The 144,179-nt window shown below is 40.5% G+C and overlaps 1 protein-coding gene and 3 long non-coding RNA genes across 5 annotated transcripts; 1 reads left to right on the top strand and 3 right to left on the bottom strand.

Moving 5' to 3' along the window:
- Nucleotides 1-27,412: 27,412 nt before the first annotated feature.
- On the bottom strand, nucleotides 27,413-30,014 carry LOC142664589 (uncharacterized). Its single transcript, XR_012851325.1, has 3 exons — nucleotides 29,946-30,014; nucleotides 29,272-29,415; nucleotides 27,413-29,052 (listed from the first exon to the last, which is right to left on the bottom strand). It is a non-coding gene; the product is annotated as an uncharacterized LOC142664589 (long non-coding RNA).
- A 15,857-nt stretch (nucleotides 30,015-45,871) lies between these two features.
- On the bottom strand, nucleotides 45,872-78,109 carry LOC142664300 (uncharacterized). The gene is made up of 3 exons (XR_012851260.1): nucleotides 77,712-78,109; nucleotides 64,136-64,281; nucleotides 45,872-49,301 (listed from the first exon to the last, which is right to left on the bottom strand). It is a non-coding gene; the product is annotated as an uncharacterized LOC142664300 (long non-coding RNA).
- A 1,378-nt stretch (nucleotides 78,110-79,487) lies between these two features.
- Nucleotides 79,488-86,576, top strand: OTX2 (orthodenticle homeobox 2). 2 transcript variants are annotated; one of them, XM_075843331.1, is made up of 4 exons: nucleotides 79,488-79,720; nucleotides 83,558-83,778; nucleotides 84,551-84,702; nucleotides 84,994-86,576. In XM_075843331.1, the coding sequence occupies exons 2-4, from the start codon at nucleotides 83,682-83,684 to the stop codon at nucleotides 85,612-85,614; spliced, it is 870 nt and encodes a 289-aa protein (XP_075699446.1). In that variant the 5' UTR covers nucleotides 79,488-79,720; nucleotides 83,558-83,681; the 3' UTR covers nucleotides 85,615-86,576. The 2 variants fall into 2 exon arrangements, with proteins under 2 accessions (XP_075699446.1, XP_075699445.1); XM_075843330.1 differs by having other exon boundaries at nucleotides 84,539-84,702.
- A 14,503-nt stretch (nucleotides 86,577-101,079) lies between these two features.
- On the bottom strand, nucleotides 101,080-113,286 carry LOC142664623 (uncharacterized). The gene is made up of 2 exons (XR_012851341.1): nucleotides 112,673-113,286; nucleotides 101,080-101,242 (listed from the first exon to the last, which is right to left on the bottom strand). It is a non-coding gene; the product is annotated as an uncharacterized LOC142664623 (long non-coding RNA).
- Between the last annotated feature and the right edge of the window lie 30,893 nt (nucleotides 113,287-144,179).

Genomic DNA, 144,179 nt, shown 5'->3' with positions numbered 1-144,179 from the left:
AAAGACTGGCAAGGACAAACCAGTAGAAGAATAATTGGAGAATACCCATACTGCATATATCATTTAGGGCTTGCGGAAAGCTCTTTATAATGGCTGCCATTATAAGTTATCATCCAACATCGGTTACATGTGCAAGAGAACAAATAATTCAGAAATGACAAAATATATTAAGACTTCACATAAGGGACATCTCCAGGTCATTTTATTCATCTGAATATTTGATTCTTAGGCTTTGTCCACCCTACCATTCCTGACCTACCAGATATAAGTCAATGGGATCCGGTAGGATGCATGACAAAACAAATCTGTCATAACTGTCATGGCTCTGGCAATAATGGAAGCTATGATCCTAGTGTCTAGAGTCATTGCTATCCTTATTCTTCCAACCAGGTAGAGAAATAATATAGATATCCATGCCAGAGATTCACACAGACATGGTGCACATTGAGAAACCTTATGCTAGACATCATCACCTGTTTGAATTGGCCAGGTCGGATAACATGCCATAGACATAGTGCCAGCTGATTATATAGGTGTATTTATATGGGTTTACTTGGGTGCATGAGCTTTAGTAAATTTGAATATTATTATTGTTTTTCATTTTTGCCATTTTTATCTTCCGAATTTTATTGTCTCACATTCGGAGACAATTTTTTCAGTCTCGTGATGGATATTCTTTGTCTTTTACCTTTCAAAATAAGAAACAGAAACAGGAAAAGTATTGACAGAAGAGGGAAGAGAATTCTTGGAAAGCCTATCATTTTTAATAAATTCCCTCTTCCAAACACAAAAAAAGGGAGTTGCTCCATTTTGGCCATTCTTTTTTTTATCTATTTATTTTTTCCCAACATTTATCCTGTAAATACTTTCCTGTTCTATTCCAAACCACACCTCTAGTAAGAAAATATGTAGCTATAGAAAACCTGTTCTGGGATAGAAATTTTGCTTGATATTCTTCTTTGAGTCGTTGTATTTTATATTGGCATGTGTCGTAAATAGAATGAATATAATGTTTATACTGAGGGCAAATTTTGTCATCACACTTTCATGTAGCTGTTCCAGTGACAATAAACCATTATACTATACAAAATTCAAATGAATTAACTCCATTACAAGGAGATTGGCAAAAAAAAGAAATAATAATCACTCTGAAGTGACCTCAAAAGACATGGAGAGTCCATCAAGGAAAGACATTTTTATCTTCAACTACCAAAATGTTCTTCACCCAAAGATTAATTAAGTTCTACAGTAGGAACTGATTTTAGTGGATCCTTTGAAGAAAGGTTCAGGTGACTTTCATAAAAATTATATAAAAGATTTGTTAAATTTATCATTGATCATTGATCTCTACTAGAGAATCAGGAAGGATTTTTTTTTTCTTTTTAGGGTAAATGGACCATGTCCCATAAGAGTTTATGACCTTCCTCTTGATGAACCAGGGTTAACTTGGATGTCTATGGTATTGTTTCCTTTATCTACAATTAAAATTTGTGTATCTTTTTCCATTAAATAGTTTTTTTTATTATTATTATTATTATTCTATTATTGTAATAGTTTTTAACTATTTGTATTATTTATTTTTATTAATTTATTATAATAATTGTTTTAATATTATCATGTAATATTTTTTTTTTAAATTATATTATTATAGTATTAGTACTATTACTATTATTTTATGTTTTTTTATTATTATTATCATTATTTTTATTATTATTTTTGTATTATTGTTGTTATTTGATATTTTTACTCTTAATATTACTATTTTGTATTCGTTTTCTATCAAGACTGCATTGTAAATTCTTTATAATACAAGAATTTTTATCCTCCTAATAGTTTTTGTTTTTTTCAGAGATACAGTTCATCTATCCATGAAGAGCAAATAAGAGCATATTGTTATTGGAACATACCTATTATGTATTCAGAAATGTGTGCTTGAATTCATCAATCTCGAAGTGGAACTTGTTGGATGGTTGTAACTGGCAACAGATACTGAATATATTTCATGCGTTTGGTCACCTACTCGCCACCGCTTGTATCCATAAAATATTATTTTGGCACAAAAGAAATTCATTAAATTCAGTTAAATATATCTGGATAAGTGAAATGCACAATTGCCATGAAATAAAATTTGCTTTTGTTGAAAGAATGAAGGTAATTTAACCCTGACCCTTAAAATCTGCAGAAATCAATGCCTCATTCAAGTCTATTGATCAGTACAAAATTAATTAGACTTCAATGCTTATGGCAGTTGATAAGACAACTTGTTAATTTAGTAAGTGATAGTGCGTTCCCTTAAGCATCAAATATCCTCTTTGCTGGAAAAGACATCTTCAACACTTGTCATTCTCCTCCGTGCAATCTTTATGTTTTATTTATAACAAGATTATAGCGGTTCCTTACATTAAAACATTCTGTTTGCATATTGCTTGGTCAAACACAATCGATACGCCAGCGAGCACACAGAGACTGTTTATTTCATTTTCAGCGAAATGTTATTTTTTTTTCTTTTTAATCCTCTTAAATATTTTTTAAACATTGTTGTTGGTAGCACAAGTCTTAATCTGGAAAATGAGTACGAAATGGAGTTGCCCCAGAATGTTTCAGACAAGGTGGTGGGGAGGGGGCAGTTCCTGCTGGTTTCGAAGGACAAAAGGGACAAAGGGGTCCTCCCAACAGTTTTAGGTTCCAACAGCAGAACACCAGCCCTGTGAAAATGCTAATGAGCCAGTAAAGAGGCCCAGTTCTCCTGCAATAATTCTATAGTAGACTTGAGGACCCCATGGTGTTCACTAAATCAAGACAACTAATTGAGATTTTTTTTTAATGCACACTTTCTTCATTGGCTTCATTCAGTTTACTCATTGACGAGAATGTGCCCTTTGTGACAACAGGTCCTGATTGTTTTGGCAGGCTCCATTGCTCGAATGCTGACATTGAAAGTATGACAACAATTTTTAATTTTGATTTTTTTTTGACATTTCGGTGAATCAGCAGCTTGGGTATTAAGAGTGCTTAAGAAATAGACTATAAGAAATAGACGAAGGTGAAGAAAAAAGACGGCAAGTCAGCATTGCTTAATACCAACGCTACATGGCCATATGGATGGATATAATATTATTATATTCCGACAAACAGCTCTGTGTGTGCAGGTGACACTTTGATTGAAACCATAATTAATAAATCAGCCTGGCTCTCACACCTAAAGCTCACAGCGGGGCCTGGAAAACACGTCTATAAAGGAACCTCTATGTCCTTGTGTTAAGAGGGAATGAATGACAGAAGCACTTGTTGCCCTCGGACTTGGATTTGCTGTCTGGTATCTCACTTTTGGCGCTAGTTGTTAATGAACAGGTCTCTTGAAGCTGCAGCAGGTGACATTGCCATTAATCTCTTACTTGACCATCATGGCATAATAATGAGATGGATTTGTGCTTGTGACTTTATGTCCTGCGTTAAGATTCAGTTCATTAGGGACACGTTTAACCTTAGTATCTGCTATTTAGTGAGGCTGTAGGGCAAACCACAGTTGAGTTTTTAATGTCTTGCTAAGTGTTATAGACGGCTGTACATACAGAGCCCCTTTTTTTTGCAGCCAGAACGCTTGCCAAATGTACTAGTAACGTTAAATTATCCCTGCTGCCTATACACAGGGAAGGCAGCTATTTAGTGGCCTGAACCATTATTCGTGACATTGCAGCCTATGATTTCCCTAGGAACTGCTGACATTACGGAGGCATGGGGTACGTTGCACCCACAAATAGCTGCTGTCACTGGGTATAGGTGATGGATACAATTTAAAGGCATGATCTGTGAGATATAGTAATAACTAGAGAGCAAGGCTACAATGAAAATGAATTATTGTCAAAAAGTCCAGATTGTAGGTACTTACATTGAATCAGAATTTAGTATTTGGCCAAGTATATACATTTTGACATACCTTTTATACAACTTTATTTATAAACTTATTAAAACCATATGTTTTAGGAACATAATGGATAAATGTGTAAACATGTTATTATTTTGGCTTCGTTCACATCTGCATTTGGTTTCCGTTAAGCGGTTCAGTTAGACCGTTCCATCAGGGGAACCCATGAACGGAAACCAAATGGAAACCATAGCTTTGCGTTTGCATTACCATTGATTTCAACGGTAATGCTTCCATTGCAAATGGTTTCTGTTCCATAAGGTTTCTGTTTTTCTGCAGAAAAAATAGCACAGTCCATTACGCTACGGATTCAGAGAAAAAAACGGAAACCTTACGGAACAGAGACAAACGGAAACCATTTGCAACGGAAGCGTTACCATTGAAATCAATGGTAATGCAAACAGAAAGCTATGGTTTCCATTCATCAGTTCCCCTGACGGAAAGGTTTAACGGAACCCATGAACGGAAGTCCAATGCAGATGTGAACGAAGCCTTATTTATTTAAAAAAATAGTACGGTAAAAGCCGAACCTAAACATTTTACAACATATTCTCAAATCATTCATGAGGAGCATGACCATCTTGTATCTTCTATACCAAATTAAGACAAAATATGCTATGAGGCGCTGAAAAAGACTCACTTAGGTTGTCATCAGGCAGATTAGGCTTGTGCCTATGGACAGTGGAGGTGCAGGGGCAGCTTTTTTTTTTTATTACAAAGCATGCTTGTCAAAGAAAAAATAACAGACTGTAGGTTTAAAGGGTTTTCCAGAATATGACTTATCTCAGTTATCTGATAACCTCAGAATTTACAGAAGGTTGGCTTAATTGACGTATTTCAGCCCTGTGACATAACAGGTTCTTCCTGCATTGTTAAAAAGGTTTTCACATACACATATTTCACCTACCCACAGGATAGTCTATAAAAGTCTGATCAGTGGGGTTACAACTGCTGAGGCCCCCACTGACAACAAGAATGAGCGTCCCTAAATCCCCTAAGTAAATATAAGGGTGATCAAGCATGCCCAGTATCACTTCATTCACTGTCTTTGGGACTGACAGAAATAGCCGAGTACAGCGGTCAACTATCTCCAGCCGTGCCATAGACAGTGAATGAAGTGGTACTGTGCATGGTTGGCCACCACTCCATTCACATAGGGGACTCGGGAACGATCGTACTCGTGATCGCTAGGGGACCCCAGTAGTCGGACCCCCACCAATCAGACATTTATCACCTATCCTGTACATAGGTGATTAATGTTGTTTATGAGAAAAACTCTTCAATTACATTATTTTAACCCTAAAATGTGTTAAACCAAGCAATTTTCAGTTATGGCTTCTCTGTGTGTGTTTTAGTAATTCACAAGGGTTACAAGTGGAATTAGGGCTAGAGTTAGTTTAAATCCAACCATCTATAGAGAAATTAAAGAAGTGAGAGCGAGTAGAAAGCTTGTTAAGTTTATGTAGACGTAATTATTTTGTTTGATTCATTTCATATAAGTTTATGACAAATACCAACTCTTTAAATACAACTTAAAGGATATTTATAATTTCACAACCATTTTTTTTTTATTGCACCAAGGTACCTGAAATGAAGAAACTTTGCAAACAGTCTTGAGTAAAAACTACCTACTATTTGGTGTCTACAGCTCCTATACAGGCCTATGTGTCTCTATGGTTACAGACTGCAAATAAACCCTCTGTGTAGTCTGATCCTGCAGTAATATGTTGCTCATTTACCTCTGCCCCTCTTCTACTATGTGTAGGTTACCAAAAAGTGAGGACAGATGGAGGGGAGCGACGCAGCGCTCAACATCCTCAGTATTGTGTTACATATAACGTCTTGCATCGGTACCTTGTATGAGCCATGGCCGGCAGTGAGAGACTGAGGGAATACGGGGGGCAGAGCCAGACACGGGTCTACTCCTTTAGTACCAACAGGAAGCTGACATCTATGTTCCTTTTTTTGGTTCCCTAAACGAATGTGTTCCTTTAGCTGTCATTGTGTGTGCTATCTTAACCCTGCAGATTTACTATTTTGTTTGTAAAGGAAAGAAAATCACTAGTGACCACAATGTTCCCTCCATGTCATAGGCACAGGGAGAGCTATAGTGTAGGGACAACCAGACAACTACTCATGTCTCAGCTTCTAGGACCCCCAGGAGTGCATTTGGTTTCACAGCAGGGGCGTCGCTACCACCGGACCTCCGTGGCCCAGGCCCCGGATCTTTGGCCCGGTGCCCCAGATCGCCGGGTGACTGCTGCTACAGGTGTCGCAGCAGTCGCAATTGTGACTGGGCAGCGGTCGCGATTGCAACAGGGCCGCATCCATAGCAATTTACTATAGTAATTGGGGCCTATGTCATAAAATACACTGGCCCGTTACTATAGTAACAAGACATACTTACACTCCTTCCCGAGCGCAGCAGTAGTCCTGACGTTTTCTCGCGTCATGATGCTCTGCGCCGCGCATAACGTCACGATGCTGGATGGTGTCGGGACAACCGCGGCACCAAAGAGCTGGCTAAATGTTACATCTTTACTGCCTGCTGGCGTCCCGTATCTAAGCCTGCCTTGTGGTAAGCTTAGATACAGGGTCCAACAGACAGCATCATACATGGACTTAGATACAGGGCCCATGTGTGACACGGTTTCTTGGACCATGTATCTATGCTTACCACAAGGCAGGCTTAGATACAGGACCCCAGCAGACAGTAATCCTATACTTTATAAAATTTACTGTCTGCTTGGGCCCTGTGTCTAAGCCTAACATGTGGTAGGCTTACATACAGGGTCCAACAGAGAGTATCATACATGAGCCCTGTATCTAAGCCCATGTATGATGCTGTCTGTTGGACCATGTATCTAAGCTTACCACAAGGCAGGCTTAGATACAGGACCCCAGCAGACAGTAATCTTATAGTCTATCCGACAGTATCACACATGGGCCCTGTATCTAAGCCTACCACATGTGTTACTAATGTTGTTGTTTTTTTGTGTATGTGTTTTTTTACAGGTTTGGTCATTGGACTACATCGGATTCGAGGACTACTTCGATGACGGCTTTTTTTATTTTTAATAAAATGGTTAACGAGGGTTGTGTGGGGGGGGGGATTTATTTCAATAAAATATATTTTTTCTATGTCTTTGTATTTTCTCTTAAACTTTATTACTCCTGCCTTAGTAATGGCCGCTGGCTAATTGACATTACAAAGGCAGGGCTTGGTGTTAGCCGGTGCAGAGGCTTACAGTAACCCCCATTATTACCCCGGTACCCACCACCACAACGTGTACCGGGAAGAGCTGGGTACGATCCAGTACCCGACCATCTGTAGTGTTGTATCTGGCTGGTTATGAAAAATGGGGGGGACCCCACATAATTTTTATTTTTTTTTTTAAAGGCCCTCAATGAAAAACAGCTCCAAACACGTCTCAAGAAGTGACATACACTTGTTTTTCACAGCCGTTTTTTTACGCGGCCGTTTTGAAAAACTGCCACTTAAAAAACGTCCTGTCGGAACAGAACGCTGTTTTTCCCATTGAAATCAATGGGCAGATGTTTGGAGGCATTCCGCTTACGATTCCGCTCAGCCGTTTTTCGGGACGATTACTACGTGTGAACATACCCTCATTATTCTTAACTTTCCTGGGTCCAGCACTGGTGCTGCAATGTCAGCGAACTGGGCCCTATATCTATGGGGTCAGAGTGCTACAGATATGCTGTCTCATATATATATATTTATATATATATATATATATATATATATATATATATATATATATATATATATATATATATATATATATACACACACATATACACACATATACATATACACACACAATTTTTTTTGGGGGTGGACATATGTTAGTACAAGGATACTTACTGCTGGGGCACTGTCTCTAAGTCTATGATGTGTGATTCTGTCTTATGGGGCACTGTATCTAAGTCTATCATGTGTCATACTGTATGCTGGGCCATGTATCTAAGCCTATGATGTATTATACTGTCTGCTGGAACCATGTATCTAAGCCTATCATGTGTGATACTGTCTGCTAGGGCCATGTATCCAAGCCTATCTTGTATGATACTCTCTGCTGGAGCCAGTGGCGTAGCTATAGGGGTCGAAGCGGTCGCAGTTTCGTCCGAACCACTAAGCCTGGGTGGCCCATATGGCCCCCGTTGCCACACAGTGCGCTAATCATTCAATACATTCTCTGTGCCGTGACGCCGGCACTTCCTAGTTACGGGCCGGGCTCCTTAGACCTCACGGACACATGGTACACTCAGTGTGCCATGTGACCGTGACGTCATGTGAGGGGCGTTCCAGCCAGCTTGGAAGAGCCAGTGCGGAAGATCCTGGAAGACTCCAGGTGAGCTGTAAAGGGGGCCCATAATGTATATGCATTGTACTGTCTGTATTTGCGGTGGAGGGAGGAGAGGGGGGCCATTAAATTACAGCCCACCCTCCTCTCTCCACTGCAAACTGCACTATACAATACATTACAAACTGGGGGTCGTGACCCCCTGGGGGGTTGTGTGAAGACCTTCGAGTAGTCGCGAGTCACTCACCAAGGTCCCGGTTCCTGTTAAATTCAATGCAGGAGCAAGGAGCTGACAGCTCCTTGCACCAGCATTCACTGTGCCCTAAACCATAAGCGCTCGGCACAGACAGGCGCGATGTAGTGACGTCATTGCGCCAGTCTGCTCCGACTTGCACATAGCACAGACAAAAGGAGGAGAAGAAATACGTGCAGTACTTGCTGGTAGTGTTATCCTGGTGGTAACTTTGAGTCTTCTTTGCTTTTATATACCTACGGTTCTTCTACAACCTCGATATTGCATTATCTGGATGTCATCGGGCGGGGGGAGGGGGTTTTTGTTAAATTTACTAGGCAAATTTGGTCATGGATACATATCATGTCATTCTGTATAGTTTGCAAGATCTTGTAAAAAATTGCCATTTCTGATTGTTTCACTGTACTGTCAAACGTTTTGTTGTGCATTTGTTTCTTTTTATTTGGAAAATCAATAAAAAGATGCTATAAAAAAAAAGGAGGAGAAGGATCTCCGCCACCCGGTATGGGATCGGGGATAAGTAAGTAATACACTTTTTCTTCTATTATGTACATATGGGGGGGGGGGGCATTATACTGTATGGGGGCTGATATGAGGTGGCATAATACTGTATGTGGGGCTTATTTGGAGGCATTATACTGTATGGGGAGCTCATATGGGGGCATTATACTGTATGGGGCGCTCCGGGGGGCATTATATTGTATGGGGTGCTGCTATGAGGGGGGGGCAATATACTGTATGGGGGGCTTATATGAGGGGGGTATTTATGGGGAGCTGATATGGGGGCATTATAGTGTATGGGGAGCTGATATGGGGGGCATTATACTGTATGGGGGTTGATATGGGGGAACATTATACTGTATGGGGAGCATTATACTATATGGGGAGATGATATGTGTGGAGCATTATACTGTATAGGGAGCTGATATGAGGGGCATAATACTGTATGGGGGCAGCTATGGGGGCATTATACTGTATGGGGCAGCTATGGGGAGCATTATACTGTATAGGGGCATTATACTGTGTGAGGGCAGCTATGGGGGCATTATACGGTGTTGGGGGCATTATACTGTATGGGGCAGCTATGGGGAGCATTAAACTGTATTGGGGCATTATACTGTGTGAGGGCAGCTATGGGGACATTATACTGTGGGGGGAGCTATGGGGAGCATTATACTGTATGGGGGCAGCTATGGGGGGCATTATTCTGCGTGGGGGCAGCTATTGGGGGGCATTATATTGTGGAGGTAGCTGTGGGGGCATTATGTTGTGTGGGGGCATTTTACTGTGGAGGCATCTATGTGGGGCATTATACTGTGGGGGCATCCATGGGGGCTGTGCATAGGCGTGTGCAGGGGTCTGGTGGTGTTGGGGAGGGGTAGGGATGCCCAAGCTGAATTCTTGCACCAGGGCCCATGAGCCTTTAGCTACACCCCTGGCTGGGGCCATGTATCTAAGCCTATCATGTGTGATACTGCCTGCTGGGGCCATGTATCTAAGCCTATCATATATGATACTGACTGCTGAGACAACGCATCCAATTCTATCCAGCGGTGTAGCTATAGGAGCATTAGTCTTAGACATATGCTATCTCCGATATGTATGTAAAAATGTATTTCTTTTTCAGGGGGGTGGGGGTAAATAAATGTCTTGGAGCTTGTGCTCCTGATCTTTTAAGACCCTGGCAACGCCCCTGTTCCACAGTACGGAGCCACAGGGACTTTGCGTGCCGCTCCTGTGCATGAGGCCTAACATCAACGATTGCTTAAAGAGGCTCTGTCACCAGATTTTGCAACCCCTATCTGCTATTGCAGCAGATAGGCGCTGCAATGTAGATTACAGTAACGTTTTTATTTTTAAAAAACGAGCATTTTTGGCCAAGTTATGACCATTTTCGTATTTATGCAAATGAGGCTTGCAAAAGTACAACTGGGCGTGTTGAAAAGTAAAAGTACAACTGGGCGTGTATTATGTGCGTACATCGGGGCGTGTTTACTACTTTTACTAGCTGGGCTTTCTGATGAGAAGTATCATCCACTTCTCTTCAGAACGCCCAGCTTCTGGCAGTGCAGATCTGTGACGTCACTCACAGGTCCTGCATCGTGTCGGCACCAGAGGCTACAGTTGATTCTGCAGCAGCATCAGCATTTGCAGGTAAGTAGCTACATCGACTTACCTGCAAACGCCGATGCTGCTGCAGAATCATCTGTAGCCTCTGGTGCCGATGTGTCCTCGCTCGTTTGACACGATGCAGGACCTGTGAGTGACGTCACAGCGTGACCTCTCGAGAACACGCTGTGTCTTCACTGCCAGAAGCTGGGCGTTGTGAAGAGAAGTAGATGTTACTTCTATACACAACGCCCAGCTAGTAAAAGTAGTAAACACGCCCCGATGTACGCACATAATACACGCCCAGTTGTACTTTTACTTTTCAACACGCCCAGTTGTACTTTTGCAAGCCTCATTTGCATAAATACGAAAATGGTCATAACTTGTCCAAAAATGCTCGTTTTTTAAAAATAAAAACGTTACTGTAATCTACATTGCAGCGCCGATCTGCTGCAATAGCAGATAGGGGTTGCAAAATCTGGTGACAGAGCCTCTTTAAATTGTGGAATTCCTATACTGGCACATGCACAAAGGTAACTACTAAAGCATGCGGTAGTTTAGGCAAAGTACCACTGTTTCCTCAGTGTTTAACCCATAAAGATAACACAGACAGTTCTACTCTGCACAATCTGACTTGGCCATATGGGTGCAGGCTAAATGTCTGCCCACAGACTAGCAGCAATGAATGGCACATCAGGAGTTTCTTAGGCTTTAGGGGCTTCTACAAGGCACTTTGCATCTTCTTCCTAATCATTTTAGGGACGTTTCTAAAAAAAATAAAAATAAAAATATTGAAAACTGAAGCAATGGGTAACATTAGGCTGTTAGGGTACATTTACACTTGTGTCTTTTTTCCATTTGATTTGATTTTTGTATTGTTTGTGCCACTGATCTCTATCGAACAGAAGCTGATGTATAAAATGATGTGAGTGTGAATCATTTTTTCAGTTAGTTTTTGGATCTGATTCTGTCTTCGGGGCCCATGATGTAGATATCTTTTTAGGTTCTGTAACGAAATCAAGTACATTAACATATATAACTGAATCACAAACAAAACAAGCTCAAGCATGAACGATGATCCTTCAAATATTCCATGCAAGTGCGCAGAACAGGTTATCATCTCCGTTCGCCTTTTTTTCAGCTAGGAAATACTGCGATCCTGAAGATCAAGGTCTTCTCTGAAGAGTGATAAATACAAGGCACCTTCTTTCATAGCAGATCAATAACATTGTTGGTAGGTTGTTTGAGATTTTCTTCTATAAGAGATCATTGTCCTTCTAGAAGCTAGCTTTTGCCTATCCCAAAAATAGGATGAATCAGTGACTTGTATTGCGCTCTTTTTACAAGTGTGTCCATAGTCTTCTTTCGGGGTGTAACTGGTAACCATGAGGCCCCATAGCAAAACCTGGTATGTGGCCCTGCTCCATCATGACATGAAAGGATAAAAATTATTGTGGTACCCGCCTTGTCTCTTGTATCTGTTCTTCCTTTCCTTGGTCACCCAATGATCTGCATAAATGTTCCCACTCGCCTTCCATCATCCACAATTATCACTATCTGTACCTGACCTTTGAGTAAAGCTGAGCCCCCCTTTAGTTGCTGGGCCCTATAGCAGCTGCTGTGCCTTTTACTCGTAGTTACGCTCATGGCTTCCTGCAACTGGATGTTTATCTAGCATAGAACGTAAAACAATAAATTAAGTAAATGTTGCAGGAGTGCGTGAATAAACCAATTAAAGTAGTACAAGGGTGAAAAACGCTTTTTATACAATTCTACTTTTTACTATATTTAACTGGCTGGAAAATGGATACAAAGTGTTCCTATGAATGGAGAAATCTTATGTTCCGTACTTTTAAACATAAGCTCTTTTTATTGATTTTTGGGTTCATTTGTAAGGAAGTACAATTATTTCACACATTTGTTAATTCACTGGAAGCTTCCACAATATAAAAGAGAAAGAACGGAAATTACAGCCCCTTTCACAATAATGCAGAAATTTTCCCATTCATTACTCTTTAGACCTACTTCAAACCCAAGGTTCCAGCTCTTAGTTATTTCTTTTCTATTCACAACTCGGCAACATCAGTTTTATTTTTACATGAATATGCAGATTTTACCTTCGTGTTATGTCCTCTAATGAGCTTTCACTTAATCAATTTGACAGACGCCTTTCTTCCTTTTTCCATCTACAAACCAGACATCAAGAGGAATGTGAAAAATACTTCAAGAGCCCTCACCAGAATTAAATCACTGCACAAGGAAATGAACTTTCTACTCTGCAAGAGGCATTTGCAGGAAAATCTATACTCATACCAACAGGGCCAGATTTATATTTTTGTCCTTACCATCTTTTTCTGTAACACCATTCACTTCTTCTACACATTTACATTTCATCAGCTCGTGTCTAAATTTCATATCATATCATAACTCATATTATAGGGGTTGTCCGGTGAGATAAAATGCATAGCCTAACCTCAGGACAGGCCATCAATGTCTGATCGGTGGGGGCCCAACTCTCAACACCCCTGCTTCTCAGCAGTTTGAAGGGCCTGTGGGGGTTACCCAAATTTGGGCCCCCCTTCTACACTGCCGCCCCGTAGCTATTCTTAAGACTACCTTTTTGTGCAAGCATTAATAAATGGGTGTTATGATTCCCCTTGACAAAAGGGCTGTGTCCCTACATGCTGACAGTATCACACTGTGCAGGGACACATCCTCCTGACAAGGGGAATGGTAACACCCATTTGTCTATCAGTCCTGGACTTTTTGTGAACTACAAGGATTTCCTATAATAAACATGTCAGGAGGGGTGACAGATTCTCTATAAATCAAGTGACTCACAGGTGACGACTTCTCAGATTCTAGTAATTTTTTTTCCTCTTTTCTTCTCCATCTGGTAAAGACTTCTTGGCGACTTCTCCCGGCCATGACCCATTTCTGCAGAATTTGCCACTCAGATATCTTCGGCTCCTCACTTTTCCAACATTTCCACACCTATAAACAAATATAAAATTACTGTGGTGCCACACACTGTGCCCCTAAATAAAATAGCACCATACACTGCTCCCCTGAATAAAATTGTGTCAAACACTATAAAGTAAAGCACCACATACACAGTGCCCCCTGTGCCACACACAGCCCCTGTAGATAGCATCACACACAGCCCCCCTGTAGATAGCATTAGACAGAGCCCCCTGTATATAGTTCCATACAGCACGCCGTAGATAGCGCCACACAGACCCCCTGTAGATAGTGCACACACACTCCTGTAGAAAGCGCCACAAACAGACCCCTGTAGATTGCACCACACAGCCCTCCCACTCGTAAATAGTGTCACACAGCCCCCTCCCTTGTATATAGTGCCACACAGCTACCCTTATATATAGTGCCCCACAGCCCCCCTTGTATATAGTGCCACACAGCTCCCCCCAGGTAGATAGTGCCATACAGCTCCCCTTGTATATAGTGCCACAAACCCCCCTTGCAGATAGTGCCACACAGCCCTCCACTTGTATATAGTGCCACACAGCTAACCCCCAGGTAGATAGTGCCATACAGCTCCCCTTGTATATAGTGCCACAAACCCCCCTTGCAGATAGTGCCACACAGCCCTCCACTTGTATATAGTGCCACATAGCCCCCTCCCTTGTAAACAGTGTCACACAGCTCCCCCCTTGTATATAGTGCCATACAGCCCCCCTTTTACATAGTGCCACGTAGCTCCCCCCTTGTATATGGTGCCCCCCCTATATCACCACACAGCCCCAGAAAACAAATTTTTGTACTTACCTTGATCCAATCCCGCGGCGGTTGGAGCGCTGCACATCCTCCAGGTGGGACACTTGCACAGACCAGCATGATGCAGTGACGTCATCATGCTGGCCTGTGCAGACAGTCTTCCCAGTGCCTTATAGGCTGCAGGCCCAACGTGGCCTGCAGCCTATAGTATTCATTTGTATCTGCATCCTGAGGATGCAGATACAAGTGAATGTGACTGTTGCTAGCACCGGGCCCACTCCAGTGCTAGCAACGTCACCAGTGACTGTCGGGCAGCTATGGGCCCCCTGGGAGCCTTGCACCCCAGGCGAACTCCTGAACCGCTCTTGTGAAGAGCTGCCACTGCCTGTGGCGCTTCTTCTTTATCGCTTACACTGCTCCATACTGTCAAACACCATTACACTTGTAGCGGCAGTATTACAGCCTTCTCTCCGACAAACACAGTGGCCTCTTTATAGTTTAACATACACTTCTGTAGCGGCTGTGCCTAGGATTTCAGTTTCAGTCCCTTTCAAGAAAAAGAACTTCAGTCCCAGGCACAACCGCTACGGAAGTGTACAGCATTGTGTCTGATAAACTCTTAAGAGGCCACGGCATTCGTTACCGCGAACTCTTCAGTGAGCTGGTTGGTGGGGGCGGTGGATGTACGGCCGCCATCGATCAGATATTGATGACCTTTCCTATGTATAGGCCATCAAAATAAAAGTGCAAGAGAACACCTTTAAGACTTAATTATTTCACTCTTCTGAGGTTATTGATGATATGGGTCAAGTCCTGGAGAATCCCTTTAAGCTGGCCTTACAGATTAGATCAAAGTCATCCAAACCAACCAATTCCGACCAGATTGGTTGTGTATGTGTATGGGGCAGCCTAAAAATAGCCCAATAGTAAGCGTTGAGGGAAAGAAAAATCTGTCATGTTGGATTTCAACAATAGATAGAATAGATAGGGCAATAAAGTACCCACTTTTTTCACCTAAACTATTGGAGTTGCTGCTTATTTTTGATTCCTGTGTATCTGGGACTTGGTCTGTCCCTCAGAGCTTGCACCCACACGCTGCCAGTGCTGCTAGAATTTGTAGATAGATAGATAGATAGATAGATAGATAGATAGATAGATAGATAGATAGATAGATAGATAGATAGATAGATAGATAGATAGATAGATAGATAGATAGATAGACAGTATACATTGTGGACCTTTGGTAAGATAAGCTACTCTTGGCTTATTTAGCAGCGAATATTGATTTAACCCTTAGCAAGACATTAGCTTTGTTTTTTTGTTTTTTTATTATTTTGATCAAGGACAATATTTCAAATGTCTGACTCATGCGTGTTCCTATTTGACTTCCCCCATTGTATGACGTCTACCTAAAGTTCTTGAAAGTCCTAAGCACTTAAACGTTTTCTTTAAATTTCTGCGGTAACCAATAGAAACCAATCAGACATTCACATTTACCAGTACAAAGTGCTGTAGGCCGATCCCAGTTAATCTCTTATTGCTTTCCATAGGTTACAGTGCATTTCTGCTCGTTGAATGGGCCCCGTCTATGGTTTGAAGCCTACATTCTCTGCTTCTTAATCCACAATTAATGAAGTTTTCAGCTCTTAAACCTCGCGGTAACCCCTGAATTAGCCACGTTTTAATATATTTTATTTATTTCTCATTTCTACTCTTTGCGAGGACCTGAAGCTTTATTCGTAAAATACATTGTTGATATCATGGGCCTTTCTGTTTTCCCTCCTGTCATCGGTGTTTTGGCTATTTTAAGAATGTGGGATGGGGTTAGGGATTAGTGGCGGCATTTTTTATTCTTTCTTGCTATCAGAGCTGCTTAGCAGTAATTAATCAGGACATTGGGTTTTGTACACTGGGCTCAGGTCATTTGCCTATGAGCACTCTGAGGCTTTCTACTAGACGTAATGCATATGTTTTAGGGTACCTTTATACAAGAAGCATTAAATTAGCCAGATGAATAATAATAGTCGGCTACAAGTGTTTTGCCGTAGGCAACGCTTTCTTCTCCCCCCCCCCCCCTTCATCGTGCGTTCATTGCCTGGAGCTGCCACCCTTGGGCTTGATGCGAGTGGAGTTACTTTGTCACATGACAATGATGTAAGAGCGGCCTCTGTGTGTCAGACAAATCTGGATTTAAGGGAATTACAGCAGATGTTGCAAAATGGCAACAGTTTAGTGAGTTCTTTTTATCCCCCTATTGGGAGGCAGGTCCGCTAAGTGTAAAAGACAGAAAGGAATGTTTTCTTTGATCCTTTACACTCCGGGGTAGAGAGAGGCAGAGAGACAGAGAGATCTCTGCTTAGACTTATATTACCAATCTGCAAACACAATAAAAAGGGGATTTGAGGCTGCAGCCTCTAAATGTTGTGTTATCGCTGATCCTGGGAGACATGCATCTGTCACTATAAATTACATTGAACTATATACTTATCGTTTTTTTCTGAATAGAGAACGACAGTGGTTAAATGCGGCAAGAAGTAATGGTGGGGGGAATTATTAATGTGTTATGAATATGATAGTCCCTTCAGTCATAAAATTATCAACATCATGAGAGTATAATCGATTGGTTTAAGAGCAGTACTACAACTGTAATACTGATGATGATGATGATGATGATGATGTAAATCATATCATGATGATAGATAGATAGATAGATAGATAGATAGATAGATAGATAGATAGATAGATAGATAGATAGATAGATAGATAGAGTCACGTAGGTTTCGTGGACCAACTGGGCCGTACCGCCTTGGCGGTATGGCAGCTGGCCAACAGGGCGCAGGTAATAGTCTATAGTTCATATAGGGTACCTGTGGCAGCTCGGACAGTAGTAAGACAGGCTAGGCTGGGATTAGGCAGCAGGTAGACGTCAGGCGTGGAGTAGTAGGACAGGCGTGGAATACAGCACAGCATGACTACAGCACGGCACTTGACCAGGATAGCACGGGATACAGGATACAGGAACAGGGAACACTGGAAACTGGAAGACACTAGGAGACCATTTGCTTAGACAAACTAGGATACGACAAACAACGCTCAGGCATGGAAGCAAGGGGCTGGGCCCTTCTTATAGTTCAGGGCACTCATGGGCTGATTACACATTAAAGTCCGGTGCGTGCGCACGCTCGTGCTCGCTCTTAAAGGGGCAGCGCGCACCGGACTTACGGACTACGCACCGGACTGCGGGACACGGCCGAGGTGAGTGGAAGTGAGTGCTGGCGTCTCCTGAGGAGGAGACTAGGGCCGGCGCTCACAGACCCATGGCTGCGGCCGTCAAAAGGTGAGTGAACCTAACGGCCCGCGGCCATGGACATGACATAGATAGATAGATAGATAGATAGATAGATAGATAGATAGATAGATAGATAGATAGATAGACAGACAGACAGACAGACAGACAGACAGACAGACAGACAGACAGACAGATAGATAGATAGATAGATAGATTTACACTTCAATGAATTACTACATGGTCAATTTCACAAATGTGTATTAAATGAAAACTTACAGCAAATATGAGCTGGGAAAATTAACATTTTCAAATTGGGTGATCTTCATAATGGAGTTGGCCGGCAGCACATATCACACGGCATCCCATGTACAAATCGACGTGATAACAGAAATATCCACACCTTTATTGCCAGGGTAAATAAAGTAACTAGATACTGATGTGTGGAGGAAAATGGAATAATCCTTACTACAAATAATGCATTCAGCGGGCTACCTCCAAGTGGGCTACAGATTGCTCCACGTCATTCTCCTGCAGAGATGACAAGAAAACATCCCTTTTTCCACAAGTATTAATACCTTATTTTATTAAACTGTCCTTCAAGCTACTGTAAATTGTCTGAGCTGTTCCTGGAGCACTGTGTTAGTCAAAGAAAAAAACCTTTCTAAATTGTGCCCCCAGGGCTTAAATGATGGAATATTTCCTGCACCGTGGTCTATCTCACAATGTCCAAAGTTTTTAATTTTAAGTTTCGCAAAATTACAGGAATTTGATGAAAACTATTTCCTTCGTTTGGGTACAAAAAGGCTGTAAATGTTTCATGTGAGCTATTCCCACTCTGCGGTCTATTATATTCTTATGTACAGTCCTTCATGGTCTTATCCTACGTCGTAGCATTATGGAAAAGACTCGGGTGTAAAAGGGTAATGGACAATTATTGTGCTTTAGAATGAAAAAAATAATAATTTTTAGATTTTGTTCTGATAAAATATTTGGGAAATTAAAGGGGTGTATTGCTTTTGCTCTTTTAAAAAAAAATAATAATAAAGTTAAAAAAAACACTACGGTAGGTAGATAAAAGTTCCATATAACAAGTCCCAGTACTTTGCTGAACGGAAAAATAGATAATAAAATAAATGGGTCCTGGCCACCATGTTCCTGGTTATTAGAATCACAATTACTGGATATAATTCCGAATATATGAATATAACAATACAGGGCGCAATAGGTAGCAACCACACAGGAAGATTTTTTTTTCCCTATATTAAATACTCATGCAACTGCCACATAACAAATGCTACATATTACAGAGTATATTGCTATATTCTGAACCAGGTATTCTTCCAATTTTATATTTACATGTTTTATTTATTTTCATTTTGACATTCTTTTTTTTACCAATAAGCTTTTTTTTTTTTTTTTTTTTTTTTTAAAACATCTCAACTTGAGGGTATTTTTTACATTCTATGTGAGGAATATATTGGGTGTTCACACATTATTTTGCTATCTCTACATATTTACCTTTTTATTGGATCTGCGGCCATATTAACATTGACCATATATCCAAAAACCAATTCTAATGATCATCATTTTGTTTCATTAGAAAGATGACCCAAAGGACTTCCATTGATTTACAAAAGTCACATTATTTTTTATTATTTTTTTTAAAAATGGTGGTCAAAATAAATTTTTATTTGACACCAATATACAAAGACGCGTTCAAAAACTCTATAACAAGGTGCAGTCATATACGCTGCCAGATAGTGATATAACACATTCGTAATATTTTTTTAGGTAGCAATCAGATGATAGAGCTCAGCTAATAATTCATAAAATATTTGATGAATATTTCAGGCTGTGGCCCATAGGTTAAGAAATATTGGATGTTATTTTTGTTCCAGCACATATTGTGCACGTGATTATTGTATCTATGTATCAATATTCCTTTACAAGTTCCGCCACTTTTGTGTAAAACCAGTGGGGGGGGGGGAACTTAATATAAATATGTGGTTGTGGGGGAAGGAAGGTCAAATTAGATGTTTGGGTATGTAACAACCATTATTATTTTTGTTTTTTAATGTAATATAATTTATATTGGTGCCTGCATGCAATATAGTACATACTATAGCAAGTACAGCCCAAAAAAAATTACACCTGCAGTACTTCTGAATAGGAGCCATGTAGGTCACATTTATCCCATACTGGGAGATTATGCGTTATGACACAACAGCACATATATGGCACAATGCACATCTTATGTAATTGCATAGTTGATCTCTATTATGACACCATAGCAGAAAGACCAAGGGAGAAAAAAAAATGCAAAACATATTTCAAAAAATTACAACTGTATTATACGATCCCACATATGCAGTACAGCTTTATTAACTTTGTCAGAATGAAACTGTACAAATACATTGCATAGCACACTAATAGATGATCCTATATTATAAAAAAATATTCTATATATTCGTCAGCACTGTGCACAGGATATTATCACACCCCCTGAGCCTAGTGGGGCTCACAGTTTTTTGCACTCTTGGAATGGCCTGCCCTAAAAAAAAAAAAAATCGGAGTATGTAGAAAGATAAGTATGTCACAATATTGGATTTACATCCCCTTAACAAAAAATTTATTAATTGTGGGTTGTGGGTTATAAAAAAAAAATATGTAAATGTGTTAATATAGGGCATGCTACATATGTTATATTTTTCTGAAGGTTTCTATGAGATTTTTCCATATTCATTTAATATCTGAAAATATGACGGTTGTAAATAGATTTTTGGAACCTTTCATTGTTATGTTTCTAGAATGGATTTTAGACCGTTGTCATGGACACAAGCTTTGGACTATTGCAACTGAAACTTGGTGAGGCATTAGATACTATGTTATATGCAAAAGTATTTTATTTTTTTATACACTTTTTTATCAAATATATATCTAGAAATATAACCAGTGTCCTTCGGGAGTCCCAGGCAAAATTCCTGCAGATCTGGGGTCCATAGATCACCAATGCTTACCTGACTCTTATTGATGATTTGTTGACTTATTTTTGAGTTACCACTCATGCCAGCTAAGAGTCTCAGGAGGCACCGAACTTCCCCCTTGTCTCTTTCTATTAACCTCCTCTTCTTATTTGTCTGTACTTCTCTAGCTCTCAAGTTTTCTCAACTTCAACTTTTTGATTTTCTCATGGTTAATTTTTTGGGTTTAGATTACTCACTAGGTGGACTTACTTATGTGTATTTAAATGTTCTGCATCTATCAAACTAGATTGTAGCAATGGCATTCCATTATTGTGGCGTTATTACAAAACTTCCAAAAAATGGCAATAACATTTTTGAACCCAAAAAGTTTCCATTGTCTCAATTGTAACGATGCGTTTTTGATACATGAGCATGTAAGGGTTTTTAGTATTCGTTTGAACATTGCTGTAGTAATTGGAAATGCAACAATTGTTTAAAAGTTGTATTGTCCATGAAAAGATTTAGTGAGGGATAAAGAAATTTCTTGAACTTAAAGACATAATCTGGTGATCCAATTCTCCCCACTGTGTCCATTACTGTGAAACTTCATTTACTTTCTCCTATCCACCAGTAGCTCCCCGCATCCCACCTAACCAATCCTCTAGGTTTCCCACATTGTTCCATCTTTTGTCTTCCTATTCTAAGCTGAAGAACAACAGATAGGGTTCTGAAGGCAGGGAGCATCAGGAGGAGCTGCAAGAGAATAGTTAAGAGATGAGGCTCATACGGCCTCCACCATTGCCATCAGTTAGTAGGGTTTGTGCTGCCCGGTTGAACACTGTTCAAAGACTTTGCGGAGCTTTGTTCCACTGTGTAAGGATTAGGTCTGGCGGTCTGAGAATTTGCCTTCTAATTAAAAAGGATAAAAGATAGAAGTAGCATTAGGCTAAAACGTAGCAGTGACACTTCACAGGCTGCTACTTAGTCACAAGACAACGTAAGATGTTATGTCAGATGCTTTCATTGCTCAGGTTTTTCTCCTCTAACCACCCAAAATATGCTTAAGTATGCACAAAAATATGCAAACCTACTTTTTGGAGCAAGGGGAATGGGATCAGCAGGCCAAATAAAAATTGAATTTTGTTGCCAACATTATATCTATTGAAAGGCTATGATCATTCGTTGTTGTTATTATTAGCATAAAAAGGACTGTCCTTGTGTGGAGCAAAAGAAGTAATTTACAAAAAAAAGACTCTATTTACCCTTACTTTACCGCGTACATTTAACGTATGCGCCTGGAAACGAATGTCCTTTTGGCATATCTCAAGGCAGCAAGCATCAGCAACATACGCCACTATATGCCTATACAGAAAAATGGAGCAATCCACAACAGACTTTTGTTAGAAGTAAAATAAATAAATTAAAAATGGGGTCATAATTGATGCAAAATGAAGACGAAAATATGACCTGCTTAAAAGGAACAATACCCAAATTCTTATGTAGTCCATACTGCCAAAACCATAAAAGACCATGTACAATGAACCACAAATGAGTGATAAAGTGCAAGTACAGAAAACTGTACAGAGCAAGTAGTGAATGCAATTCGTACAAGATAAAGGTGCCATCAAGTGCTTAGACAGCTGAAAAGACCATTTAGCCATAAAGTGCATAATGTAAGACCAGTAAATACCGGGATATTAGATCACCTGAAACCAGGGTCGACGCCAGTTTCCGGTAATCTAATATCCTGGTATATTCTGGTTTGCCCTTCTCCTTCCTCCTGAAAGATATCTCAATAGGTTTAGGCAACACATTAAAAATTTGGACTGGATATATGAGTTAACTTATACCAGATAATTTGCAGTTATATCAGGAAATATGGTATATGAACACCACCATTTTTATTACCAAATACCTACAACTCCAACACATTTTCTCTCCTAAAAATGGTGTGGCTAAGCTTTTCCAAAATGGAAACATCCAACCCATGAAATTATGAGTCATATGTGGCAAAGGTTTGCATACATGTACAGCCAGGTAAACTTGTTATAAAAATGTCCTCTCCAAATTAAGACGAATTCGTGAAATTCTACCAACCATTAAAAAAATGTAAGTAGATGGCGCCATTCTCATGTCATACAAATGCTACCATTTTCTGACAACACCTCTAATCTGTAATAAGGTTGGTTGCAATGGCCATTACCATGGTTGATCTTTCACTCATTTTCATAATTTGTATTAATATGTATGTGTAGTACAAGGATCTGTCATGTTTATCCCACTGTATCAGGAGTCCTTAAGGTAATTGTGCACAAGCTGATCGGATTATAGCAATCACTTTTTTTTTTTAATTGTAGAAGGAAGGTGATTCAGGAGAAGATTTCAGAGCATGTAAAGCCTCTTTTAGCTCAAATTGCAGTCAAGATATAAAGGAATGTCTTGTAGTTCCCACACATCTCCAGTTACAGAGCTATTTTTCTACTTGTTCTTCTTATATATTTGTTCTATTCAAGGAGTGAAAATACCAGTAATGACATATTGCTTCTCTTATACACATGCATAAATAAATAATAATGGAAATTAGTTTAGATAAATATACAGTCATTAGCACAAGAATCCTGTAGAACGCCTGGGTTAGCATAATACCTGTACTACATACATTATTTCATATAGATATATATAGTGGAGATACATAGATGACATCTTTCTCATTTGCTCTGGAACGCATTAGGAATTGGATACATTTCATAAATTCCTTAATCAAATTGACCCTGAGGTTAAATTTACACTTACCTGTGATTTTGGCTTGTAACTTGCACGTCTTGAACACACCTGTCTAGATGTCAAAGGAGTTCAATTGGTTTGCTATCGAGACTCTGAAGTGGAAAAACCATTTTCTTCAGCACCTGTTGTCGTTCTTTTGACATAACATAATTTTTGCAAAAACAGGAGACATGTTTTGGGTCTTTAACTCACTGTAGTGTGAAACCACAACCAATAAGACGGGTGCCAGAATGGCTGGCATGGCGCATCAAGATTTTGTGCAGTCCATGATTTTTCAATTATTAGTAAGTCACCAACTGCACCACCTCTGAAACATTACCATACCATAATGGAACGTCCTCCGCGCTTGACTGTGGGCTGAATGCAAGCAGGAAGCATGCACTAACCTGTCACATGACGAACAATCTTTCGCCTTTTTGATCCAAACACCTCAAACTTTGATTTGACTGTGGAAAGAGCCTTCTTCCACTGACTAGTGATCAAGGCGCCTGTGCTTTTTAGCCCACAATAGCCACCTCTATTTATTAATGGGCCTAAGCAACAGTTTTAAGGCTGCAACACATCCCTTCAAGACACTGGCTACAAGGCAGCATTTGAAAGTCGCGATTGACACGTTTTTCTTTCTAGCATGCTCTGATGGAAAATAAATAATAATTGTTTTGAAAAAAAGTTTTTTATTGTGCAAATGTAGTAAAGCATAAAAAAAACTATAAGAATTTGGTATCACTATAATCGCACTGACCCTATATGCTTATACGATCTCTTTACGTTGAATGTGACTCGCGAACCATCTCTTAGTGCTGAATGTGGCTCTCAAGGAGAGAAAGGATGGCGATCAGTGATGAAGGAGGTAAAGGTGCCCTTGGATATGTAGATGTGATCATCACCCGCAAATTCTACAATGGTCTTAAAGCGTACCAAACTTTTCAAATCCTCGTACATGACGAATAATAAGATGGTAATAATAAGATGGTATTATATGACTTGTGTATGACATTATTTAGCAGTCTTCCCCTCTGCAGGCTCTAATTCTCAGTCATATATATATATATATATATATATAAAAATATATATTAGCTGCAGCAGCATAGAGGAGATCATACAGCAGTAATGAGCAGTGTAGCTGAGAATCCAGCACTGGGATGACATAGAAATATTACCAGCATTCTGTGCGCTTCTCACTCTGTTCCTGCTTCCTCTGCCTGCTCCCCCCTCCCCTTTCCATAGACCTGTATAGACAGGCAGTGAAGAAACACCCCCACTTTCTGCAGCTGGTCAATTCTGATCTGTAACCAGGGATGGACTTTGCATGTCAAAAGGGGGTGGACAGTAGATTACAGGAAAGGAGACACCTAGTGGCAGTAACTTCACACAGAATTTGCATAGATAGGACAACTGAATTTTAACAGTAAGTACATCACAAAGTTTATTTATATCAGGTATTCTATTAGATCAGCATAAATTCTTTGAAAGGTTAGTGTCCATTTATTGTTTCTAAAGGCAGCTTCATGAGCACTAGCACAGAGGAGTTACATGGCCTGGTTGATTTCGGTCAGGAAATACATCACAACAACCCGTATTCACATCTTTGTTGGGTGGAGACCATCAACATTTGTTTTCTCTGTTCAGTAGGGAAATAATCTCAAAGACATTCGGCCCGAGCATAATAAATTGATATGACCATATATCCAAACAGATTTTCCAATGTAACCAATCAATGTGAAAGAGATATATGTAAATAATAAGCTGCTCAGTTATTACATTTCAAAAATGTATACAAATTATATATACTCTTTTCTATTATACATATTCATGTTCATGTAGAACCCCTTTAAGAACTAAAGATCTTGAAAACATACCCAAAAGAGGGACCTTGATTTGGGTATGAGTTAAACCCCCCACCCCCACATTGAGAAAATGTTGTATTATAATACAGAACTGGAAAAATTACTCAATATTTCTGATCCGCCCATTCACTAAATGGTTAAAAGTGATAGTACTACATTTTGTTGCAGGTAGAATCTGAAAGATTTCTAAGCTTTTAACCTCATTTAAATCTGCGGATTACAAGTGACAATCCTCCAGGATTAAACAGATTCGTAAGTGACCCCAAGTTCAGTCACTGCTTGCATTATAATTATCTATTTCTAAGTTCTTCCATTTCAAGTTTAATTCAGCCAGAATAATTCATAGTGTTTATATTGGCTGTGACTAATAGGAGGAATATTCACCTGATCCCTCGGTTATCTGGGCAGATACCTCTACCTTGTGCCTTAGCAGCTGTGCGAGCGGAGATCATTCCCCCGAACTAGTTAAATCCGCAGTTCCCTCCGACTCTTGCCAATTTGCGTTCAACTGCCATTAAGCCTTTCAGATATATACAGCAGCCTCACGTCGACTGAACGAGACCACCAGAAATCACAGTATTCTGGACTTCAACCAAGAGCGTGGATCAGAGAGCCAATGATCTCCCTTTCATAGCAGAATACAGAGGAGTGATTTGTAAATTGAAAACTATTTCCAAGTCAAGGAGATAATTAGTGCAAATATATTGATCTGTTGGACTGTTTAGTATTTGGACAGAGTTGATACATTTGATAGAATTGAATCCTATTGGCTGTAAATAGAGTACGTTCATTTCATTCACCAGCATGAATCATATGAACTTTAGAATTTGTTCTTCTTGGGGACGCCAGGCTCTTCGGTAAGAACAATCTTTCATCTCCAATTATATCTATAGGTTTTGGATTTACTATAAATCTTACCAAAGTAACTTTTTGGAAGTCAATATATTTTAGAACCATTTACATTTCCAGGGGCATTTGACTTCTCAGACAGTATATGGAAGCAAACACATCTTCAGACATACTTGTAAGGGACACAAAGCCAAGGAGTTGAGCGTGCAATAAAACATTTTACCTGTAATGATTTTTTTATTGGTTTGGAGGTTTTTAAAAATATTCTTCTCTATTAATCACAGCTTTATAAATCTTAGTGAAAAAAAGAATATACTTTACTGCTACAAATACATTTAACATAAAAAAATGATACAATAGGTTGTACATTTGGTCAGTACTAAAAAAAAGATATTTTCTATTGTTCACATATCCAGAGATTATTGGTAGAGATAAAGTATTCACACCCCAACTCATGCAAGGCTTCGTTCACATCTGCGCTAGAGCCCCGTTCTGATGTTCTGTCAGAGCTTTCCGTCGGAACGAGCCCTGACAGACACAAACGGAAACCATAGGTTTCCGTTTCCTTCACTATTGATGTCAATGGTGACGGATCCGGTGCTCATGGTTTCCGTTTGTCTCAGTTGTGAAAGGTTTCCGTTGTTTTGACAGACTCAATACTGTAGTCGACTCCGCTATTCATTCCGTCAAAATGACCGAACCCTTGCACTACTGAGACACATGGAAGCCCTTGTCACCGGATCCATCACCATTAAAATCAATGATGATGGAAACGGAAACCTATGGCCCTTTAACACTGGCCAGTTATCTGGCAAACGCTTGTTCATCAGCTGATCGTATTACTGCTGAAACTATTATGGTTGTCGGCAGCACATCTCCCTGGGAGATGTGCTGCCGACATCATAAAAACATATGGGGATGAGCGATCGTAGTAACGAGCGCCGATCAACAAGCTGTCTCGCTTATCGGCGCTCGTTTACAAAGCCCACGTCGGGCCAAGTAATATCACCTTTAGTTTTGATGAAGTGTCATAGATTTCTCAGTTTATAGAGATAGATAGATAGATAGATAGATAGATAGATAGATAGATAGATAGATAGATAGATAGATAGATAGATAGATAGATAGATAGATAGATAGATAGATAGATAGATAAGATAGATAGATAGATGATAGATAGATAGATTAGATAGATAGATAGATAGATCAATCGAATTATTTAGATAATTTAGAGATAGATCAACACAAAGATACAATTAAATAAATAAATATAATTTATAGATTATTAGACAGACAGTTGATATATGGATATTTTATAGATAGATCAGATGTAGATAATAGATAATTTATAGATAGATCAATAGATGGATACATTTAAGTAGATAAATATAACTTATAGATTAATAGACAGATAGTTTATAGATGGATCATTTATAGATAGATATTTATTTCAATGCAAGTTTCATCGTCTACCAATCATTCCATACTTTGCCATTTAAGTACACAAGCAATTACAATGCAGAGTAATTCACGACACTGTTATGCACTGTCTCCTATGAAGTCGCTCTGAATTTTCAAAGCTCGTCTGTAAAGATTTGTCAGTGTGCTGGAATTATGCTTGTTGAGAGATGCTAAGCCCTTTCAAGAACCACATTGAAAGAAGCAATCAATACAACACCGCCACTTGTGAACAGGGAATTTGTCCTACAAAGATTTGTCAGCAATTCATAACCATTTGGATTTTAATACTCCATCGTGTTTTTCTACAGTGAAAGACAAGCCTGAGCCCTGTGCATTTGCTTATCTAATCTATGGTCTCTTTACAGTTCTTGTCATATGTACAGAGACTTGTAATCTACATATATTATATATACTTCTGCTATGTAATAAAAAAAATATACTCATTAAAGGGGTTGTCAAAAAGAAACTGGCCCCTCACCCGAGGCGATCAGCTGTTATAGCCGGGGAAAACGTAGCATGCCGGCCAATTCAATGAATGGCCGTCCATGTAATACAAAGATATGCCGGCTCCGACAGAGAGGGGGACCCCACTCTATGACGTCCTTATGCCGTAATAAGGTATATAGAAAGTGATTGTCCTAATTGGACAACCCATTTAAAACTGATGATAGGGGTGATATGCTGGACATCTTTGGAAACAATCATCAAGTTTCTTGTCAGATTCCTAACAGTTTAGCTGAGCTCCCATACTATAAGGGAACAATTATATTCTATATCAGATTACTGTACAATGCTGCGTGTAAAGGATACAATTCTAAAAATTTAAATAAACAGCGCAAGCTCTGTGCAGACATTGAGCCGGCAGGGAATGCTGGGAGATTTCAGCTCTGAAGTCTGTAGAAATGCAAATGCAGCTCTGGCTATAATGCAGGCTGTAACGCAGGATCACTTTAAGAAAAGTAATGCAAAGTATTTACAAAATTAGTTAACTGTTTGTATAGATTAATTGTATAAGTAAATTGCAAAATGGTGTCTGAGGCCTCATTTCCGTGATTGCGGGCATGGCCGGTAGCGGACAGCCATCCGCATTTTCCCATTTAAAGTATGGGAGCAGCATGGACAGTAAAAAGTAAAAGATAGGACATGTCCTATCTTTTGCGGAGACTTTCTACGGCCCAGACACGTTCCCAGCAAAAATACGGGACGGTGTCCGCAGTCAACAGAAGGGAATTGGTCCGTAATTGCGGACCGCAATTACAGACAAATTCTATGGTCGTGTGCATGGAGCCTTAAGATATGCGTATACGTAAAAAAAAAAAAAAAATAAGGGGGGGACCACACAAAATGCAACTATAAAACTATATTTTGGCCCAAAAAAAATGAATACTAAAAATCCTTTTTTTTTCAGCCGGGTTCAGATTTGACCTTTTAGATTCTTATTTATTGCATTTCTTCATTGCGTCTTTGTGTTTTCGGTGGGTACAGGCAGCATCAAGTTTTTATCTGTGACTGAAAGGAAAAATATGAATTTCCATTAACACAATAGGGGAGATTCGACAACTGCACCGTGTGAACCTGACTTTATAGAGACTTAGCCTAGGGCTACATGACAAAAATGTGTGCGATTTATCTGTGACTTTCTGTGGCATTGGAGTCGCACAACTATTTTAGGGTGCGATTTGGTAGTTAATTGCATGTCATTCAGGATTTAATTCATTGTATACTGACCTGACGAAGGGACCAGTCCGGTCCAGAAACGTGTCGTCTTCTCAATAAAAGATCTCCTAGATCCTATGCGCTTGACTCCGTTCCTGATCCTCTTCAGCCTGGCACCGATACCCGTAATTACACTGCATTTTTTCTCTTCACCTTCTGATTCAGGATTTAAGACATCCAAAAGGCACACAAAAAAATAAATCGCACACAACTTACATTAAATTCTGTGATGTAATTAAAAAAACACGCATATTTGGATTTTTTGGGACTATTGTGTCACAGTTGCATCACGTAATGTAGTAATACCACCACATTCACAAGCATTACTTACGATGTCACAATGTCACCTTAGTTGCCGTGTGGCCCTACAAGCCTTTTCAGGGTACATTGACATGAGTCATTTTCTTCACGGTTTTAATAGCGGTTTCTGCTGTGACACCGCCAAGAACTGCATCAAAACTGCAAAATAATGCCCCCAGGTGTGCAGTATAGTTGGGGTCAGAAACCTTCAGCACTTTAAGGCTATGTTCACATGGGGCGGATACGCTGCGTAAAAGTACAAAGCGTATCTGCCCTGGCAGCCGCATGGAATTCCGGCTGAAAAGCTGCACCAAATTGTGGTGCAGTTTTTGGGCCGGAATGTCAACTGCGTAAAACTGCACATAAAAAAATAATAAATTTTATACCTACGTAGCCATGGCGACACGTCCCTCCGCCATCCTCCTGGGATGATGTTTCATCCTGTGTGACTGCTGCAGCCTGTGATTGGCTGCATCAGTCACATGTCATCCCAGGAGGCCGGCCTGGATGAGAAGCACAGAATTCTGGTATATGATTTTTTTCTCCTGAGTTGTGATTGTTGTGGTGGAATCGCAGCTTTTTCCGCTGCAAAAATCGCAACATCTGCTATTTGTTGCGGGATTTACCTCCCCATTAAAAAAGTGAACAAAATAACTCATGTCAATGTACCCTGAAAAGCAGCGATTATGCAAATATAATTGACATGCTGCAGATTAAAGAACCACACCGCAGGTCAATTTCTGAGCGTTTTTTCCTCTCATGATTTACGCAGCATGTGGATGAGATTTGTTCAAATCTCATCTACTTTGCGGCCACTGTATTATGCTGCGGAAATCTGCAGTATTTACGCTGTGTGTGAACCTACCCTAACTGTTGTGAAACTGCAACTCCCAGCATTCTCTGACCTGCCAAAGGCTATATTATTCCAGCCAAATGTTGCCAGGCATGCTGGGAATTGTAGTTTTACAACAGCTGAAGTGCCGAAGTTTGCAGACCCCTGACTATATAGCACGCATAGGCTTCTATAGGTTAGACATTTGACAAACGTGTATCCTTTTGGCCTTCATTTGATAAATTTACATCTGGATATCTATTTTTCTTTTTCTTTCTTAAAGTGAGGGCCGCTACACAACAGAAAGCCATAAAGGCAAGTCACTGGCAAACATATCTAAAAACATGAGGTTCTGCATTTCTCTAAAGCATAAAAAAATTTAAAAAATCTTTCCCTTTAAAAAAATGAATCTGTCAAACAGATACTAACTGTATCCAGCTATAACGATATTACTGTATATCTTCTTTCATGGATCCATTTGACATGGTGTAACCCTAGAATCAGTTTAGGATCTGGATTTAGCACCAAAACTGCCCCGTGTGAATAAGGTCTAAGTGATATTTACAAAATGTTCAGTATGGAGGAAACATATATGGAACATTCATTGCGTTCAAATTAAAATTAATTATCAAAAATTTGCGCAATAATCTGTTTTTGTAACTGGTATTTTTGTAATCTGGGTCATGTATATTGATCGCTATATGCAACACGTCTTTGGATATCAGGATCTCCAGATTCCTCGCTGTCTGGCACGTCTGCAGATGAAACGGCGTGAGGTTTATAATGTCAGCAGTGCCGTGTTTCAGCTTCCCCACTAACCTTTGCCAAAGTACTAGTGCCCTGCAAATTCCCTTCATCTATTTCATAGAGTGCTGTGTAGCAGCCAGCACATTCTTCAGCATGGGTTCCAGTGGGCATGGTAACTGAATACTACCCGGTGGTATTGAGCGGCCCTGACTTCTGTATGTCGCTGTTTAATTATTTTTTTGGTGCATGTATAGAACTTATCAACTCCATCTACGTTATTTGCGTTAAATTGTTTCCTTAATAGAGGTAGTGGTGCATTGAATGAGCAGGGCACGCTCGCCCCCCGGCCTGTAATGCGGCACTGCTGCTGCAGGTAGCTTAGGGCTGTTTTACTGATTGCTGTGTTGACTTTGCTTAATTGCAGGGGAGGAGCACGGTCAGGATTGATGGGCGGCATTAAAAACACTGGGTGGCGGGGGAGTCTTGGGCAAATGCATACAGAGCTCAACAAACTGTCAGTATATTGGTCATGTTAATAAAATACTAAATATGCAACATAGAATAAAAAAAATAAAAAAGCTAATCTAGAATTTTTCCAGTAAATGGAATCATCTTTTGATGTGTTCTATAAATTCCTATGGGATTAAAACTGATGGAAGTGTGCTTCTGTAAGGCCGGGTTCACACTGTGTTTTTTGCAGGAGGAAAATCTGCCTCAAAATTCCATTTGTTCGTTTTTGGCGTTTTTGGCTCAATAAAACGCTGCGAAATACGCTTATTCTGCCTCCCATTGATGTCAATGGGAGGTCAGAAGCGTTAACGCCCAAAGATAGGGCATGTCCCTTCTTTTTCCCGCGAGCCGGTTTCTCCGCTCATGGGGAAAAAAAACTCCTCCGCCTCCCATTGAAATCAATGGGAGGCATTTTTGGCCGTTTTTTGGCGCATTTTCCGACGCGTAAAAAAACATGTAAAAAAACTCTGTGTGAACTGGCCCAAAGGGTATGTTCCCACGCAGTGTTTTCAGGCGTTTTTTGGGGGGTAAACGCCTCAAAAAACACCTGAAAAAACGGAAGCTGCACGCCTCCAAACATCTGGCCATTGATTTCAATGAGAAAAACTGCGTTTTGTTTAGATGAGGCGTTTTTTTTACTTGGCCGTTTGGAACAACGGCTCCAAAAAACGCCTGAAAAAAACGTTTGATGCTTTAAAAACGGTTGAATATCAGAGGCTGTGTTCCCTTGAAAACCGCTTCATATTTTACAGCTGCTTTTACTTTAGCGTGTGAACATACCCTTAGCGTCAGTCTGCACCTGTACAGCCGGGATTCATCTACGGCTTCTATGAGGCCATGGTCACACTTTGTGTTGGGTGCATGGCAGCAGCAGAATAAAAACCGCGACAAATAAGTCTCTAATGTATTTAGGGTGAGGCCACGAAGAATTTTCTCTATTTTTTTAATATTTGACTACGTTCACATGTCGCAGATTAAGGGTATGTTCACACGCAGTGGTTTCAGACGTAATTCGGGTGTTTTACGCCTCTAATTACGCCTGAAAAAATGCCCCTAATATGCCTACAAACATCTGCCTATTGCTTTCAATGGGAATTACGATGTTCTGTTCCCACGAGCCTTTATTTTACGTGTCGCTGTCAAAATATGGCGCGTAAAATGACGGCTCGTCAAAACAAGCGCAGGACACTTCTTGGGATGTTTTTGGAGGCGTTTTTCATTGACTCCATTGAAAAACAGCTCCAAAAATGGCCGTAAAAAGCGCAGCGAAAAACGCGAGTTTTTAAAAAAACATCTGAAAATTAGGAGCTATTTTCGCTAGAAAACAGCTCTGTATTTTCAGACGTTTTTGCTCACTGCGTGTGAACATACCCTTAGGCTATGTTCCCACAGGCAGGATACACCGCAGATTTTCTGCAATGGAATTCTGTATGGAAATTCCGCAGCATTTACAGTAGCAGCAAAGTAGATGAGATTTAGAAAATCTCATGCCCACGCTGCGGAAAAAAAAGTAAACGTTAATAATTTGACCTGCGGTGCGGAATTTAAATCTACAGCATGTCAATTTCTGCTGCGTTTTCGTTGATTTTCTGGTGCGAGTTTACTCCATTGAATTCAAAACCCGCAACAGAAAGCCAAGTTTTGCGGCTGAATCGCAGCGATTCCGCCTCAAAAATCGCAACTCAGGAAAAAAAATCATACTTACACAGAACGCTCTCCTTCTTCCTGCAGTCCGGCCTCCTGGGATGACGTTGCATCCCATGTGACCGCTGCAGCCAATCCCAGGCTGCAGCGTCACATGGCCTGCAATGTCATCTTGGGAGGCCGGGCTACGCGCAGAAAAGAGGGAGGGGGTAAGTATGGTCATTTTTTTTAACCCAGCGCTGCATTATGCAGGGGATGTTCAGTTCGAAAAACCGCACTACATCGTGGTGCGGTTTTTCGAACGAAAGGTGCTGCGCGATCCAGGTCGGATACGCTGCACAGTTTTGACACAGCGTATCCAACCCGTGGGAACCCGGCCGAACACTGCAGAATTTCAAACGTTTTTTTCTGAAAATTCCACAGCGTTGGCAGATGTTTTTTATGCAACACGTGGATGAGATTTGTTCAAATCTCATCCACTTTGTTGCTACTGTAATACGCTGCAGAATTTCTATACAGAAAATCCGGACGGATATTCTGCAGTGTTTACGCCACGTGTGGAAATACCCTTAGGCCTTGTTCACACAGTGCAGATTTTGTCAGTATTTTTTAAGCCAAAACCAATAACGGTATCTAAACAGTAAAAATATATAAAGGAACCCTTATAGATCTGCACTCCTGGATCCAATTCTGGTGTTGGCTAAAAAAAAGCATGCAAAATCTGCAGCAAATTGGCGCTGTGTGAAGAAGGCCTAAGAGAGCAGCCACACGTGGCAGATTTATGCAGAAATTTCTGCGACGGAAAATCAGTTCCATTCATCTTAAGGGTATGTTCACACGGCCTATTTACGGACGTAATTCGGGCGTTTTTGCCCCGAATTACGTCTGAAAATAGCGCCTCAATAGCGCTGACAAACATCTGCCCATTGAAAGCAATGGGCAGACGTTTGTCTGTTCACACGAGGCGTATATTTACGCGCCGCTGTCAAATGACGGCGCGTAAATAGACGCCCGCGTAGAAGAAGTGACCTGTCACTTCTTTGGCCGTAATTGGAGCCGCTATTCATTGACTCCAATGAATAGCAGCGCTAATTACGGCCGTAATTGACGCGGCGTTCAAGCGCCTGCACATGCCGGTACGGCTGAAATTACGGGGATGTTTTCAGGCTGAAACATCCCCGTAATTTCAGCCGTTACGGACCCCCGCCGTGTGAACATACCCTTAAGGGGGATTCACACGAGCGTGTATTCGGTCCGTGCGGGCCGCGTGGTTTTCACGCGGCACGCATGGACCAATACAAGTCTATGGGGCAGTACAGACAGTCCGTGCTTTTTGCGCAGCGTTTGTCTGCTGCGCAAAAAGCGCGACAGGTTCAATAACTCTGCGTATTTCGCGCATCACGCACCCATTGAAGTCAATGGGTGCGTGAAAATCACGCGCACCACACGGAAGCACTTCCGTGGGACGAGCGTGATTCGCGCAACAGCAGTGAAAAGGATGAATGAAAACTGAAAAGCACCACGTGCTTTTCTGTTTCCGAACATCCAAACGGAGTGTCTTTGCGATGAGCGAAGCCGGACAAGCGTACCGAACTTCACCGGGTTCGGCCAAACTCGTTTTGGCCGATCCCGGCAAAAAAATTATCGGTACGCGACGTCAGGAGATAGTCACTGTCCATGGTGCTGAAAGAGTTAAACTGTTTCAGCACCATGGACAGTGACTTGCGATCCCAAAATACATTAACCTGTAAAAAAAAAACGAAGTTCTAACTTACCGATTACTCCTGTCTCCTTCCTGCAGTCCGACCTCCCGGGATGACACTTCAGTTCAAGTGACAGCTCCAGCCAATCACAGGCCAAGCACAGGCTGCAGCCAATCACAGGCTGCAGCGGTCACTTGGACTGCTGCGTCATCCAGGGAGGTGGGGCCCGATATCAAGAGAGGCGCGTCACCAAGGACGCGTCACCAAGGCAACGGCCGGGAAGTTCTCGGTAAGTAGGAACTTTATCTTTTTTTTTTACAGGTTCTTCGCTGTTGTGTTCGGCATTCACTGTCGAGGGTGCTGAAAGATTTAGCTCTTTCAGCACCTTGGACAGTGACGGGCGTTGACAAGCCTCATCTCTATGATGCCGGCTGCGCGAAAATCACGCAGCCGCGCATCAGACACGCATGACACACGCAGCTGTCAAATGGTTTTTGCGCTCGCAAAACGCTGCGTTGTTTGCGCGCGCAAAAACGCAACGTTCGTGTGAATCTGCCCTTAATGAAACTTTCAGAAATCCATACACCTGATCCAGAAACAAACCCATTTAGATTTAAACAACTCTCATCCACACGCTGCATAAAAAAACACAGTGAAAAAAAAGTCCATAAATTGACCACGGTGCGTTTTTTTTTTATCTGCAGCATGTCAATTTCTTTTGCGAAATTGCTGCTTTTCTGTTGCGGGTTTTTCCTATTGACTTCAATGGGAGGTAAAACCCTCAACAAATTGCAATGTTGCGATTTTTGCAACGGAAAAGCTGCGATTCTGCTGCAAAAATCGCCACTAAGAAAAAAGTTTATATTTACCTAGATCTCTCTTCTTCTGCATTCTGACATTTCATCCCATGTGACTGCCGCAACCAATCACAGGCTGCAGTGGTCATATGGGATGAAACGTCATCTCGGGAGGCCGGGCTGCAGGACGTCAGAGGGACGCTTCGCCATGACTACGGGTAAGTATAGACTTTTTTGTTACATGCTGTTTTCCGCAGCAGACATTTCGCCCAGAAAACTACAGCACAATTTGGTGCGGTTTTTCGGCCGGAACTCCCTGTGGGAACCAGGGGGGATACGCTGTGTGCTTTTACGCAGCTTATCTGACCTGTGTAACAATACACTAAAAAAATAATAAAATACTCCCCTACCCTGACGATCTGTAGCGATGATTCCCTGCTCTTAGTCTCTGTTTAGCCAGCCTCCTGGGATACAGTTTTGTCCAATGTGACCACCGCAGCCAATCACAGGCCGCAGTGTCACGTGAGACTAGATATCATTCCTTGTGACTGGCTCAACAGAAACCAATCAATGGGAGCAGAGATGCGTGTGCGCGGGAGCGCAAGGGAAGGTGGCTATGGTAGTTTTTTTTTTTTATCCCTATTCTCCGCAGCGACAAACATGATATGGTGCAGAGGTTCATCTGGAATTCCCTGTGGAATATGTGTTGGATTTGCTGCTGGTTTTTTTTTGCATCAATTCCGACCTGTGTGAGCCCTTTAGCTGCAGTTTCCAGAAAACCGCAACATGCGAGAGAGCGCAAACTAGCAAGCAATATGCCAGCTGAAATTACAGGCAAATTGTGGGATGACCTTGACAGGACCTCAATATGGTAAACCTACAACTTTACGTCCATTTATGTGTGACCTAATGTTACCATGTAGTTCCTACCTTAGACATGATGCACACAGTCATATTAAGGATGCGCGCTGTACAGATCCACAATACACCGCCAATAGCCTGCTATGGATCCATACTGTTCCAGTACCATAACACATGGTGTGAATACACTCTCTTGCTGTGAGAGCTTCAGAAAATAACCTAGAGGTTACCCCTTCCCTCGCTACTGCCCTCAACACCCATCCGCCGAATACAGACTGCCATTAAAAAGGTGGTTATGATAACGTAATCGTGTAATGGAACGACTATTTATGCAAATTTCTAATATATTATATTTAAAATGACCCCAAAGTGGATCTTCACCTACCAGCAGCGATTATTAACCCTAACGTGTCACATGCTGTTTTACACAATACAGCTTGTCACAATCAGTTTGTTGTTTTGTTCGTTGTAATGTTTTCTATTATAAAGTGTTGATTATTAAGCAGAAGATCAACAACAACGGTGTTAGTATAAATAATGAGCGATACGTTCCCCTTGCCGCAAGTTACAATGTGGTAATAGCAATCGGAAAGTGATTTTTGATACTTCTCTTTGTAGATGTTTTACCCCGCTGTGGATATTTAATGGTTAAATCTTTGTTACTTGAGAAGACGCCAACTTAAAGCTAAGCCTCCCCGGCGGCAGCTGAAGGCGTTTTTTTCTTCTTTTTTTTTCTTTCTTTTTAAGGTTTTGTTTATTGCAGCTGAAAACTCTACAGTGATGAACCGACACCCTACTGGTTTTGTTTGCTCACTGGGAACAATTGACTCACATACTGTAGTTTACCACCTATTTTATCTGGAGGAGTGTCAGATGCAGGTGCCAGTAAATCAATGCTCTCCCGACGGCATGTGGGCAGACGCTGCACCTGTGTGACTGGCCCCACAGCAAATATTGTGCCTATTAGGTTATGTATATATAATATAGAAAAAAAATTTGGACACCGTAGTGGGCAGAGGTAAATAGCAGCTATAAGGTCCCGTACCTCCCAACCGTCCCGGATTCAGCTGTCCCTGGCAGCCGGTGGTATGTCCCGGGGTCAACTGTATCTGCGTCCTCAGGAAGCAGATACAGTTGAACCCAATGCTGAAGCAGGGAACCGTCAGCTTCCTGCTACAGCAGTAGTACAGAGCGGAGTAGCAGAGGAGCAGAGGGAGCTCCTCCGGTAGTCGAGGATTCCCTGGGCACAACGCTAATTTAAGCGCTGAGTCCGAGTGCTGAGAGTTTGAGAGCGGAGTCCCCTGCCAGAGCGTAGCCGACATTCTGGCCGGGGATTCCGCTCCTAAAGGAACTCTTGTCCTCTACTATCTATATATGGACAGTGATGTCAGGAGCTACAACTGGTGCAGAATCCCCTGCCAGAGCATTGCCAATGCTCTGTCCAGGAATTCCGCTCCTAAAGGGAACCCCAGACATCACTGTTCATATATGGACAGTGAAGTTAGGGGCTACTCCTGGAGCGGAATCCCCGGCCACAGCGTGCCCAATGCTCTGGCTGGGGATTCCACTCTTAAAGGGAATCACAATGGCGTTATCTACAGTGGGGTAGCGCTATATACAGGGGGTGGCACTATCTTCAAGGGGAGTGTGGTGCTATCTACATGGGCACTGTGGCACTATATGGGGTGCTATCTACAGGGGACACTGTGGCACTATTTATGTGGGCACTAGCACTTTATTTGTGGGCACTGGCACTAGGGGCATTATACTGTATGGGTCAGCTATGGGGGCATTATACTGTATGGGGGCAGCTAAGGGGGCATTATAGTGTATGGTGGCAGCTAAGGGGGCATTATACTGTATGGGGGCAGCTATGGGGCATTATACTGTATGTGGGCAGCTAAGGAGGCATTATACTGTATGGTGGCATCTAAGGGGGGCATTATACTGTATGGGGGCAGCTATAGGGGCATTATGCTGTATGGGGAAAGCTAACGGGGCATTATACTGTATGGGGCAGCTTTGGGGCATTATACTGTATGGGGCAGCTATGGGCATTATACTGTATAAGGGCAGATATGGAGGCATTATGCTTTATGGGGGCAGCTATGGGGCATTATACTGTATGGGGCAGCTATAAGTGCATTATACTGTATGGGGGCATCTATGTGGGTATTTTACTGTATAGGGGCAGCTATGGGGCATTATACTGTATGGGGCAGCTAAGGGGTCATTATGCTGTATGGGGCAGCTATGGGAGCATTATTCTGTATGGGGGCAGCTATGGGGGCATTATGCTGTATGGTGGAAGCTATGGGGGCATTATACTGTTTGGGGGCATCTGTTTGGGCATTATACTGTATGGGGGGCATCTGTGTGGGATTTTCTGTGGTTTTCCACAGCATGTAGTTGTTTGCAAAATCTCATTCACATTGCTGTTTCTGTAAATGCTGCACAGAATTCCAGTGAAATTCCGCAGTGTGTAAGGCCGAGTAAGGCCGAGTTCCCACGTAGCGTAAACACTGCAGCATTTCCGCAATGGAATTGTGTGCGGAAATTCTGCAGCATTTACAGTAGCAGCAAAGTGGATGATATTTAGAAAATCCCATGCCCACGCTGCGGGGAAAAACGCAGCGTAAACGTTGATAAATGGACCTGCGGTTAATTTATCATTTATGCTGCGTTTTAGTTGATTTTTCGTTGCAGATTTTCCCCTTTGAATTCAATGGTAATGCAAATCCTGTAACAGACAGCCAAGCAATGCGACTTTTGTGGCGTATTCGCAGCAATTTATGCTGCAAAATCTAAACTACGGAAAACAAAAAAAAATCATACTTACCCAGAACGCCCTCCTCCTTCCTGCAGGCCGGCCTTCTGTGATAACGTTTCATCCCATGTGACCGCTGCCGCCAATCACGGGCTGCAGCGTCACATGGCCTGCAACGTCATCGTAGGAGGCCGGACTACGCGCAGAGAATACCGAGGGGGTAAGTATAAATGGCTTTCTTCCGCAGCGGAAATTCTGTTCGAAAAACCGCACCACAATGTGGTGCAATTTTTCGGACTGAATGTACTGCGGGTTCCAGGCCGGACACGCAGAGTTATTTTCCTGCAGTGTATCCAACACGTGGGAACCCGGCCTTAGGGTGCATTTGCATGAGAGGTTTCTTGCCATGCAGTAAAAACTGTATAAAAAATTGCTGCAAAACCGCGGTTTTACCACAAATTGCCGCGATTTTACAATGTGGTTTTCACCCATGTGTTTTTTACAGGTGCGGGTCTCTTCTAAAGGTTTTTTTTAGTTATTTTTTGGTAGCGTTTTCATTTGGTGTAATTTTGTACTTGTTTTTTATGGCGTTTTTGAAGCCCTTTAGAAAAGCCGATCGGAAAAACACATGGAAAAAAAACGCCATACCTAGAGCATCCTGCGTTTGGGAAAAGAACGCCACTGACTGCAATATTACCTCAAAAACGCCATATACCAAACTGTTGTATGTAGTGTGGATTTTTTTTTACTATAGACCTCAATGTAGAATCTGGCTGCACTAAAAAACACATTATAAAACACCTTTAAAAACACCACGAAAAATTCAGAAAAACGCTGTGTGTGAATCCAGATTAAGGCCTCATGGACACGACCGTAAGAGTTTTTACTGTCCGCAAATACGGATCCAACGGCTGCGGTTACACATCCGTAGCCATCCGCAAATTGCAGAATCGCCCACAGTCTTCTATGGGCGAGCCCATGCCACAATTGCGGACAAGAATAGGACATGTTTTATATTTTGCAGATCTCATTTCTACGGCCCGGAAACACATCCGTAAATATACTGAAAGGTGTCCATGGCCAATAGTGTCCGCAATTTCAAACATAATTACAGATTCCGTAATTATGGATGAAAACTACGGTCGTGTCCATGGGGCCTAAAAGAGCAATCTTTTAAAGGATGACATGCAATGTAACGGGAGACAGCCGGGGTTGAGTATGAGAAGTAGGGGAGTAGTGGGGCATGGAAAAGGATAGGGTAGGAAGAATATGACAATGAGGCTATGTGGTCCACTATGTGTTAGGAAACTACCAGGGTGAGTCAAAAATTATCCGCAACTTTCAGAAAAGACAAATACATAATTTCGCAACATAATCTTCCTGCTTTTCAATACACTTTCTCCATTTGTCAACAAGCTTTCGTATTCCCACATTAAAAAAACGTTTTCGGCTGAGCTGCGAGCCACGAATGCACCGCTGTCTTCATCTCTTCATCAGACATGAATCTTCGTCCTCGTAGGGCTTATTTCAGGGGACCAAACAGGTGATAGTCTATCCAATAGAATCAGTTCACGTGCGCGCTCGATGTTCTCATCAGACGTGGATGGGTGTCCGGCTCCTTCTTCGTGGCTGACACTTGTGTGACCTTCCCTGAACTTCTCTATACCAAGGGGAAGCAACTTCACTGTCCATGATGTAAACTCTCAATAATAGAGCGTCAGGTCACACTACTCTCAATATCTTTAATGCTCTTTTCTTGTTTTAAAAAATTTGCAAGGAAAAAAACAGAAAAGGGGCCATGATGGCAGCGCTGGTAACGTATGTGCTAATGACAGTGTAGTCATCTCTAGTTAACTTTACCCAGCAGGGTCTCTAGTCTACTTATGAGGCCCCTGAATTATTAATAACTCATAAAAAATTCAAATGATAGCATGTAGGTGTGTAAGGGGACGAGCGGGGGGTCTGGGCCATCACCTTTGATAATCATCTCCTTCTTTATACAATAATGTTTAAGTGTCAAACCAGCGCACAAAGAACTAATCTTTGTTATACTTATGTTTCCAGCGTAACCTTTGCAACACCGGGATAAAAAAAATCAAGGCAGGTCATGGTAGTATTTTCTACCTTTCATGACCTTGTCAATGACTGAGGCTAAACTAAGGGCTCATAAACACGGCTGTTTTAAGGCTTCCGTACAACTCTTACAGATTGTTTTAGACAGCCCGATATGTGCCCTGAAAACGAGTGCCGATCGACGTGCTGTATCATCGATCGGCGCTCGTTTGCTCCAGTCATGATTGGTTATGCATGGGGACGAGTGATCGTTACTTCGATCATTCATCCCCATGCATTTGCATCATGTAGGCAGCATATCTTTACACAGAAAGAGGAGCTGTTGACTAGCAACCATTTTATTGGCCACATAAAAGATTCAGTCGACGAACGAGCTCATTCGTTGGCTGATGATTGCCCTGTTTACACAGGGAAATGATCGGGAACGATCATGCCCGATCATTGACCATGTAAAAGAGCCTATAGTCATACAGATCCAAAATAGGGCATCCATAGACATCTTTGAGGCCATACTGTACCTCTTATACCTCGAATTTCACACAGAGGTTTTTTTCTTTCAGGTTCCATATGAATCCAATAGTACAAAAATTGTGCCGTGTTCTATCTGATGCTTTATTACGAAGCTATATCTCCATAATGCGTTATCATGCAACACAGTACAGAGCCGCAGGGACTCCATGGACATTTGTGCACACAGTTCTGGTGTGTCCATGAGGCCTAAAATTGGAAGTACATGTTACAATAATTTCAAAATTTAAAATTCACAGCAGGTATGGCACCATGACACCGTGGTTATTATTGTTGTCTTGCGGCAAGGACAATATCTGCATGGAGCTATGTTCTCCTTGTGTTGGCGTGGACTTGCTCCGGGTACTCCGGTTTCCTCCCACACATAAAAAAAAAATACTAATAGATTAATTGGCTTGATATCCCCAGTGTGTCTAAAATAGGGAATTTTGATTGTGAGCTCTAAAGAATATGTTGGCGCTACATAAGCAATGGGAAAAAAGAAAGTTTTGCTTTTTGGGTCATGGATTATGGAATATATGAACAGTTAGCAACTGTTTGTATTATGCAGCAATAGTACGTATATTATCGTTTGCCTGCATTATGTTTTCATGCTTCTCTATACAGTATTTAATGCAGTTTTGTGTCTCCATTAAGCAGCCTTTGACAACATTTTTCACGGCACTCCTTAGTAGGCCTGTTTACTGGAGCTGCAGTTGCTTACCTTTGAGATTTGTGTTGCCTTTTCGGGATTTAGTTGAGTGTCAGAGCGGTCAATAAACACATTTGTGATTCACCTGATTTCCCGAGAGGTAATATCCTTTGTGTAAATGCCACAAATCCATTTTAATGATTTGCTCTAGTACATGTGTCCTTTTATAAAGTCATTTCCAGTCACATATGTCATTAGGTACAATTTTTGATGGTCGAAAATGCACGGTGGAGATTATCACATGTAGATTTGTATATAGGATTGACAGAAGAAAAATAACAAGCACATCTAGATTTTATTACAAAATCGTAATGTGACAGACGCTAAAAGTAAAGCAAAAGAGGTCAGAAAAGATAAAAGAAGGGAGCACTTGTATAGCCTAGAGATGGTTACAAATCTAATAGACACGATTGAGATATATCTCGAGTTATAACAGTTCCTTCATTTATAGGGTCACTGTTCCGGGGCTGACAGATTGACATTTATGAAATTATTTTCTTTTGTTATACAAATACTTCTACTCTTTGACAGTCTTTAAACTGTCAATTGCCCCCTGCCCTTTTCTCAATTGCCCCCCTCTTTACCTTACCCATACTCTTTGATCTGACAATGAACTATGGCTATTAAACATCCTTATCAGAACTCCTCACTATACTTTTCTCACGTGCTGCACCTAAACTCTGGAATGCACTGCCTTGAACAACAAAATATCTTATCTTATGTATATATGCTGAAAACACATATTTTCGGGGACAGTTATCTAATTTCCTAATTTGCCTTAAAGAGGACCGGTCACCTCTCCTGACATGTCTATTTTAATAAATACTTATATCCCCATGAAAAACAATTCTGGAACATATTTTCTCAGAACTCTGTGTTGTGCCATTCCTGTTATTCCTCCTAGAATTTTATGAATAAATTGACAACTGGGTGTTACCATTCCACTTGCCAAAGGGGTGTGTCCCTACACAGTCTCACTTTTTCAGCACTGATTGGACATTGTCAGTCTGTGTAAGGACACGCCCCTCAACTTGAGCACCCAGTTGTCAATTTATTCATACATTCTAGGAGAAATAACAGAGGACCGGCACAACGTAGAGTTCTAAATTTTTTTATGGGGAATACGATTATTTATTAAAACAGACATGTCAATTACAGAATAATACAATATATATACATTATAAGATCATCTTCAAGACTTCAATCATTTTAAGTCTATACTGCAATACACATAAACATTCAATTTAAGATGTGCTTTTCCCTCTAAATTTAGAGAAAGTTAAAGAAATTATTACTTCTAAATAGAAAAGTAAATGATTTGGTTGTGGATCTCAACTCTACTGTCTTCTGAACATCTTCCCATCTTTGGCCTGAAATCACAGTACTCAGACTTCAAGCTGAGGAAGGGACATTTTTTCCCATAAAATAGCATCTGGCTTCTTGGCAAATCGAACAAGCAGTTGTACTGGTGACGTTTGTAGTTGCCTCTAGGTTGCTTGCATGGCTGTGCTGAACACAGGCATCCGATGTCTGACATATGTACAGCTGGTCCCCTTTCAATTTTTTTTTTCATGAGTGGAAAACCAAACCAGAAGGAGTAACGCATATAACAAAACAATTGGATGGAGACATTGGCGACAGAAAGACTTAGATGTTTTGTGTTTGTTCCATTTCTACTGCGTCTTTTGTCTTAGAGATTAAGAAAAAAAAAACGAAAGAAATATGGAATATATAGGAACAGACTCACATTGAGACACAATTAAGGAATGAAAGGTTATATTCTACAATAACGCTGTTGCCTCCGTCAGTGACAAAGGGATGAGTAGATTTTGTTCAGAAAAAACTGAAACACAGTCATCCCAGATCATTTTTCTTGTACTGATCCTGATTGAATTTCAAATTTTAATACAGACCACGGCTGCATTCATAATTCTACAAACTTCAGAGCTGAAATTTCCCACCATTCCCTACTGGTTCAGTGTTGTCACACAGGTTGCTCTGTTGACTTGCCTTCTATGCAATTTAGTCTTTACACCATGCACTGTATAGTAATGTGATAAAGGAAAAACTAGCTGCCCCCACTATAGGAGCTTGTTGACAGTTTCCAATGACGACCAGCAGAATTCTGGCTTCAGCTCTGTATTGTAATAAATGTTGTAACGCAGGATCAATACAAGATGAGCAATGCAAAGTTATTACAAAGAAACTCAGCTATTTAAGTAGATTATATCTACATAAAACTGTAAAGAGAGATAGACATACCCTTTAAGTCATACAGCAATTTTTTTGTAGTGTGCAGGGCGTATTCTCTATACACTGTATTTTTGGCAACCGCTGAAGACAATATCCTTCCTTCATGCCGGATACAATTCACAGTATCTTTCTGTCCTATAAAGCACATTGTAGCAGTACAAGAATCTCGTGATCCAGCTTTCTTCATAATATTCTAGTTGAATTATCCAAAGTTCGCCTCCATCATTCTGATAATAACTCCCCAGTTATTGTGAACTCATTTTTTATTGCAATATTTCTTTTTAGGTCACTACTAGGCAAGCTCCTAAAATCAACACCAATTTCTTGTGAATGGAGTCTTCATAAGGCCTGATGGACCTGGCCGTATTACAGATCTATGTTGTACAGATCAGTAATATATCACCCCTACTGTTCGGCATTAATTTTATTCAGAGGCACAAAGAGTTTTTTTCTCATGGATTCATTAGAGTTATTCTCCCCTAGAGCATTGGCACCATATGGCTACACGCAGAGTGCCTATGGCTCCATAATACGTAAGGACTCCGCATGATATCACACAAGGCCTGTATAAAAACATCCCCGACTATTAGGGTATGTTCACACGAGGTCATTACATCCATAATTGCTGGACGTATTTTGGCCGCAAGTACCGGACCAAACACAGTGCAGGGAGCCGGGCTCCTAGCATCATAGTTATGTACGACGCTAGGAGTCCCTGCCTCGCTGCCGGACAACTGTCCCATACTATAATCATGTTTTCAGTACGGGACAGTTGTCCGGCAGCGAGGCAGGGACTCCTAGCGTCGTACATAAGTATGATGCTAGGAGCCCGGCTCCCTGCACTGTGTTCGGTCCGGTACTTGCGACCGAAATACGTCCGTCAATTACGGACGTAATAACCTCGTGTGAACATACCCTCAGACAACATACAATTGTATTATATATTTTACAAGTTCGAACCCTACATTAAAGAAACCTTATTTTACACTCCTGCAAGTGAGACGTTCCTGGTACATAAACAATTTTTTTGCATCTATACGGGGTTGGCCCCATCCAAAAAAAAAACGTATAGTCATTAGAAGTACCTCAATGGGTCTGATGAATGAGAGGATAGACGATGGGAGATTGTACACATATCTAATCATTATGATTAAATCCCAAAGTGACATTTCACAGTGTGGGTGGAGATCTTTAATGTCCAATGACGTGTTTACTCTTTTTCGGAGACAATATTGGCACACATATTATGCAGGGCTTGGCAGCTAAACGCTTATGTTATGTAACAGTCTCAGTGATAAACATGTCCCTGTTGCATCTGCCAACATTCGCCAGCCATTTCATCTGGCACGCAGTTAGGAGTCCATACATCAAAGGAGAGTCTTTTGTTTGTCTCAGAATCATTTCATTATACACTCTGCAGAAACTCATACATTTCAGGCTGAAAGAAACACGAAATCATCAGCACAACTAGAGTCCTTTTATTAATACGAATATGCGTCTCTTAGGAATCCATAACAAAGTAAATACGTAGGTATTGTGAATATTGCAATATGTACTGTAATACTGTGTTTGAAGTCTATAAGAGTTTAGATGATCTACATTAAAGGAGTCCAATTATTCTTTAAAGAGGTTGTATACTATGGGCAATCTCTTTTTGGGTTTCCTGCTGCTAGGACTGCCAGCGATCAACTATAAACTGAATGAAAACCTTGAATCAAGTGTTCAATTCTCCTACAGCGCCACCACAGGGGAAATTAAGAATTACACAGTTCCTACTGACATCAATGGGTTCTCATGTAAATGCACAGATGTGCCGAGTCCTCCAGATGGAGAGACACTCCTTGTAGAGCATCTTTGCGTGAGCAATGCGATATTTACCAATCGTGCTGTATTTAACGATCATTTCAATCGATCAGCAATTCATTGTTCATCTTTTTCTTCATTTACACTGGATAAGTCATTCTGAGAAATTGTATGAAAGTACACATTTTTAAAAGGGTTGGCCAGCCACATAAAAAAATGTTCCCGGGTCCCCCGTTAGTCTCTGTTCTACCTGCTCCAGCGATGACACGTTGACACCACATGTGACCGTTGCAGCCAACCCCTGCCTGCAGCATTGACCACGTCACCACAACAGTGATTGGCTGCAGCAGTCACATGTCGTGTTGACATGTCATCACTGGAGCAGGTAGAACAGAGTCCAACTGTGGACACGGAAGTGCCAACACAGGAGCGGCAAAAGGTTGGTTGGGGGAGCATTACTTCTTTTGATTTTATTAAAGCAATGTCAGCTCTTTTTAAAAAGAATTACGTGGTTGGTTAACCCCGTTAAGCTACAATGGGCAGCAAAAAAATGCAAAGAATGTTATTAGGTCGCTGTTTACATGAGTCCGGTGCTCTCTTTGCCTCCCTCCACCTCCTCCTGCCCCACCAATGAATGCTGGTCACCGATGTATCTGGCTGTACACATTGGCAGCCATCAATCATTAGTGTGAGGGTGGGAGGTGTACTGATAGATATTGTTACAATAGCTCAATATTTTTAAGTCACTGGGATCTATCAAATTTGTTGGAATATGTTCGAAAATGGATCCATCATAGTGGTTATGGCTTGGGGATGATTGGAAGCTATGATGCTAGTGGGAATAGATTGCTCCGTAAATAAGTTGCCCCAACAGGACCAACCCCTTTAGTGATGCAGTTCCACTGATTGTGATCTAATCGCAGAGGAACTGGCACCTGGAACCCCCCGACAATCAGCTGTTATGCACCAGGAACCCCCCGACAATCAGCTGTTATCACCGGGTAAGCTGCCAGTGTGTGCACATTTCTGCAGAGTATGTCAAGGGACCCACTCCTGTATGATGTCCACATACGGTAGAGGTTTTCCTAATGGGACCAACGCCTTTAAGCCATTTTCTACACAACTAAGAGTACTATTAGCTGTGTTTTCCTAAACATGTTTATATTATAAGAATGATCCTTAGGATCAAATTCTTGAAAACCATACAATAATTTTTTCCTGCAATCCTCATTATAACAACTGACTATTATAGCTAGAAGACATTTTATTTATGTATCTGTATGGTATACATTTAACTTTGCCCCTCAAATCTTCACTGATCAGTTTACTTTGGTTTAATCAGTTTACTATTTTAGTTTCTTGAGTACCAGTGACCAGATTTTGATTTCCATATCTTGCCATTTCGAATAGTTTGTTCTTTACAGTATGTAACAGTACCTCTAGTTCTTCTTCTGTTTCAATTTCATCCACAACTTCAGTAGGTAGAGAAGTTGTAGACAGTCCTATCTTGATGCTCCGGCCAAACATGGCTTGGTATGGAGACTGGTGTATACTATCATGGTAATCTGTATTTTTTGTTATTTGGACAAAGCGTAGTCCCTCTGACCATTTTGACATTTTTTCCACATCCATCCAAGCCAGAAGCATGTTCTGGATATCCTAGTGGACTGTTTCAACACTGGATTGATTGTGGCCAAATGGTGGCTTCCCATGAACCAGTTTTAAATTAGACCACAAAGTTTTTAATTCAGCACTTACACCATTGGAAAACTCTCTATCGTTGTCTGATTGGATAATGGATGGTGCGCCAAATATGCAAAAGATGTCCAACAATTGTTTGGTTACATCATTGGCTTTTTTTTTTAGGTTAATGGCGTCAACCGGACAAATTTAGTTACATAGTCTTGATAAACCATGATGAATTGAAACTGATCATCGGGTTGTGACTGCATGTCAATCCAATCAACCTGACATCGGCTTTCCATCTCCGAGAACTTGACTGGTTGACCAGAATACTATTCTTCTGAGAGTTAATCTTCTGCTGGCAGGTCACGCACAACTTGAGGAACAACAGAACCACTTCCTGGGTCACGTTTTTGTAACTTTTTTTTAACACCGTAAGCATCCTGTGCTTTCCTCCATTCCCTGTGTGGATGTGAGCTTCAAGCAATACGTCATACATATCCTCATTGGTTATATGGTATTGGACCGTAGTTCTAGTTTCAGATAATGGAGCAGTAAGCTTCTCCTCGTCACCCACACAACAGATCTGAAATCTTTTCAAACGGCGGTAAGAAAGCTATGACTTTTTGTTCTCAATTTTGGCAATTTTTACCTGCTCAATTATTTCACAGTACTTTTCAGTTGTCAGATATATGGAATTATCTTCTCTTTTTTTCAGAGAGTAAATTTTGAAAACAGTCATAGAAGAGCTCTTTATTTACAACTGACATTGTAAAGCCAGCCCGCACGTGGGTGTTAACCAAAGAGGGATGTTTTTCTTTATCCGTAAGTGTCTGGTCCACGACTATATCTGTAAGAAATAAAAGCCAGTTTAATAGTTCATATTTGTAGAAATGACTGGAGCTTACAAAATTATAGGCATGGATTTCACTATATGTGTCCCAAGAAATGAGCCAAATCCACCCACCACCTCCTTCGGACAAACCGCAGACCTGTCTATGGCTGTTTGGCCTCTTTTAGGTTATGTTTACACAGGACAAAAAGGAAAAGTACACAGAGTATTAAAAAAACCGAACCGCAGGTCAATTTATGAGCGGTTTCTTGACTGATTTCTTCCGCAGGTTCAAATCTCATCCACTCTGCTGCTGCTGTAATATGCTGCGGATTTCCCGCAATTAAATCCGCATTGATTACGCTGTGTATAAACATACCCTTACACAAGGTTTTTGTTCTGTTTTTTGAAACGACTGTAAAAATCGCCTGCAGTTTGAACAGTTTTTATGGCATTTTTTTACATACATTTTTATTGTCATTTTGTACGGCTGTTTTTTCTGGCATTTTTGACGTTCTATTGAGAAACCTATGGAGAAAAACGCCTGAAAAATTGCCATACGTAGATCATGCTGTGTTTTGCTGACTCCAAAAACATCACAAACCAAAACTCCGCAAACAAAAAGGCTAGCTATGTAGAAATTTACATATTTCACTATAGACTTCTAACGAACATCTGGGCAAGCATTTTATCTCAAAATAAAATGCTAAAAAAAACACAGCGAAGTAAAAGATACCATACGCTGTGTGTGACTACAGTCTGAGACCACTCCAAGTCCTCTGACCAGGCATGATTAGTCCTGCTCCTTCAGCAGTCAGTCACCCTATAATGTAAGGCACTGGTCCCTAACCTCTGATTCTCCAGCTGTTGCAAAACTACAACCCCCAGCATGTCATTGCACATTGATTAAATTTTATTTACTCAAAACTGGAAAACCCCTTTAATTTCTCAGGATAAGGTTCTAATATCTGTCATCAATAAACAAAGGAACAGGTGCTATAAGATCTAACAAGCGTAAACGTATTCTATCAGCAGCGTCATCTAGCAATAAAGGGGTTATCCGGGACTTTTATATTGATGGTCTACTTTAGGATAGGTCATCAATATCAGATCGGTGGGGGCCTGACTCTCTGCACTCCCACCAATAAGCTGTTTGAAGTGGCCATGGCGACGAACACCACAGCCTCTTCATAGTTTGACAAACACAGCGCCCTGGTGGCTGTACCTGGGATTGCAGATCTCCGCAGTATTCACTTGAATGGGACCGAAACTGCAATCCCAGGCACAGCCGCTACGGAAGTGTATGGCGCTGTGCCTTGCCAACTATGAAGTCATGGTTTCAACAATGGCGGCTGCAGAGGAAATGTCGGACCAGAGAAGGCTTCCCCCAGCAAAATCAATTTTTTTGCCAGGGGTGGCGGGCTGATCGCCATGGTGTAAGTAAAATGAAAGCGGTTGTCTCTGATGAAACAACGCCTCTAATGGCACATCTGCAAACATTGTCTTTATTGCTCTAATGCAGCTAAAAGGAAAAAAAATTATAAGAAATTTTGCAAATAGTCTAGATTAAAAATGCAGATCTCTGTGTCTCCATGGTTACAGACTACAAACAAACCCGATGTGCAGTCTGATGCTGCAGACATGTGTTACTCCACTCTATCTGCCCCCTCATCCTCTCTCCTTGCTTACCTATGGATTATTTTCATTTTAGATGAACTGGAGCAATATAATTTTTTTTACAAAAGTGCACATACCCTTTAGGCTAGGACTCCATGGTGACTTTTGGTTGTGGTAAAAGCCCGGGTTACTGCTATCATCAGGTGGCCTCAATGTTTCTCAATGGGGAAAAGCCACCCAATAAAAGAATTCTGACATGTTATCATTCAACTGGCTGTGCAGCAGGGGATTTGGAGCTCTGTATCAGAAATTCCGAGCTGAAACTGCTATAAAGATCTATTAAAAGATTGATCAGCACAGAATTTTGGACCTAAAAACAACATGGTGTTAAAGATGGAAATTCTCTTTACGCTCCCTATAGAGCCATTAATGGGGAAACCAGTGCTCCGAGATCACAATCCTGATGTGATCTCATGTGCATCTATGACATATCAGAAGATCATTTTTACTGCATTTCCCCTTTAAAAACAAAAATATTCTTTGACCCCCAGATTATCATTATATAACATGCACCGTAATGCAATTTCTAGCGTCTTCCATAAACTCATTAAAGCCCCTTCATATTTTAATTTCGACAGCGTCGACGTTCACTGGTATAAATGATTCTATATCTTGGTTTATAGACCTATCTGGACTAATTTACAAAAAAAAAAAAAAATGCAGAAACCGGTCGCTTTTATCAACGCAAGTCTTTATGTCTGCTATACGAACTAGAGGATTAATAACTAGAATTAGCCACCCACTGCATGGCAATATTCTCTTGTTTCATCTCCTTCCTTTACCACTCTTACATAAACCACAGAATGAAATAATTACAGAGCCCACGTCTATGAGAAGGGTGCTCAATGACGGTCCCCCGCCGCTTTGGTACCATCCTCCAATATAGCAGAGAATGGTGGGTGATGGGATGATTTCTGTAGAGCTTTGGATGCTCTAACTTTTTTAGAACCTACAGTTTCCCGACAGACTGTGAGACAATAAGAGGTTCCTTTTTAAAGAGATGTAAATATATCCGATAATCCGGCACTTATTTCAAGCAGAGAATTACAAGATAAGCAGAAAACCAAGGGAAAGTTTTAGTATCATACTTTGTGTTAATATTTTATTTTTGCCCTTTTTTTTTTTACTGTTCTAGACCTTTGCAAGTAAGTTTATATATTTTCTATGTCCATCTGATAATATAGCGACTATCAGGTCCCTTTGATGTCGGATTAAAATAAGTATGTCTTCTCTAGGTATGCAAGGAGAACTATCCAACCTACTGGAAAAAGCTATCTGATAAAGTAAAGCCATGACTCATCAAACCTTTCTGCCGACAACCCCTTCCCCCATGGTTGGGCTATGTTCACATGGTGTAATTTGTAGGCTTTTTAATGAATATGTGTAATTTTATGTGTTTTTGATGCTTTTTGGATGCATTTTTTTTAATGTGTTATTTGCCTTTTAATAAAATACATGGCACGTAAAATGTGCCAAGAATTGACATTACTCCTTTTTTTACACTAGTACACATAATTTAGTGACACACATGTGAAAAAAAACAAGGAAGCTTTAGACAGACATTTTTAACGCACATTTTAGTGTGTAATACACGACTGTATTTGTGCTATATTCACAGAAATGGAGCACTACTATGTGAATTTGGGACAACAGCAAAGATTTTGGCAATAATAAGTTTCCCTTAAAATCTCTTCTGCTCTATAGGGAGTAACACTGCTGGTCCTCTTCAGGACCTAGGAGAATCGGTTGTGTCACCTGCTGGTTGTAATGCCAGTTGCTAGGCCACTTCTCAAAGTTCTTTGGGGGCTGCCAAGCAAGCACAGTACTTGCAAAAAGTGTTTTTTAGGAAGTCAGAATCTGACTTGCGGCAATCAGCTCTGTAGTCTAGTCCCCCTTTAAATCCAATATATCAAAGGGGCTCTGACATTGAAGTACATAATTCTGTGAAGCCGGAGCACCAAAGCATCATACCATTAGACTGACCTTATAGTACTGGGGTAAAGGGGTCATTCTTCTTTTCCATGTCTAGTGTCATAAGGTCCGCAGAATTTTTTTTTATCCAGAGTACAGCAGGTACTGATGGTAGAAACGGGCGCTCCCAAATTATGGGATAACATATTTTAGGTCCCTTGTTGTATTTGTTTTATACGCAGTTCCTATAGAAGTTATTAGAGAGCCCCACAGCAAAGAGGAACAGGGATCCCCGAGCCATGAGTTGAAATGGCACGGCCTTCTGAGGGGTGCCCCTTAATCCAGCATTAATAAACATCAATCCAGATTATTCTGGATTATTAGAAGGAAATAATATAAGGCCTTATGCACACTGCATTATGGATCTGTAATATGGCACCCATAGCTTTTTATGGGCGCATGCTGTATGGCCACGTTTACACGGCAGTATTTTGTTCAGTATTTTCCACCAGTATTTGGAAGCCAAAACCAGGAGTGGGACATATAATGGAAAGATTTTGACCCATCCTTGGTTTTGGCTCACAAATACTGATCAAAATACTGCCATGTGACTGTGGTTAACTCCGTGTGCCTCCAATGTTATACAAAGGAAAAAATGATGACTTTTTTTATTTAAATTCTATTCAGATTATGTACTATACAGTCATATTTTATAAAACTAGACCCCCTTGAGTTTTTTGTCTTGTAATTGGTCCTTTCTGTCTTTAAAATCCACATTATCTTGCAGTTGTGCTACAAACAAGTGTCGGACTATTTGAATGTCTGTCTTGGCGCTGGATGCCAGATTAAAGGAATTTCTCTATAATCATTACTATTCCGAGTCGTAACTTGACGTAACTGTAACAGGGCCCTAATGCAAAATATGTAATACGGGCCCCCCACCTACAATTTGCCACTTATAATACCGATGTGCTTTTATATGGCAGAGGAGCCATTGAACCTTTTCGGGTACAAGGGCCCGGGAGCGGCTGCTACCGCTGCACCCTCTAGAACTACGCCCCAGTAGCTATTATTTATTTTACTAATATTTTATATTTCTTATTACTATTACTGGTAGATGGATACCCATACATATGACGTTGGAATGATTTTCCGGGATGTGCGACATCACAGGATTTTTATTTGTGTCATTATTTCATTGTTCCAAAATGACTGCTGTAATCTAGAGACTTCTGCAAAACATGCAAAGAAGTTGTATTCCCAGAGACTGGTCACTAGAGCACGTATATCCTGCTTACCTCAAGCTGACGTCACTTCCCTTCTGTTGGCATTGACATAGATCTTCTTGTTTTGTTCTAGTCTGTTGAGACCACATCGGCTGTAATAAGAGCCCTGGGGATGTGTGTGTAGACATAAAGCTTCTTTCTGGCTGCACATCACTTACTTCTCTGTAACAAGCAAGAATTATTTCTGTTCTCTGCCCAGCAATCCAGAGCAGCGGCCATTGTTCCGTGGCTCAGACCTAATATATTCTGATACAGTTGGCTACAACAAAATGGCACCAGGAATAGAGTAAATTTCTGAATCTCTCAATTTGAGTATAAAAATAAATTCAGAGAGAATGGTTCATATGCTTTGTGCTGGATCTGTAGAGTCTCAGCGTCATAGTAGTGTCACATGAGGACAGAACTTTATAAAAGTCCTGTTTATAATGTTGTCCTATACTATTGGAAAGGAGCTTCGTGAATTATTGCTGTAGTAGTGTTCCCCAAGTATTCTGCGGAGAAATTATAAAAGTAGCAGAGCTGAACGTCTTAATATTTAATTCTGTCAAACTGCTTCTACTTAAAAAATAAAGTGAAGTGTCACTCTACGACAGGAAATTGCATAAATTGCAATTACATAATAAAATCTTAGTTTTGGAATATTTCAAGTTAAATACTGTAATAACCTGTAGATAATATATATGTAACTGACTAGTCAGCAGACAAGGGCTGTTTTATGACAGACTGTGTAAACTGGAGTCTATTGGTAGATTATAAATTGCGTAAAAATAATTCCAACATTTCCTTGCAGCCCTGCAGGTTGACAAAATAGTGGCATGCTCTTTTGGATTCCATATTTCCAAGGAAATGTAGGAATTAGACTGGGTCATTTAATTTTACTTTCCCAATGAGCAAACTAGTCTTTAGGGGTTATCCGAAGAGATAGAATTAATGGCCTATCCCCATGATAGGCCATCAATATCTGATTGATGGGGGTCCGACTCTTGGCACCCCCACTGATCAGCTTTTGGAAGGGGCCATGGATCTCGTGCGATCGCTGCTTTCCCTTCATTCCTTTTACTGCTCCATACCGTACAACGCCAACACACTTATAGAGGCGGTTCACAGTTTTGCAACCTTCTACTATTCACTTGAACGTGAGAAAGCTGTAATAATGTGAAGTGCCGCTACAAGTGTGTTGTTTGACAGTATGGAGCAGTAAAGGAAATGAAGGGAAATCATCAATCGCACAAGCGCCGTGACCGCTTCAAACAACTGAACGACGGAGTTGTCCACAGTCGAAGCCCTATTTATCCGGTGCCTGGAGATGACCACAAATCACCAGAGCTATGTGATTCCACTGACCCGCAAGCAATGCTGGGAGATTTCAACTTAATATGAGCGTTCCCCAGGTGAAGGTAAATAAGGTTTTACATATAGGGCACACAACATCGACTGTGTAAAAATTCAGTCCGAAAACTCCTATTTCATGGACAGCAGCTGTAGGGTGTAGAAGTGTTAAAGAGGCTCTGTCACCAGATTTTGCAACCCCTATCTGCTATTGCAGCAGATAGGCGCTGCAATGTAGATTACAGTAACGTTTTTATTTTTAAAAAAACGAGCATTTTTGTATTTATGCAAATGAGGCTTGCAAAAGTCCAAGTGGGCGTGTTTAAAGTAAAAGTCCAACTGGGCGTGTATTATGTGCGTACATCGGGGCGTTTTTACTACTTTTACTAGCTGGGCGTTCTGACGAGAAGTATCATCCACTTCTCTTCAGAACGCCCAGCTTCTGGCAGTGCAGACACAGAGCGTGTTCTCGAGAGATCACGCTGTGACGTCACTCACAGGTCCTGCATCGTGTCGGACGAGCGGGGACACATCGGCACCAGAGGCTACAGTTGATTCTGCAGCAGCATCGGCATTTGCATGTAAGTAGCTACATCGACTTACCTGCAAACGCCGACTTACCTGCAAACTGCCACGCCAAGTGTCATCTGTCACGCCAAGTGTCATCTGCCAAGCATCATCTGCCACACCAAGTGTCATCTGTCATGCCTAGTGTCATTAGCCATTCCAAGTGTCATCTGTGCCGAGGAGTCTGCTACGCCATAGTTTCTGCCAAGCCACGTGTCTGTAAAAACTTCTATACAGGTACTCCAGTTCTAAAGACTGTTATTGACTTTTGTTTGGCCAGCTGCAACGGCAGAGCGGCTCATAGGGTCCACAAACCCCACAGCCGTGACAGAATATATTAAACACCGGTCTTTAAACTAATTTACGTTGGCGGGAATGCGCCAAATTTATTAAAAGGTGCGGACTGTCCATGCAACAGAAATGAAATGCTATGAATATGTGTAGATTTGCACCATAACTTACGCCAGTTTCTGGAGAGTTACCCTGTTGGTCTGTCGGAGGCCTTGCAATTTTTTCTCTGCTCTTTCGGAAAGTCACAAATTTCAGCGCTTTTAATATATTCCCTTCAACTCTGTTGACACCAGGAGATAGCAGAAAACTGGAGCCGAAACACTACTTTCCCAAGCGACCTATATTGATTCTAAAATTGGCACTTGTTCCACACCAAGACCCCTTGTCTCCAGAACCCATAGCAGTAGTGTAGTCTGCCTTTATGGGCACAGGCATAGGCACACCGATGGACAAAATAAAGTATGTCTAATTATATAAAACCAGTTTATTCCATAAGTCATTTTGCTTTTTGTGGTTTACTATAGCACACTGCATCTATATCCTAAAGATAAAGCATCTTAATAGCTTAGATATCCGATTGGCTTTGAAGAAAAAATGTAGCTTGCACAGAAGTGACTCATATCTCAATTTTCATGAAAAATTCGAAAAAAAATTCTAATCAGAATTGATTGCGTAATATTAAGAAACGGTATTCATGTTTATTTTCCTAAAATGCATTAATTAAAGAGGTAAAATAATATATTGTATATAACACCTACGGAAATATTTTCTGTGTCCTAAGCCGGCTTAGTAGTTAGGTGCTTACACGTCTGTGTTACACAAGGGTGCAATGACTGTACAAGCTTGGGCAGGTTCAGACATTTGCATGACTTAGCTATCAGCAGTAATGAAATGCACTATGCCAGCATGCATAAGGGCAAACTTTATTTTATCGAGAGAGATTAATTTACTAGGACAATGTGGTGGCAGTGGAAAAGAACTAAAATTGAAAAAAGTCTGGATGTGTCATTTTCACTGAAGGTTATACATTCAAAGTGATATTCCTGTTTTATTATACATCAATATTCTAAATTATTCAATCTGGATTAGATCGTATTTTATTTAAAGGGGTTTTCTCATGAAGCCAACCACTTTTCATTTGCCCTGTTAGACATAAGGACCTCATAGAGTAAGGTCCACTGCTCTCTGTGAGTCAAAATGGAGAGCCACTCTTTAAAAGCAGCACTTACTCTGGCGGACACCGTCGGGCCGTCCATGCTTTACATGAAAAGCCATTTATTTAGACGGCCTGCAGTGGAAATGTCCAGTCAGACGCAGTTTCCCGAGGTGAACCGCTGTTTATCAGGGGTTAGAGAGGACAGACCTGCAGGTTTTAGTTAAAAATACTTCTACTATGTCTATACCCAAATTTTCTGTCCAATGTTAGGAAAGCAGAATAGAATAACCATCAAGCCAATAGCATCCTTTTTGCTAATATTTTCAGTGGTGGTGAAGACTATTAAAGAGGAGCAGAGAGCAATGAGGTCAACCCTAACCTCTCCAAAAGCTCGATAGCAGCTTCAAGGGGTTGCCTTTATGCAATGTACACACTTTGGGTCATGTATTTCAATATGGTAAATAATTTGAATAAATGTCATATAACAAAGTTTGTGAAGGTTCAGAATCCTTGAGGGATGCATCCAAAGTCTTGGTCTAAGGATAAAATAAATCAGGATCTTCACAGGTTACACTTTTCTGTGTTCCAAAATGATCCTTCAAGATGTAAGATCTAGAAAGATGTTCTTCAGATAGTATAGACTCATGAGCTCCTCTACCCCACCCTTACCAGAGGGATTCCTTATGATAACCTTAATCATGCAAGATTTTGGCGATCTTTCTAATCTGTTAGTTGGGAACACTAACGCTTTTTGTATAATGGAGAATGAGTGCAGTGAGCTGCTGGATTTATGGACAACCCAATTGTCTATATGTAAAAATGGTCATACCGATCACAATGTATAAAAAGACACCAACAATGGCCCACTATAAATTAAAAAGCTTTAAAAGAAAAACAGAATTGTCAAATTGCCATAAATTCGGATTCTTCTGAAATTCTCCTGGTAGCAAGGAGATTGAGGAGGGTCTTGTTGCTGGAGCCACAATGTAAAGGCCACCTATAGAAATCAGCCAACAGCCACTCGGGACATACCTCTCGGCTTTAGCTAATAGAAGGGGCTCACAACCAGGGAGACTGCCCCGTAAGTCAACTCAACATGCATCAATAGGACATATAAAAGGGGTGTATAAACCAGTTTTACTTTAGACCAAGTGGGCGTTGTACAGAGGAGTGTATGACGCGACCAATCAGTGACCAATCAGCGTCATACACTTCTCCCCATTCATTTAGTCAGGGATCCTGCTAGATCAGTATGTGCTGTCTTATACTTACAGTGAATAGACATTCCTTCCAGACAGGACGGGATGTTTATTCACAATACCGACACTTTGCTAACGTTTCTGTGGTACTTACAGCAGAGCAAAGCGTAATCTCGCTGTAACCTGTCATTTACAGCGTGATCTCGCGCGATTACGCTTGCTCTGCTGTAAGTACTACAGAAACTCTACAGAAGTGTCGGGATTGTGAATAGACATCCCGTCCTGGCTGGAAGGAATGTCTATTCACTGTCTAAACACTTCAGTATCGTTAATGTGTCAGTATAAGACAGCACATACTGATCTAGCAGGATCCCTATGCGCTGACTAAATGAATGGAGAGAAGTGCATGACGCTGATTGGTCAGCGTCATACACTCCTCTGTACAATGCCCACTTGGTCTAGAGTAAAAACACGCCCAGTTGGGCATTAACAAAGTAATTAGCATAAAGCTAAAATCGCTCCTAACGTGGTAAAAATAGATCGTTTTTCTAAATAAAAAGCACTGCTGTCACCTACATTATAGCGCCCATCTCCTTATGTAGGAGATAGGCCACTTATAATGTGGTGACAGAGCCTCTTTAAAGAGGCTCTGTCACCAGATTATAAGTGCCCTATCTCCTATATAATCTGATTGGCGCTGTAATGTAGGGAACAATGTTTTTTATTTTGAAAAACGATCATTTTTGAGCAAGTTATGAACAATTTTAGATTTATGCTAATTCGTTTCTTAATAGACAACTGGGCATGTTTTTACTTTTTACCAACTGGGCGTTGTACAGAGGAGTGTATGAGGCTAACCAATCATTGACCAATCAGCCTCATACACTTCTCATTGTTCCAGCCCAGCTTCTTTCACTGCACAATCACACTGTAACAATGGGCTGGAACAATGAGAAGTGTATGACACTGATTGGTCACTGATTGGTTAGCATCATACACTCCTCTGTACAACACCCAGTTGGCAAAAAGTAAAAACATGCCCAGTTGTCTCTTAAGAAACCAATTAGCATAAATCTAAAATTGCTCATAACTAGCTAAAAAATGATCGTTTTTCAAAATAAAAACCACTGCTGTTATCTACATTACAGCGCCGATCAGATTATATAGGAGATAGGGCACTTTTAATCTGGTGACAGAGCCTCTTTAAGGCATTTATTGACTTAATTTCTATAACTGTAGCTGAACTCTAACAGCCTTATCCTGTTGTTTGTTTTTTTACTTGACTGTTTACGAGAAAGCTTCTATCTGGCATTTATGGTTTGTTTTTTTGTCTGTTTTTTAATCTTTCTCTCAATTTTGATTTCAAGGAAGGATCTTGAGTCTAGAGGTGGGCAAAGATAAGGAAAACATTCCCTGCCGCTGAGATAAGATCAGGTGTCACTGGGACGGACAAGCGATAGAACTGAATGATGATAAGGTCAATACTGCACCATGAACAAATGGCCAAATAAACATGAAAGAAAATCAGGAGCCAGAGAACAGTCAGAAAGGATACTAAATAAATCAAATCTGAATCTCTACATATTTACAAATGAAAACAGTTCCAATATTTGGGCTAAGCAGTGGCTGCAAAATCAATTCGCTTCCATCTTAAAAAAAAAACAGGTGCTACACTCCTCAACATTGAAATTGCAACACCAAGAAGGAGAAGTTGTGGAATTGTGGAAATAACAGGATCGATAGACATGTTAATGATATGTAAATGATAAAAAAAAATGTAAACAAAATATTCCTAACATCTTGATTTATTTAGTATCAAGTATGAGGGCCACGGGCAGAAATACACGCCCTTATACGCCTTGGCGTGCTATCAATGATGTTATTAATAGTTGTCTCAGGGATGTTTTGCCACGCTGAATGCACTTGGGCTCTCCCTTATCAATTCCTGACCAATGACGTCCCAAATGTGCGAGATGGGAGACAAGTCTGGAGACGCTGCATGCCATGGTAGCACGTTTAGGCCACACAGGCTGCTCACAGTAGCATGAGAAACATGCGGCCTTGTCCTGTTGAAAAACAGCTTCTATGAAGCTTTGGAGAAATGGCCGTACCACTGGTTTCAAGACCAAATCAATGTAATGCCGAACTGTTAGTGTGCCTGAAATGAATACCAGAGGGGTCCGGCTACCGTACATTATGCCATCCCACACCATAATCCCGGGAGTAGGACCGGTGTGACGTTCCCTTGTGAAGGCCTCTTCATGGCGTTGCCCATGTGATCTCCAGACCAATCTCCGGCTATCATTACGTCCGAGACAAAAGTGGGACTGATCGTTAAGGAGGATAGACCCTCATTCCAGCCTCTTTTGCCGTCATGCTGTGCACCATGATAACCTTTGAGAGAGCGTGTGGTGAATGGTACACCTGTAACTGGACGTCTGGCTTGTGGTCCAATGTTGTGCAAATGCCTTCTGATGGTTTGTTTCGACACTGGTTGCCGCCCTAGGCTAGGGATGTGACATGTAATTTCACTTGTAGTACTGAATGGAACACTACGCTTCATTCTTCCAATCGGATGATCCATCCGTGCAGAGGTTTGCCGCCGTACATCTCTTGCTGTCATTCCATTTCGTCGTTGTTCTCCCAACTACCGGGATACGCAACGTTAAACAGTGCTGACATCTCGGCCTAGGCATGTAGCGATCTGCCGGAGTGATAAACCGAGGTCCCTTAGTTGAAGGATTCTGTCCCTCTCAGTTTGTGACAAGTCGTGATAACTGGCACGTTGACGAACAGGAGGCATCGTAAAATAATCCCACACCACTTGATCCAATTTTTAAGTCTTCATGTGGCTAAAAAACGTTGCTTTCAATCTGGCTTTTATGCCCCTTCCACGTGTCACAGATTGGAGCTGGGTGCTTCAAAATGTTATCATTTTCAGATCTTTACAACACCTGCTACTTCCTCAATTTACATAACCTTAGGGCTTGCCCTTCTTGGTAATGCAAAGTTGAGGAGTGCATTTATAGCTAGGTTTGCCCATAGTTTGGATGGTGCCCTATGCAGAACCTTCTAATGATGTCCATTCCCTTCTTAATCAGGTGGCCAAATAATACAATGAAATAGTTTCCATATAAAATTTTTGGAAAATGTCCAAATAACAATTGGATACAGCTGCCTAAATAATACCCAACTACCCAATCAATAAACTAAAAAATAAACCTGCATCATGAGCAGCTGCCTTTCCATAGGTTCAGCCAGCAAAGGTGGGATTGGGGGTGCAGGCTCTATCAGGGCTTCCCATTCTGTAATGACAGAAAATTCCCCCCACCGATTACGCACTCCTAAGTATAGCCATGTTTATGATAACCTGCATTCTGTGAATGGACTATTCACAGGTGGTGTTGTGATGCCCTTCAATACATCATGACCACCTCTGTGAGAATCGCATTTCCAACACTCAAGCTGCGCAAGGAAAGGATTGAACCAGTAAAAATTCAACCTGTCCAATTCCTATATGCCCCGGTGAGAGACAGCAGGAGATACAAATGTTTCCAGCTCAGGATACGTATCAGCCGTATGTTATTTAGCTTTCCAAACAGAAGTGTCACTGCAATGCACAGTCATGTGACAATTAAGCTCCTCCCTGGGAGGTGTACAAAATGGTTGTTGGTAATGATAGGGTCTGAGTCATATAAAATTAAACAGGATCTATACACCTTATATATGATATATATATATATATATATATATATATATATATATATATATATATGTGGAAAAATAATAATGCCACAGCATAAAGCATGCCTTACCTAACGGTTTTGTCATATGGTCAAAAAGAACGAGACAGCGCCCCGACGCGCGTTTCGCGATATACAGCTAGAGATTTGTTGTCATTATTATATATGAGCTGGCAGCTCTAGTGATATGCGTTTTAGTAAATAATTGTATTCCCCATGAAATAAAAATTCTGGAGAATCTCTTCTTAGAGCTCTATGTTGTGCCGTTCCTCTGTTATTCCTCCTATAAATGTATGAATAAATTTACAACTAGGTGTTACCAGTTGGAGGTGTGTTCCTACGCAGACTGACACCATCCAATCAGTGCTGATAGTGTCAAACTGTGAAGGGACACACCCTTGACAAGGAAATAGTAATACCCAGTTGTTAATTTATTCATAAAACTCCAACAGGAATAACAGAGGAATGGCACAACGTAGAGTTCTAAGAATAGATGCTCTATCATTGTTATGTCATGGGAAATACAAGCGTATCCTTTAAGGGTCTCAATAATGTAAAATTATGTGATGTCTGGAATTTTTCTAAATGCAGATCCGCAGATTACTGACGGTACAGAAGATGAAAGCCCTCATCTAAGGCTTGTCTCACAAAACCGTTGTTGCGGCCGCGGACCATAAACCCCTCTCATGCTGCCGACGTCTCCCTTCCCGGAGACGCCAGCACATGCGGCCGTCCTGCCCTGCAGTGACAGGGTGCGCGCGCAAGCTCATTCCCTTGTCTTAAAAGGCCAGCGCGGGCACATGTAAAGAATTAACTAATTACTCCCAGATCACCCTGGACTATAAAAAGGGCCCTGCCCTTTCACTCCTTGCCTGAGCGTTGTTTGTATACCTATGTTAGTCTTGCAAATGGTCCCTTAGTCGTATCCTGTTCCCAGTGTTCCCGTGCCCTGCTACCTCTATCCTGTATCCCGTGCTGTGTTTGTTCCTGTGCCCTTTCTAGTTTTGGAGTCATGTTGTGCCGTCTGCTACGCCTACTGTCTTACACCACGTCTGGTGTCATCTGCCACGCCTGGTACCTCCATCACCTGTCATGAAAGTACCATCTGTGCCAAAGCCGCTGCTACTGTCTGGACTATTGCAGGTACCCTTGTGCTTGGTACACTGTTGTTTGGCCAGCTGCTACTCCGCTACGGCGGTGCGGCCTAGTGGGTCCACATACCCACAGATCGTGACAACCGTGTCCGGTCTGTGAGGTACGGACCGTATGTCAGCCGTGTTTGCCGGACTAAACACTGCTCAGGGAGTTGTACTCCTAGTATCATAGATATCTATGATGGTAGGTGTCCCTGCCTCCCCGTGGGAATACTGCCCCCAGTGGCGGATTAAGTAGACCATGGGCCCTGGGCTGTTACCCAAACTTGGGCCCCCCTTCCTCACCGCCGCCCTGCCGCGCCGTAACTATTTTTAACACTACCTTTTTGGGCAAGCATTAACAGTGTTACGATTTCCCTTGTCACAGCGCGGTGTCCCTACATACTGACAGTATCACACTGTGCAGGGACACAACCTCCTGACAAGGGGAATTGTCTATCAGTCCTGGACTGCAGAAAGACTTTTTGTGAAATACAAGGATTTCCTATAATAAACATGTCAGGAAAGGTGACAGATTCTCTATAAATCTAGTGACTCACAGGTGACGACGTCTCAGATTGTAGTAGTTTTTTTCCTCTTTTCTTCTCCATCCGGTCCAGCGCTCATGACGACTTCTCCCGGCCATGACTCATTTCTGCAGAATTTGCCACTCAGACGTCTCCTCACTTTTCCAACATTTCCACACCTATAAACGAAAATAAAGTTATCATGGTGCCACATACCGTACCCCTTAATATAATAGCACCAAACACTGCGCGCCTGAATATAATACCACACACTGTAAAACGCCACCTACACACAGCCCCCTGTACATAGTGCCACACACAGCCCCTGTAGATATTACACACCCCCATAGATATCGCCATACACAGCCCCATCTATATATCACACATCCCCCTCGTAGAGAGCGTTACACACAGCCCCATATAGATCGTGCCATACAGCCCCCCTGTAGAGAGTGCCACACAGCCCTCCCCCTCTTGTAAATAGCACCAAAAAGCCCCCCCTATAAAGAGCGCCACACACATACCACTGTGGATAGCACTACACAGCCCCCCTTGTATATAGTGCCACACAGCGCTCCCCCTTGTATATAGTGCCACACAGCGCTCCCCCTTGTATATAGTGCCTCACAGCGCTCCCCCTTGTATATAGTGCCTCACAGCGCTCCCCCTTGTATATAGTGCCTCACAGCGCTCCCCCTTGTATATAGTGCCACACAGCGCTCCCCCTTGTATATAGTGCCACACAGCGCTCCCCCTTGTATATAGTGCCTCACAGCGCTCCCCCTTGTATATAGTGCCTCACAGCGCTCCCCCTTGTATATAGTGCCTCACAGCGCTCCCCCTTGTATATAGTACCTCACAGCGCTCACTCTTGTATATAGTGCCTCACAGCGCTCCCCCTTGTATATAGTGCCTCACAGCGCTCCCCCTTGTATATAGTGCCTCACAGCGCTCCCCCTTGTATATAGTACCTCACAGCGCTCACTCTTGTATATAGTGCCTCACAGCGCTCCCCCTTGTATATAGTGCCTCACAGCGCTCCCCCTTGTATATAGTGCCACAAGGTTATGTACACATTTAAAAACTTTATATTATACTATATATATATATATATATATATATATATATATATATATATATATACATATATATATATATATATATATATATATATATATATGTGTGTGTATCAGTGTGATTGATTGATTTTATTAAAAAATATTTTTACTTTTTGAGATACAGCTGCTTTGTATCCTGTATCCGTCAGGTCAGCAGGACTGACAGGATCAGTGACACGCAGGATCCACCTCAAATCTATCACATTTAAGATTATAATTTAGCGCAGGGCCCGTTTCACTGATCCCGTCAGTCCTGCTGACCTGACGGATACAGGATACAAAGCAGCTATATCTCAAAAAGTGAAAATATTTTTTAATAAAACGTAATTACAAAGTTGCCCCAAACACACATTTTTATAAAAAAAAAATAAAACCGACGTGATTTTTGCGACGTTTTTTCCGTAGACAATGCAGGTTTCGTTTTTTTAGCGTTTTTATACACACCTTTTTTGCTATTTTAGAATTTTTATTCATAAAGTTTGAAAATAATAGTAAAAAAATAAGCTTCTTTACGTTTCAGCTATTTTTTTTTGGTAATAACATAGTTTTACCCTAAAATAGACCTTTTATTTGTAATCGTCATTGTCTACCGTAAATTTTAATATAGTACATGTCTATATTAGGGTAATTGGGTCAGCGCTAGTGTTACAACAATCATTGGCGGGGGGAACGTTTTTTTTGGGGTGGGTATTTTATGTGTATTTATTATTTAATTTTTTTTTGCACTTTACTATTTTTTATTACTATGGTCTGTTCCTCAAAGGTCAAAAAAGACCTTTGGGGAACTTTATATATTTTTTTTCTTTGTTTTACACCATGTTTTTCCACTGTAACTGGAGCTGCACAGCAGCCCCAGTTACAGGGGAAATCAGCCCTCTCACAGTGACGATTGTCACTAATAGGGCTGTGCTGGGTCTAGTTAGACCCAGCAACAGTCTGCCACTAACGGCACCCGGCGATCATGTGACCAGTCACATGATCACCGGGAGGAATAGAGACAGCGCCGCTGCTGCTGTCTCTATTCCTTTACACAGCATTCATTGAGCGCTGTGTAAAAGAGATCAGAGAAGACAGAAGCAGCGAAAGCTGCTCCTATCTTCTCCTCAGCGTCCCCGATAGTCACTGACAGCCGGAGACCCGACATTCAGCTGCCCGATCGCGCGGGCAGCAAGTTAAAACCCGAGCCGTAGAAAGTCTATGGCTCGGGTTTTAAGGACCCGTCCCTGACCGCTGGCGGTAAAAATACAGCCAGCGGTCGGGAACCAGTTGGGCAGGAGGATAAGCCTGTACTGACCTCAGCGCCGGTGACCGCCCGCCCGGCTCTTCTCTTGCTGCTTTGGAGTAACAGAACAGCCGTCCGTCGCTGTTCTGTTACTCAATGGCGGCGGCCCGCACTTGTCAGGGAGGCGTGTCCTACCCCTTTCCCGGCCAATTCCCTGCTCCTCCTCATCTTCGGCAGTTAGCAGCGCTAGCGCGCTGAATAGATTTAGGAGATGATGTGCGGTTCGGGCTGCCATGGGCCCCCTGGGAGCCTCGGGCCCCGGGCGGCCGCCCGAAACGCCTATATGATAATCCGCCACTGACTGCCCCGTACTGTAATCATGTTTTCAGTACGGAACAGTATTCCCATGAAGGTCACAGACCGAACACGACCATGTGAAACAGGGCCTTAGGATGGCCACACACTTCTCCTGCAGGGTTACATGATACTTACTCAAATGCTCTTCGCAGTGGTCCTTAAGTCTGACCACCCCTGAGGAGGCTTTAATATTATCCATGTTGGTTGTCTCTTACCTTTTCTAGAAAGATATATATTAGACTGCTGAATAGATATTTTAATAGCTTGACAGAAGAGGGCAGCTCAATAATTTATATTTACAGCTAACTTTTTTTTATATTTTCAGGTGAGTTGCACTTTAAGTCTATTATGTGTGTATTGTGGATATCTATAGTAAAAAAAATATTTCAGCTACTGGATACAGGAGTGGGGGATATTTTACTGGTGGGGATTAAGGCTTTTGTGAGAAAGATCAATTTTACAGAGCGCAAATGACAGAACAGAGAGAAGGACAAGTGGAAGCTGATAAAAAGTAAAGCTATAAGGGTTACAATCCTGCGATCAGTAGGATTTTCATAGCGGTAGAGTGAAATGTCAGAATATGTGTAATCGTTTCAACATGTGGAATTAGTTACCACTTCTGTTTAAAACTGGACATTTAGGCCACGTTCAGACGTGGCGGAATTGCTGTTGAATTCCGCTGTGGACAGTCCGCAGTGGAATTCTGCAGGAGCCGTTTTTTACATTTGTTTCTATACATTTTTAGGAAACTTAGTTCAGACGTTGCGGAAAATAACTGTGTGGAAATTAGGCTGCAGTGCAGAATTTCCCCTCCACAGCATGCACATTATGTTGCGAAGAAGCAGCGGAATTTCACTGCGGATTTCAGCCTTTGCAATGCAAAAACTGAAATCTGTGGCAAGTCCGCTGTGATATCTGCAACATCTGAATTACCTGTCAAACATGCAAATGTTGCTGCAGATTCGTTACGTCATTGCCCCGAATCTGCACCAACATTTGCAGCGGAAAAATTCTGCCACGTCTGAACATGGCCTTAGGATATAGAAATGCTGGAATCCTACGAGAACTTTTTTTTTTTTTTATGTTACTAAATCTAAAGTATCCATATCTTATTGGTGCATGTCTATCTACAGTCAACTGCTCTATTGATTCTGCAAAAAAAAACCTTACGGAACGGAGACAAACGGAAACCATTTGCAACAGAAGCATTACTATTGAAATCAATGGTAATGCAAACGGAAACCTGTGGTTTTCGTTTGGTTTCCGCTCATGTGTTCCCCTGACGGAAAGGTCTGATAGAACCCATGAACTGAGTCCCAACGCTGATGTGAACACACCCTTAGGTCTTTTAGGTCTTAATGACCCATTTTGTATCATGAGAGATTGGTACCAAAAAACACTTAAACTGGTTACATAATACGGGCATGGCCAGACGTGGCGGAATAGCTCTGGAATTCCGCTGCGGCCAGTCCGCTGTGGAAATCCGCAGCGGACATTTTCTCCTTTGGTTTTCACACTTTTTTAGTTAGGTTCGTGCACACGTGGCGGAAAACTCCGCTGCGGACCATAGGCTGCGGTGCGGAATTTGGTATCCGCAGCATACACTGGCTGTTGCGGACGTGTAGCGGACTTGTTGCGGACTTATTGCGGAATTTCTCCATTGACTTCAATGGAGTTTAAAAATTCCGCAATGAAATCCGCAGATGTTATGTGTGTTGCGTTGCATATTGGTTTTACAAACAGGATATTTCTTAATTCTGGCTGGACCTATGTGTTTCGAGGTCTATACCCAAACTGAGATGAAATGTTTTAAAAGAGAGCAGGATGTACTCTTCACCTGAATACGCAACGGCTAATCCGCATCAAATTACTGCACATTTTAGGCAAAGGCGCAACGGAATCTGCAACGCAGATTATGTGCGGCATTGATGCGGACAGTGTCGGCAGAAATACGCCACGTCTGGCCATGACCTAATAAATATTTTTACATTTTAAATTTCCTGTATTTTAGCTGTGATATCTTCCAAAGATAAAGGCATCAGCACTTAAATATTTCTGGACCATAAATTCATAACAAACACTGCATACACTTACGTCAATAATTGTCATAGTGATAACATTGCTGCAACTCTGTACCAAACAACATGACAATACATGGTTGTCACCTATACCAGTTCAGGTAAACATGTATCTATAGGTATAATTGTTTTGTCTACTTTTTCTCTGCAGCTTATTACAATTTATACAACCTGGAAAAGACCTTGAAAGCCCTGATCCGAAAAAGTAAAAAGTCAAGCCTATCACATACAACTATAGATATGACATTAAACTAGAAACTTTACTATCTTGAATGCTGCATATAAATCATATCAGAGATCTTTATATATACACAATTACAGTTACACAAACATATACAGTATATAAACATATACACACACATACACATACATACATACATACATACATACATACATACAGACATATACATACATACAGACATATACATACATACAGACATACATACATACATACATATACATAGACATATACATACATATACACATACATACATACATACATACATACACAGTATATATACATATACACATACATACATACACACATTTTTATATATATATATATATATATATATATATATATATATATATATATATATAGACACATACATATATACATACACACAAAGATTAAATTTCCCTTCTCCAGTATATTATTTTTCATTTGACCTCTAAGACAAGATCCTGCACCCGGCACTCTCTTAGAAATCAATACATCTTTCTTTCTTTTGACTTTAGAGATGAATGTGCATCTAGCCACAGCAACTTCAAAGGGAACATTTAGGAAATGCGGCATACTGATAAATGCTGAATGTTTTGTAATGTGTCTACATGTCCCCAAACTTTTTATCCTTTTTTTTTTAATGCATAGCACGTTGATGAATGTGAATATGGACATTAGCTCTCCATTGTCAAATATTGTATTCTAATATTATGGCCTAGGTTTTAGCAATGTCCTCCAATGATGCTTTGATAAATATGTATAATATATATGTATATTATCGTGGCAGGTGGGCTCACACAATTTGATCAAAATGTGCACTAAGAACCTCCCTATTGTAAGTAGATTTAGCAGTAATTCATATTTATTTATATTTAGCGGCTTAGGTGGCATTAGTGTTCGCAGAGTGCTGTCGCCATTTTCTTCTGTGAATTTTAGACCTGAAATTCACCTGCGCTGCGAATTTTTCGCTCCGCAGCAGGAATTGACATGGACAAAAGTGGACTGAATTCAGCAAAATCTGCACTATTTTCTGCAGTAAAAAACGCAGGAATTGTTGCAGTTTTTCCGAAGCGGAATGTCTGCTAGTATTAGGCCAGGACCACACACAAAGTTTTGATGCAGTTTTTGGCTCCAGGAGTGGACACCAAAGAATGGAGATGCATTAGACTTTTCTATACATCTTTTTTTTCCTTTCGATCCACTTCTGGCTTTGGTTCAAAAAAATTGCATAAAAAAACTGCATCAAATTCTGTGTGTGATTTTACCCTTTGCTGAAGTGCTGCCGAAATTTTCGGCAGCAATTCCGTTACACACACAGCATAAACACTGCAGAATTTCCGTCCAGATTTTCAGTGCGAAAATTCTGCAACATATTAACATATTAAAGCAGCGGCAAAGTGGATGAGACTTAAACAAACCTCATACACACGCTGCAGAAAAACCTGCAGTAAACACGTGCGGAAAGTGACCTGCTGTCCGGATTCTTAGGGCTTGTCCACACATAACGGAATTACTGCAGAAAATTTCTGCAACTATTCCGCTAAAACTAGCAGACATTCCACTGCGGTAAAACAGAACCATTTCCTGCATTTTTTACTGCAAAAAATGGTGCGGATTTTGCTACATTTTTTTCAAGCCTGTGAGATGGTGATATCTCCTCTGAAAAACGCAGCAATTCAGTCCACTTTCCGCATCATGAATTGTCATGCTGCGAAATGAAAAATACGCACCGCAGGTGAATTTCGGGACGGAAATTTTACGCAGCGTGTGGATGAGATTTGCAATTCTGGATGAAAAACGGACGTTTTTATCGTCCGAGTTACATGGGTGTGGGTCCTGTTTTCACGGCTCCCCATAGACTTGAGTGTATCGAGGGATCCGTGAAAACGGAAGAAAATGGGACATGTTTAATTGTTCAACGGACCCTTCACACGGTCCGTTGAAACAACGGCCGTGTGAACGGTCCCATTGAAATACATGCATCAGTGTGACGGCCGTTGTTTTAACGGCCGTCACACAGATGTATACTGGGGTCGTCTGAATTCGGCCTTATACTGTATCCAATAGAACAAAGCCAAACCTCTGTGTGCCTCCATATAAAATCAGAGGCACATGGAGCTATAGCACGGGCACATAGCAGCCTATGCGGATGTGCATGATGTCAGCATTCTTATTTGAACTCTTTTATGCATCCTACTGCTTGGATTACTTTAACTTGATCCATTTATGTTTTCCACCTTCTGACAACTGATGACCTATCCACCAGATAGGTCATCAGTATATCAACGGTGCGGGTCCGACACCCAGGCCCCGCACCGATCAGCCGCTCCGGTGGCCTGCGGGCACAGGATGTTATGGCACATAATGCTATATATGGAGTCGGAAGCAGTTGGCTCCATACATAGCATAGCGGCCGCGCTGCATAACTGCAAGTCTGCTCCTTGAATACGGTACTGCAGCACAGCCGCTATTCCGTGGCCAGAGCCAACTGCTTCCGGCATGTACGTCCGATGCACAGAGGCACCGGACCAGCTGCTGTGTCCGGGTGTCGGGCCCCCACATATCTTGTACTGATCAGTTGTCAGAAGGTGGAGAACAAAAAATAAAATTAAAAAAATTTGCTGTTTAGATGGTTTACTTGGTAAGTGAGACAGGGACCTTGCCAAAAGATCTTGAAGTTCATTTCAATTTACAATTTTTTCATGAAGATATCTCCACTAGGTGACACTATTTTATGGCTGTCAATGAATGATGTAGGAGTTCAATTTACTCAAGTCAAATAATCCTTTTGCATTGCTAAAATATATCAAGCGTGAGAATAAAGATACTACCGGGTTTAAGAACTGACTTGTCTTGTGGATCTATTCAGTCTAATTATAATTTGACATTAAAAAAAATTATATTAGACGTTTCTAAATTAAAAATACAGCCACACGCCCTGCCTGTCTATCACCCTTAGGAAATGAAGTTTTCCTTCTAACCTAACCCCTTCTAGGATCCCTTAGTCCTGATGTACATGCCACACCGAGTCCCTACAGTTCCATATTACCGATGAGTAAGAACTCTGTATGCCAAATTATGGTGCCTCCATTTGGGGCCTTATTCATGTTATATGTCACGTGATGCCACGAGGATTTTCTCATGTATTCCGTATGCAATTCGGTAAGTAGCAGTTCTAGGTCCGTGGTTTTTGTGCATAGTGATAATAATAATAATGCATTAGGTATATGTTGAGAGTACATCCTGACGTATACGTCCAATGGACCCCAAAAACATACAGATAGGGAATTTAGTGAGCCCCAATGGGGACAGTAAGTGAGGACAACCTCTGTATAGCGCTGCAGAATATGTTGGCACTATATAAGTAACATAAATACATAAATAATGGACACCCTAAGCACAGTGTGAATAGACCCTAACAATCTATCATATATATTAAATAAATAAATTGTGATATCCCAATGACTTGTGCCATATGACAAACTCAGCTCTGTTACATCTGTATTAATCTCACAACATGCTCATAATCACCTGGGCTTATAAAAGGCTACATCCAAGCCTATTCTGTGGGGGAGGGGTGATAGTAACAATTACTTTTAGAAGTCGCACCACTGTACAGTACAATTATCGTCTCCCCCGGATCCAGTGCGGCAGCGGGTCTTGTGGTTAAATACTATCATATAGAATCCATTCCCTAATTCTCAATAGAGCAGTGGCCTCCTCCTGAGGCCTAGCCTGGTAATGTTTAATGCTTTGTAAATTCAACTTCATGATGGGCCTGTAAACTGCCCCATAATACCATCCCTCTGTACATTCCCCATTCATGCTGGAAGACAATCACTTTTAGGCACACCATCCCATTTCCCATGACAGTCTAAGAAAAAGTAGCGCTCTGGCTGAACTTTCCACAAGCCCACCCCTGGGCTCAGTGACCCAAAAATAAGAACCTGCATGACAGTACCAAAGCATTACTTGGGCGCTCTGGTATATTGAACCTTAGTGTCAGATGTTATAACTGCATTAGTAAATAATTACAGTATCAGGGTGGTTGGTGCTTATAGTGGGTTTAATAATAAAAATAAAGCAATTTTCCGAAAATAAGACTATCAGCCCAGAGCAGTGGTTTTTGGGGGGAGGGGTGGGGGTGCTCGGTCTGAGAACTTGGGATCATGTGATGTGGCTTCTCCCTGGGGTAGCAGTCAGGACTGTGAGAAGCAATTTCAGTGTCCAGAATAGAATCATTGAATGGTTTAGGTGGGTTCCTTGCTCTGTTTGTTGCTTTCTGGCTGATCCCAGCAAAAGAGATTTCTACCTGCTGGTTTGTTTAAAAAAAAATTATAAAAGCAGATCCACTACTAAGTTTCTGCTGCCTCATACTGGGCAAGTAATGTCTATTTCTCCAAGAAGCCACCTCTGAGCTCAAGTCTTCACAATTAGCTTTAGCCATTAGTTACTGTCTCCATAGAACTTCCATATCTTATGTGAAAAAAAATATATAATAATAGTAGCAATAATAATAATAATAATAATAATAATAATAATAATAATAATAATAATTAATAGTAATAATAGTAATAATAATAATAATAGTAATAATAGTAATAATAATAATAACAATAATAGTAATAATAATAGTAATAATAATAACAATAATAGTAATAATAATAATAATAGTAATAATAATAATATTAATAATAATAATAATAATAATAATAATACTAGTCCACTTAGGGCACAATATAAAGGAAACTAGTAGATTTTAGTCTGATTTAGTGGTAGAATACAATATTGAGTCTCATGTATCACTTTGTATTGGGCAAAAAATGGCGCACATATATCAAATAAATGGCAGCCAAAACTTATCTGCTATACATTTACTAATTTCTTTACTTTTTTCTAAAATATGGTTGTGGCTAAGCCTCTGTTCACACTACTTTAGGGTGTACATTCGCCATGTAATGCTCCTGATGTATACGCCGAAAATATCCATAGCCTATGGTGAGCCTGAAACATGTCAAAAAGGATCTTTTTGGGGTATACGCTCAGGCAGTATATGCTGATATTTTTTTTTATGTTTTTCAATATATGTATATGACAAATTTATCCGTAGCCTATCATGAGCCTGAAGTATGCCGCCCCCCCCAAAAAAAAGGTATTTTTGGTATACGCTCAAGAGGTAGATGATGTTGGTATGTATTTTTTTATGTTTTTCATTATATGTATATGCCGAATGTATCCATAGTCTATCATGAGCCCGAAACATGATAAAAAAAAAAAGTATTTTTGGTATACGCTCAATTGGCATTTATATGTTTTCAGTACAAAGGGATCCTGCAAAAAAAGTATATATTTTTTTTTTTTTTACAATGGAATTCGATGGGCGATGTATGCAACTGCATAGCATACAGTTGTATATGTCAGAGTGAACATGGTGTGAACAGAGTCCAATTAGCCGCAATATTGTGCAAGATGTATCACCTGTGTACACCTTTAGATCACATCCAGATGATGACATACATATGTGACAGGCTAGATCTATTGTATATCTTTTAGTAAATTGTACTAGATGTTGCAGGTTCTGTAGCACAAATGTGTCGTATAAATGACACTATCAGTACATGATGACCCCTATTGTGTATTCATCCGTACTACCCCATATACACATAGAAAAGTTTTTCCTAACCGACTAATTGACATATTCTCTACTCATCTCATGCAAGAAATATAAACTCCCTATAAATGATTTTACTCCCCCATGTGTCTGAGGATCCCTCATCGCGGACGCTCTGCCACTTTATATTGACACTGATGTGTTTTATTAGAGTTAATAACACCAGGCGGCTTCTCATATTAATTATCTTTGTGTTTAAATAAACTATGTAATCTTCTCCTCTACTACACCATTAAGATGATTGCCCCCTATTCAATTAAGAGTCGCACTGAGCCCCCAGACAGTTTTTGTTTTATTATAAAGATGTGTGATGTACTTTATGTACAGAATATATATATATATATATATATATATATATATACATATATATATATATATGTATACATTTATATATGTATTATACATACATATATCTTAGTACATATTATATTCGCCTAATTACCTATAAGTGTGTGTGTGTGTGTGTGTGTGTGTGTGTGTGTGTGTGTGTGTGTGTGTGTGTGTGTGTGTGTGTGCGTGTGTGCGTGTGTGCGTGTGCGTGTGTGCGTGTGTGTGTTTATATTTATCTATTTTTTTTTCTTTTTTTTTTTTTCATGGATGTATATTTATAGTGCCATTTTTCATAATCGCAATGCTCTTGAGTATGTAACATATTTATGGAATATCATACAACATGTAATAAATTTGATGTCCCCTGGATTAGGAGCCTGTACAACAGGTGTAACCTGCCATACACATACACTCATACACATTTTAGTATAAATTAGGCCATGTTCACACTAGTGTTTTTCTGTATGGATATTTTTACATACATTATATAATGATTTGTAAGGGAAGCAAAATAATGCAAGGAAGAAGAAAAAATTAGAACCTTTTTTTTACAGGATCTGAATAACTGTCCATATTGGCATTTTTATTTCCCTCTTTTGTAACATTTTTTGCTGAACAAAAACGATTCAGTCATTTCTTGAATGAGGAGTAAAAATGGAAACAAAATCTCTAATGTGGACAGAGCCCATGTAATGTCTGTGTCTGAAGATAGAACCAAATCTAAACCACTGATACACACTGATATCTTATACCTTAGTTTGTATCAGTTACACAAGAAAAAAAAATGCTACTTTGAATAATCTATAGTTTTCTACAAAAAAAAGAAAATCTATCTTGGAAGACATTTTTTTATATATACCTTACTAGGGCACATCTAAACAGTTTTTTATTATAATTTTTTCCAAATGACTGGACAGCTGATGTGTAAAATTATACCAGTTTATATAAATTTTTAGCTTTTGTTTTATATTTTTGCGGATACTGTATTAAAAAAAAAAAGAACAAGGCTAAACTAAAGCAAACTGATGTACTGACAATCCACACTGAAATGAATAGGATCTATCATGAATCGTTTATTTTGTATATTATATAAGAAAATAAAAAGTATAGTCAAATAAAAAGCTATGTGAACAGAACACAGCCTTAATCAAAATGATAGATGAGCCATACTGTAATATAACTGTATATATATATATATATATATATATATATATATATATATATATATATATATATATATATACATACATACATATGGGTCAGAGCTTGCTGTGTGGCTTCAGTGGACGGATAATGTATATTGTTTGTGGACTTTGTGCTGTCTTTTTAGCTTACACAATGGAATAATAGTATTGCATCTACATGTCAATGTGCTGTTTAGCAGGCAGGATTAGCAGCAGTTCTCACTGTTGTCCAACACACATCATTTATAGCAGAAATCCCGTGTACACAGCAGAGCTGCTGCCTTCTTGCTGCAATAAACTGTTGTATTATAACCTGCTGCATTATATCATCATCAATATTATTATTACTATTATTATACTTATATTACAGCCCTAAAAATTGGATGCAAGACTGCATAGTGCCACCCAGATTACAGTCTCTAACACAGCTGTAGTTATTATTCTTCATCCTGCGTTAAATCTAATACTGCGACAAACGCATGAAAATGTTACTGCAGTGACATCCGATACTAATATATAAATATCTATTTGACTATCTAGTTAAATCATATATGTCTATCTATTACTAAAGTTACTAAATATGTAATAGACGACACTATATATATATATATATATATATATATATATATATATATATATATATATATATATATATATATATATATATATATATATATATATATATATATATATATATATATATATATATATATATATATATATATATGCTCTAGCACTGTCCGATGAGAAAGTTTTAAAAGATCTTTATGTGCATATTCCCATAATACAGAAAGATAATTTTTTTTAATATATATTTTTAAACATCCAATACAACATTTTCTTAGTGTTATATTACCAAATATTGTATTTTCACCAATAACTAATACTAATGCATCCAATGGACTACAATGAAAACCTATATAGAATGGTAACGTAGAGATCATTACTATCATTGTAAGAATAATACAGGAAAATAAATAAATGTATATATATAAAATACTAAGACATATCTAAAGGTATGGTAAATAAATGCTCTCTCTCTCTCTCTCTCTCTCTCTCTCTCTCTCTCTCTATATATATATATATATATATATATATATATATATATATATATATATATATATATATATATATATATATATAGATGAAGATATATATATATACATTTATATGATAGATAGATAGATAGATAGATAGATAGATAGATAGATAGATAGATAGATAGATAGATAGATAGATAGATAGATAGATAGATAGATAGATAGATAGATAGACAAAGCTGCACTTTTAGGTCATGCACATACATTATACAGTACATAGGTATGTCATGCAGCGATCATAATTGGATATTACACAGTCAATATAGCTGGGGGACACCAGATACAACAAGTTGCTATGAAGTTCTATGGTAATGAATGTGACTTACAGCATTTGGGATTTTAGGTACAAAAACCTCCTCTGCCCTTGGACCCTTCAGCTCTTGATACATCTATAGACTTGTATATAGCTCTACATCTTCCAGGAGTGTGGAGGATATGGAGAAGAGGTTCGAGATAGGAGGTCACTCATGTCCCTGGCTCTGAAGAAGCTGGAAGAAGAGAATAAAATTCCTCCAGAGATTGTGTGTGGTTCCCCCTTCTCTGAGCTCTAAGCTGAGGGAAGGAGAATTCTCTTTGATAAAGCAGTGTTCCCAGCTTCTGGGTTTTAAACCCTAAATCTATATTCAAATCTGGCTGAAGGTGTGTACAGGGATTTATAAAAGCCTCTTAAAGGGGTAAATTTACTAAACCGTGACAAAATCATAGCAGCCTGACTTTCCACATGTGAAGTGCAGGAAGACTTGTTTATTTAACTAACTGTCCATCTATTGCTTCAGGTTTATTCATCAGAAGATTATATAGAGAAAGTTAGAGGACAGAGCAGTCAGGGACTTGCAGCCTTCTCCCTCTGCACCAGATATACACTGATCATACACCTCAGACCTCAGTGTATATGGACTTATAATGACAGCCCCCCCCCCTCCTTAGTTATTAAGCCTGTCCTTTGAGGGGGTGCTCAATGTAACATCAGCAAACATTTACTTGATGCATAGTGCATGACATCAATGATTGCTATGAATTTGATAGTCACTTTATAAATATACATATATAATATTTATATGTGTATATATATATATATATATATATATATATATATATATATATATATATATATATATGAAGTCGCCATCTATACTGATTGGTTTATTTTAGTGAACTGTTAATTTTCCATTAATTTTTTAAAATATAGCAGAGATGAATTTGTGAATTTGTTATTCCGCATTCATTTTGTTATTCCGCATTGATAACTCACTGAGCTAAGAGAATTCAATTATTACATTTACCGGCAGTCCTATGTAAAATTTAATACCCCGGTGAATTGTGCAAAATGACAAACTCAGCTGCAAAACACGACTGCATCTATATATTCTCTATAGATACAATTCTGACTAAATGAAGTGACAATGAGCCAATTGATAAGGGGAAGTAATACTATTTGCATGGAGTGAGTGTTGTGATGTGATTATTTTAATTGCCGAAAAGTGCGATCTCTTCTTTTTAGAATGAAGGATACATAATATTGAATGTACAAATAGGCTAGAAATAATGATAGAAAATGTATATATATATAGTTCCACTTCTTTGTAACTAAATACATTAAACACATACATTTGTATTGTATATTTTATTGCCTTGTGCGTCGATTATAATGTAAGTCCTAAGTCTTATATTATCTCCTCTACACTTCCCCCTCTGCTAGATGTAGAGTGCTCATATCTCACCTATCAACGCACTCGCCAGTTTTTCCTAAAATGTTTTGTATTGAGATCTAACATATATATATATATATATATATATATATATATATATATATATATATATATATATATATATATATATATATATATATATATATATATATATACATATATATATATATATACATATATATATATTTGTATGTTGTTTGCAAGTCATTGTCTATCGAGTGATTGGAGCTGCTATGTATTGCCTGATTGTCCTCCTGGAGCAGCAGTGGCCTCCTTCCCTCCCCCTGTTGTTGCTTCCCCCCCACACACCCCTGTGGCTTAGAAGTGTCAATCACCTTCCTTCTGCCATTGGCTGGAGAGTTTGCGTCAAAAAGTTGCCAGTGAGGCGCCTTGTCTGCAAATGTTCTCCAGAGAGGGACAGAGCTTGAGCTCTGAGCAAGTAAGGCACAGGATCCTCCTCCTCCTGCTCCCCCTTTGTATGTGCAGTCTGAAGAGGGAGATCACAGCTTTTAAGCTTCTAGTTTGTTCAGAGTCCTCCCAGGAAGGGTGAAGAGAGCTTTTTTTCTTCCCATTAAACCAACTAGTTTCAGGATAAAGACCCTTCTGTATTTGCAAAGCATTTGAAGGTAAGTTCATATCTATCTAATATCTAATCTTCTCTAAATATTGTCTATTATTCATCTTATCTAAATTGTGTGTGGTTTTGTATTAGTAAGAATCATTGATCCATAGAAGTGCTCTACATCTATAAACGATAACATATTATAGTGTAAAGTCTAAATAACAAAGTGTTAATCAAGATATAACCACCAATACAGAGTATTGACTTAATATTACCAATATACATTTGCATTGTATTAACCAATATTCACTAAAAAGCCAATACACAATAGACATTGTTACATGTTGGGTTATTCGTTTCAGTATTGAATTCACAGTCACCAGTATACTTTGTATACTATATACTAGGCTGGCTTTATAATTTACCAATAGGACCATCCACTAAGGAGAATGTACATTAAAGGTAATGCAATGATTAGTTCATTTAAAGAAGATTAATCAACGTAAAGCCATTAGGAACCCCATAATTATACCAATACAACCCCCCCCCCCCCCAAGAGCCAAGGCAAAATATATCAAACAGTTATTGTAGCATGTGCTATTAAATTAACTAACAATGTAGCAATTAATGCACAAGTAATCTGTACACAATAATACAAGTAATATACATTTAAGGCAATATAATAAAATAGTACTACTAGTTTACTTAATAGACAATGAATGAGACCAGTAATAAGCACTAATTATACATAATAATACTTAGTCGTATTTATAATTTACCTATTTAGTGTGTAATAACCAAAAACATCCACCAATGAGTCAGTGCCGACTGTACATAGAAGTCCATGTAACTCCATTCTTTTTGGAAACTTAAATCTGTGTCTTCATTGAGATAATACACAAACAGTGCTAACCAGATAATTGAGGAGGCGGGGAGTCTCATCCCCTTTTCTCTCTCTCCTTCTGTGGGAAATCAGGGGGGTGTATATTTTTTTTATTTTTGTTCTTTAAAGGGAAATAAATGTTGTATGTGCCCTAAATTCATCTGTGGAGTTAATGATCTGTTACAATGCAAAAATAAATAGTATTAAACCCCAGTCTCCCAGCTATCGAAAAATAGATTTCTTCTTAAGTCTCAGATCAATAGGTTGTACAAGGGAGAAGGGACATTTTGCCAAATCACAGAAGCTGCAGAGTGACCAGTGATTTATTACCTACAGAATATTTATCAATCACATTTAGTCTTCACATGGTTGTTGCTGTTTTTATTATTATTATTTCGCAAAAATGCATGATCTATGTGTGTGTGTTCTGATGACAGATGTTACAGGCAGGAGCAGATGCTATGAGATAATTAAAGAACAAATAATTACACAGAGAGAGGGACAATGTTACTGTACGCTAGCATAATATTTATTATAGCAAAATCTATAATGAGAAAAACATGGGGTAGTATATACTTTTTATTTTTCATTTGTATTTTTTTATCTTGCTTTATTTTATTTTACATTTATTTTTTTATTCATCAAATGTATTTTGTTTACTATTTCGATTTATTGCAACATATATATATATATATATATATATATATATATATATATATATATATATATATATACTTTACATACAGCCCCATCAGTAAAAAAAATATTTTAATAAAAAGTACCAATTGCATTTACTGTAAAAACTATTTTGAGGTGCTAATTTTAATACAAAGTGCCTAAAGTCCACACAAATAAAATGTCGTTTGCTCTGCATATTACCACAGTTATCTAAAGCAGTTTCATACAATGACAATAATAATTGCTATAAAATACAATAACAATAACACCAATTATACATAGATACTGTCAGTAATTAAAGGGACGGTTGATGAAATGGTGTCAGGGATAGAAATTATGTTACTTTGTCAAAGTCTCCATAAAATAATTCTTCAGGGGCTTGTGCAATTATTTGTGTTTTAGTTCATGTATATTTTCTTACTGTAGGAGCAGCATATTAGGGTATATGGGTTTTGTTTCATAGCTATCATGCAGAAAATGGATCAGCCCCGATGCCTTGCATGGCGTCCTGTAATTAGGGAACTTGTGCTACTCAGATTATCTCGTTAATTTATCAAGAAAACATTTATTATAATTAATTCTTGGGCGAGGTAATTATTATTGAGCGACTGGTTAGGGGGAAGTAGTGACAGATTGCACTTGTGGAACCGTTTACTGAACTTAGGCAAGTGGGGAAAGAAGGGGGAACTCACTAAACTGCGATGTCTGCACATAGAGGATATGTTTTTATTTTTTATATTATTGTTATTATTGTTACTGTTATTATTATTGTTATTATTGTCAGATTATCAAATACACAACTGTAGAAAGTTTTAATCATAGGAATGCATAATTGTTATTAACAGTTGTCATTATTATTACTACTATGCTCATCATCATCGTTATCACAAAATAATAACAGGAATATATATAGGCACTGATCCCATTCCAGATATAAATATATAAACTATGTAATGCCCAGTAAAGTTCCCAATAGTCACATTTTTTATGAGGATGTTTATGAACTGTATAAATTAGAGTCAATTTTAATTATAATCAGTGTCTGATTTTATTTATACTTTCATTATATTTTGTATTTTTTCTCTTAATTAATAAATAATTTATAATACGTTATTACCATGTGCACACCTGATTTTAGTGTATTCAGTGAATTATTTCCAAATTAAAACTCTTTACAATATAAATGTTTACAGATATTTTTAAAAATATATTATTTTCATTGACTAGTTTTAAAATATTTCTCAAGTAAATATTCTACATTGGGGATGCATTAAAACAGCTGCAATGAGTTTATTGTATTTAATATTTTTACACGCACACACACACACACACATATATTTAGATTTATTTATTTATTTACTTAATCTTTCAATGACAAAACCATGTATTTGTTTTCATTTCTATGTATTCTATATATTTCTTCTGTATATAAATAAATATATTAGCCCTTGAAATACAAAACCCTTGCTACTTTGTGTAGCAGTAAAAAAATATATATTATTAGTATTATTAGTATTAATAATAATAATAATAATAATAATAATAATAATAATAATAATAGATGTTAACACAAGTGTTGTGTATTTTGGGTGCTGGGGTGAGATAATGATATTATCTTGGCTCTCACATGCGTACAGGTGAGGAATGTACACCCTTGTCTGACATCTGTGATTGACTTTTAATTGCAATTTAAAGTGCTGTTTGTTTAACTTTTACACTTATAATGATCAACACCAAGAAATCAGTTACTTACCTGTAAATCTAATTAAGAGAATTACTAATTAGGTGAAAATGGCTTCCAATGATGATCTTGGTTAAAGTCTGAATTGTGTATTACAAAGTTCCCGTTTCACCGACAGTTCCTTCCTACTAGTAACAAAATACATTGGGTAATTAACATGAATGCATTTTCTAATAGGCAGCAGACTGGGCAGAAATTGGTTTCCTGAATTGTGTCTTTGTTTCTCACCCAAAAGGCTTTGTTTTCCCCCATTATTTATTTAGCCAAGGAGTCCTTTGTCTCTGCAAATGGCCCCAATCAAGTTTTGTTTGAGACAATTAGGCAGTGCTAGCCAATGAGCCTTATGCAAATGACTACAGTGTGTTGTGTTGCACTGGAAGGCGTGCTGTATATATGCATGGGGTGTAACTTTTTTTTAACACGTTGATCTAGTCAGCATCCCCCCCTTGGTCCATAGGGCAGCTGTGGGGTCTGGGAGTCCTTTAAGAGCATGAGCAATTGACTAGTGAACCTCACACACCAACAAGTCACCATAGGTAATGCAACTGCCTGCCCCCAAGCACTCTTAACTTAATCAACCAATTCCCATTGACTTGTAGAAAACAGATCCTAAAAGGAAGAGAGGATCCCTGGACTCTACCACAACCTGCTGCCACCCCTACCACCACCACCACCACGATTCCAGATTGCTTTGCCATCTGTGCTCCAAGCCAAGATACTAGCATGATGTCTTATCTCAAGCAACCACCTTATGCAGTCAATGGGCTCAGTCTCACTACCTCTGGGATGGATTTGTTGCATCCGTCCGTGGGATATCCTGGTAAGTAGCGCTCCGACCTAAACCCTATGTGGAGGGAGATGAACAGATTTAAGCAGCGGGATCAGTGTAGAATTCATTCTAATGTATTGTACACAAAAAAAAAAAAAAAACATTTCATGAGCTACAAATAAAATAAATAATGTTCATTAAATGTGAATTCTATTTGCATATTTTGCTCATCTGCTTGAATTATTTTAATGTTTCAAATTACTTGTGAATTCTCAATATTTCGTGTGTGTGTGTGTGTGTGTGTGTGTGTGTGTGTGTGTGTGTGTGTGTGTGTGTGTGTGTGTGTGTGTGTGTGTGTGTGTGTACTTTTTATGTGATCTATTTATTTACAAAATATTTCAAAAGTGTAATTCTTTTTAACATAACAAGTATATTTATTTATTATTTTTCAATACTCCAGCTACACATTTGCCCTTACGAAAGTAATCTATGAAATTCAGTTATAAGGTTTTTCTATACAAAATACCTTATATGTGCAAACTTGGCATTTTAAAAAACATGCAAATATAAAAAGATAAAAAATACAATAAAACCTAATATACTATTTTATGGTACATTATAGTGTTATAATGCTCCAAGTGATTTAAATAACATTCAACCATATTTTCTAAACACCAGTGCACAAAAAAGTTTCGTTTTTAGTGCAAGTGCTTCTCACATTATTTTATAGGACATATTGCTACTCATCCAAGCGCAATTCTGATTTAATATTGTTCTTGATGTTGTATAAATCAAAACCAATGATCAATAGCTATGTTTTCAGCTACCCCAAGAAAGCAAAGGAGAGAACGAACAACGTTCACCAGAGCTCAGCTTGATGTACTTGAAGCACTTTTTGCCAAAACTCGTTATCCTGACATCTTCATGAGAGAAGAGGTCGCTTTAAAGATCAATCTACCAGAGTCCAGAGTGCAGGTGAGGCTCATCATCATCATCCTCATTATTATTATTACCACCACTATGTCCCTTCCTCTACCTGTACATGTATTGATCCATCATAGATCTCCTGATCCTGACACGTCCTTGGCCAATTATTTGCAAGGTTTCCTTCTGAGCTGTTCCTTCCGTTTTCTCTGCAGCAGAGATTTTCAGCCACCTGAGGCTCAATGATTACATTTCCTTGTAGACTTTTCTGACTGTTTACATATCTCTCAACCTCAGGTGTTATATTTAATTAATTTTTGTTGCTTTTATTTTAATTTCAAGGTGTGGTTTAAAAACCGTAGAGCGAAATGCCGCCAGCAACAACAGCAGCAGCAGAATGGAGGTCAGAATAAAGTAAGGCCTGCCAAGAAGAAGACATCTCCAGCTAGAGAGGTCAGCTCAGAAAGTGGCACCAGTGGTCAGTTTACCCCTCCTTGCAGTACCTCTGTGCCGGTGATCTCCAGCAGTACTGCCCCAGTGTCTATATGGAGTCCAGCTTCCATATCTCCTCTTTCTGACCCTCTCTCTACATCATCCTCTTGTATGCAGAGGTCCTATCCCATGACATACACTCAAGCTTCAGGCTACAGTCAAGGATATGCAAGCTCAACATCTTACTTTGGGGGAATGGACTGTGGATCTTATTTGACACCTATGCACCATCAGCTCCCTGGACCTGGAGCTACACTAAGCCCTATGGGCACCAATGCAGTGGCCAGTCATCTTAACCAGTCTCCAGCTTCTCTGTCCACCCAAGCCTATGGAGCCTCCAGCTTGGGGTTCAACTCCACCGCTGACTGCTTGGATTATAAAGATCAAACAGCCTCCTGGAAGTTAAACTTCAATGCTGACTGCTTGGATTATAAAGACCAGACATCATCTTGGAAGTTCCAGGTTTTGTGAACCCAAGTGGGGAACTTTTTTTGCTTTTATTTGTGACAAAGACACTGGGACATTCCAGATTGAGCCATGTCTTGGTTGAAAAAGACAAAGACATTTTTATTCTTGTCCACAGAAACCCCTTGCTCGCTTTTTCTGGAGTAGGATCCCAATAAACTTCTCAAAATAAGGACCTCTATTTATCCTGTGTCTCAATACATTCGTGATCACCATAGTTTTTAGCAAACGTGTTGGATGAAAGGTTTGAAATGAAGACCATTCTCGCTCAGGCAGTTCATTATCTCTCCAAGCTCGGGGTCCAGTATGCACCCATAGCGGTGCCCAGTGTTAGCCAACTAATGGCATGGCCATGTGACAACTGGATGGCACTGAACGCTTCAGGGCTGAGTGAATTGTGCTTACTGATTGTCATAGATGCACTACTTTATTTAAGAAAAATAATAATAATGTTTATAAGGAGTCATTATGTAGTTTTTAAAAGACAATCAGTGTGTGTCTTATATAAATGGTCAATCTGTGTTTTGTTTTTTTGTTTTTTCAATTCTGTGCTAGACTTCAAAGCTGTGATCTCCTGTATTGTATGCAACTGTGAACTCCTTACCAGTCGGAGTTCAGATGTGATTTAATAGGTAATAATTAAAAAAAACAATCTCACCCCTCCCACACTCTTTTACCAATGACGAACTGCAATGAAAACTTTATTTTTAATGACTTTTCCCAAATCAATGAGAATCCAATTGGAAAAAAAGGAAAAATTAACATGCACCATGGACTGCCGTGATCCTTCCTAATACAGTAATAAAGACTTTGTTTAGTATAATATGACAACGGAGAATTGCAATTAATATTGGCCCATGTGCTTGGGTTTGTGAAGACCTATATGAATATATATTACACATAGACCTTTTTTTCCTGCTCTGGATCCAGCAAATATGTATAATTATATTAAAATGACTCTAGCACAACTTGTGAGTTGCTCTTTAATTGTGGATAATATTTTGGGGGTACAATATCAAGTCATCCTGATATACTCAACATGGGCTGTGTGTAAGGCAGACCTGATTACTGTGCACACTCCTCTATATTAAGCTTAATTGCATTGCATCAGCTTAAATGGGCGTTTGCTATAATTGATGCAGGGTGATTAATGACTGCAAGGTTCAGGATGTGGCAAGGCAGGGGTTAACGGCATCGTACTTAGCATAGCTTAATTAACAAGTACATTGCGATATGACAGGAATTCCCTGTTTATCCAGTTTTCTCTTTGCACTCTGCTGGTATTCCACTTGCCACAAACATTTATTTTTTTCCTAATCCAACAAAGAGTTAAGAGAGAGGAAAGAAAAAGCAGGAGCAGATGAAGCGGAATTAATGGGGGGAACAAAAGATCATTTTAGAAAGTGGTAAACCTATAATTTCATGCGCTGAAAAGAAGGCGCCCTGCACTATTTTTTAGGTGTTTTTCGAAAATGGTTCACAGTTTGTACCATATGTTTTCACCCTGCGGCTAATATATACCATCTCACCTACTACTGAGAAAAAAATAAAAATTAGATAGATAGATAGATAGATAGATAGACAGATAGATAGATAGATAGATAGATAGATAGATAGATAGATAGATAGATAGATAGATAGATAGATAGATAGATAGATAGATAGATAGATATCTTTATGGTATTAACTAGTAATTTATGATGCAACCGCAAGTATTTAAAAACACATGACACTTTATTTCTTTACTTTTTCTTATTATATATTATAAATTACTTCACATAAGTAGATACAACTCCAAAAGGCAAATACAAGACCTTTTGTTTTATGAATATGATCTTATATAATATTATCGTTGTGTGGACAGATTGATATAAGAGGGAAAGAAAGAAAGAAAGAAAGAAAGAAAGAAAGAAAGAAAGAAAGAAAGAAAGAAAGAAAGAAAGAAAGAAAGAAAGAAAGAAAGAAAGAAAGAAAGAAAGAAGGGTATTTAGAGATGATAAATATATATTAGAAAGATATACAAAGAAATTAGATAGATAGATAGATAGATAGATAGATAGATAGATAGATAGATAGATAATGAGATAGATAGATAATGAGATAGATAATGAGATAGATTAGGTAGATCAGAGACAAAGAACATAATTATTACAAAATGTATGTATCGAGTAGTTCCAAAATGACAAAGCAATCCTGATATTATCGAGCCCTACAAAATCATATTCTGATAGGTAAAGAAAGAAATGATAGATAGATAGATAGATAGATAGATAGATAGATAGATAGATAGATAGATAGATAGATAGATAGATAGATAGATAGATAGATAGATAGATAGATAGATAGATCAGAGACAATGAACATTAATATTACAAAATGTATGTAACGAATGGAACCCTACTGCTAGAAAAAGTTGCAACAGCTCCTAATTATACGTTTCCTTCATTCCTGACATTAATTGTTTAATCAGGACAAAAACAAACATAAATATTTAGAATTTCTACTTGATACAATGTATCCGGTTCTGTTATAACATCGTAAATATTGATCGGTAATTTCCAAATAATTCTGTCTTCATAAGGATATATGTAAAAATGAAATCTGCAGTAGAGTGAGTGTGAAGTTGTGAGTGTGGGGGTTGCATGTCTTCAGGCCATTGTCCACTAAAAAGGACACTTGATATCTCGAATTGTTTTTTTAAACCATTGTGTTAATTACATGTTTTCTACATTTTACCGATAATGACTTGTAAATGTTCTCCAAAAGCTCAAATTTATAGTGATTACCACAAGGACGGTTCTAAGAAGCAGCATAATGGGAAATTTCACCCATGCAAAACAGGTTTGTTTTTTTACACGCTATATTTTAACTTTACATTCCTAAAAAAAAATCGATCTATTCTATTATAGTTGAATAATTGATTTTATATATATATATATATATATATATATATATATATATATATATATGTACATATATATATATATATATATATATATATATATATATATTTATATATATATATGTATATATATATATATATATATATATATATATAAAATCTTAAGGTATCACTTAATATTATTATTATTATTATTATTATTATTATTATTATTATTATTATTATTATTCACCATCAAGCACAATGTAATAATAATAATAATAATAATAATAATAATAATCATCATCATCATAATATGGCTAATTGACATACGTCTGGGGGAATTTCCCTGTGAAAATACTTTATGCAATATTATAACTTTCATAGCCTATGATTCAGGAAGCTCACTGCTTGGAAAACACTCTCGATTTTTGTGGTTTTTATTAGAATAATGATAATTTGCTAAATTTGAATATTAAATTGTCTCCAAAATGCAAAATAAAAAAAAATATTATAACGTAGTATTATTATTATTATTTTAAAATTATAAGAGGAGCAGAAACATCAGTAATAACACTAATTATTTCTTCCAATGATGATGATGATCATCATCATCAGTAATAACAATAATAATAAAAGTAACAGTAATAATACAAAATTTATAGCGATACAAAGATATCAGTAAAAAATAATTAAAAAAATCTTGCTAGTTTTGCAACTAGATGCAAGTGCAGAAAAGTACATAAATACAGACTATAAATATTTCCTGGTGGAAGTAGCTTGAATGGGTGTTAGGAAGCATGAAAACACAGGGAGTCTCTGAGATGGAGGTTGCATCTGCCTCAATAGAGGCCCCACCCGAGCAGAAGGGGGTGGCAGCTCGCCAAGGGCTGCACCAACACAATTCCAAACCACCACCAGCTTTTGTCTTCTTTTAAATCGCACCCTATTGTATAGTCTATCCCCTCACATTTAGCTGAGGTGTGAGAACATGTCAACAGGAGTTTAGTATTGATCAGAATATTCTGCAAAATAAAAAGTCTTCATTCATATCAAGTGATCGCCCAGTCCAGATATGATGATAGGAGACACCAACAACCCACCACCAGCCTATAATAGCTCTATGGTATAAACAGCTTTTATTTAGTGTTAATTAAGCTGATTTCTGTGAAAATGCTTTGGAATAATAGTTCCTTTTAGGACACAAAAAAATCCCAATAAGGTGGAAAAATGGGGCCTATTATGGGCACCATTGCGGTACTGTATTAGTCCCAATGAGACTGTCAAATGATGTGAATAGAATTATAGGGAAGGCACATTCAGACCATCTGAGTTGGTGCAATTATTGTGTTAATAGAAAAGTGGAGCCCTTGTATGAACCCTAAGGAGAAAATACTAAAGACTCGTTAATTTTCTATTAGTATTTTGGAGGGAGGAGGTGGAAACATTTTAGTGGACAGGTACAAAAGCAGCTCTGGTGACTCATACTGTAGATAGGTGGGCAGGGTAACCCCAACAGAGAGGGATATACTGTTCTATATGTAACTATTATTATTACTATTAAATTGTGGCCATGCAACATATGCGCCCGTCAATATAATCTAAGACTGTTTATACTAAATGGTATAATGTAACAGTATTGTTGTAGTTAACCCTTTATGTGACAAATAATTTTGTGTTGCAGATTGCACATATATTACAGTAGTTTTTGGTTGGGATTTACTAAAAGGGTTCACACCATATACATATATATATATATATATTTTTAGCAAAAATAAATTGTAAAAGGTTATTAAAGGGATCTCATTCACTTCTATATAGGGATACACAAAAATTAATTCGTTTGTATGTATGATAGACTGCGGGTTCTGTATATAGAACGTAAAAAAAAGTTACGTCACAGACGGATCCCGTTCATTTGTAAAAATACATCTGTTTGGAGCCAGGATCTTTTTGTTATTTGCTTGTTTTTTTTGTAAATAGGATCCAAATACTCACCAAACTATTTTCATTTTAATAAAACTAGATCCCCAAAAAGTAATATAATTTGATACATCAGTATGCAAAAAATAAATAAATATATATATATATATATATATATATATATATATATATATATATATATCCAAAAAAGAGAACGTGAAGCAGCACTCAAATAAAGTGAATTTATTCATCCAACATGGAACCACAACGTTTCACCTCCTCTATGAAGGCATTTTCAAGTAGACTTGTACTTGAAAATGCCTTCATAGAGCAGGTGAAACGTTGTGGTTCCATGTTGGATGAATAAATTGACTTTATTTGAGTGCTGCTTCACGTTCTCTTTTTTGGATATCTAACACATAAGGAGAGGTCACTCCTTTATTTTTGAAGCTTTGCACCAGCCTAGTCAGGCATTTGTTCACAGTGCTGCTCCAATCCTCTGCTCTTTTATATATATATATATATATATATATATATGTATATATATATATATATATATATATATATATATATATATATATATATGTTGCATGCTGATGTATCAAAATATAGCACTTTTTGGGGATCTAGTTTTATTAAAAAGAAAATAGTTTGGTGAGTATTTGGATCCTGTTTAAAAAAACAAGCACACAAAAAACAAAAAGATCCTGGCTGAAACAGATGGTTCTTTTATATATATATATATATATATATATATATATATATATATATATATATATATATATATATATATATATATATATATATATATATATATATATATAAAAGAAACCGGCAGATATCAGATCGTGATCGTGATGCAGCTCTCATCAGTTTTTCAATGTGTTTTTCATGACTCTGTTCACATTGGCGGTTTATGTTTTCTGTCAAGGTATTTTTGACAGAAAGAATTGTGCAGTCTGGATTTGTTGGAATCAATGGAAAACGGATCTGGCATAACTTTCATGGCTCCCTTATAAACAGAAGTCATGATGCTAATGTGAACAGAGTCTAGAGATGCGTCCACACCAGTGTATTTCTTGCAGCATGACTTTTGATTATTGCAAACTGATGCATTTTGGAAGCAGTTTGTCCCATAGAAGTGAATAGGATCCATCCAGATGATTTTTTTTTCACAACACACTGTTCTGATTGATAGGAACTGAAGCAAAATAATGTATTGTTTGCATTATTTAGCAGTTTTTGTGCACACTAGCCACTTTTTTTGCAGCAATTTTTTTTTATCCAAACTGATTAAAAACCTGACGCATAAAACAATCCTAAACAAATTAATGCAAAATATAAAATAAGTTTGCATTAGTTTACATCCCATGGAGATGAATGGGAATTGTTAAAGAATCAATTATGTATTTAAAAAAGTTCACACTAGTGTTTTATTTTCTATTTATTCTGTAAGGGCGGGTTCACACATGGCGGAATTGCACTTAAATTCCGCTGCGGACACTCCGCAGCGTTAATCCGCAGCGGAGCCGTTTCTACATTGACTTTCACTTTAATTTAGCAGTGTTCGGGCATGACCACACATGGCGGATTTCCTCCGCAACTGTCCGCATCAATGCCGCACAGAATCTGCGTTGCAGATTCTGCAGCGGATCTGCACAAAATGTGCAGAAAATTGATGCGGACTGGCCGCTGCGGACTGCAGGAAAAGTGCTTCCCTTCTCCCTATTCAGTGCAGGATAGAGAGAAGGGACAGCACTTTCCCTAGTGAAAGTAAAAGAAATTCATACTTACCGCCCGTTGTCTTGATGACGCGTCCCTCCTTCGGCATCCAGCCCGACCTCCCTGGATGACGCGCCAGTCCATGTGACCGCTGCAGCCTGTGCTTGGCCTGTGATTGGCTGCAGCCGTCACTTCCACTGAAACGTCATCCTGGGAGGCCGGACTGGAGACAGAAACAGGGAGTTCTCGGTAAGTATGAACTTATATGTTTTTTTACAGATACATGTATATTGGGATCGGTAGTCACTGTCCCGGGTGCAGAAACAGTTACTGCCGATCGCTTAACTCTTTCAGCACCCTGGACAGTGACTATTTACAGACGTCTCCTAGCAACGCTCCCGTCATTACGGGAGCCCCATTGACTTCCTCAGTCTGGCTGTAGACCTAGAAATACATAGGTCCAGCCAGAATGAAGAAATGTCATGGTAGTAAAAACAATACGCTCCGCAGCACACATAAGATCTGCGGACTTCATTGCGGAATTTTGACTCTCCATTGAAGTCAATGGAGAAATTCCGCCATGAGTCCGCAACCAGTCCGCCACTGCTCCGCAACAGACAGAGCATGCTGCGGACACCAAATTCCGCTCCGCAGCCTATGCTCCGCAGCGGAATTGTACGCATCGTGTAAACGAACACTGCTAAATTAAAGTGAAAGTCAATGGAGAAACGGCTCCGCTGCGGATTAACGCTGCGGAGTGTCCGCAGCGGAATTTAAGTGAAATTCCGCTATGTGTGAACCCGCCCTTCGTTTACACGATGCGTACAATTCCGCTGCGGAGCATAGGCTGCGGAGCGGAATTTGGTGTCCGCAGCATGCTCTGTCTGTTGCGGAGCAGTGGCGGACTCATGGCGGAATTTCTCCATTGACTTCAATGGAGATTCAAAGTTCCGCAATGAAGTCCGCAGCTGTCATGCACATGTCATGTGTGCTGCGGATGCGTCTTGCTTTTTTTACTTGACATTTCTTCATTCTGGCTGGACCTATGTATTTCTAGGTCTACAGCCAGACTGAGGAAGTCAATGGGGCTCCCGTAATGACGGGAGCGTTGCTAGGAGACGTCAGTAAATAGTCACTGTCCAGGGTGCTGAAAGAGTTAAGCGATCGGCAGTAACTGTTTCTGCACCCGGGACAGTGACTACCGATCCCAATATACATGTATCTGTAAAAAAAAATGAAGTTCGTACTTACCGAGAACTCCCTGTTTCTGTCTCCAGTCCGGCCTCCCAGGATGACGTTTCAGTGTAAGTGACGGCTGCAGCCAATCACAGGCCAAGCACAGGCTGCAGCGGTCACATGGACTGGCGCGTCATCCAGGGAGGTCGGGCTGGATGCCGAAGGAGGGACGCGTCATAAAGACAACGGGCGGTAAGTATGAATTTCTTTTACTTTCACTAGGGAAAGTGCTGTCCCTTCTCTCTATCCTGCACTGATAGGGAGAAGGGAAGCACTTTTCCCGCAGTCCGCAGCAGCTAGTCCGCATCAATTTTCTGCACATTTTGTGCAGATCCGCAGCCGTAATCCGCAACCCGGATTAGGTGCGGCATTGATGCGGACAGTTGCGGAGGAATTCCGCCATGTGTGGTCATGCCCTAACTGATTGGACATCTAATACATAAATAGACAAATAGATGGATAGATATGATATAGATAAAATAGTTAGATTAATAGATAGACAGATATATTTGAAATGTACATATATGAGAGATAGATGATAGATTAGATAGATGATAGATAGATAGATAGATAGATAGATAGATAGATAGATAGATAGATAGATAGATAGATAGATAGACAAAAAGTCAGACAGACAGGCAAAGACTTTGGACACCACTGATACATTTTATTCCCTGATCTGATTACATTTGTTACAGTAAGATATAAAGCCCTGCCTGTTAAAATCTGAATCTGGAGTCAATTTCCAGTGATTTTTAGGCTCATGATCCATTAATAAATATCTCCTTATATTCTAACAGCACTCAGAGGCTGTGATAGCAGATTAAACACTCTTAATGGATGTAAAATGATTTATCCCCCACCACCACCTCTAATGTCTGAAGTATTGGGGGTCCGGATGATCAGATTATCAGGCAGGATGGCTCTTTGGGGCTGATGCTCTTATGGGGATCTTGTGTAATGGAATACATATACACACAGCACTTTACAGAATGGATTTGTAGCTACATCATATGGTCAAAGAGTGAAAATAAATCTTAATATTATCTACTTATATAGTCTGGTACTGTGGGAGGTGTGGGAGCCATATGTTCTTTAGCAGGATCATTGCGCTAGAGGACAGAAATAGTATGGAGGGGGACACTGAGGCTAGATGACGGCAAAAAGAGGTTATATATATAAATATATATAAATATATATATATATATATATATATATATATATATATATATATATATAAATATATATATATATGTGTGTGTGTATATATATATATATATATATATATATATATATATATATATATATATATATATATATACATAGAGAGAGAGAGAGAGAGAGAGAGTATAATCCATGCAATCTTATTATAGATGATCTCTTACCAATGCGTCAAAGCGTACTGCCAAATAGTCCCCCTACCGATAATTACCGTCTACTTTATCGGCTAGTTGTCGGCACGACCGTATCATGATTATTAAACATACAGCCATCATTATACAGACATGGAGTTCTTTCTACTAGAGTGCTAGGTATATATTGAAGACTTGGAAATAGACTTGCTGAGTACATAGAATATTATGTGTGATTAATTGTACCACAGAGATTCATCATTTAGATGTCCAGAATAACACTAAACATTGCTACTTTGTTAAACGTGTACAGTAGCGCTCCAGGTGTCCAGAAGGATGAACTACACCCCCCTAGTACCCTGGATAGATAGATAGATAGATAGATAGATAGATAGATAGATAGATAGATAGATAGATAGATAGATAGATAGATAGATAGATAGATAGATAGATAGATAGATAGATAGATATTAGATCGACAGATAGATAATAAGATAGATAGATAGATAGATAGATAGATAGATAGATAGATAGATAGATAGATAGATATTAGATCGACAGATAGATAATAAGATAGATAGATAGATAGATAGATGGATAGATATTAGATCGACAGATAGATAATAAGATAGATAGATAGATGATAGATAGATAGATAGATAGATAGATAGATAGATAGATAGATAGATAGATAGATAGATAGATGATAGAAAGGAGTTTATGAGATAGATCGACAATAAGATAGGTGGATAGGTAGAGATATATATATATATATACATATATATATATATATATACATATATATATCTCAAACTATAATATATATATATATATATATATATATATATATATATATATATATACATATTATAGTTTGATATGCAGTAGGGAGGGAGATTATATAAGTATATATATATATATATATATATATATATTTATTTATTTGCATGTTGTAAAATGACATTATTGTGACTATTTAAATCTTAAAAAAGGAACTATTTGCGTCTCTTCCTTGCACAGATCTGACCCGCAGAGCGCTCTCTATGTATCATTCCTGCGCGCTCCTATAGACGCAGTCCAGTCTAGTAGTATACAGATGCTGGGTTAATGGTGATTGTAAGGGGCTCTGCACATATACATGGAATACAGTATGCAGCATTGCAGACACACAAGTCTTTTTCCCTAAGGTCTGGAGAACTCCGGGGTTTATAGAACAAAATGTGCTTAATAGGCGAGGAAATGTTTTAATGGAGGCTCTCACCGGCTTCCAGATTAATTCCACTTTTATTACACTCCAGCCACTGTAGATCCACTGGAATGTTTAAGGGATTCTGATTTGTTCAATATTCTTTATTAACCGCAGGAAATAATTACTTTCTTAGTGCAAATAAGCATAATAAATGTGTTTGACACAATGCAGACTTATTTCAGACTGAACAAGAACGAATTGCTTTGAATAAAACTTATTTTTATTCCCATTTTTGTAAAACAGACACTTAAATAAAAAAAATAAAAAATCTATTCAAGCTGCTGCTATTTGCTACACTGTACCTGTGGCCTGAAATTGGTAATTAAAGGTCAAACTGGTCTTTGTTAACAGATCCATTAGGAAAAAAATAAAAGTAAAAAAAAAACAATTAAAAAATAATGTTTTTTTGTTTTTTAAAATAATTAATCCGTTTAACAAAGATATTACCATTGTGTCCTTTACTTATCAGCTGCTTATGTCCCAGTAATATAAAACTAAAATGATAATAACAAAAAAGAAAAAAATTAGGCAAAATCATATTTAAGATTTTGAAGGGTTTCCTGATGTGCCTTTTTTATTTTATGGGAAAATTACAATATGTGCAGAACTGAAATGACCAGGCTGATTTAATATTAATAAAAAAATTATATATAATTATTCATATTATAATATATCATATTTATAGATGTTTCTATTCTTTTTATAACATTTCCATCCATTGTATTTTACATGAATTGATAAAGTAATAGAAAACACTTTAAAAAATATATATATATATTGTATTAAATATAATGTAACATTGATTTCATACATCCTTTTATATATATATATATATATATATATATATATATATATATATATATATATATATACTACAAGAATCTAATATTTCAATATTACATATTATAGAACAAAAACATTTAACTGTGTGAATATGGTTCTATTCTAGATTGACACATAGGTGATGCAGAAGCTGCTCGTTGTTGTATCTATACATTAGATCATTTCACCACAGCAAAGGGGAAATTATGAACATCCAGATGATAAAAATGAATAGGTATTATAAAATCATAGGACTCTCAAAAAAATATAAAAAATTGTATCCATTAAAAGCACAATTAGGTAAAATATGCATAAAGTAAATATATAAAAATAACTATATATATATATATATATATATATATATATATATATATATATATATATATATATATATATATATATATACGTATATATATGCATGTGAACCAGTAGCAGGTATTAAATAGTAGCTTAGCTGGACACAAATATTTTGCATGGGTAAGCCGTGTTCAGATCAGTCTATAATACATGTTGCTTATGAGTATATGGCTGTAAAGCTCTTGCAGGGTGATTTCACAAGGTATTTATGTTTCTACCCGCCTGCCAGTGTTTGCCTCAATCAACTTAGAAAAAAAAGCAACAAAATAGTGCTGCTGTGGACAACAAGTAGTAAATCCCCCATAAAGATTAATTCCTGTGCAGATATTAGGGAAGTTGGTGCATTTGGAAGCCCAGTAGGTAGAATGGCAGCTCACTGGTCTAATACATAGAATTTGTGTTGTTTGTGACACAATGATCCCATATTTTTGTCTCCGAATGATCATGATCAGTGCACGTATACAGGAATGACAACAATCCTTTACCGTAGGATTTTAAAAGAAACAAATCAATTTTTTTTTTACCAAATATTCTCCAGTTGTTTTGTACATAACATTTTCCAGGTTAAGTTGACAAACTTCTGATGACTATCCAAGATTTTGTTCTTTAATAACAATGTTGTTTTATACTTCAATTCACATTTGTCTTCTTTTTTTTTTCAGGTTTTTGTTGATTTGTGTCAGTAATACTAGTGTAGCATGCCTCGTTAGTCTATCTGGTAAAAGAAAACAGATACCTGACGAAAAACTGATGACGGATCATGACGGACCTGTCAAAGGGATCATAACAGATCATGATGGATCATAATAGATCTGTAATATTTGTTATTGATGCTGTAACAATGAAAGCCATGACTCCAGTGTGAACAGAGCTCATACACACATAAAGATAATCATAAGCAGCAAATAAGGGCACATTCAGATGTGGCAGAATTGCTGCGGAATTCCACTGCGGACAGGCCGCAGTGGAAATCCGCGGCAGACATTTTTTCCTTTAGTTTCTATAGCTTTATATAGCTATAGTTTACATTACGCAGCATGCACAGTCTGTTGCGGAGAAGCAGCGGATTTTCACTGTGGATTTCAGCAAATCTGCGGCAAGTCGGCTGCGAATTCCACCCCGTGTGGACGACCTGTCAAGTATGCAAAATTTGCAGCAGATTTGTTGCGTAATTGGCACAAATTTGCGGCAAAATCCGGAGCAGAAATTTTCGGCCACGTCTGAATGTGCCCTAAACATTCTTCATCATTGGCAACGAGGATTGGAGCTGTCCAAAGCCCTGGTGGGCTATCCTAAGATATCAAATTTGCTCCAAGTCTAAATGTCTATATTCATTTTTTTCCATGATCTATGTAGCACCAACATAGTCTGCAGCGCTGTATACAATTACTGTATGTGACAAAATTATAGCAAATAGGTTAGAAAATATAGCATCCATTTTATATCTACTGTGTATATATATTATGCTTTAACTCAACATGTAAAGGGACATTAGACATTTGCATTCGATATACAGTTGAATGCAATCTATTGTTCTCTGTCAGCATCCATTTCATGCCGTGGAGAGGCTGAGTGTATTGTTCTTTAATATGATTATGGACAGTAAAGGCCCTTTTACACCGACCAATAAGCGGCCGGTGCAGCGAGCGTCGATCAACGAGACATCGATGATCAGCGCTCGCTTGCTCCTGTCACACGGAGCTATCGATGTGGTCGAGCGGTCGTTACTCCGATCGCTCGTCCCCATCCATTATTATCATGTCGGCAGCGCGTCTCCGTTTACTCCGGGAGATGTGCTGCCAACAACGATAATATTTTACTTTTTTAAAGCGATACGACCAGCAGACGAGCTCGTTCATCTGCTGATCGTTGCCCTGTTTACACAGGACAATTATCGGCAACGAGCGTTATTTAAACACTCGTCTGCCTGATAATCGCCCAGTGTAAAACCCCCTTTAGTCCAGAAAAATATCTGTCTCTTTTATCTCACATATCTCCAGTTCTGAGAACCTCCAGGAGCACATTTACATATATATTTGAGGATGATATTAAGCACGGACTTAATGTTCCTTTAATTCTTGAGTACCAGATACCAGTCTCTACAGTGGGCACTGCCTGGCTCTCACCGTATGTCGTAATATCCAAATAAGCGCACCACCCTCTCCAGGACATGCTTAACATATCTGTGTAGTGGATCCACAAACACTTAAGTTCATCCTAGTTCATTAAAATGAAAGTCTCTGCCTGAATTCAACACACACACTTGCACAGTCTTGCAGAAATTTGTATTTCTTTGAAAAGTTAATCCAGTTCTGAGCTGGATTAACTGACAAGGATCCTTCTGATTGTCAGTCGGGTGCTTGGCCAAGGCTGGCAAAACTGTCTATTTAGTTTTTTTTTCCCTCGACACTTATTTTAAATCAGCGGGTGTCCTGCTCCAATCCATGAAGGACAATATGCCCTTGATCAACATTTTTTTCTCATATTATATATACTTTTTGTTTCCTGAAAGGACATTTTTTTCTTCAAAGCATTGCCACAGCTGGTCACAGCTGGCTGCCTGTCAATCAGTCTCAGAGATGCCCCCCCCTCTTATTTTAAACTAAATTGCTTGCTCAATACATAATTCCTCTTGCTATATAACATAACAGCGGTCGTTTATCTATAGTTTCCTCACCAAACAAAAAGGAGTAACATAAATAAATATATAGATTTCATATAATGAATAAAAGGGCAAAGCGACAGCCATAGTCCAACCCAACGCAAGCCAACCATTCAATGGATGTCCATAGGCCAATGGAAGGTTATATTTGGGATAGTTTGGGCTATTACTTGGGTTAAATGCTGGGTAGTGCATTTTGTAGCTCAGAAAATAATTTCCAGGGTTGGTTAACCACAGGGTAGGTTCATGTAAGCCTATTAGATTACTCTTGTCTCATCCTTAGTCGGCCGCGTTCTACTATATGCACTATGAAACATTATAATCGGATAATTTCATATTTTAAACCATATTTTAACAATCACCGGATAACTATGATTATTGAAATGGATTTGAAGACTTTATGGACAATAGGGACAATTAGTAGGTTGAAGCAAGGTTATACACTGAAGAGGATGGGCTCCATAGGGAAATGGGAAAGTAGCTCCCCTCCTGGCATGGGACCTTATTTGGCTGCTCTGACAAAGTGCCCTACACCCCCAACAGGAGAGGAAGCAGTGCCAATGGCATGGCTCAATGAGGCAAGGATCCAGGGCAGGTATGGCATTGGGTCAAATCTCATAGGTTTATCTCTATATTCTGACAATGGATCTCGGGACATTAGGGACCATAATTATGGTGAGGTACTTAAAACTAACCATCAATGCTGCAATATTATACCTGATATGGGTCAATAAGTTCAATATCATTGTGAATACAAACTCAGGCGATAGTAGATGATAGTAGATGATGGACATGTTGGAATATGTGGTTGGAGGACAGTCCTCAACAGCTCCAATATTGGACTGTAATGGCACCTACTATTATCCTGGCAATCAAATAATAGGGCACAGGAATATATTTTCCTACAATAAAAAAAGTTCCTATGCCCTATTTATTCATTTTTCATTGCATTTGTTTTACTTCTAATACAGAGGTCATTATGTGCCCCTCAAGGTCATACACACCATAGAAGCATCCATGGCGGCTGCTGCTTTGAGGTCCATGAAGAAAGGGTGCGCATATGGGGTTGACCATAGTAGTGTGAACCTGCACAAGGCTCCCCTTTCACAGGGTCCTCAACATTAGCAAATTGGGGAATGGGAAACCAAGTTTGAACAAATTCCTGAAGTTTCTTAGGAGATTTTTTTGAAAAACATTGAGAAATTCCAATTCTAAAAAAATAGTGCTGTACAAATGATGCTATTGATGCATGACCTTAGCGGATATATACAATGTTATATTTCTAGTTTATTTGAGTGACTTTTAGCATGTTGTTGTGTTGTCCTGGGTTATAACAATTCTATATACACAGCTGTATCCGTTGTAGTGATCATCACCATATACTTCTGAAAGTTTCCATGACCTCATGAAGTTGAAGAATGTCCAACATCCTAACCAATGAAAAATAAAAGATAAAAAAGGTCAGCATCAGTATAAAAGGAAAAAGGTTATTCAATAATACAAAGAGATAAACTTATAAGAAAACAATGTAGGATCCAAAAAGTACAAGATCTTGGCTCATTCTCACCTCAGGCCCTTGAGATCTGGTTGGGAACGTGTGCAGAGATACAGGTGAAGGAGAACCTGGAAGGCTGATAGCATCCCGATACATCACAATTCTTTTACATATTGCATGAGTTGTATGTTGCAAACCAGTTATTTTCCCTATTTCTATTTTTTTCCAGACCAGAGAAAGTTTAGATGATGATGACAACTACCATCTAATCGCTTAGCCTAAAATGATCCAAATTTGTTCCAGAATGTTCCACATATGTATTCAGTTGATGTGATTTACAATGCTGCACTAACCCTACAGTTAGAGGAGCTTTGATCAAGACTTGTGGGTCTCTACTTGCACCGAAAATTTTAAGCAGGATCATTTTTAACATCTTCCGCACACCTTTACTAAGTCCCACCTAAGGGCATGGCCCCACGTGGCGGTTTTCCTCCGCATCAATGCGGCGGATCTGCCCAAAATGTGCAGTAAATTGATGCGGACTAGCTGCTGCGTACTGCGGTAAAAGTGCTTCCCTTCTCTCTATCAGTGCAGGATAGAGAGAAGGGACAGCACTTTCCCTAGTGAAAGTCAAAGAATTTCATACTTACCGGCCGTTGTCTTGGTGACGCGTCCCTCTTTCGGCATCCAGCCCGACCTCCCTGGATGACGCGGCAGTCCATGTGACCGCTGCAGCCTGTGATTGGCTGCAGCCGTCACTTAGACTGAAACGTCATCCTAGGAAGCCGGACTGGAGACAGAAGCAGGGAGTTCTCGGTAAGTATGAACTTCTATTTTTTTGACAGGTTGCTGTATATTGGGATCGGTAGTCACTGTCCAGGGTGCAGAAACAGTAACTGCCGATCGCTTAACTCTTTCAGCACCCTGGACAGTGACTATTTACTGACGTCTCCTAGCAATGCTCCCGTAATTACAGCAGCCCCATTGACTTCCTCAGTCTAGCTGTAGACCTAGAAATACATAGGTCCAACCAGAATAAAGAAATGTCATGTCAAAAAAGCAAGACGCATCCGCAGCACACATAACATGTGCATGAAATCTGCGGACTTCATTGCGGAATTTAGAATCTCCATTGAAGTCAATGGAGAACTTCCGCAATGAGTCCGCAACCAGTCCGCCACTGGTTCGCAACATCCATTGTATGCTGCGGACACCAAATTCCGCACCGCAGCCTATGCTCCGCAGCGGAATTTTCAGCCACGTCTAAACGAAGCCTACTAAAAAGAAGTGGAAGGCAATGGAGAAACGGCTCCGCTGCGGATTAACGCTGCGGAGTGTCCGCAGCGGAATTCAAGAGCAATTCCGCCACGTGGGGCTTTGCCCTAAGTGTTTTAGAATGGAGCAGTGCGATTATGGGGGCGTCAGCAAAGGAAATCACTCAATGACAATATGATAACTGAGCAGCGCTGTCATGAGCCACCCAGGAGACCACAAATATTATACCCCCCCTTGACATCCTATTAGGGCATAGAAAAAGTGGTTGTCATGGTGGTACAATCTGGATTTACACATAAGGGGGAATATAACATAACGTTTACTCCAGTTTTCTGAAGAAAATAGTTGCAAATTTTCACTCCATAGTAGAGCTAAAATGTGCGACTTTTCCGTTTTCTTGCCGCTATCCAAAAGTGACGAGAAAAGAGGGTGGGGTTTATCAAACGCAAATCTAAACCTGCTCATAGAAGGTGTTGATTTGCATTTCTGTCGCACGGACATCTAAAGATGTGCCAAATATATTAAGAGGTGTACACCTAAAGGAGATTTCCCTCTAGGGGTAGGGATGGCATATTGCTAGGATATGCGCTCATCAGTGGGGGTCCGACTACCTTAGAACGAAGGTTCAGATTCTCCTTAGAACATAGGGCTGCACAGATTTTCCCGGCACAGCACCACTCTCAGCCACCTGCCGTTCCAGGATCTACAAGAGTCCATTCAGACGCGGCAGATTTATACCAGAAATTCCTACAGATGAAAAATTATTTCAATATATGGGAATAGGGTTATTTCTGCAGCATGTGCATGGATTTCTGCAAGCCCTATTCAGATGAAGGAAACAGTCTCACAAATTTTTGTAACAAATTTGCCACGTGTGAATATTCCCCAAAACTGCCTAGATAACTTGAATTGAGGTGGACTACATCTTTGTAATATATCTTCATTATCTCCATTGCATTACCTTCATTACGGTATAGACAAAATCTCCTATTTCTACAGGGAAACCATCAGCAAACTACTTTTCCCAGGACTGCCGCTTTTCAGGGAAAAAGCAGTTTGCTGATGGTTTCCCTGTAGGAAAAGGAGATTTTGTCTACATCCTAATGAAGGTAATGGCAATGGAGTTAATGAGGGTATATTACAAAGATGCTAGATTGACTATAGAGCCAATATTACTTAAAGGTGGAGCTTTAGGCTGGGTTCACACGTGGCGGAATTTCACTTAAATTCCGCTGTGGAGTATATCCGCAGCGGAGCCGTTTGTCCATTGACTTACACTTTAATTTAGCAGTGTTCGTTTAGACGAGGCGTAAAATTCCGCTGCGGAGCATAGGCTGCGGAGCGGAATTTGGTGTCCGCAGCATGCTCTGTCTGTTGCGGAGCAGTGGCGGACTCATGGCGGAATTTCTCCATTGACTTCAATGGAGATTCTAATTTCCGCAATGAAGTCCGCAGCTGTCATGTACATGATATGTGTGCTGCGGATCCGTCTTGCTTTTTTAACTTGACATTTCTTCATTCTGGCTGGACCTATGTATTTCTAGGTCTACAGCCAGACTGAAGAAGTCAATGGGGCTCCCGTAATGACGGGAGCGTTGCTAGGAGACGTCTGTAAATAGTCACTGTCCAGGGTACTGAAAGAGTTAAGCGATCGGCAGTAACTGTTTCTGCACCCGGGACAGTGACTACCGATCCCAATATACATGTATCTGTAAAAAAAAATGAAGTTCATACTTACCGAGAACTCCCTGCTTCTGTCTCCAGTCCGGCCTCCCAGGATGACGTTTCAGTCTAAGTGACGGCTGCAGCCAATCACAGGCTAATAACAGGCTGCAGCGGTCACATGGACTGCCGCGTCATCCAGGGAGATCGGGCTGGATGCCGAAGGAGGGACGCGTCACCAAGACAACGGGCGGTAAGTATGAATTTCTTTGACTTTCACAAGGGAAAGTGCTGTCCCTTCTCTCTATCCTGCACTGAATAGGGAGAAGGGAAGTACTTTTACCGCAGTCCGCAGCAGCTAGTCCGCATCAATTTACTGCACATTTTGTGCAGATCCGCAGCAGAATCTGCAACGCAGATTCTGTGCGGCATTGATGCGGACAGTTGCGGAGGAAATCCGCCACGTGTGGTCATGCCCTTAGGGTATGTTCACACACAAAATCAGAAACGGCTGAAAATGACGGGGCTGTTTGCAAGGGAAAACAGCCTCTGATTTTCAGCCATTTTTGTAGCCGATAATGTTTTTTGAGGCAGTTTTTGGAACCGTTTTTGGAGCTGTTTTTCCATTGACACAATAAAAAACAGCTCCAAAAACGGCTCAAGGAATGACATGCTCCTTTTTTTTATGGGGTGCTTTTTAAAACAGAGGCGTAAAAAAATGCCCCGTCTGTACTAAACAGAGTTTTTCCCATTGAATTCAATGGGCAGATATTTGTTGGCGTTTAGCTACCGTTTTTTCAGGCGTATTTAGAGGTGTTTACGCCCTGAAATACGCCTGAAAACACAGCTTGTGCACATACCCTTATTTTAAAACTGTCTTGATGGGATTGGAGGTGACTTGTGGTGGAGCTCCAGGTAAGCCCCTACAGTCACAATTTGAATGGCTATGGAATACTTTAAACCATCTAGTATATTTTCTCGACTGACGCATTTCTGTCCTGTACACGTTTAATTTTTGCATAAGACCATCTCCATTTATGTGCTGCTTGTTCATCACATCCATGCAATACTCCGAAATATCACATATTCCTTTAAGTTGGAATTTATTTACTATGTTCATTATCTACAACTTCTCTGCTGGATAGAGCAACATCCCCTTCCCTTCTCTGTTTCAAGACAAACATACACAGGTGCAGGCGTCCCCTATCTGGTTACATCTGGCAGGAAGCAGAATTTGTATGAGGTCATTCAGGTGAGTGCATTAAAACAGAAAAAGAAGCAAATCACATTTTTATGCCTATTTTGTAGAGATGAGTGAACCGGTATCGAGTGCGAAAATGGGGCAATACTAAGTCAAACAAGTGCGCAAAATCAGATAAAGGACATTGTCTCAAGTGTTCATAGTTTTCATATCTAGTGTTAATAATTAGATCGTTAGAAGAATATTTAATACCTTATAACAAGATACACAGTTAAAATACTATGTGATTAATAGATTTGATATCTGAAATTAATGCTCTGCATTCCCCATACTTTACACTACATCTCTTCTTATTCACAATGGCAAGTGGCACACATAAACTGAAACAGAATTAAGCTAGTTCCTGGGCATTCTTTTCAAACTTGAATTTTTATGTGTATGTAATATAATAGTATTCCAATATAAATGCTCCGGTGTGTCTATAATCAGTTTCTGTTGTCATTTTTTATGACATTTCGATAATCTGGGAAATCCAATATTCCTGGTTTGGGCCCCTATTTATGCACCCATGTTCTAAACAACCTGGTGCTATCTAAACTTATCTCCCAATATTCCAGCATTTACCCCATGGCTGTCCGAATATAGAATTGTACACAATAAATGAAACTCAATTACTTATATATTACTGGAGAATAAATGCCCTTTATATAAAAGCACGATATATACTGAACCCTACAGAGACTGATCAGTAGTTATAGCTTTGGAAACCATTTAAACATATAGATACGTAGAATTTCCAGAACTAAGCCTAGAAGGTACAATGTATATGAATGCTGAGATATGTCTGGACTCCGTACTCTGTACATTTATTCTCCAGGCAATGTGCCATAATTATGGCTGAACTTTCAATTATCCCAACAGGTCAGGTAACAATATTTAAAAAATGTCTCTGTAGTAGCGTTGGCCGGTGGCCATCATTACTCACCCCTATTAAACTGAATTTAATGAGTACATGCGAGAACATTAAATGAGTTAATAAGGTATTACTTCCAAACATGGTGACATGGAAAATCTCATTATCCCTGTGAACATGTAACAATTGCATCTTACACTTGTAGTTTTTGTTTTCAAAGGGATTGGAAACAAACTCAGTTTCTGTCTATATGTTCTATAATGCACACAGTATGGTGATATATAAAGGTATTATATTGTAATGCATGTATTCTGTTACAGGGACAGAGGAGTGATAGAGGTTACTGCGAAGATGGGGGTATTTAAGATGAAAATGGGCACATGTGCTAATCCTACTGCTCAATGCCAGGTTAGCAAGGCGAAAGTACTAGTCAATTATGTTAAAGATGACGTTTAAGAATGGAAAAGGGACTGTTTTTTTTCACCCCAAAAAAGCGCCACTTTTGTCCATGGGCTGTGTCTGGTATTGCAATTCAGCCCCATTCACTTAAATGGGACCGAAGTGCAATACCAGACCAGGACTGCTTTAACCATAGGGCAAACAGCGTATCTGCACCCTTCCCCCTGGCGGCGGTGGCACCTCTAACAGTCTCAGGATGCAGATACAATGTCTCGCCATTCTGTCTGATGGGCCACAGGATGCAAGTGGCGCAATGATATCACCACTTCACACAGTCTGCCCAAGGCCATTGACAGCACAGGACACCAGTGGTATGACGTGCTGAAAGTGGCTTCCTAGGAAAGACTGGGCCCCATAGAAACTTTTAACTGGATCCCCCCTCCACTCGGTGCTACACACACAGCCCCCCTTGTAGATAGTGCACCCTGTAGATAGTGCCCCCTGTAGATTTTGCCATACAACCCCCCCTTAGTAGATAATGCCACACAGGCCCCCTTAGTAGATAGTGCCAAAAAGCCCCCTCTTGTATATAGTGTCTCACAGCCACCCCTTCTATATTGCCACACAGCCCCCCTTGTATATAGTGCCACACAGCCCCCCTTGTATATAGTGGCAGACAGACCCCCTCCCTTGCATATAGTGCCACACAGCCCCCTCCCTTATATATAGTGCTACACGGCCCCCCTCCCTTGTATACAGTGCCACAAGGCCCCCCTCCTTTGTGCACAGTGCCACACGGCGCCCTCCCTTGTAGATAGAGCCACACACAGTCCCATGTATATAGCGCCACCCACAGCTTCCCTTGTATATAGTGCCATAAATCCCCCTTAGTATAGTGCCACACAGCCCCCACTTGTATATAGTGCCACAGAGCACCACCTTAGTATAGTGCCACACAGCCCCCCCCCTTGTATATAGTTCCACACAGCTCCTCCATTGTGTATAGTGCCACACAGCAATCCCCCGTTGTATATAGTGATACACAGCAATTCCCCCTGTATATTGAGACCCTGCGCCCCCCCCCCCCCCAAAAAATAAATAAATAAATAAAAATATTGTACTTACCTTGCCTTGTTCCTGCGATGGAGGTAGCGCTGCACGGCCTCCGGGACTGACGCTTGCACAGACCAACGTGATGCATTGATGTCATCACGCCAGCCTGCACAGGGAACCTTCCCAGTGCCTTATAGGCTGCAGGCCTATCATGGCCTGCAGCCAATAGTATAAATTTGTATCTACGTCCTGTGGAAGGGTACTGTTACAGTGTGCTGTCTAAAAGGGGTACTATTACTGTGTGGGGCACAAAAAAATTAACCAGTACTGTGTTGGGCAAAAAAAGGACCACTATTACTGTGTGGGGCACAAAGGGGGCGCGTTTACTGTGTGGGGAACTATTACGTAGGTACATTATGAGTCCATAGATTCCTTTGGGAGTGTCGTGTTTTGGTAATGTCAACTCGGACAAGGTTGCCAACCATACATCAATTCCTGGACAGATTTTTTTCCAGTGTTCGTAAATAAAAATTGATGGGTCCATGATTTTTTTTAAGTTGGTGGAGCTTGTACAGAGTATTGGGATTTTAATTATCATCGTTTTAGAGGTACATGCTACTATTGTGTTCATATCAGTATTCTAAGCTATAGACATATATTACTTTATTTACTTTTATTTTGGTTTTTCAATTTGTCCGTTAAATAATGTTGTTTGTCCGAAATTTTTGGATAAAATGTACTGAAAAAAATAAAAACCAGGTTATTGCACAAATCTGTAAGACAAGTAGCTCTGGGGAGAGATACTAGTGCCAATTTTAAAGAGCAATGAGAACCTTGTCTCAAAACCCCTAGTCTGTCTAGGGACAACTTACTGAGGGACCTTATTCTTAAAGGGAACCCGTCACCTCTCCTGACATGTCTGTTTTAGTAAATAATTATATTGCCCAAGAAATAAAAACTCTGGAGAATCTTTTCTTAGAAGTCTATGTTGTTCTGTTCCTCTGTTATTCCCCCTATAAATGTATGAATAAATTGACGACTGGGTGTTACCAGTTGGGGGTGTGTCCCTACACAGACTGACAATGTCCAATGAGGGCTGACAGAGCTAGCCTGTGTAGGGACACACCTCTTAGACAAGGGGAATAGTAACACCCAGTTGTCAATTTATTCATACATTTCTAGAAGGAAAAGAAGAGGAACGGCACAATGTAGAATTCCAAGAAAAATTTGTTCCACAATTGTTATGACATAAGCAACACAAGTATTTACTAAACCAGACATGTCAGGAGAGGTGACAGGTCCTCTGTAAAGGTTGAGTCAGTCACTTGGACTGAAACGTCATCCCGGGAGGCCGGACTGGAGATAGAAGCAGGGAGTTCTCGGTAAGAAGGAACTTCTATTTTTTTCACAGGTTGATGTATATTGTGATCGGAAGTCACTGTCCAGGGTGCTGAAACAGTTACTGCCGATCATTTAACTCTTTCAGCACCCTGGACAGTGACTATTTACTGACGTCGCCTAGCAACGCTCCCGTAATTACGGGTGCACACACGTAGTCACCCGTAATTACGGGAGCCCCATTGACTTCTTCAGTCTGGCTGTAGACCTAGAAATACATAGGTCCAGCCAGAATGAAGAACTATCGTGTTCGTAAAACCAATACGCTACGCAGCACACATAACATCTACGGACTTCATTGCGGAATTTTGACTCTCCATTGAAGTCAATGGAGAAATTCCGCAATGAGTCCGCAACAAGTCCGCTACATGTCCGCAACAGCCAGTGTATGCTGTGGACACCAAATTCTGCACCGGAGCCTATGCTCCGCAGCGGAATTGTCCGCAACGTGTAAACGAACCTAACTAAAAAGCTGTGGAAAGCAATGGAGAAACGTGTACGCTGCGGAATTCCAGAGCAATTTCGCCACGTCTGGTCATGCCCTAACAGTATACCATTGTGTTTGTTAACACTTGTAGAATTAAGTCATTGGCTATATGTGACATTACAACCTTTTTTACATGTTACTTTCTAATAATTTGATTTATATATACCTGCGATGTACACAATACAACTGTGCAAATGAACAAAATATAGTACCCTGTTATCGATCATTACAGGCTTGAATGACTTTAGTGATCCTCAATGATATTACTGCTAAGAAGTCCTGAAAAATATCTGCCCCCCATGATCATCTATGTCATCATATGTCACATTTCTCCAGTTATAAAAACCTCCAGAAAAATTGACATTACCACTTCTAACCCCAAAGCCGGGTTCCCACGTAGTGTAAATGTGCGGAAGTTCCGTAACGGAATTGTGTGCAGAAATTCTGCAGCATTTACAGTAGCAGCAAAGTGGATAAGATTTAGAAAATCTCATGCCCATGCTGTGGAACAAAAACCGCAGAGTAAACGTTAATAAATAGACCTGCTGTGCGGAATTAAATTCCGCAGCATGTCAATTTTATGCTGCGTTTTTGTTAATTTTCTGTTGTGGGTTTTCCATATTGAATTCAATGGGGATGCAAAACCTGCAACAGAAAGCCAAGTGTTGCGACTTTTGAGGCAAAATCGCAGTGATTATGCCGAAAAAATCGCAACTCTGGAAAAAAAAAACACGTAGTTACCCAGAACGCTCTCCTTCTTCCTGCAGTCCGGCCTTCTGGGAAGACGTTTCATCCCGAGTGATCACTGCAGTCAATCACAGGCTGAATCGGCTCATGGCCTGCAACGTCATCGTAGGAGGTCAGACTGTGCGCAAAGAAGACGGAGGGGTAAGTATGAACGCCACAGTGGTGCGATTTTTTTTGGATGGAATGTACTGCAGGTTGTAAGTCGGATACGCTGTGTGATTTTTATGCAGCGTATCCAACCCGTGGGAACCCGGTCTAAGCTGCACTTTTATAACCTGTAGACTTTAGCTTTACCGCTCCTTTAAAAACACTGACAGGTGATGACATATTTAGCTGTATACAATCTATTTTCTTCGCTGCTGAGAGGGGAGTGATGGAGCTCCGCTATACCCTTGTGTTCAATTTTTATAGCACTTCCGAGCTTGTAGACATAATGTTAAGGTCTACAGAGATCTGAATAGCTTGCTGCATTAGTAGTAGGCCCACCGAGATGCTTCATTAACCCAATTAAGCAGGTGGATGGAGAGGCCGCTCTTATAATTTACACCTTACTAATGAAGTGTATGACTCTTAATCTCTTCCAAACAAGATACACTCATGGAACATTGGAGCAGGCAAGGGGGAAATTAATTAGGTGAAAAAACGGCAAGATTAAAGCGAAGGGAATCCATCACAGCAACTGTAACCTGGCAGGTTATCCATTTAAGTTACAATACAATCCTGTCATGCAAACAAGGAATACAATTTGTCTTTTAGCTATAAATCATGTGTCGTCGCCTTAATGCATCTAAGGCCTTATTCAGAAGAGCGTATCCGCTTTGCATCCGCAAAAAACGGACCGTATTTAACGCATTTCAGTTCTGTGTGCCATCAATTTTTAATGTCCGTGTTGGTGCACGATTTAAATTTTTCATTATTTTCTCAACATTTCTTTAGCAACTGTTGCATGAAACACAGATAGCACACGGATGACGTCCGAGTGCTGTCCGTGATTTTCACGCACCCATAGACATCAATGGGCGACGAGGTCTGCAAAAACGGACCAGAATAGGACATGCAGTGAGGTTTACGCAACGGAAACAAGCTGCGTGAAAAATCACGGACGTCTGAATAGCCCCATTGAAATGGATAGGTCCGTGTACTGTCCGTTAAAAAAACGTATACAACGTTCGTCTGAATAAGGCCTAAGAATTATATTGTATATTGGACCAGACATTATGGATGTTACCGCGGTATCCTTTATATGATGAGTTTCCAAACATTAGAACCTATAACATAGTCCTATAAATTTAAAGGGGTTGTTTCCTTTTGACAATTTTCTCCAAAAATAAGCAAATCACAAGGTTTCCTGCTGTCGGGACCCCCAGTGATCAGCTGTAATTTGCAGGGGAATCTTGCAGCAAGTGTTCAATTTCCCTTTTGCCTATGCATGTTGCATAGAGATGTCAAATTTGGAGGGAGGAATAACCCCATAAAATGGCGCCATACAGAGCACCATACGGCAGCCCACACTGTGACAATGGCTCCATGTGGCTGTTCAGCCTTTTGCACATAGCTCTACCTTATGGTGCCATTTGGTAAATTCCTTGTTATAGTTTGCCTATTATCAATTATGATTTAAAGGGGGTTTCCAGGTTTTAGAAATTATGTTAAAATATCCTAAAATGCAAAAATAATAACATATATAAAAAACGCACCTTACTGTTCTTCACTTGCAGGAACTGGGAGACTAGTCAGGATGGATGGAAATATGAATGGAGCGAAGTACAGAGAGATCCTTGATGAAGACCTGATCCAGGACACTCACGACCTCAGACTAGGGTGATCTTTCAATAGGAACACGTACCAAGCAGGCAGCCAAGACAATGCATTAGTGGCTTTTCCAGAGGCATAACTAGATTTTACTTCACCTGGGGCAAAGATTTAGTTTAGCCTCCCCCCCATCTGAAGCTCTAGGGTAAACTTCCACGCCTCAGAGGGCGCATGCAGGCAAAACCACGCCCATATGCGGTGGCCAATGTCTGCACAATTTTGCTGGTAATACCATAGCCATTGGCCACCGCAGGTGGGCGTGGTTTCATCCGCATGCGGCCACCTTAACATGGGAATGTACCCTAATTCCATTTGCCCATTGCCTCCCACCAATTAATGTAGCGTGACTTTTATATATTTTGTTTCCTTTGTACATCATTTTTATATAGAGGGGTTGATTGATAACTTTAAAACTTACTTTTTCTTGCTTGCATACTTGCTTAGTCAAACAAAAGGTTTTTTTGCAGGCCAGGGTCAGCCAAGCAGGAGGTCCACGGTCCAACAGGTTCAGGAAGTGGGAGGAGGCACACGCAGCACTGAGCAGGTGAATGTCGCAAAGCGCAACATCACATCACCGCATCTTAGAGGGCGGACTCGAGGCAGAGTCTACAGGACTGACGGATGGGGTGGGTGGCGTCGTCGCCAGTACTGGATGGCGGAGTCAGGAGCTGACTGTTTTTTTCACTGGATTTCTTCTATTGTAAGTGCACAGCCTTCAGTAACCAATCACCAGCTCAGCCCCAGCTGATAAGGCAGCCGCCTGGCAACTAACAAATCACTGATTTGTTGGTGAGCTGACCCCGACTGGCACACTTACAAATCAGCAATTTGTGTTTTCTGGTCAGCTGCCGCAACTCGCTGTTTTTCTCAACTGCCCTCAATCCTAACAGCGCCGTGGGTACATGCTCTGCATTCCCCCCTTCGCTATGCCCCTGGGCTTCGCGATAAGTCTGTGTCTGTTCTTGAGTGGTCCAGCCAGAGCCTGGACCTGAACCCTACATGAAGATAGCTGTGCATTGACTCTCCCCAACCGACCTGGAGAAGAATGGGAGACAATTCTCAAATATAACTGTGCCAAGCGCCATACCTAAGAAGACTATAATCACTTCAAAAGTTGACCTGACCAAGGCCCCATGCACACGACCGTAGATTTCATCCGTAATTACGGATTGTAATTACTGACCCATTCATTTCTATTAGCCACAGACACCTTTTAGTATTTTTACTGATGGGTGTCTGTGCTGAAAAAATTATACAACCTGTCCTATTCTTGTCTGTAATTATGGCACGGACTCTCCAATAGAAGCCTATGGGAGTTTCCGTAAATACGGACGGCTACGGATGTGCATCCGTAAACCGTCCGTATTTACGAAAGCGTTGCTATGCAACATGATAGTGACATCATTTTCAGCCTCCCTCTTTTTTTTTTACAGATCCGTATATACTGATCAAATATGGACCGTATTTACGGACACCCATCCTTATATACGAATCCGTATTTAGGGACAGTATTTACAGATAGATGAAGATACGGTCGTGTGCATGGGGCATAAAGTCGACCGTCGTGGTGTGCACGGTCCGTGACTAGTGGCTCAGACGGCCGCGGAGTGTCACACGCCGCCAACCTCACATCACGGGCCGTGCACATTGCCGTGTGCATTAATTTCAATGAGCCTAGATCGCAATATGCGGTTGGACCGCAGATTTGCGTGTGAATTGCGGTTGCAAAAATACGTTCGTGTGCATGGGACCTTACTGTATGTAAACGGGAAATTTTCATTTATCAGGCCCCATGCACACGAACGTAAAAACACCCGTAATTACGGCCCGTAATTACGGCCGGTAATTACGAGTCCATAGACTTCTATTGCTTACGGGAAGGTGCCCGGGCCGTTGAAAAATATGGAACATGTCCTATTTCAGGCCGTAATTACGGCACGGGCGGGCCCATAGAAGTCTATGGGGCTCCCGTAATTATAGGTGGCTACGTGTGTGCACCCGTAATTACGGGAGCGTTGCTAGGCGACATCAGAGGATAGTCACTGTCCAGGGTGCTGAAAGAGTTAACTGATCGGCAGTAACGCTTTCAGCACCCGGGACAGTGACTACCGCTGGAGTTAATAGTATTAAAAGTTACCTAGAACTCCCTGCTTCTTCCTCCAGTCCGGCCTCCCGGGATGACGTTTCATCCCATGTGACCGCTGCAGCCAATCACAGGCCAATCACAGGCTGCAGCGGTCACATGGACTGCCGCGTCATCCAGGGAGGTCGGACTGGATGTCAAAAGAGGGACACGTCACCAAGACAACGGCCGGGGTACGTATGAACTTCTTTTACTTTCAGTCGCTGCGGAAACTCTGCCCAAAAGGGCTGCCCCTTCTCTCTATCCATCACTGATAGAGCGAAGGGGCTGCCGATTAGTGCAGAGAAAACGGTTCCGTAAATACGGGTGGAATACTGGTGACAACGGACCCGTATTTATGGGCACGGGTTAGTAAATACTGGTGGAATACGGGTCGAATACGTGTGACAAAGGACCCGTATTTACACCAGTATTTACGGGAGGAAAAAAATACGTTCGTGTGTATGGGGCCTTATTTTGTATAAATGTGAACAAATACTACAAACCTGATTTGCTTTGTCATTATAGTGTAATGTGTGTAGATTGATGAGAAAAATTAAATAGTGTCCATTATCGAATTAAGTATCCTAGTTTCATACTTGACATTATGCTTAGCAGAAGTAGTTCCTTGGATCATGTGCAAACACAGTGAAAATGACAAAGGCATTCACCGAGCCCATACCAGTTGTAACCAACAACAACCAATAAGATTTCTGCTTTGATCAGTCAAACTAATTTTGTCAAACATCTCATTGGTTGCTACGGTCATCAAAGCAAGAAGTTATTTGTCTTCTGTGTTTGTGTTAATGACATCACCTACTAAATCTGGATTAGACAACTATCGTCTATCCAAAGTGATGAAGTCTGTTCTGTGGCCATTCATTCTTGGCGTGTCATTACAATTTCAAGATTTTTGATGAATTTGATAAAGGTGAAATTGACAGAATAAGATGAGAAAAAGGGAAGTGGACATTTTCTGTTTCTTAGATAAAAGTATTCTTTGGCTTTCTGGCATTTATTCTATTACGTTGAATAAGAAGCTGTAATTGTAGTTCGAGGCAATTTTATAACAGAACGGCTTTTCATCAGAGGTTGCAAAAATGACATGTTTACATACGGAGAGCAGTTCACAGTGGAGTCAAGACTAATGATAGAATTGTGAAGAGGTACGTGAAAAACAAGTCGTTCAAACTGGAGCGGTTATAAAGACAAGTAACAGTGCGGTGATCTGTTGCAATGACAAATGTGGAGGTTCACACATCATTTAAGGCTAGGGCTCCACATGGTTGCCTGTGAGAATAGCCGGCTCCAGGTTTATGTTGGCCATTCGGCAACACAGACTAAGTGGGCCCCGTTGCGGGAGAACTCACGGCGGGAGTAAAATGGCAGAAAACGTCACTTTGTTCCCCCATATAGAAATTAGGCCCTGTTTATGCCCCCGTAAAGAAGTTAGGTCCCCTAAGAAGTTTTTACCCCCATAAATTTAGTGCCCACTGTAGATAGTGCCACACAGCCTCCCTCCCTGTTAGTCCCACACAGCTCCACTCCCTAGTAGTCCAACACAGCCCCCCCTCCCTGTCGGTAGCACCTTCGCGGCTTCCTCTAGGAGTGGAATCCCCAACCAGAGTATTCCCAACGCTCTGGCCGGGGATTCCACTTCAGCAGGAGCCCCTGACGTCACTGTTCGTATATGGACAGCGGCTGCTAGCGGGCCATTGGGCATGGGGAGCCCGTGACGGCGGACGGCATAGGCCCCCTCATGCAGTGCGCCCTGTAGGAGCTGCTATGGCTGCTACAGCGGTAGTTACGCCGCCTCCTAAACGGGCTCCAGCTAGAAGCAGAATCCCAATGGCAACACTCCTGGATTCCACTCCTGGAGGAGCCATGATAGCAGCGTCACGCTGGGCCTGCCTGTGAGCCAAATTTTAGAGGAGATGCCACAGAGTCCTTGCTTTAGGCTCTATGCACATGCACATGTTGCGGCACAGAGCCATAATGTGTCACACAAAGACTTCTACAGGGCCCTACTGTACCTTTGTATGTGTAAAGGATCTGCCAGACACAGCTTCTGTGTCGACGCCCGTGGTTAATCAGTCTGCATCTGCTCCTAGGTCTGATAGAGTGACTCGATCTGCTACCACTCAGGCTGGTAAGCTGAGGAGTGGGAGAACCTATCACAGCCTGGCCAGACGGAGCTAGCTCCCGCCCTCGGTCTATTTATACCTTCATTTCCTGCTCTCCTTTGCCTGTGATACTGTCTTGTTTCCTGGCTCTGCTGTTCCTGCTAGTACTATTGACCTATGCTTCATATTGACCCTGGCTTCACTGACTACGCTCCTGCTCTGCGTTTGGTACCTCGTACACTCCTGGTTTGACTCGGCTCGTTCACTACTCTTGTTGCTCACGGTGTTGCCGTGGGCAACTGCCCCATTTCACTTAGCTTCTGTGTACCCTTGTCTGTTTGTCTGTCGTGCACTTATTGAGCGTAGGGACCGTCGCCCAGTTGTACGCCGTCGCCTAGGATGGGCCGTGCAAGTAGGCAGGGACTGAGTGGCGGGTAGATTAGGGCTCACCTGTCTGTCTCCCTACCCCGACATTACATAATCACAGGCCCATATACCTTTTCTAGCCTGGTTCCTACACTACTATGGATCCCCTTGAGACCCTGGATCAGCAAATGCAGGGTGTCTCCCTACAGGTCCTCTAGGGCGCGTGAGCGCGCTTGTCTCCGGCCTTAAATGGCCAGCACGCGCACATGCAAAGAGTTACCTAATTATCCCAGATCACCCTGGACTATAAAAAGGGCTCTGCCCTTCCACTCCTTCCCTGAGCATTGTTGTTGTCTACCCATGTCCGTACTGCAAATCGTCCCTTAAAAAAAAATAAAAAAAATATGCGGTTCTCCTCCGTTTCACCTGGTGGTTCCAACAATCCCAAGGTAGATGTAGTTCATTGGGAACTGTGCACAGTCTGGGCCCAGGTTCAGAAGAACCTAGAGGCGTCCCAGAGCATACAAAAGACTCAGGCAGATAGAAGACGTTCTGCTAACCCCTTGTTTGTGGTCGGGGATCTGGTGTGGCTGTCTTCAAAAAATTTGCGTCTTAAAGTTCCGTCCAAAAAATTTGCTCCCCGGTATATAGGGCCGTACAAGGTCATTGAGGTCCTTAACCCTGTCTCCTTCCGGCTGGAGTTACCCCCGTCTTTTTGAATACACGACGTGTTTCATGCCTCCCTCCTGAAACGCTGCTCCCCGTCCTTGGCTACCTCGAGGAAACCTCCGGTCCCTGTTCTCACCCCTGAAGGGGTAGAATTCGAGGTGGCCAAGATTGTGCACAGCAGGATGGTCCAAGGCTCCCTCCAGTACCTGGTCCATTGGAGAGGATACGGGCCTGAGGAGAGGACTTGGTTAGCCACCCGGGATGTTCACGCTGGGGTATTGCTCAGGAGGTTCCATCTCAGGTTCCCCAATAAGCCAGGTCCACCTAGGAAGGGTCCAGTGGCCCCTCATAAAAGGGGGGGTACTGTAAAGGATCTGCCAGACACAGCTTCTGTGTCGACGCCCGTGGCATCTGCTCCTAGGTCTGATAGAGTGACTCGATCTGCTACCACTCAGGCTGCTAAGCTGAGGAGTGGGAGAACCTATCACAGCCTGGCCAGACGGAGCTAGCTCCCGCCCTCGGTCTATTTATACCTTCATTTCCTGCTCTCCTTTGCCTGTGATACTGTCTTGTTTCCTGGCTCTGCTGTTCCTGCTAGTACTATTGACCTATGCTCCATATTGACCCTGGCTTTACTGACTACTCTCCTGCTCTGCGTTTGGTACCTCGTACACTCCTGGTTTGACTCGGCTCGTTCACTACTCTTGTTGCTCACGGTGTTGCCGTGGGCAACTGCCCCATTTCCCTTAGCTTTTGTGTACCCTTGTCTGTTTGTCTGTCGTGCACTTATTGAGCGTAGGGACCGTCTCCCAGTTGTACGCCGTTGCCTAGGATGGGCCGTGCAAGTAGGCAGGGACTGAGTGGCGGGTAGATTAGGGCTCACCTGTCTGTCTCCCTACCAGGACATTATAGTATGCCTCTGAGGTCTTTTATATTGGAAGCCGTATTATGGAGTAATGTATCTAGGAGAGAATAACCCTGTATAACGACACCATTCGGAGCATGGATTGCTTACAGCTCCTTAGTACAGAACCAGATCTGCTGTGTGCCTCCGTACAGCCTCCATGCACACATCTCGCCGCTTGCGTCATTCAGCCTCAGCTGACCTGCTCAGAAGAGAGCAGGCCTGCATTGCAAGTGGACGGCACGGGAACGGGTTTAGGTGAGTAGGTAAAGCTTTTTTTTTCTGTTAAAAAGTGTGAGGGGCTACATGTGAAGCACTATCTACAGGTGGGCTATATGTGGAGCACTATCTTCAGGGGGCTATATGTGGCACACTATCTACAGGGGGGGCTATATGTGGGGGCTAAATGTGGAGCACTATCTATAGGGGGGCTATATGTGGGGCACTATCTACAGGGGATAAAGGTGGAGCACTATCTACAGGGGGGCTATATGTTGGGGCTATATGTGTAGCACTATCTACAGGGGGCTATATGTGGCACACAATCTACAGGGGGGCCAGGGGTGTAACTAGTAAACACTGGGACTCATAGCAAACTTTTGACTGGGCCCCCCTTCCCTAGGTGCCACACACAGCCTGCCCTTGTAGATAGTGCCCCCTGTAAATAGTGCCATACAGCCCCCTTCTGTAGACAGTGCTATACAGCCTCCACTGTAGACAGTTCTATACAGCACCCCCTGTAGACAGTGCTAAACAGCACCCCCTGTAGACAGGGCTATACAGCCTCCCCATACAATGCTATACAGCCCTCCCTGTAGACAGTGCTATACTTTTAAGTATCACAAAGTGGGACAATCGATGCGGCACGCAACGGCAAATTTTATTCATTTTAAGCCACGCCTCTAATCCCACCCAATCTCCGCCCATACACACCCGGTTCAGCCCACACAGTATCATGCTCTCATAGTGCCCCCACACAGTATAATGTCCCCATAGATGCCACCATACAGTATTGTGCACCATACTTCATAATGCCCACACAGATGCACCATACAGTATAATTCCCACACAGATGCCCCATACAGTATAATGCCCACACAGATGCCCCCATGCAGTACAATGCCCAAACAAATTGCCCCATACAGCATAATACCCCCATAGCTGCCCCCACAGTATAATGCTCCCCATAGCTGCCCCACATAGTATAATGCCCCCCATAGGGCCCCCCACACAGTATAATGCTCTCCATAGCTGCCCCCACAGTATATTGCCCCCATTGCAGCCCCCACAGTATAATGCCCCACGCAGTATAATGCCCCCTATAGCTGCCCCTACAGTATAATGCCCCATACAGTATAATTCCCCCTCATAACTGCCCCCACAATATAATGCCACCCATATCTGTCCCTACAGTATAATGCCCCCCATAGCTGCCCCACACAGTAAAATGCCCCTCATACAGTATAATGCACCCCATAGCTGCCCCCACAGTATAATGCTATCCATAGCTGTCCCCACAGTATAATGCCGCCCATACAGTATAATTCCCCTCATATAGTAAAATGCTCCTATAGCTGCCACCATATCAGCCCCCCTTCCCTACCCAGTATAATACCCCATAGTGCCTAATAGAAAAATAATAACATAATTACTTACCTATCTCCGTTCCCACGATGGGTGGAGGGTCATTCTCTTCCGGTCTGCCCTGTGAGTGACTCGGCGCAGATAGGCGCGTTGACGTCACAACATCGCGCCTGCCTGCGCCGAGCAGCTCACGGCAGAGTGAATGCTGGAGCAAGGAGCTGTTGCTCCAGCATTCAGGAAGAGGGACCAGCGCAGTCAGCGCTGTGTGGCTACGGGACCCTGTTGGCCCCCCAGGCTTAGGGGCCTAGTCGCAATTGCGACCGTTGCAACCCCTAGAGCTACGATACAGTAGCCTATAGCAGAGCAGGGAGATACCTCCCTGCTCTGTCATAGTGTTCAATAGCATCTGCATCCGAAGGCTGCTAGCGGAGCCTCCGGGCATGGGGGGCCCGTGACGGCTGGTGGCACGGGCCCCCTCATTCCGCGGGCCCCATAGCAGCCGCTATGGCTGCTACAGCGGTAGTTATGCCACTGGGGGGGGGGCTATATGTGGGGGCTAAATGTGGAGCACTATTTACAGGGGGGCTATATGTGGGGCACTATCTACAGGGGGCTATATGTGGAGAACTATCTACAGGGGGGGCTATATGTGGAGCACTATCTACAGGGGGGCTATATGTGGGGGCTATATGTGGAGCACTATCTACAGGGGGTTGGGGGCTATATGCGGAGCACTATCTACAGGGGGCCATATGTGGAGCACTAGGGGGGACTATATGTGGGGGCTAAATGTGGAGCACTATTTACAGGGGGACTACATGTGGGGCACTATTTACAGGGGCGCTATATGTGGGGGCTGTATGTGGAGTACTATATACAGGGGGGGCTATATGTGGCGCACTATCTACAAGGGGAGCTATATGTGGGGCACTACCTACAGGGGGAGCTATATGTGGAGCACTATCTACAAGGGGCTATATGTGGGGGCTATATGTGGAGCACTATCTATGGGGGCTATATGTGGGGTACTATCTACAGGGGGGCTATATGTGGGGGCTATATGTGAAGCACTGTCTAGGGAGGGCTATATGTGGGGCACTATCTACAGGGGGGCTATATCTGGGGAACTATCTACAAGGAGTGCTATATGTGGGGCACTATCTAAAGGGGAGGGCTATATGTGGGGCACTATCTACAGGGGGCTATATGTGGGGCACTATCTTCAGGGGGCTGTATGTGAAGCACTATCTACAGGGGCTACTATCTCCACCATGAAGTAGCGCTATTTGACTTCCTTAATATATATATATATATATATATATATATATACATATATATGTATATATATATATATATGTATATATATTATTTTTTTTTCATACTGATACAGTACTATGTGGTGGAGCCTTGTGGTCCCATTGGCTAGGAAGCAGCAGCAACTTTATCAATTGATTGCCTTCAAACAGTGTTGTGCCTGGATACCGCACAACTATCCCAGGTGAGGATATTTCTTACACCTGTATTCCTATTCACCATTGTTTTGGGATTCTGCACCATGAGGCGCTTCTTCCTTTGATTTATTTCCGATATAAAGTATCCTGAGTATAGGCCATCAATTTCTTGTGACTGGACAACCCCTTTTACACAGCCCAAGAAAACCGCATGCAACATTTCGATAAACACTTGATTTTATTGACACACGGATGTTGTCACAAATTAACTATCCTAAGGATTGGTCATCAATATCAGATCTTTGGGGGCCCGACTACCAGTACCCCCATCGATGAGCTGATATATAGGTCATTAATATCAAAGTCTCGGTAAACCCCTAAAAATTGGAAAGTGGTGCTAAAAAAAGTCTCATATAGAAGAAGTCCTGGGTGACTTCTGTGTTTCCTATATGCTTCTGCAAGGACGAACTATCCAAAATGTGCTTATCCCTTTGTGATCTAATATTAACAGGTGGTCTCCAAAGGCAAAATCTCATGTATCTGGAATCCGATGGAAAATATCTCCATGTAACTCAAGTCATAGAACACAGATGTCCTTCCATAGAACATGATAGTACAGTATTTTGTGAGGCATCGCTGTGTTACACAAATTTGCCCATGTAGGACCAGTGTAGCGCTAATAGATAACAATGCTGCAGCCTTTCATTACCAGGCCTGGAAAAATAACACTCCCAAGAACCGTGGGCAGCTTCTGCGCTCTTCCTTCCATCTAATTACCGACCTTGTTAAAATAAGTGGCTTGATTTTAACGGGATGATGTGCAGATCTGGAGATGAGATAGATGGGGTTTTCTTCTCAATACAAAACCAGTGTCTTTTTGATCCTATGCTATCAGCCTTATCCAAGAGTTTCATGAAGGAGAAAGGATCAGGATTTCTGTCTAGTGTCCATAATTAATCCTGGGGACTCTGCGGATTTCGGACCATTGTAACTTCTTTTAAATGAAACAGTCACTATTAGCGTGTGAAACAGAAACCATATGTTTATGTATTATTGCAATTGTCTCCTAGAGTCTGCTGCTGTAAATAAAGTTTTTTGCAAGATCCATGGGAAGAAAAGACATTTTCTTTTATCTCAAGAGTATTCCTAGATTAATGTATATAGCATTATTATTAATATCCACAATCTGGTGGCACTTATTATTATTATTATTATTATTATTATTATTAGTTTACTTACAAAGTTAGCATCCACTGCAGGGTAAATTAAGAGTAAGGGTATGTTCATACACTTACTAAAAAACGTCTGAAAATACGGAGCTGTTTTCAAGGGAAAACGGCTCCTGATTTTCAGCCGTTTTTTAAGCCACTCGCGATTTTCGCAGTGTTTTTTACAGTCGTTTTTGGAGCCGTTTTTCTATAGAGTCAATGAAAAATGGCTCCAAAAACATCCCAAGAAATGACATGCACTTCTTTTTTGCAGGCGTCTTTTTACGTGCCGTTTTTTTAAAACGAGGTGTAAAAAAACGCCACATTGGAACAGAACGCCGTATGTCCCATTGAAATCAATTGGCAGATGTTTGGAGGCGTTCTGCTTTCGATCTTTCAGCCGTTTTTTGGGACGTTTACGGACGGAAAAACGACTGAAAACATTACGTGTGCACATACCCTTATATGCCAGCTATGTATGATACTATCTGGGTACTGTGTGGTATTATCTAGGAAATTTCATCTAAGGAGCATTCATACATTAATGTATATAGCATGAATATTAATGTCTACACTTATTTTTATTAGTTCACTTAATTAGCATCTGCTGCAGGAAGAAATGTAGAATTACATGCCAGCTATTAAAATGAATAACCAACTATGTAATACATGGAAGGGATAAGGTCCACCAAAATTCATCTGGCAGTGTATATACTATGTATCTGCGTACTGTATCTATATATCTGGGCACAGTGCAGCACTATATATCTGAGCACCCTATGCACTTTTTCACTGGATACTTAGTGCCTTATGTTTCAGAGCACTGTATGGTACTATCTGGGTACTGTATGATACTATCTGGGTACTGTATGATACTATCTGGGCACTGTATGATACTATCTGGGTAATGTATGATACAATCTGGGTACTGTATGGTACTATCTGGGTACTGTGTGGTATTATCTGCGTACTGTATGATACTATCTGAGCACTGTATGATACTATCTGGGTACTGTATGATACTATCTGGGTATTGTATGGTACTATCTGGGTACTGTATGGTACTATCTAGGTACTGTGTGGTATTATCTGGGTACTGTATGATACTATCTGAGCACTGTATGATACTATCTGGGTACTGTATGATACTATCTGGGTACTGTATGATACTATCTGGGTACTGTATGATACTATTTGAGCACTGTATGATACTATCTGGGTACTGTATGATACTATCTGGGTACTGTATGATACTATCTGGGTACTGTATGATACTATTTGAGCACTGTATGATACTATCTGGGTACTGTATGATACTATCTGGGTACTGTATTTTACTATCTGGGTACTGTGTGGTATTATCTGCGTACTGTATGATACTATCTGGGTACTGTATGATACTGTCTGGGTACTGTATGATACTATCTAGGCACTGTATGATACTATCTGGTACTGTATGATACTATCTGGGTACTGTATGGTACTATCTGGGTACTGTGTGGTATTATCTGGGTACTGTATGATACTATCTGAGCACTGTATGATACTATCTGGGTACTGTAAGATACTATTTGAGCACTGTATGATATTATCTGGGTACTGTATGATACTATCTAGGTACTGTATGGTACTATCTGGGTACTGTGTGGTATTATCTGGGTACTGTATGATACTATCTGGGTACTGCATGACACTATCTGGGTACTGTAAGATACTATTTGAGCACTGTATGATATTATCTGGGTACTGTATGATACTATCTGGGTACTGTGGGGTATTATCTGGGTACTGTGTGGTATTATTTCGGAAATGTATGTACTGTTTATCCAGGTATTGTAAAGTATAAGTAACATCTACAATTTTACTATAAGAAATTAAGGCAAATTTCTGAGATATGAAATACATACACATAATAATGTTTGCTTGTTAGATTTATACCTATAGCTAGTAAAAAAGTGATTGCACCTAAAATAAAAACAAAATACCTGGAACCTACTTAGTACTCTAGTTTGAGTTTTTTCATATTCTACTCAGGTGTGTCTCAGTTATCAGGGTCTGACAAATATCAACTATTATCGACAGTCAATTCCCAGAGTTGTCAGTAAGCTTAATAAGGCTACATTCAGACGAGCGTGTCCGATTTGCAGCGTTTTTCCTACATTTCTTGTCCGTGTGCGTTGTGTATTGGCATCAGTGTACTTTGCGTGTGGCATGCGTTTATTACGTACGTGAAAGCGCTTCATTTCTTTTTTTTTTACATTTATTTCTCTGCTTTTCTATGTATTTGATGCGTGAAACAAGGAAAGCACATGCATGTCGTTGAAAACACACCAATATAGGACATGCAGTAAGTTTCACGCAACAGACACACGCTGCGTGAAAAACAACGCATGTGTGAATGGCTCCATTAACTTGCATGGGTCGATGTGCTGTGAGTGATTTCAACATACACATGGATGAGTATTACGCTAGTCTGAATGAGCCCTTAGGATCACCAATGAGATATAAATCTGCACTATAATTCTACATTTAAACAAGCGTGACAGATTTACGCACATAAAAACACGCGTAAATCTGTCTGTGTGCGTTGCGTTTTTGCATTAGTGTGCATTGCGTGTGGCATGTGTTTTTCACGCACTTGCAAGCAACTCTTGATGCATGGAACACGGACAGCACAAGGATGTCGTCCGTGTGCTGTCCGTGGTTTTCACGCACCCATTAACTTCAATGAGCGACTAGGTGTGTGACAACGCACCAATATAGGACGTGCAGTGAGTTTCACGCAACGGACACTCTGTGTGTAGAAAAATTCTGCATGTGTGAATAGCCCCTTTGAAATCAATGGGTCCGTGTGATGTGTGTTGTTTCAACGCACAGCACACGGACGAGAATCACTCTTGTCTGCATGAGCCCTTACTCTGAGTACCATCCCTTCACTACCTCTCTTCCACTGCTCTGCCTGCGTGTCATGTTCTGGCATTATATTCGTGAACCAAGAAATTCAGGATGAACACTTCTATGGCCCCATGCACACGACAGTATTTTCATCTATCCCGAAATTCTGTCCGGAAATACGGATCCGTAGGCATCTGTATTTCATCTGTATATACCGGTGTCCGTAAATACGGTCCGTATTGCAGCCGTATATACGGATCCGTACAAAAAGAAGGAGGTTGCAAATTATGTCATCAACATGTTGCCTAGCAGCGCTTCCGTAAATATGGATGGTTTACGGATGCACATCAGTAGTTGTCCGTATTTACGGAAGCCCCCATAGACTTCTATGGAGAGTCCTTGCCGTAATTACGGACAAGTATAGGACAGGTTCTATAATTTCTTCAGCACGGACAACCATCACTAAAAATACTGAAAGGTGTCCGTGGCCAATAGAAATGAATGGGTCCGTAATTACGGATGAAATATACTGTCGTGTGCATGGCGCCTACGGGTCTGGGCCAGTATGAAGCGTGCATGAAATTAGGAGTTCACAGATAAATATAGACTTAAACAGTAAAATGACATTGTTATCATTAGCAAACAATGCCGCATCTGTGACTGCAGATCTACGTCGGTCTTCCGGAATAGCTCTTTAAATATTTTGACAGGAAGAAAACAATGAGATGTAATTGGTATTTGATGCTATTCCCTGTGACGCTTACATGCAGTTGTGACAAAGTGACTGGTTTCACACCTCAATTATAAAACCTGGTTCTTCACAATTCTTCACCAGGGAATTGGGAGTTTGGGATTTTTGATTAAGATTGTAACTGTGCCGAGAACTACTTATCTTATGCCACATTTCTCAACAGGTCTGTCAGAAAGCCATTATTTCCAATGGTTTGTGTTGTTTTACTAACACAAATTGTATTTAAATGCCCTTTGGATCATCAGCTGAAGTCTGTTGTTTCTCCTGAAGGAAACAATAGACCTCAGATCAGGACTGCATATTATGGACCTGGGAGCACAGCAGGTTCTTGGTTTACGTACAAATCCTATCAAATGTTGGCATCGTTCCTCCTTTACTCCTGGTAATTAATCTTTTCATGAATGCTGTCACATTTGGAACCATTTCATTAAACAAAACAAAAAAAATCCCTGTAACTCATTTAAATACACAATGGTTTTAATTTTTAAGGCAAAGTCTAGAATTCAAGATATCATAACATAGTTGCATAGTAAAGTTGAAAAGAAGACATATGTCCATCAAGCAACATACATATTAGCAACATAGCACTACGGCCCTACTGGTATTTTTGATGGGAAGAACATATGTGGTTCTATTCATTCAGACAAAAATAATGGACCTCCGACGCAAACCTGACATTATTAGTCAATGGAATCCATCAGGTTTCATTGGGATCTGTTAGAAATCTAATCTGGCATAGCTGACAAGGATTCATTAATCATGACATCCATGAGACTAGTGCGAAAAGAGCTTCGAAAAGTGTTGTTTGGCTTTTCAATTGATATAAACTATTTGAAAAATTGATGATAAATTGAAGTTTGAATCAGTTTTTAATCCATTCAACCCAAGGATAACTCTGTGATAACAGTCATAACTCTTTCCCATAATATATGCCATCACTCAGTCCCTAATATGCCAACGCTCTGCTCCTGGTTTGCCATCACTCTGCCCTCCGGTACGCCACCACTCTGCTCCAATATGCCATCATTCTGCCCCCCCCCTGTATGTCATTGTTCTGGCCCCCTTGTATGCCACCGCTCTGTCCCCCGGTATGTCATCACTCTGTCCCTAATATGCCATCACTCTGCCCCTGCTTGCCATCACTCTGCCCCCCGGTATGCCACCACTCTGCTCCAATATGCCATCATTCTGCCCCCCCTGTATGTCATTGTTCTGCCCCCCCTGGTATGCCACCGCTCTGTCCCCTGGTATGCCATCACTCTGTCCCTAATATGCCATCACTCTGCCCCTGCTTGCCATCACTCCGCCCCCCCAGTATGCCACCACTCTGCTCCAATATGCCATCATTCTGCCCCCCATGGTATGTCATTGCTTTGCCCCCCTGGTACGCTATTGCTCTGTCCCCAGTATGCCATCAATCTGCCCCCTAATATACATCGCTCTGCACCCTAGTATGCCACCACTTCGCACTCTAATATGCCATGACTCTCTACCCTGTATGCCATCACTCTGGCCCCTGTATGCCATCACTATGCCCCCAATATGCCATCACTCTGCCCCCTGTATGTCATCACTATGTCCCCCTCCTATTTCACTTACCTGTTCCTGTGTTGTGTATTTTTTTCTCCTGCCGCTGGTTGAGGCAATCCCTGAATCTATCCTAGTAATGCATCCGGGAGCCATTCATTCACCACTTAGCCAATCACATGTGATGTCCGAACTCAGAAGCGCGCTCAGACAGTGCAATCTCAGGATTATCTAGAAAAGTGCACTTAGCGAAGATGAGTATAACAGTGGGTAGGCCCCATCATGTAAATGGGACCGGTGCTGACCCACCGCTAGCTACACCTTGGCTTACAGTATTATTGTGTTGCTGTATTCATTTGACTAACATTAGTGTGACCTTTTAAAGTAAAATCTACTAAAGTCTCTATCGAAGTCATAATTCTTACAAGGACTGGGCCTGGTTCACAGATCGTGTTGGATTATGATAAATTTTTGGGTGTTCTTTTCAAATGTGATATCTTGCACTGAATGATAGAGATTGCATTTTAGCTCTATGGGTGATTTGGCACTAAAAAAATATAAGTACAGTTCTACAATTTGGACATATATTTATCTAATTTCAGTTAGGCAGCGCTATAATATTCAATCTATAACGGCAGCATCATTCGCATCTTTCATGAAAATTAATAAAAGGTTGTCACTGCTGCGCCCATGTTACTAGCATCAGTGAATAGTATCTTGTTCTTAATTCACTGATGGCCCAGGTTTATACTGCGCAGAATATGTTTGATTAAAGCATAATTGAAAAAAAACATTGCTATTTAAAGGGAATTTACCCCAAAAATTAAAAAAAAAAATCACTGCTAAGTAATTTGCGATATATACGTTTTCCACTAAGCTAATGAATTTCACAGATTAACAAGCAGTGATAGACAAGGGAGAAATTCATCCTGTGTTTACTCCATCCTTCACTTTATTATGACGGAGTACTGGGATTGTGTTTCACCTGTTGTTGAGAATTTGCTTTTCGATCGCTGCCAAACTGTGAGATATTCTGAGCCTTTAACATTTTGCATAGACGAGAGGTTCAACTAAGTCTACATACAAAGGAAATAAAATAAGTAGAAATATGTTGATGCTATTAAAATGTAAAGTGTACGATTTTGGAAGTGGTTTTAGCTGTGGGGATAGGATACTTATACCTGTAATTTCACCTACCTACTTTGTGTTGCCAGAACAAGGACTAGCTGGCAAATCAAATTGGAGAACATAAACTAGAATTGAGATTCCCAAGGTGATCAAGAACCACCATGGAGAGTCCCATAGAAGTTGTACACTAACATTCACAAATAATAGACCATACATGGGTGTACTAGCCTGCAGATCCCATACAATCACATACTCACTCTCAGAATAACATACAGTAACACAGTAGCACACAGAATACCATACATTGGCACACTGGCAAGGGCATACATACCATAGAGGCAGTCCATGTGGCTACAATGGGCCCCAAGTGAAGGGGACCTAGTATCCTTCTTCACAGGGTCTACAACATTAAAAAAAATAAGAAAGGGGAAACCAAACTAGGAGAGGATTCCACCAACTATCTTTCCTACAAAGGATGAGTAGTCAGGTTGTTGAACAAGCAATAGGCATTAAGTAAGCCATATAGATGTGTGTGATGGTATGAGCCAACGCATGAAAGGGGCCCCTTTGTAACTTTACATGTTGGCCCTGTCTTCTTCTATATGTATGCCTCTGCACACTGGCACTTAGAATCCCTTACAATGGCTTTGTCTCACTAAGGCGCCATTAACATAATCAACAATGATCAACAATGATCAACAATAACATTAAAACAACCTGCCTAATATTGTGTTGGTCCCATTCATGCCACCAAAAACAGCTCTGGCCCATCAAGGAATAGACACTCTGAAGTGTCCTGTGATATCTGGCACCAAGACGTTAGCAGCAGGTCCTTTAAGTCCTATAAGTTATGAGGTGCGGCCTCCGTGGATCGGACTTGTTTTTTCCAGCACATCCCACAGATGCTCGATTGGATTGAGATCTAGGGAATTTGGAGGCCAAGTCAGCCCCTTGAACTCTTTGTCGTGTTCTCAAACAATTCCTGAACAATTGTTGCAGTGTGGCAGGGGCATTATCCTGGTGAAAGAGGGCACTGCCATTAGGGAATACTGGTACCATAAGGGGTGTACTTGGTCTGCAACAATGTTTAGGTAGGTGGTATGTGTCAAAGTCCATGAAATCAAATTGTGATAATGAGTATATTAGAAAACCAGAGCATGTAGCTTTAGCGGCGAATAAGCGATACAGTAGAATATTCGATTCATTCAATAACATGAAATACAAACATGAGTTTAGATGGATTTAATATCAGAAACTTCATTTTATCATTGTTATAGTGATATGTTTAGTTGATAGTTGACCCAATAAATAATAGAAAGCCCAGGCCTGGGAGGGCAAACACTGGAGGACTAGCTTGTTTTACAATAAGTGAGGTCTATGGTGGTCATGTCATTCCAAAAATCTCATAGAAACGGGTAGACCTAACAGCCTTAAAAACATCCACCTAGGAAACTTTACAGATGATTCGGCACCTCGAGTCTAAGCGCTCGTGCACACAGCAATGCTGTGTGCAAGGAGCCTGGAAAATGAAGTCCCTGGGGGTCTATATTACAGACCTGTAGACACTCTGTGTGCCACCGCTTGGTGCCTTTGTAAGCCATCGCATTCTCCACTATGAGCTAGTAGAAAGCCTCTGTAATACGACAGAAGATTAATAAGTAATGTGAGAAATACCTTCAGCATGCTCCGTATAAAATCTGGGGCACAAGGTGCCCATAGTGGGCTATAAGCATCAAATTTTGGGTCTACAATATTGTCATGTGTATGGGCCCTAATTCTCAATCCAGGAAAGAATAAAGACAGAAGTGGACAGGGATATGTTTTGTTCAAAAAATATTCTGTTTTATCTATGGATGCTATTCCCCTAAAGCTGCAGTGTTAAAACTGAAAAAAATATATATAATATTCATTTCCTGTAGTTTATACCAAAAAATTGTACAAAAAGAAAAGTAAATAATTCATGCTGCCAAAATGTTATAATATTACTGCCCCATATCCAAGACAATCATGAATTAAGAACGGCACTCGTACCGAACAGATTGTGTGATTGTTGTACTACAAACTCCTGCAAGTGTGTCACTAATTCTTATTTTATTGTATGGGGTTGTATAAGATGCTCCAGCTGTCATGTACCCATCATCTGTCAGAAAACGATCACTAAGCCATGCTGGGCTAAGACAGGATTATAAATGCACTGCCATGTGCTTTAAATCTTCTGCAAGAAACACACCCTACAGAAAAATTCAATTGGCATAGTGTGCCATCCTGCCATAGACTCAACAGTCCTCACCCTACTATTGGTCATTTTGGGCCAGATCAGTCTGTATTGACTGACACCTGCTGAACCTAGCACGTGCCTGACCTCCAACCCCACTGCTTTCCCTCTTGTTCAGTATGTGCGTTGCAGACAGTGTCACATTAATGGCACGTGCAACACTCAGGGGCATATGGACGACTTGTGCTTTTGCAGAATAGGCACGACCCAAGCCAAGCAGTCACAACACTGTTATTACAGCAGATGGGAGAAGCGTGGCATTTAATATTTAGACAGATGCCACCTCCTACTTCCACCTGCCTTGAACTTGGATATTGTACAGCATGAATCGTCTGCTTAATAATTAAGCACAAAGAGGCCATTTATAAGGAGCTTCGGAGCCGCAGTACCTCGCCATACAAGTCTTGTTATCCACAACAATGCACAAGTACTGCTGATTAAACCGCACAGGACACTTAATGAGCGCCCCGCACTGATTGTTCATTTTACATGTGCCCTTAATTGCTGTTACATTGTGCTCCGAAAGGAGGATACAAAGGAACCTTCATTATCAGCTCCTATAATAAGGCCAATGGTAACAGTAATAAGTTATGTACAACAAGCATTACAAAAATGTACAAATGTCTTTATGTTATCCAGTGCTCGGTCGGTCAGTGGATGGACAGGGCATGATTTTATTTCTCACTATAATCAAATATAAAAATCTGTGAAATAAAGAAAGGCTTTGCGAAGAACAATAAAACAAGGTTATCGATCACATCTAAGTTCATAACTTATCACACCTAAGTTCATAACTTAGGTGTGATGGATAACAGGTGGATCCTGCGTGCCAGAAAACGCAGAACCCACTACACTGAACCCGTCAGTCCCGCTGACCTGACGGATTCAGGTCTTAGCAAACGATCCAGCTGCTGTGTATACAGTATATAAAGCAGCTGTATCTGAAAAAGCAAAAATAATTTGTAATAAAAAGTAATTAGAAAGTTGCACCAATCACACTGATACTGTTTTATCTAAAAAAAAATCGGTTTTAATGGTGTAGAGAGCTTTTAAAGAGGTTTCAGACTGTAATATTTAAGCCCTATAGGATGGGCCATCAGTAACTGATCAGGAAGGGGGGGGGTCTAACTAAAAAACACCCCCACGATCACGAAAAAAGCCACTATGGCGCTTCAGTAAGTACCGCAGACACTTCATTATTTACCTAGGCAATGCGACATATACTTGGTTGTGGCTGTGCCTGGTACTGCACCCCATGAAAGTGAATGGGTCGGACCTCCATCAATCACATACTGATTGCCTATATTAAGTCTCTCGCCATCACTTACTTCTAGCAGGAGGTACTGGACGTACACTTTTAATTCCAGCAAGCTCCAGGTGTGCAGATTATTTCTCTTGACTTCAAAGCGGAGTTTATACATTTTGTGCAGAACATATAGGGTATGGTAGGTGTTATAGGAACATTATCTTCACAGATACAAACATGCACATTTTGCAGATTTTTTTCTTCTTCTATTGCCCACGTTTGTACCTGCAGTTTATAAAAAGACAAGATTGTATGCACCATAGGGGCTTTCCATGTGGCTGCTAAGCTTTTTCTAATGAGGGTTGAGAACCTAAATTGAGTTTACTTTTCCATGGGCACTGGCATGGAGTGAAGAATAATGGAAGAGCATGGGTAGAGGTAAATAATCAGAAAGGCCTACTATTGCAGGTGGGCATGGATGTGGTGGTATGAACCAGCACCAAAAATGTAAACTTTTCTATAAGGCCTGCTCCTCTATGTAGTCCCCTGATGCATAGAGGTCACCCTGTTATGGGGTCCATCTCAAGCTAGCCCTATTATCTTTTCGTAATAACTGTGTGACCATGTACAGGGCTCTCCTTACAATCATAGGAAAGTTAGCAAAAAATTGAGGTGGAAACAGCCCGAGGTTCATGCTGCTCTTCTCTAATACAAGGAATGGGCACAGGGTGGGGAGATCAACAAGAACCAGGTCAGACTTTTTTATTCTTTTTTGGACGAGCGGTGTATTTATAGATACCCACAAAGCTCTGTTTGCAGTTGGACGAAGTATGGATAACTTGAACCACCTTAGTTATTATGGGTCTGTATGTAAGAAATATAATATAAGTTAGGTAATATTTAAAGTGATAGGTTCATTTTTAATACTACATTAAAATTATACAGTACTCAGTAAAGACAAGTTTTTGCAATAGGGGTTTACATAGGGAAGACGTGTCAGCACCTTAGAGACAAGTTGGAAAGTATGACGTGATGTAAGCACTGATAGACTTTGTATGGTTCTTACATTTATTTGAGGTTAACATGTTTGGGGCGTGACTTGACTGCACTAATGGGAGGGGCCTAATATGCTAAGCATTTTGTGCCTATAGAATCCTGACATTATAAAAACCTAGATAGGCATGACCCTCTACACCCCAATTAAAACACCAAGTTTTACTAACTATTGATTGTGTTATCCCGGTGAGTTTTAGATGGGTTCAACCTGACATCAATTTACTAGATACTCACAAATCTTGAGAAGTTTATTACACTATAGAAACTTTGTGCTAATCTGCTCACCATTTTAAGAAGCCAAAAAAGTCCAACCAGCAGAATGTAAGACATATGAAGGAAATGTGAAGATTCTGTTCTATCAGCCGAATTCCAAGGAGACAATTGTATGACTAGAAGCTAAATTGTACCGAGGCCATATTCTTTGTAGGCTATAAAAATAACCAGATTTATAAGACTGCATCATGAAACAAGGTCTTCAGATCTTCAGACTAGTGAGAAATAAACTCACGAGCCCCTATATATATATATATATATATATATATATATATATATATATATATATATATAGTATTATTTAATAGATGGATGAATTAGAAGAAGAATGGACTGTGCACACAGCTAATTGAACAGTCCAGGATTGTTGAGGTTAATTAGGATATCACTGCTTCTATTCTACAGCTCCTTGCCCTCCTGAAGACTCCAAATTCCGATTGACCCCGCTCCAACAATAAGACACTCTTTAACCCATTAACTAATTGATAACTGTGAGTGTTTTGAAGGAGTCTAATTAAATCATTGAATTGCACAGTAGCTGCTCCATCGGGTTCTTCAAAAACACATCTTTAGCAGACTTTAGTAGTTATAAGGGAAGAGGATTCAAAAACATTGTTGTAGCCGGAGACCATAAACCCCTTAAAACCCCAAAGCTTCATGGAGAGTCTGCTTCTACCATTCTATTGGGGTATATTGTTATCAGAGCCTTGAAAAAGCTCAATAGAGGTTGCACTTGAAACACAACTGCAATCATCATAGGTTTGTGGTTCTTTTTACAATTAGTTGTATTTACAAGACCCAAATGCATGAGTCTTATGGGTCTTGTAAAAAAAAAAAGACCCTTTTTGAACTGAGATAAACGGATGCAAACTTATCGCCATCCTTTTGGATCAGATAGAAATTAGTAAGATGAGATCCATCAAAGGTCCTCTTTCTTTATTTTTTTGGCAAAAATGTGTGTCAAGAAATTCAATGGCAAATACTAGCATGAGTTAACCTAGCCTTAAATTGTATCTGCCACCAATTTTGAGCTTTAATTGGTATTAGTTTAAAATATATTGCCCTTTTGGACATTCAGGTACATTATATCTTTTTCTTTTTTAGTGTCTCTTCTTGTCATTTTGAGTAACTTTCACTTTGAAGTGAATGAGTCTAAAAGGTCGGCTTGTGTATGAATGAGTCTAAATTGCAGTAAGGGCTCTGACCAATCAGGTTCAGCAAAGTATGTCAGGCGACATGATCAGCCAATCAGCTGCTAAATCCTGTATTCTAAGAAGGCTGGACAAAGGGTGAACCCCTAATGAATGTTTAATAGCGGACATCTTTTTAAGATACATAGATAATAATCCGGACAGTTACTGGAAGAAAACCACAGTCACATCATGCAGAATATATTTATCATATTTGCTTCAAACTCATAGAAAAGATCCATTTTGGTGATAGATGCCATTGAACGGAACAAAACTCAAAACATAATTTTAAAGGAATACTCTGAATACTATCGAATATTTTTTTTGACGTATGAACCTGTACGTTTTTAAATGCAGAAGGGATTGGATAACCGATTTGCTAATTTTTTGTTTGAGTCGTTCAAACCCTATTCCATATATTTTAATGTACAAAAACCTAAGGGGAAAAATGTTTTTTTTGGAGAGATATGTTTTTTCTTAAATTCTTTGTACCTTGAAGTCCAAGGAATATGAATTCCCCTCATTTACTTTTGGCATCTGTAGTCTAATCCACTTCACTTCCGCACCTACACCATTCAGTCCTATCATTAACACCATTGACAGGTGAAGTGAATAACATTGATTATCTCATTACAATGGCACCTGCCAAGGAGTGGGATATATTAGGGTTAAATAATTAAATTAATGAATTAAAATAATGAATTAAAATCCAACTTGCTCTAATCTGATGAGGTGTCTTTAAAGAAACCTCCTGCCAAAATTAATTGTGTACCACGTAATTAAAAAATACACTTATAGTTAAAACATAGCTCCACGCAAAATACATAATTTCCAAAATAATTTATTATATACTGACTACAATGTTTTTTACATGAATTGTAGAATTTTTTCGGTAACTCCATCAAGTATCACCATTGAAATACACTTCTCCCTCCCAAAATTTTGGAAACAATAGTTTTGCTATCACAATACAAATGTTCGTTAAAGTCCAGATTTTTTGGTGTGTGTATGACTCGCAACGTCTGGAATTGTAAACTGTGTCCAGTAAGGGATCCGGAGTCTGTGCCATATAATAGGAAGAGTATTGTGCCACCTCAAACAGGGCCGTTATAGCCTGACAGTTGGATACATTGTTGTGTTTGCAGAAAATACCAGTATGGCCATTAGTATTGCCAGTTATTATCTCATTGAAAAAAAATTTGACGTAAAACCTTCACTTACATTTTTTTATTTTAATGTTGTGCTATTTCAGCGTTGATGATGTTTTTTTTCGAGGGTTAAAACAGCAGAAGAAGATGATGAATACTTCAGTTTTGACACATCAGCTGCTACGCTGCCAGCAGACTAAAGGTTACACGACCATTAAGAACCACTTAACGGAGCCGATAACAAAAGAAAGTTGTGTTAGCTTTTATTGTGAGTCAGCAACCTCATTTGCCATGAGTGCCATTGTCTACTGTTCGAGTCACTTAAAATCCAATAGTTGAGTCTTGTTTCCACATCAGTGAATCAACTGAACGGCAGGCTGTTTGTTCCATCTGCCACAATGAAGAGGGCGAGTTGTGATGAGACAAGGGACATGTAGTCACCTCGTTTTACCAGTGTCGTTAAATAAACTGTCCTACGCCCTAATGAGATACTGTCCATGTGACAAGTGACAGTTTACACAGAGCAAAATTTACATATTGGGATTTTATCATCTGTGCCAAGCTATTTCCATGCAAGTTAAAGGACCATTTACATGTAGCAATTACTGGTACAACGTGAACGCAAAGTTTCAAATGTAACTGTGTAAATAGGGTGAACGAGTAAATGGGAAGCGGAAAAATTTAAAAAAATGAACATTTTGGTTTCGGCAATGTTAATTAGTCTATATACCATGGGGATACAGGGAGGATTTTTTCAAGTGCATATTACATACAGTACAGTAAGTTTATTTTCACCAGTGCATCCATAGTTTTGAGTTGTTCAGTACTGCCATTATGACTGCTGGGAGACCAAAAATATGACCGTTACAGCTCCCCAGGTGATGTCACCTAAGATGTAATATCACATTTCTCATTTTTGGAGCATGCTCACTTAAAGGGGTTTTCTGGGGAAATATCACTTTTGGCTCATTTCATATGTAAGTTAGTAATACTTACATATAGAGCGGTCAGATTCGCCGTTCCGCCAGTGAAGTGGTATTGTCGGCCCCACCTCTTCATTGGTAGTCAGTGATAACCTGCCACTGCCGCAATAGCTCCTAAACATGCGCACATTGGTCGGCGTGTCATCACGTGACCGGTGGTGAAACCGGTGGAATGGCACATCTAACTGCGGAGCTTACTTACATATTAAAGCAACCTAAACAATATTGATGTGATTATCTACCTACCTTGTTTAGGGTTATTACTGCAGCCCATTCCTTGCTTCCTTTTATTTTTTGATTGTTTTTTTCTTTTCATTGTAACTAAAAAGCCCTTTTAATAAACACACAGTTGAAGAAAAAAAGCAACCTAAACATGTATTTGCCTGGAAAACCCATTTAAGTTATGCCTTTTTGTTAGAACGATCTTCCAAAAATTGACTGATCACATTGTGTCCGGTTTCTGGGACTCTCAGTGATCACTTGTACTCTTTGGTGAAACCCAGCAGCAAGCGTTCAATTCCTCTGCAGCTCCCCCACAGGGGAATTAAAGCATTACATGGTGCTCATTAAATCAATCGGCTGTAATGTAATTAACAGACATGTCGTCTGGCCTTCCAGAGGGAGACACTTTTTGTATCACGAGTCACTCTCGCTAATTGATCGAGGTCCCAAACGAGAGACCTCCATCAGACAACCCCTTTAAGCGCTACTGATCTGTGTGCTTTCCTACATAATATTTATATAAACAGATTTATAATTTATGTATATTATGCAGATTCTCATGAATTAACCATAACCTGTAAAAGAAGTTTGGCTTAGTAAGGTTTCTGGGCAGATTTAGGGTGGATCATGGCTGTTGCCTCATTTCAATTCGCAATATTCTCAGGTATTCTCATACTATGAATGAGAAACAATTTCAGCCCATAGACACATTTCATATTGCCTCTTGCCCCTTTCCATAACTCTACATAGCAGCAAGGGGAGGGGGGGGGGCTAAAAGTTTGAATTCTGTACTTTAGTACATTGGATCATGGCCCCAAAATATGAAGACCATAAAAAGAGATTTCCCATTATGGCCCCTTATTTTATATTTTCTAATTTGATCCATATGTTAAATATGCTTAGAGTGGAATTGCTTTTTAAAGCCACTTAGGATAGTTATTGTGTGTAATATAATAATAATGTACTGCAGACACTAGCAGAATTCTGAATACAGCTCTAGATGTGACTAGACACAAAGTAAAATCAATACAAAAAAAAGAAAAAAGAAAATAAAAATGTACATAGTCACACAACAGTTCATGTTTTTTTTTTACAGCTTATGATGAACAGTATGATGAGTGGGGTATACCTTTAATATAGCCAGACACTTTAAAACTAAACATAATTTGAATTGGACTACTCTTAGAGGCTGGGCTATATGCCAAGTACGATTGGGCATTAGAAGGGGAGATTTAGATCTGGCACTCCTCAAAAAAGAAAGTGAATGGATCTTTAACTTTAATACAGTCAATCCATCTGGATTGAATGAGAACTTTGGGTTCGGTAGCTTTCTCTGATACTGGTTCTTGTCCTAAATATGCCTGCTCCATATACGACCTCCTGATATGTGAGAAATATGTGTATATATGTATACTTATATACTCTCTGTGTGATATTACAATTTGGGAAATCTCTAATGGAATTTCTGTTATATGTCCCTGTAATAATATTATATTCTCTTCATTACCTTCTCCTTATTTATCTAATTATTTATTTATTTGTTTTTCTTTCTGTGCAAAAATTTCTTCTGGCCCTTTCCATTATCCAGAATAATTCTATCTGGAGATCTGGTATAGGTCTTATTGTCTGAACTCTTTGTGAGCATTTATTAACTATTGCTCTTTATTCCAGTGGTTATTTATTTGACCCTTCCATTGCATACTTTCCCAGGCTTAGGATTGGCTAGCCTGGTTGTCAATCAATTCCTGCCCTATTAAGAGGGCGGTGTAATGGCGGTCCCCCACCCCTAGAAGAAGCCAGAATGCTGGCGAAACGCGCGTCGGGTGCTCAATCCTTTTAAACTCTCCTTGGTGTAATACATGGCCTGAGCTGCCTTATTCAGGTCAACCGATTGATACTTGCTATTGCTCCCTAATATCTGGCTGACAGCTGACAGCTTACAGCGCGACTGTGCTGTTAGCGTAGCGCACCCTGCTGTCATAACACGAGCGGCTGGTTGTGTGATTCCTTCCAGCCGCCGCTCTAATCTGTCCGCCGGTGTAATTGCCGTGCGGCTCCCTCAATGCTGCCCACACCGTTTCAATACGGGAACAGGGCTACACGCTGAATTCAGGTCCACTTACAGTGGACCTGTGCTTTGGTATAGAGCCTGTGCCGCGTCTCAGCTGACAACTGGGTGCGGGCACAGTTAGGGAACCACAGCTGATCTCCACGCTGCTGCTCTGATACACAGGGACAGCGGCGTGAGAGTGTAGCTGTCTGCTGACTAATCACACACATTGCGGCAGACACGCACGGAGGTGCGTTGGGACACTCACTCTGACCGACAGCATTGTCATGCCCTGCAGGAGCACTACAGGCACGAGTGGTTCTAACTAATCCAACCCGTGCATTCTAAATACATGCTGCCGTTACTCCATATTGTAACCAACTGTTTGTTCATATTATAAATTGTTGCTTGCCAAACAGCTTTTTACACTATAACATTATTACGGTTTCCAGCATACCATAGCAGTGCAGCCCTGGGCTGCGGCTTGCGCTCTTGCCTTGGCGCATTAGACACACAGCTATAGGGCGCAGTTTGTAGGCTCTTGTTCACATTATACCGCAGTGCAGCTACATGGTGGTGCAACAGGCTACCATTGCCCATTCCTGCGCCGCTGCAACCTCATATTACAACCACTGCTTTGTAAGCATAGCAACTCATGTGCTCTTCGTGTGAACACTTCTGATGTAACCATAATTACTACATCCTAATTATACATGGCCTAGGTATGTGAGTTTGGGGGTCACTCACACATACCTCTTACACCAATGGATTTTTAAAAATGTATCTCTATCTTAATGCATATTAATAAAAGTTAAATATTATCTCAGATCACATACTTTCTCCCTCTTCCCTTCCCTCATACATATAGCTATACTGGGTGGTGTACACCAATGTGATTTGTCTACAATACTGTGTGATAGGTGGTCTTCCACACTTTGCTACATATTCCTTTAATATCCACTCTCTTATACATAAAGCCTCTATAATCTGTTCTCTAAGTCCACACCTGTATGATCCCTGCACTTTAACAATGATCTCCCACTCCTCTTCCTCTCACGACCTCTTCACTCTCATGTATCCTCTTTCTCTAGGACCGCTTCATATCCACATTGGGTTTTAGGAGCTTATGACTTTTAACCATTACATCGTCCCTAAGCCGATATGGTAGGTTCACTTTAAAAATTATTTTTCAGCTGTTTCACCAGGGGAAGATGACATGTCAAAATATAACTAAATAATGGACTCGTATTACTGAGCTATAGGCACTTTGTGTGCCGCCATATGGTACCTCTGTACTGCAAGATTTCTAGGGAAATATACCTTCGTAATTCAACTTGTGATTGAACATGCAACGTTTTTTTTGTCAAAGGTTGTATAGAAAAAGCTTCCTATGCTTCTGTATGAAATCGGTGGCATACGGAAGCACAGTATGGTCCCATACATTTCTATCAGAGTCGTATTACGGATCAGTACACAGTGGAATTTTCTATGCATATGTCGTGTTGTGTTGTACAAAGCCTCTATATGCTCCGGTATAGGCTGCCATACATAGGGAGTCGTAAATAGATTGAGTACAGGCCAAATGCACTTGACTGGACACCCTATTACAGCTCTGTACAAAATGGAGCCGTAATACCCGATCTGCACGTGGCCTAACAGTGAAGATGCTCCCGACACCAAGATTGCATTGTAGGGCAATATTCTTCTTAAAAAGTTGACAAACAAAATCCTTAAATATTAGATAACATAATACAATAACATTATAATAGTACAATAGTCATTTTTATTATTGAAAATAATTGAGTTTCAAAGGAAAAACCAGAGGACTAAAAAAAAGCAATTGATTTAAATGCATGTTGTTCCTTGTCTTAGATCATAAGATTTAATGTTCTGCTTCGTTTATCTTAATCAGCAGAGATGTATCAAAGCTAATTAAGAAATTCCTCACATTTCTCAACTTTTCACCTTCCATTTTATTGATACAATTAAAAGCTTATCATAAGACTCTCATTTGTATGAGATGAAATTCGGTGTACATTGAGTGTCAATACATGTGTAATGATAGGGGTAAGGAAACAGACAAGTGAGCCCTAATCTACCCGCCACTCAGGCCCAGCCTACTTGCAACGACCCGCCCTAGGCGACGGGGTACAACTGGGCGACGGTCCCTACGCTCAATAAGTGCCCGACAGACAAACAGACAAGGGTACACAGAAGCAAGGGAAAAGGGGCAGTTGCCCACGGCAACACCGTGAGCAACAAGAGTGGTGAACGAGCCGAGTCAAACCAAGAGTGTACGAGGTACCAAACGCAGAGCAGGAGAGTAGTGAACAAGCCGAGTCAAACCAGGAGTGTACGAGGTACCAAACGCAGAGCAGGAGAGTAGTCAGTAAGCCAGGGTCAATATGAAGCAGGGTCAAATGGTTAAAGAAGCTGCAGCAGGGCCAGGAAACAAAACAAGAATCACAAGCAAGGAGGAACAGGAAAGGCAGGTATAAATAGATAGAGGGCGGGAGCTAGCTCCGTCTGGCCAGGCTGTGATAGGCTCTCCCACTCCTAAGCCTGCCATCCTGGGTGGTGGAAGATGGAGTCAGTCTCACAGACATAGAAGAAGGTGCAGACTGATTACCCATGGGCGTGGATACAGAAGCTGTGCCTGGCAGATGCTTAACAGTACCCCCCCTTTTATGAGGGGCCACCGGACCCTTTCTAGATGGACCTGGTTTATTGGGGAAACGAAGGTGGAACCTCCTGACCAATACCCCAGCGTGAACATCCCGGGCGGGTACCCAAGTCCTCTCCTCAGGCCCGTATCCTCTCCAATGGACCAGGTACTGGAGGGAGCCTTGGACCATCTTGCTGTCCACAATCTTGGCCACCTCGAATTCTACCCCCTCAGGGGTGAGAACGGGGACAGGAGGTTTCCTCGAGGGAGCCAAGGACGGGGAGCAGCATTTAAGGAGGGAGGCATGAAACACGTCGTGTAGTCGAAAAGATGGGGGCAACTCCAGTCGGAAGGAGACAGGATTGAGGACTTCAATGACCTTGTACGGCCCTATAAACCGGGGAGCAAACTTCTTGGACGGGACTTTAAGGCGCAAGTTCTTAGACGATAGCCACACCAGATCCCCGACCATAAACAAGGGGTTAGCAGAACGTCTTCTATCTGCCTGAGTTTTTTGTATGCCCTGGGACGCCTCTAGGTTCTTCTGAACCTGTGCCCAGACTGTGCACAGTTCCCGATGAACGACCTCTACCTCGGGATTGTTGGAACTACCAGGTGAAACGGAGGAGAACCGTGGATTAAACCCAAAATTACAGAAAAAGGGGGAGACCCCTGACGAGTTACTGACCCGGTTATTAAGGGAAAATTCGGCGAGGGGAATGAATGAGACCCAATCATATTGACAGTCAGAGATAAAACACCTTAAATATTGTTCTAGAGACTGATTAGTCCTCTCGGTTTGGCCATTAGTTTCAGGATGGAAGGCAGAGGAGAAGGACAGATCAATCTCCAACTTTTTACAGAAGGCTCTCCAAAACAAAGAAACAAATTGTACCCCTCTGTCAGAAACAATATTGACAGGGACCCCATGGAGACGCAGGATGTGTTTGACAAACAAGGTAGCTAACGTCTTAGCATTGGGTAGTTTTTTGAGGGGCACAAAGTGGCACATCTTACTGAAGCGGTCTACTACAACCCACACCACCGACTTGCCTTGAGATGGAGGCAAATCGGTGATAAAATCCATGGAGTTATGGGTCCAAGGTCTCTGGGGAATGGACAAAGAACGTAGTAAGCCCGCTGGTCAGAACCTGGGAGTCTTGGACCTAGCACAAACCTCACAAGCGGCGACGTAGGCCTTAACGTCTTTAGGCAACCCAGGCCACCAATAGTTTCTGGCAATGAGGTGCTTGGTACCCAGGATGCCTGGATGACCAGATAGTGCGGAGTCATGATTTTCCCTAAGTACCCTTAGCCGGAATTGCAGGGGAACAAACAGCTTGTTCTCAGGAAGGTTCCTGGGAGCTGAACCTTGATCAGCAGCAATTTCAGAGACTAAATCAGAATCAATAGAGGAAATGATTATACCTGGAGGCAAAATACAAGCAGGATCTTCCTCCGAAGGAGGGCTGGCCATGAAGCTACGCGACAGTGCATCAGCCTTAATATTTTTAGACCCAGCCCTATAGGTAACCAAAAAATTGAATCTGGTAAAAAATAACGCCCATCGAGCTTGTCTCGGGTTTAGCCTCCGGGCCGATTCTAGGAAAACCAGATTCTTGTGGTCGGTAAGGACCGTTACCTGGTGCCTAGCCCCCTCCAGGAAGTGGTGCCACTCTTCAAATGCCCATTTAATGGCTAAGAGTTCGCGGTTGCCAATATCATAGTTACTCTCAGTGGGCGAAAACTTGCTGGAGAAGTAGGCACAGGGACGGAGATGGGTGAGGGACCTGGTACCCTGGGACAAGACAGCCCCCACTCCCACCTCGGACACGTCAACCTCCACGATAAATGGCTCCATTTGGTAGGGCTGAACCAACACCGGGGCCGAGATAAAGCACTTCTTAAGGACCTCAAAAGCCTGGACAGCCTCAGGAGGCCAGCGGAGGAGATCAGCACCCTTGCTAGTGAGGTCCGTAAGAGGCTTAGAGATGACCGAGAAGTTAGCAATAAATCTCCTGTAATAATTAGCGAACCCCAAGAAGCACTGTAACGCCTTCAGGGAGGCAGGTTGGACCCATTCCGCCAC

The sequence above is a fragment of the Rhinoderma darwinii genome, chromosome 12 (genome assembly GCF_050947455.1).
Source record: "Rhinoderma darwinii isolate aRhiDar2 chromosome 12, aRhiDar2.hap1, whole genome shotgun sequence".
NCBI classification, from domain to species: domain Eukaryota; kingdom Metazoa; phylum Chordata; class Amphibia; order Anura; family Rhinodermatidae; genus Rhinoderma; species Rhinoderma darwinii.
Note: the sequence above shows the minus strand (reverse complement) of the source record. Positions and strands in the feature narration are given on the sequence as shown.

Excerpts from the sequence above, each read along its gene's own strand:
- OTX2 (XM_075843330.1), top strand. The coding sequence starts at position 83,682 with ATGATGTCTTATCTCAAGCAACCACCTTATGCAGTCAATGGGCTCAGT. Across the intron at positions 83,779-84,538 it reads TCCGTCCGTGGGATATCCTG|CTATGTTTTCAGCTACCCCA; the intron begins GTAAGTAGCGCT and ends AATGATCAATAG. Across the intron at positions 84,703-84,993 it reads TACCAGAGTCCAGAGTGCAG|GTGTGGTTTAAAAACCGTAG; the intron begins GTGAGGCTCATC and ends TTTAATTTCAAG.